Genomic DNA, 136,846 nt, shown 5'->3' with positions numbered 1-136,846 from the left:
GTTACTGGGTCCTGAGTGATGTTTCAGTGTGTGGGTACCACTTCCTTGTGGAAACCGAGCATAATGTGGCAAAAAGATTTCTGAGGTAGATGGTAAGAGACTCAGCTAGGCAATGGGGTTGTCTTTGCAGCTAAGTAGAGAAATAACCTTGGCCATTTCATTTAATCTGCTTGGCCCTCATTGTCTTCTGGAAATTTCTGCCCTCCTAGAAGATGAGAAGTTGGAGTAGAACATCACTCATGTCTGTTTCATTCCTAACATTTTATTTTCTGTGTCCTGTATCGCTTCTGTAAGAATCAACAAGAGACTGTTCAAGAAGTGGGGCTATTAAGAAAATGAAATGAAAAAAGAATCTGTCTTCAAGGAACTTACATTATCCTCATGGGGATAATACCTATAGGATTTTCACAGAATTTTCTTTGGATCTATTCACCAGTCACTACTGTCTGTCTTCTACACTCACAGTTGGCTCCTGTTTTCAATCATGCAGGGCCTTCTTGCTCATTGAAATTCCACTTTGGTACCTGAGTGGAGTCAAGAACCATGCGCCTTTGTCATCAATAGGACAATCTCCTCTCAGAACATGAGGCTAGACTAGCTCTTCATGCTTCCTGAATATGATTACCCTGTCTTAGAACAGTTGCTTTGCCAGCATTTTCTTTTTTTTTTTTTGGAACTTAATATAAATTTATTTTTAGTTTTATACTTTCACTCCCACAAGTTTTTGAATTCCAAATTTTCATCCCATCCCCCCTCCCCCCACCCCAAGAGGGCATGCATTCTGAACATCTCTTCCCCTAGTCTGTCCTCTCTTCTATCTCTCCCCTTCTCTTATCCCCTTCCCCTTCTATTTTCCTGTAGGGCAGCATAGACTTCTGTACCCCATTTCCTGTATTTCCTATTTCCCAGTGGCATGTGAAAACATTTTTTAAACATACGTTTTTAAAACTTTAGGCTTCAAATTTTCTCTCTTCCTCCCTCCCCACCCACCCTCATTGAAAAGGCAAGCAACTCAATATAGGTTGTACACGTGCAGTTATGCAAAACACTCCATAAGACATGTTGTGAAAAACTAACTCTATTTCCCTTAATCCTATCCTGCCCTCCCATTTATTCTATTCTTTCTTTTGACCCTGTCCCTCCTCAGAAGTATTTACTTCTGATTACCCCTTTCCCAATCTGCCCTCCTCTCTATCATCCCCTGCTCTCTTGTCCCCTTCTCCCCCTATTTTCCTGTAGGGTAAGACAGATTTCCATACCCAATTGAATGTGTATGTTATTCCCTCCTTAAGCCAAATCCTATGAGAATAAGATTCATCATTCCCTCTCACCTTCCCCTTTCCCCTCCACTGTAAGAGACTTTTCTGTTTTTTTTGTGAGATAATTTACCCCATTCTACCTCTCCCTTTCTTCTTCTCCAGTATAATCCTCTCTCATCCCTTAATTTTATTCTCCAGATATGACCCTTAATCTTCAACTCACCCTGTGCCTCTATCTATCTATCTACACATAATACATATAATTTTTTTCCTCCAACTACCCTAATATTGACAAAGGTCTCATGAGTTTTAAATATCATCTTTCCATGCAGGACTGTAAACAGTTCAATCTTAATAAGTCTCTTATGATTTCTCTTTCCTGTTTACCTCTTCATGTTCCACTTGAGTCCTGTATTTGAAAGTCAAATTTTCTATTCAGCTCTGGTCTTTTCATCAGAAATGCTTGAAAATCCTCTATTTCACTGAATGACCATTTTTTCCCCTGAAGGATTATACTCAGTTTTGCTGGATAGGTAATTCCATGCCCTGCGGTCCTTCAATGTAGAAGCTGCTAAATCTTGTGTTATCCTGATTGTGTTTCCACAGTACTTGAATTGTTTCCTTCTGGCAGCTTGTAATATTTTCTCCTTGACCTGGGAACTCTGGAATTTGGCTATAATATTCCTAGGAGTTTTCCTTTGGGGATCTCTTTCAGGAGGAGATCTGTGGATTCTTTCAATTTCTATTTTGCCCTCTGGTTCTAATATATCAGGGCAGTTTTCCTTGATAATTTCTTGAAAGATGATGTCTAGGCTCTTTTTTTGATCATGGCTTTCAGATAGTCCAATAATTTTTAAATTCTCTCTCCTGGATCTATTTTCCAGGTCAGTTATTTTTCTAATGAGATATTTTACATTGTTTTCTAATTTTTCATTCTTTTGGATTTGTTCTACTGTCTCATAATTTCTCATAAAGTCACTATCTTCCAATTGCTCTATTCTAATTTTTAAGGAAGTATTTTCTTCAGTAAGCTTTTGGACTTCCTTTTCCATTTGGCCAATTTTGCTTTTTAGGGCATTCTTCTCCTCATTGGCTTTTTGGACCTCTTTTGCCATTTGGGTTAGGCTATTTTTTAAGGTGTTATTTTCTTCAGTATTTTTTTGGGTCTCCTTTAGCAAGCTGTTGAGTTGTTTTTCATGATTTTCTTGCATCACTCTCATTTCTCTTCCCAGTTTTTCCTCTACTTCCCTTACTTGCTTCTCAAAATCCCTTTTGAGCTCTTCCAAGGCCTGGGACTGATTCATATTTTTCTTGGAGGCTTTTGATGTAGGAGCTTTAACTTTGTTGTCTTCTTCCTGTTGTATATTTGGATCTCCTTTTTCACCAAAGTAAGATAATATACTCTGACTCTTTTTGCGCTGCTTGCTCATGATCCCAGCCAATTACTTGAGTTTTAAACTCTTTGTTAAGGTAAGAGTCTGCTTCCAATGTGGAGAATGTATTGTCCCAAGCTTCAGGGGTTTGTATAGCTGTTTTCAGAGATACTTGTAGGGACCTGTAAATTTTCAGTTCTTCCAAGGTGGTATGATAAGGGGCAAGGTGTTTACTCCTTTCCTGGCCTGTGACCACAAGTATTACTTTCCGTCTTGTAACTGTGAGGAAGGGTTCCTCTCCACAGCCACTCCAAGCTCTACCACGCCAGTGTTCCTCTTCATGCCAGCACCGCCACAAAGAACTGTGACCCAGATCCAAACACGGACAAAGCAAGAGATCCCTGCAATCTCTCTCTGATCAGCCACTGAATTCCCCCTCAGTCTGTGGGCCGGAAGCTCAGGAAACAGCTGCTCCCCCAGGGCCACGCTCTTGGGGAATGGAGCTGAAACCCCACCTTCCTGTCTCAGAACCGACAGAAACAGACTTTTCCCACTGACCTTCTAAGTTGTCTTTGGCATTCGTGGATTGAGGAGTCTGGAAACCTCCACAGCTGCCCACGATTCAGTCCTCTGAGGCCTGCTCCAGGTTCACGGCAGCCTGCGCACCCACGCCACTGCACTCCCACCCTGGCGTGATACACCTTTCTGATCATCATTCAGGTTGTCTTGGGCTGGAAATTTGTTTCACTCTGTCTTTTTGTGGGCTCTGCTGGAATAGAATTTCTTTAGAGCCATTTTTTATGAGTATTTGGAGGGGTTTGGAGAACTCAAGCAAGTCACTGCTTTCACTCCGCCATCTTGGCTCCTCCCCCAAGACAGAAACTTAAAAGAAGCCTTTGCCAGCATTTTCAAGAATGCCTCTATAAATGTGCTCCTGCTGAGATCAGATTTCAGCATCCTAGATGCATCTTCTCACGTTAGGAGGTAAGGGAAAGTGTAGAGTTTGTAACTGAATGGGAACTTCAAATGGAAAAATTGGAGAAGAAAAAGTAGAAAATGGTCTTTGTGCTGAAGATGCCTATAGAAGGGAACTCAGAAAAATCCCATCCAGAGAGCAAGAACACTAGTGCTTAAGTGAGGTAGTTTGAATTTAAAAAAGAAAATGACTTTGGCAGGTGAGTGGAGGATGAACTGGTCTGGGGAGAAGCTGGAGGCTGGGAGACCAACAAGCAGGCTCTGGTAAGAGTCCAGGATGAGATGACAAGAGCCTGCACCAGGGGGAGGGCTGGGGCACTGGACAGAGCAGATGTGTGCAGGGAAGAGATCGTGTAAAAAGAGAAATCACTCAACTGGGCAGCTGACCCCATATGTAGGCTGAGAGAGGGAGGGAACGGTCAAAGGGAACAATGACGCTGCCAGCCTGGGTGACCTGGAGGGTGTTGGTATCCTCCAAGGGAATAGCCAGGTTCAGAAACAGGGAGGGTTTGGGGAAAGATACTGAGTTGTCCTGGGAGATGGTAAGTGGGAGATGCCTATGGGGCATCCACTTTAAAATGTCCTATTTATTAGTTGTAGAAAAACAAGTGTAAAGGAGTGCATCAGATGAGATCCCCAAGTGAAAGAGTTTAGGGAGAGAAGAAAGAAGGTCCAGGCCAGAGCCTTGGAGAAGCCTCTCAGACAGAGGGCATGACACGGATGCTCACCCAGCAAAGGAGGCAGAGAAGGGAGGAGTGGTCAGACAAGGAGGAGGGGACCCCGAGGGAGCAGAGCCATGAAATTGTCAGGGAAGACAAGATGAGGCCTGAGAAGAGGCCACTGGATTGGGACATTTGGGGAGGGAGTTAGCAATAACCACTGAGAAGATGAGAGAAAGTCTCCCAGGACAGGCTACTTTTCAGGCTTCCCCCCACCTGCTGACTCAGGTCAGGTACATGAGCATTCATGAAGTGTCTGCTGGGTGCCAGACATTGTGCTAAGCACTGAGGATACAAAGAAAGACCAAACCCAGGCACTGCCCTCAAGGAGCTCCTGGTGTCTAGTGGAGAGACAACCTGCAAAGGGCAAAGTACAAATGAGACACAGAAGGCGAGGGTCCATCTGGGGAGGGGGTCTGTGTGGGGTGCTGCACTGGCATTAAGGGGGACCAGGAAAAGCTCCTTACAGAAGAGGTGACTGCAGCAGGGCCCGAAGGAAGCCAGGGACCCTCTAAGGTCGGCTCCTACAATTCCCTATACATCTGGTATGCACTTCTTCACGCTCTTGAAATAAGCCCAGGTTTCTGCCTTTCTGGGTTTCTGATGTGTTTCCCCCAGGGTCTGGCAAGGAGGAAGGTATCAATCCACTGAGATCTGTTGATGGAATGGCTTCTTGCCCTCTGTTCCTCTGATGACAGAGAGGACTGGAGAAATGACCTGTCTACACCATGATTAGAGATACCACTTCAGGAAAGAGGACAATTCTGCTTACCTGACAAAGCCTGGGGGTGAGGAATATGGGGACAATCCATCTATAGGGTCGCCCTTGACTCCACCAAATCCCTGGCCAAGACACATCTTCCCAAAGATGCCCTTCCCTTCCACCACCTTAGTGTGCACCTTCTTACTCTCTCACCCGAATTTTATAAACAGCCTCCTGTTATCTGGGTCTCCTGCCTCAAGCCTCTCCCCACTCCAGCCCTCCATGCACAAGTCACTAAATGATTTTCCTATAGCACAGGTCTGACTATGGCACCCCCCACTGTCCCTCAATAAACTCCAGTGGCTCCCTATTCCTTCTAGGATCAAATACAAAGTCGTCCCTTTGGCATTTAACACTCTGCACAAATCTCAACTCTCAGGGAATTGGCATGAGGGTCACCCTTGTGACCCTGGACAAGTCACTTAACTCATTTGAGGCTGGCTTACTCATCTGCAAAAGGAGGGGGCTGGGCCCAGTGGCCTCCCTTCCACATCTATTTCTATGACTCCACAGCAACAAGGGGACAAGCCGAGAGCCCCTTCTTTCTGGCATCTAAAACAAGATAATTTCAGCAAAGAAAGTGAGGAAACAAAATATCAAAATTTACATTCTAATCCAGATCACCCCATCAGAGAGTTCTTCTGTAATGATTAAATTAATAAGGTTTCTCTCCATCACAAGTTCTATAATGTTGAATATGTGCTCTGATCTGGGGGAAGCCTTCCTGCATTTATCACATTCCTAAGATTTCTCCCTGGTGTGTATTCTCTTATGCACTGAAAGATTTGAATTCTGGGTGAAGGCCTTTCCACATTCATTACATTCATAGGGTTTCTCTCTGGTATGTATTCTCTTATGCATTGAAAGATTTGAAAACTGGGTGAAGGCCTTTCCACATTCATTACATTCATAGGGTTTCTCTCTGGTATGTATTCTCTTATGCACTGAAAGATTTGAATTCTGGGTGAAGGCCTTTCCACATTCATTACATTCATAGGGTTTCTCTCCAGTGTGAGTTCTCTGATGTCGAACCAGTGCTACACTGCGGGGAAAGTCTTTCCCACAATGACTACATTTAAAAGGTTTTTCTCCAGTATGAACACTACTATGTTTTGTAAGACCGGACTTCTGAGTGAATGCCTTTCCACATACACTGCAGTCATACGGTTTCTCTCCAGTATGAATACGACTGTGTTTGGTAAGACCACACTTCTGAGAGAATGCTTTCCCACACACACTGCACTGATGAGGGTTTCTTACTCCACTATGAGTTCTCCGGTGCAGAGTAAGATTAGAGTTTGATCGGAATGTCTTTCCACAGTCACTGCACTTAAATGGTTTCTCCCCAGTATGAATGCTGAAGTGCTGTCTAAGGTGTGACTTCTGGCGGAAGATCTTCCCACATTCTGTGCATTCATATGGCTTCTCTCCAGTATGAATACGACTGTGCTTGGTAAAATTAGACTTGCGATGGAACACTTTCCCACATAAGCTGCATTTATGTGGTTTTATTCCTGTATGAGTTTTCTGGTGCTGAGAACAGTCACTGCTTGAAAAGAATGCCTTCCCACATTCACTACATTCATAGGGTCTTTTTCCAGTATGAAATCTGCAGTGTCTTGTAAGACTTTTCTTGTGCTGGAAGACTTTTCCACAGTCACTGCACTTGTGAGATTCGTTTTGACTTTCCATACTAGTGTGTAGAGTATGATCTGCCGTTTGACAGGATGTTTTCCCACATTTAATCAATTCAGAAGACATTTTTCCTGCATGAGTTCTCTGGCATAGAGTAACTTCATTATTTGGGAAGAAAGAATTCCCACTTTCTTGAAGCTGCTCTTCAGCATGAATTCCATGTTTCTGAATTTGGTCCAAATCATAACCAAAAGCTTTCTGACATTTGTTAACCTCAGAATATTTCTTCTGTGAATGGATTTGATTACTTCGTCTTTGGTCTGACTCCAAGCTCCTTCTCTGGTTACCACTCTCATGGAGATCCATTACTACAGACATTCCACATTTTGGAAAAAGGACTAGCTCTGGGCTCACGGTTTGGCTGCATCTACTGTATTCAGAGCCTCTGACTTCATCAGCAGTTTCTGCTTGGATTACTTTTCCTTGTCTAGAGAGTTTCTCCTCATTGCTCTTGACACAACACTCCCAAGTTTTCCCCATTTTGGAGATGCATGGGTCATTACACAAGGACTTTTGCTGGGATAAGACTTCTATAGACATACTTAACTTTGGCATTGACTCCTTGGTCTGAGGCCTGGTGTCCCCATCTGAAGGAAAGAAAAAGTGTAAATGTCCTTTTCCTTGTATGAATAAGCTTTTCTGTACACTTCACTTTTTCCAATATTCTGTCTCGTATAAGCAATGTATGTGTTTTTTTCCAAGTGAAGTGAAATCAATTCTTAAGGTTTCCAAAATTACTCTGAAGTCACCAAGCTTATCCTTTCATTTAGCCCAGTATTATAGTAGGTGAATATGCCAGAACTGATGCAGATAATGCACAATTAATGAAACTATGAACAACTGCTCTCTCCCATACACCAATATGAACAAAGTACCTTAAAGTGCTTTTTTTTTTTAGGAAAATTCTTCATCTGAATATCACCCCTGGGAGTCATGAGAATGCGATCACTGGGTCTAAGAAGAGGAAGTTCTGAGGAGCTCCTATGCCGCAGAATTCCACTTTGCTTTCCAAAAAGATGAAAATAAGTCAAAGTTCCACCCACAGTGGAGCAGCGCTCCTGCATTCTGAAGGCACCAACAGAATCATTTGTATTTCTCCCTATCAAGTGACTCTGGTATAAAAGGCAACAACATCCAAACAAACTAGAGTAGTGGGGAGAAATGAGCTGTAAGATTGCTGTCTGAGGGGCAGCTGGGTAGCACAGTGGATAGAGCACTGGCCCTGGAGTCAGGAGGACTTGAGTTCAAATCCAGTCTCAGACACTTGATACTTACTAGCTGTGTGACCCTGGGCAAGTCACTTAACCCCACTGCCTAGCCAAAAAGAAAAAAAAAATCATGTCTGCAAAAGATCTCATGACCGGGGCAGCTAGGTGGCGCAGTGGATAAAGCACCAGCCCTGAAGTCAGGAGTACCTGAGTTCAAATCTGATCTCAGACCAAACACTTGCCACTTACTAGCTGTGTGACCCTGAGCAAGTCACTTAACCCCAAGTGCCTTTAAAAAAAAAACAAAAAACATCTCACGACCAAAAAAAGTCATCCAGAGGATCACATATATGCCCATTTTCATGAGGTGCCCAAATGTACTGAGTTTGGGCACTCACACACTCACCTGGCCAGCAGCTTCTTAGGACACTATCCACTGGAATCCCATGTGCTTCCCCTGACTCCAGCTGAGAGATCATGTCCACATTGGAATCTGCAAGGCCTAGTCAAGGGAAATGGCACAGTGATGGACAGGTATGGTCACCTCACAGCCCATGCCTCACAGACAGTCAGGAGACAGTGAGGAAGGGCCAGGGAGTCTGGGGGCTGTGCAGAAGCATACAGAAAACATCTGAAGGGTGATCTGGTTTCTTTTCCTGGGAAGATACAGCAATGGGACAAAGAATGGAGTTGGGTTCAGAGAGACAATGAGTTCATTTGACCCATTCAATGCTGAGGTATCTGGGAGCTGTCTTGACTTCAGTATCTGACTTGAGAAAGCCTCCCTGGACTGAAGAGAGCTGAAGCAGGCTCACACAATGAAGCAGACAGTTTCCAGCCATACAAAGCAAGAGCCCTTCAGCTGGGACCAGGCAGAGCACAAGAACCACGTCTCTTGGCCTCACTGCAAGTAACAAATGCTTGGTTTTCTTACAGGCCAAAGCACCAGTGCTGAACAGTGGACCCAGCCCCAGCAGAAGGAAGCACATAACCTTTTGGGGCAGATCCCAAGTCCCCAGAGGAGCCTCCTTACCCAGGCTGACCAGGTTCCTGTAGTTCTCCAGCATCACCTCCCAGTAAAGCTCCTTCTGAGAAGTGTCCAGGTAGCCCCACTCCTCCCAGGTGAAGTCCACAGCCACATCCTTGAAGGTCACTGATTCCTGAAACAAATAAATCTGTGCTTGGCCAGGGACCACAACCCAGACGGATGTAGAAAGGGGGGTGAAGGGAGACAGGAATGAGAAAGACTGATTCTTACTATATTCAGGTTGCAGATGGTTCAAAGCAAAATCTTGAGTAGCATTTACTAGGTGCCTCAGATTCTGAATCATGTAATAAAACAATAGTCATTGTCAAACCCATAAGCATTGATGGAGTGTCTGCCCTGTGTCAGGCTCTGTGCTGAGCACCGGGGATACGAATTAGGACAAAAGCAGTCCCTGCCCTCAAGGAGCTCACAGTCTAATGGGGGAGACAGCAGGCACAGAAGCAGTCCTGAGGGTTCAGCAAGGCCCCAGCAGCTGAGGAGACCAGGCGTGGGTTCCTATAAAAGTCAGGGCTTGAGCTGAATATTGGCAGATTAAGTCAGTGCCTCCAAGAGGGGCAAGGTGAGGGGAGAAAAGCATTCCAGGCAGGGAGAGGAAGCAGAGGCAGAGGAGAGATGGGGGTCACATGTGAGGAACAGAAAACAGGCCAGGCTGGCCGGGCCACAGGAAGCAGGGAGGACTTTAACATGCTAAGACAGGGGAATGAGGAAGGGCTCAGTTTGTGCAAAACATTAAATGCCAAATGGGGGGTTTTATCTGGCCCTGGCACAGTCAGAGCTCTAACCACTGTGGTCTGGGGACTGAATCTGCCCAGGTGCTCTGAGGACAGAGAGCACTGAGAAAGGACCTATCTACACACTGTGACCTGAGACACCTGTCAGGGAGAAGGACTTTGCTGCTTACCTGGGGGGGGCCTGCTGGTGAGGAACTCGGGGCCCATTCTGGCTCCTTCCTGCTCCCCGCTCTGGCCCGTACCCAGGCCCCTGGGGTCCCACGAGGCAGAGCTGGAAAGGAAAAGGCAGCCATGAGGGGGGTGGGCCCTTCCCCCTCCACCCCAGACCTGCCTCTGCCTGGGAAATGCCCATAGTGACCCTGGAGGCAGCCTGTCTGTGTCCAGGACTCAGGTCAACTCAACGTGCACTGATGAAGCGCCCACTGTATGCTTCACTGAATTCTAGGTGCTAGAGATGCCATGGAGACAGAAAAGCCCAGACTGTGCCACTCCCCTCCAGAAATGCCAAGTCACGTGAGGAGGGAGGGGGCAAGGGCAGCTGGAGAGGGGGGGCCTGGGCTGGGGCTGTAGGCTTCTTTCCCAGGGGGTCTAAATTCTAGAAAGGCCTGGTCAAGTGAGGAGGGAGGGGCGGTGACACCTGGGGGGAGTAAGGGGTGGGGCTTGGCGCTGGGTGGGGGGTCCTCTATGTCAAAGCAGAGCAGGAGAGGGGGAGATGAGAAGAGAGGTGAGAATGGAAGAAGATCCGGGGAGGGGGCGAAAGAAAAAGGGAAAGGAGAGGGGGAAAGTGAGGAGGGAGAAGCGAGGAAGGGGGCGGGGCGGTCCCGCCTCACTGAGAGCCCCCCCAAGGGTCCACGAGCCTTCTCCCCACTTCAGAGAGGAACCAACTAAGGCAAGGAGAGGGGCGGAGAGGCCGGGGAGAGGAGGGGGCGGGGGTCCCAGGCGCCCCCCCTTCCCCCACCGGCCACCCCTCGCCCGGGACGCAGGAGGAGCGCTGCCATGGACAGGACATAAAACCTCACGTGTCTCTGGACGGCTCTGAAACTGAACAGGAAGCATGAACTTCCGCGTCTGCGCAGTAGCTCCCTTGGCGAGGAACGCTCCCATCGCCGAGCTCCTAGGGGCGGGGCGTTCTTGTGAGTCTCCCGGGCAACGCCCCCTTTTTCTTCCTTGGCTGGAATTGGGGCCTGGGGAATCCGCTCCTCCCCCTCCCCGCCAGGCCACGCCTGGAGTTTTGAGCCAGTCAGAGGAGACGCTGCTGTCGCGGCCCCACCCCCACCGGCTTCTGCTCCCTCTCTCTGCTCCCTGCTCCCCCCAACCCCAGTACAAGTTTTCCAGGGAAGTTAAACAGTTGGCATTAGGTCAGCTGTCACCTGGGAGTCCAGGAAGGTCTTGGGCGTGAGGACTCGTCCCTAGGGAGCAGTGATGATAGCTCCTGGGGCTGAGGGCGCAGCTGAGCCTCAGGGCCACATGTACTGTGCTTTTCTATTAACAGAGTTACCAGAATTTGTATTATCATCTACAAATCCTGTACATCAAATACAAATATGCAAATCCTACAAAATTCTATAATCTGTAATAACACCATTGACACATAATACATCAGTGGGTATTTGGTCCTAAAGCACTCTTATCCTAACAGAATTAACATAGCTAACTCTCTGAAACCAGAGACTCTTTTACTCAGTTCACCAATGTCATCCCTGATACCCACCTAATCACAAAAACTCAGAAAAGGCTTACTAATTTGTGCAGGGGCATCAAAATGACCATCACCCAGAAACATGAACAATGACACAGACACTGTACCAGAGCTGAGGATGGCCTGCCTTCTCTCCCCTCCAGGAAACCACCATGGGGGCTGCCTCTTGCTCCAGATTTCAAGTTTAGCCTTTAATTTCAACAGTGACCAGAGGCAAGTGCTTTCACTGGCTAACCCTCACAGCAGATTTGAAATGAGAAACATCTTCTAATGAAATAGGCCACGCTAGTCCAGAGGAATTTACAGTTACAGGCAGCACTTCCCATTCACAGTCTGCATCATTTTTGCTGGAGGACAAACACCCCTTTCCATTTTATCCTCTGCTCCATTTCAGACTCAGTAAGTGTGACTGTTGGCTGCAGTAAAAGCAGCCACTGACACAGTGTGTGAGGGTGACGAGTATAGCAGGGTCCCCTCTACCCTGGGCAAATGGACTGGTCAATGAAATGATGACCTGTCTAAGCAAGATATGCACAGAACTCTGAGCTAGCCCCTCTTGCCTGCATATCTCTGATTATAATGTTCTGTAACTGCTATTTAGAAAACTGGGCATTTCCACTCTTGCCTATAGCTAAGCAGCAGTTATGGCTAAATCAGTCTGGCCATCATTTATGAAAATTGTAAGATTACTAACTAAGTTATTTGGGGTTATTGTTTTGATGTTAAAACCTAAACTTGGTGATTGATTACTGTGTGGAAGGGAGGGGATGAGGTGAAAGCCTTATCTGGATTGGTTCTGCCCATTCAAAGCAATCCTCAAGGCTAGTCTATTCCACCTTGGAGGAAGGGTGGTGTCAAAGAGCATAGCCCACAGCTGTTCTAAGGGCAGATGGAGTGGATATCCCTTACTCCCCTCACTTAGGAAGATCCCAAGGTCACCTATTATGTAGGGCAGTAGGGGGTGACCAGAGGCAACCATGTGGCAGCCACCATATACACTTGGATGCAGGACATCCACTCCAGCCTGATATCTCCCTCTAACTCCTCCTGGGGGTCATGGTTCCTCCATTATTTTACTTGCTCTAATATTTGGTCCATGTTTGTTTAATTCCTGGTTTGCTTTGTGTATTCTTGCCTGCAAAAATTCTACGTTCAACTCTTAAGATGCCAGCCCCTACCCTTGGTGGCCCCAAGTGGTTTGCCTCTCTCCACACTGGACTCAGCTGGCACTGCATCCCACACCTTCACACTGAACTCCCCCCATCAACCTATTCTCAGCCCTTGAAATCGACTCTTCGTCCCTGTCCAGCAGGAAGCAGCTACTGAAGACAATGACCTTCGCCCCTTTTCCTGAAAGATTCCTCCTGCCTAGTGTTTGAGTGGGGATATGATGTGGGGGGCAAAGAGTGCCCTAGGATTAAAAATAATATTAAGGGTTACTTTCCCAGGCCCTTGAGGGGGTTCGAGGCTCATTCTGTAGCCCATCCTGTACCTTGAGATCCTGGATCTTGAAAACTTCCCAAGTCCTTTTCTCTTTATCTCAAAATGCCATACAACTTGCACCAAAAGAATTGCCTTTGTTTCCCTTATCTTGAGATACCATAAAACTTTTCCTTTCCTTTAGCTTTCTTCAGATCCTTTTAGATGGGTACTGCAGGGTGTTTATCTGCCCACGACCCCTTGCAATGCTGCCTCCTACATTTCTGCCAATGCACTGGGACATTCCTTTGTGGTAGAATGCCGAGGCACCTGGTGTTTTTCTGAGCTGGTTTCCACCAGTTCCCCCCGCCCTCACTGAGGCACTTGGAGGTCCAGGTGCTGGTGTTTGCCTGCTCTACCCCCTGGGCTTCAGGATCTCTTCCTGGTTGACAGTTGGAAGTTCTGATAGCTTACCTGATAGTGGGTTGGAATCAGCAAGGCTGGGACTTCAGGAAGACTTTAGGTTACTTTCTTCAGCTCTTTTCAGATGAATGCTATAGGGTACTTATCCTTCTGGGGCCTTTTGTAGTGCTGCTTCCCTTATTTTTGCTGAGGCACTGCGAGTCCCATTTGCTGGGCTGCTGCACTGCTGCTCCCCATCTTTCTTCTAGTTCAGGTGTTCCAGGGTTTTTTTCTGGGGTGATATTTTCTGGGTTTTCAGAGGTTGATAGGGGAGAGTGCGAGCGACTACCTTTTTACTCTGCCATCTTGGCTCCCCGAAAAAGCTTAACACAGAAGATGGCACTTCAGTTGCACCTTCAAGGAAAGGGGGAATTTTGAGAGATAGAGGTAAGGAAGAAGTACATTCCAGTCACGAGGGGCAGCCAGTGTAAAGGGACAGAGAAGGGGCAGACTGTTGTGTGGGACAGTGGGTAAAGAACAGGATAAGTCAAAAATAGCTGGGGTCAAATGCTGCCTCAGACACCATGCCCACAGAGAGACGGCTCTATAAGCAGGGGCAAGTCATTTAACCTCTATTTCCCTCAGTTTCCTCATCAGTAAAATGGGGATATCACTTCCTTCCAAGCATTGTTATAAGAATCCAATGAAATACTTGTAAAGTGCTTTACCAACTTTAAAGTGCTATGCAAATACTTGCTGTCATCATTAGGAACAGAAATCAGTTTGGCTGGATAAGAGAGTGAAGAAGAATGTCTACTGACTGCTAGAGAGATAAATTGGGGCCACAGGAGGTTAGTGAGTAGAAGAGTCATATCATCAGAGCCCAGCTTCAAAAAACACACTGACAGCTGCGTGTGGGGTGCCCTGGAGTAAGCAGAGCCTTGAAACCAGGAGAGCAACGAGGAGATTGTTGGTTGCAATAATCACTCAGGTGAGAGCTAGCTGTGTGGCTAAAGGGGTGAGATAGAAGAAACATCATGAAGGCAGAAAATCCAAGTTTCAGCAACTGAAGGGATATGTGAAGTGAGCAAAGGTAAGAAGTCAAAGATAACAAATGGTGAATCCGGAGTATTAGAAGACTGGCGGTACTTTTAGAAGAAATAGGGAAGAGGATTGATTTTGTAGGAAGAGTGATGATGTATTTTGGACATAGTGAGTTCGAGATGTCTCTGGAACACAAGAGTTTTAAATACCCAACAGACAACCGGAAATCCAAGACTGAAACTTACGCAGGAGACCGAGACCAGCTGCGTAAATTTGAGTCATATGCAAAAAGAAAAACTCACCGGAGCTGCTGAAGTCACCAAGCAGGTGAGAGAGAGTTAGTCTGAGAAAGGAAGACATCAAGGATGAGAGCAGAATGGCTCAAGTTTAATGAAGGTGTTCTTCTGTTGTTCTGAAGGGGAGCTGGGTGAAAGGGAGACAACTTGAGCGTTTTTTGAAAGCACTAAAGATGTAACTGAAAGACAGAACAAGTAAGACTAAACAAAAGAGATGACCGGCTAAAATTGGCTGAAGAAAATGGGAGGGAACAGATCAAGGGTACACATGGAGGGACTGGCCTGGGCACAGAGAAGGGCGAGTTCTTTGTTAGATATGGGGATACAGGAGAGAGTGGGGGATGAAGTTATGAAGGCCTGAAACAGGGACATAATTGAATGAGTGCAGTGAAGGGTAATACAAATTCCTGCTGTGGAGCTAGAATTTGCAGGCCAATGCAGCTGGCTGAATATGGGGAGTCAGGGGGTAGTGATAAAGGAGAAGAAAGACTTGGAGATTACCTAGAGACTAAAAAAAATTAAGATTACCTAGGAGACAGGGTGGCTATCAAAAGCAAAATATTCATTTGTCCTCACCTTCCCCTCAGGCTGTCTTCCTCTATCTCTTCTCCCTTTCACAGCCAAACTGCAAGAAAAAGCTATCTTAGTCTTGCACGCCCCCCAACTTGTCAACACCCAACAACCAAACTTCAGTCTCTATCATTTAATTGACTTCTCTGACCACATTTCCAATTGCTTGCTAGATAATTCTCACTCAATGTCCCACAGACAGCTAAAACTTAACATGTCCAAAATCACATTAATTACCTCCCTCTGAATCATCTATAGACTTGATGGGCATACCATTTATGTCTAGAACAACAAGATATTACATTTGTATAATGTTCTAAAGTTTGCAAAGTATTTTACATGGACAATATGAAGAGAATGGCAAAAATGTTAATAACGGCAGAGGGCCAAACCCAGATGCTCAAAGTGCCTGAGCACTGAGCACTTTCTAAGTTGCCATTATTTAAACCAGTTATAATGCCACTGACCTATGTCTACTCATCTGTCTTACACACTGAAAGCATGATATTCAGGGAGTTATGCACTCTGGTTGAAGGGATTAATTTTTACAGTTTAGTGATGGGAGTTTCTTTCAGACACTACATGGTCACCTACCATTTAGTCTTCCCTCCCCAATAAAGACCTTCTTTTAACAAGTAAATATGATCAAAGAAAAGATTTCAACTGTTATGTCTGAAAGTTTATGCCTTCTTTTGCATCTCTAGCATGTGACCCCTCAACTGAGAAGAAATGCTTCACCATCAGTCACTGAGGGGCTTTCTAAATGCATTGCATTCTTATGGTTCCTCTTCAGTATTAAATATATTTACTGAAGAGTTCTTCTACAGGAAAAGCTTACTTTGTTATTTTAAGGTTTCTCTGCAGTATGAATTCTATAATGTCGAGTAAGTGCTGTGCTCCAGGGAAATATTTTCCCACATTCATTACATTCATAAGGTTTCTCTCCTGTATGAATTCTCTGATGTTGGATAAGTGTTGTGCTCCAGCTGAAAGCCTTCCCACATTCACAACATTCATAAGGTTTCTCACCAGTATGAATTCTAAGATGTCGATTAAGATCCGCCCTCAGGCAAAAGGCCTTCCCACATTCATTACATTCATGAGGTTTCTCTCCAGTATGAATTTTATGATGTTGAGTAAGTTGTGAGTTATGGCAAAAGGTCTTACTACATTCATTACATTTATAAGGTTTCTCTCCAGTATGAATTTTATGATGTCGAATAAGTTCTGTTCTCTGACAGAAGGCTTTCCCACAATCATTACATTTACAAGGTTTCTCTCCAGTATGAATTCTGTAGTGTTGTTTAAGATCTGTCTTTTGTTGAAAAGACTTACCATATTCACTACATTCATAAGGTTTTACTCCTGTATGAGTTCTCTGGTGCTGAGAGAGGTTAGTGCTCCATCAGAAGGCCTTCCCACACTCACTGCATTCATAAGGTTTCTCTCTAGTATGAATTTTCTGATGTTTTATAAGATATGAGTTTTGCTGAAAGACCTTCGCACATTCAATGCATTCATAAATCTTTCTGGTATGAGTTCTCTGGTGAGGAGTAAGTTCAATGTTCTGGAGGAAAGACTTCTCACATTCATAAAGGTTTTCTCTAGCATATATTGTGTTTTTTGATACAATCAGAATCATAAAGAATGGCTTTCTGACATTCATTACCTTTAGAATATGTCTTTGAAGAGATTATATTAAATTGTCTTAGGCCTGAATATACTTCGAAGCTCCTTCCCTGGATATTACTTTGGTAGAGGTTCCTTCCTATTGTGGGAAAAGGACTGCCTCTGAATTAAAGGTTTTGCTAGATTCGTCGTACTCAGATCCCCTCACTTCATCAGGAGGTTTTTCTTGAATTATTTTTATTTGTTTAGAATGTTTGTCCTCCTTGCTCTGCTTCTTCCTTATCCTGCCATGGTACTCCTGGGCTTCCCCAAACTTGGAGATGCACAGATCATCCCATGAGAAAATCTGCTGGGATAAGTCATCCATAGAAATGACCACCTTTAAATCTGACACCTTGATCTGAGGCCTAGTGGCCCAATCTGAAAGAAAGAAAAGAGTGTAAATACCCCTCTTCCCTGAATAAATATGCTTTTCTCTATTCTTCACTTTCCTCAATATTCTCATTATTATCGTAAATGAATAAAATGTTTTCACTTGAATCAATATCAGGTCTTATGTTTTCTAATTTTTTTTATTCACTATGCTTATCATTTCATATGACCCAATTATATTATTTTTTTTGTGATCAAGTTCATACATATTCAAAAGAGAGAAAAGGCATTAACTAACTCAAAGGAAATAAGGCAGGGAAATAGATTCTATGTTGAATTAATTTTATGTTCTGCCTGAAGAGCTATCCACAATCCTTATATTCTTTGAATAATATAAGGTATGCATTTTTTCAATAAGGTTTAAATAATTTAAGATTACTCTTTCCAAAATAAAGTGATATTGAGTGAGGTCTAGAGGAAACATCCATTCAACAGTTTTATCCTCATAAGCTTTCTTTCCGACACCAAGTCTCTGACATCACGTACTAGGTACTCTCAAGGGGGAGATCATCTGAGGTTAAATATATACATATATTTTCCATCTATTATTTATTTTATCACTTCCAATATGGTGTGATCAGAGGAACTGTCCAGTTTTATTAAATTGATAGGCTACTCAGAGTGATTTGCTCTTATATATCCTTAAGTCTGAAGAGAATTGGAAGCTTTCTTCATCATATTTATGTAGATTCATTCTTACAGATAAACATCTATTTTGTGGAAAAAGGATAGGCCCCACACAGATGCTTCTGTTATATTTGTTTCACTAATTTTGGAAGTTTCTTTTGTATGGTTTTGCTCATCTAAAATGGTTATCATTGCTCTGATCCCTTTCAAATGTGGCATGACCTGGGCTCCCATCAATGTGAAGACCTAGAGATTATGCCTTGTGAGGCTTTCCTAGGATGAGTCTTCAATATATAGGCTTTGGGAGCATGTTCTAGCAGGGCAGAGCAGCACACATGAGTCATACCTTGACTTCCCTCTATTGAGGAAGGTCGTCCTCTTGAGCCACATGCACACCTTTGGGAGGGACACACATGGAGTGGTGAGGGAAGAAGGCGACACCTACCTAGCCAGCCAGATCAGCTGAATCAACCCTGGTGATGAATGGGGTGACAGATGTAGCAGCCAGATTGCCCTCAGAGAGCAAGAGTTCACATGGTGGTCAGAAGAAGCGATACAAGGACACTCTCAAGGTCTCTCTTAAGAACTCTGGAATTGCTTGTGTAACATGGGAGACACTGGCACAGGACTGGCCAGCATGATGTGCCCACATCAGAAAAGGTGCTGTGCTCTATGAGCAAAGCAGAATTGAAGTAGCTCAAGAGAAAGGCAAGATACACAGACTTAGAGAATCCACCCCAAAGGTTCACACAGGCTATCTGTGCCGGACCTGCGTAGAACATTCCGAGCTCACATTGGGCTGATCAGTCACAGTCAGACACACTGAAACTTGACTCCAGCACAGTGATGTCATTTTGATCCTCTTTGAAAATGAAGGACAACCACCAACCTCAATATAAATGCCCAACTCCAGAATGGAATCCTTCTGTTTCAAGCCCAGACTCTCAATTGAAATAAAAAGCAAACCTTAAGCTGGCTCCCCTGGCTGTACTCTCAGGCCCTAAAGCTCTCTTGCTTCCAAGACTGTGTTTCCTATTACTACAGACCTTCAAGCAGAATGCTACTAGGTGGGGGTGCAGAAGAGGGTGGTTCTACTCAGGTATACATCAGCCTAAATGACCAAAGAGGTCCCTTCCTCTTCTGAACTGCAAAGATCCTATGATAAAGCAACCTGTAGGAAAAGAGGAAGACCAAGAACCGTCTGCTCTTCTCAGCATAATACCTCTTTCCCTCAGACTGGAAGAATCTGTGTACAAGTGGACAGAAAAAAACAAGAAGTGGACTGGGTGATGTTCTATGAAAGAAGCCCAGGTCAGGCAACTTCAGCTCTTCTCCACATGTCTAGGGAGCTGGAAGAGAGATTCCTATGCCCATTTAAGTGGGCTGTGAGTTGAGTGACTAGCTGAGCTGTTAGGTGTCATGTACTCAAGTGCCTGGCCATTCCTCACTCACCTGGACAGCTGTTTCTTAGAACTATACATACTGGCATCAAAAGAACTTTACCTGAAATTTTGAGGCCTAGTCATGGGAAATGGCAAGTGATGGGGATAGAGAGTCATGTCAGAACCCAAGGAGCCCTTAGGATCAAGCCAGGAAGGTAGAGGGAGTCTGGAAGCCATGGAAGAATATAAAGAATTATCTCAAAGGTGATTGGTTTATTTTCCTGGGAAGATATGGTAAGAATGGAAATGGTTTCAGAAAGACAATGAGTTCATTTGACCCATTCAATACTAAAGTATCTGGGATATTTCTTGACTTCAAGTATTTGTCATGAGATTTTAGAAATCTTCTCTGGCCTGAGTGAACAGATAGCTGGAGTCGGATCACACAATAACACAGCTGGTTTCCAGCCATACAAAGCAAACACTCTTCAGCTGGAAACAGGAGCACAAGCACTGTGATTAACAAATGTTTGGGTTTTGTTTTGTTTTGTTTTTTTTACAGGTCAAAGCATCAGTGCTGAATATTAGACATAGCACCAGGAGAAGGAAGCAAATAACCTTTCAGGGGCAGATCCTGAGTCCCCAGAGGAGCCTCCTTACCCAGGTTGACCAGGTTCCTATAGTTCTTCAGCATCACCTCCCAGTAAAGCTCCTTCTGGGAGGTGTCCAGGTGGCCACACTCCTCCCAGGTGAAGTCCACAGCCACATCCTTGAAGGTTACTGATTCCTAAAACAAATAAATTTGTGCTTAGCCAAGGACCATATCCCAGATGGATGTGGGAAGGGAGCTGAAGGGGGCAGGAATGAGAAGGACTGATTCTTAATATATTCTTACCATATTCAGGTTTCAGTGTTCAAACCAAAATCTTTAGGAGTATTTACTACATGCCTCAGGCCGTACCAGATTTTGAATCATGAAACAAAACTCTTTTCTCTCTAGGTTTTCAGGATACCCTTTTCCCCTGGTTCTCCTCCTACCTCTCTGACCACTCTTTCTCTGCCTCCTCTGTGGTATCCTTCTCCAGATCATGACCTCTAACAGCATCAATCCTGGGCCCTTTGCTCTTCTCCCTCTATGCTGCTTCACTGGGTGATCTCATCTGCTCTCATGGATTTAATGACCATCCAATATGACTAACATGAAAACATGTTTTGAATGACTACACATGTATAACCTATGTCAAATTGCTTGCCTTCCAAATGAGGGGGAGGAAGGGAAGGAGAGAGGGAGAGAATTTGGATCTGAAAAACTGAAAAAAGATTGTTAAAATTGCTTCTACATGTAATTGGGTAATAAATAAAATATTAAAATTTTTAAAAATAAAAAAGCTGAATGGGAATAGAAAAGAATATAACTTTTTCTCAGCTGTACATGGCACCTTCACAAAAATTGACCTCGCATTGGGGCATAAATATTTCACAACTACATGTAGAAAAGCAGAAATGTTAAATGTATCCTTTTCAGACCATAATACAATAAAAATTATATTCAAAAAAGGGCTGTGAAAAGATAGATTAAAATGAATTGGAAACTAAACAATCTACTCCAAAAGAATGAGTGGGTCAAAGGACAAATCATAGCAACAATAATTTAATTAGAATGACAACAATGAGGTGAAACCTTGTCCTAAATCCTGGGGATAAAAAGACAAAAAAGAGAAAGTCAGTGCCCCTGAGGGAGCTGGGCAAAGACTCTTTTATTTCTTTCTTCCTATTCCCAGATCATAGCATAGTGCTTGGCAAATAGCTTGGCTTAATAAACATCTGATCAACATTCTATAAGGGAGACTAACTGTATGTTATTTGAATGAACAAAATGAGTGCATTCACAATGTATATTTTCTTTTAATAGATCTGTGAATTCCTCAGGACAGCAAACACAGCTGAATAATTTGGTCTGCCAATGCAGATCACTCCCTGCTCTGCAAACTTACCCTCTAAAAGTTGCCTGGGGCCCTTGAGGTGTTAAGTGAGTTGTCCACTCAAAGAAACCAAAAGGTATCAGAGGTGGAACTTAAATGGATGTCTCTACCTACTTTACAACACTGTCTCTGCTTTACAGAATACAGTATTCTGAACTTGAGGAGGATTCTGGGAAGATGGTGGAGAAGGTCAGAAAATTCCAAGCTCTCCAGATTTCCCCCACAAAACAAGATTAAAATAGTGTCTCAGGGTGAATGCAGAGTGGTAAAAATAAACAAGAGTTGGGGCAGAATAGGGGTCCTCCTGTGACAATTGGAGAAGATCTAAAGAAAAATTCCAGGAGGATGTTTGATTCCTGCGAAGGGTAAATACCTCCAGGCCAGTTCTGTGGAAACAGCAGGCAAGTTTGTGGCTAGCTGGGTTGGGAGGCTGCTTTCAGCCCCAGCCACAGGAGCTTTCACTTCCAGAACAGTGTCAGGAGTTGGGCATCGGACCCAGGGAAGACCAAGGGAACCTCAGCAAACAAGGAACACCAGCCCCAGCTGTGCTGGGGAAACAGCCTCGGGGCAAGAAGAAGCCAGCACAGCCCAGTAAGTGCAGAAGCAGTGGGGTGGAGATGCTACTGGCTGTGGGTACTTTCAGGAGGCTGGATGTCTTGGTTTCAGTTTCAGGCCAAAGGGGACAACTGAAGGAGGATCTGAGACCAGAGGCACCATCCCCCATACCCCAGGACTAGAGGTGATTACAAAAAATAAGCTGCTACAAATTTTAAAAAAATGAGCAGGCAAAAGAGAAAGAATCCAACCATAGAAAGTTACTGTGGGAAAAGAGAAGACTGGGAGTTTGTCTTTAGAGGACAATACTGAAGAGTGAAAAAAAGCCTCTCCTCCCCCAAGAGTAATGTCAAATGGTCGCCTGCCCCAAAAAAAATTTCATAGAACTTAATGCAAGAAAAAGAAGAATATTATGAAAAGAAAGTCAACCAGTTAGAAAAGGAGATACAGAATGTTTTTTTTTAAGGCAGTTGGGATTATGTGACTTGCCCAGGATCACACAGCTAGTAAGTGTCAAGTGTTTGGTCTGAGGCCAGATTTGAACTCAGGTCCTCTTGACTTCAGGGCCGGTGCTCTATTCACTGTGCCACCTAGCTGCCCCAAGATGTAGAATCTTAGGGAAGAAAAAGACTCCTTGAAAATTAGAATTGGTCAAGGGGAAGCCAGTGAAGTTATGAGACCAAGAAATAATAAAACAAAATATAAAGAATGAAAAAATAGAAGAGAATGTGAAATATAAGAAAAAACAACTGATCTGGAGAACAAATCAAGAAGAGAAAACAAGAATAATTGGATTACCTGAAAGCTGTGATTTAAAAAAAAGAATCTTGATACACTAATACAATAAATAATTAAAGAAATTTGTTCTGAAGCATTAGAACAAGATGGGGGTGGAGTTGCAAAACGATCCAACCATTTTGGAGAGTAACTTGGAACTATGCCCAAAGGGCTATAAAAATGTGCATACTCTTTTACCCAGCAATAGCACTTCTAGGCCTGTATCCCAAAGAAATCATACAAATGCGAAAAGGACCCACACGTACAAAAATACTGATAGCAGCTCTTTTTGTGGTGGCAAAGAATTGGAAATTGAGGGGATGCCCCTCCATTGGGGAATGGCTGAACAAGTTGTGGTACATGAATGTAATGGAATACCATTGTGCTATTAGAAATGATGAACAGGCTGACTTCAGAAAAACTTGGAAAGATTCGTATGGTCTGATGCTGAGTGAAGTGAGCAGAACCAGAAGAACATTGTACACAATAACAGTCAGGTTATGCGATGACTGATGTTGGTAGACTTAATCCTTCTCAGCAATACAAGGATCCAAGACATCTCCAAAGGCCTCATGATGGAAAATGCTATCCACATCTAGAGAAAGAACTATGGAGCTTGAATGCAGATTGAGGCACACTATTTGCTATTTTTTTTTCTTCTGTGGTGTTTTGTTTCCTCTTTCTGGTGGTTCCTCCTATTGGTTCTAATTCTTACTTACAACACTAATGTGAAAATATATTTAACAGGAATATATATGTATAACCTATATCAGATTGTACACCATCTTGGGGAGGCAGGTGGGGAGGGAGGGGGAGAAAAATTTAAAACTCAAAAGCATATGGAAGTGATTGTTGATAATCCAAAATAAATTAATTAAAAAGTCTTGCTGGCAATGACTGAAAAAGACCCTTCTGTGATTTTCATGGGACAACCTATTTCCCTTTCCTTTATAGAGATGGACAATGGAGGCATGAGGGTCTCCAGGTCTTCATATAATTTTTCTTTGACCTTATCAGGGCTTGTCACAGCAGAAGCATATGCATTAATGATGATGGCATGGTGTTCAACAAGTGGAGATCCCATTGTTGTGAGCTTGCCATTCAGGCCTTTTGGGAGGCATACAAGCTTGTTGATTAGATTTGATTGCAAATCTATGCCAGCTCCTCATCTCAGTGACTACTCCAGAAGAATGTGTATCCATCTCTGATTTCAGTAAGCTGGCCTTCATTTGCTACTCTTGTTTCAGTCAGGGCTGCTATTTGCATGTGATACCTATTGAGTTCTCATGCAACAACAGTTCTTTGTCTTTTAGGTCTACTGGATTTCAGGTTCTCCATAGGTGTCTGCATAATCCATGTACCAATGATGAATTAAATCACCTTTGCAGAAAAAAAAAATAAGAGGGGAAAGTAGAACTAGAAAAAATTCACTGATCACCACCTGAAAGTGATTCTACAAGGAAAACCTACAGGAAGATCATAGTCAAATTCCAAAACCCCCAGCTCAAGGGTAAAATATTACAAGCAACAAGAAAAAAAAAATAAACATAGCAGTACCAGAATTAGAATCATATAAGACCTAGCAGTGGTGACACTAAAACAATGCAGGTCTTCAAACACTATATATCAAAAAGGAAAAGAACTTGACTTCCAGCTGAAAATATCATACCCAGCAAAGTTAAGCATAATCCTGAATGAAAAAGGGGGGGGGACATTTAATGAATTGTCAGACTTTCAGGATTTTGTTTTTTAAAAAACCTGAACTTAATAGAACATAGAATATATAAGATCCAAGAGAAATATAAGGTACATACTAAAGACTAAGGGACTCAATAAGTCTGTTTACCTTTTATATGGGGAAATGAAAAATGTGTGTCTGAGATTGTTATTAGTAATTGGGTAGTTCATAAGAAAGATTGGGATAGACCCGAGTATGATATGATTTAAAAAGTAAAACCATTTAGGAACAGGTTAAAAGATTAGTTATTTCATACAAATGAAGTGCAAGAGGAAGAACTGGCAGAGGAATTAGATGAGGGAGGAGGGCTGGTGGTTCGGGAACCCTTTCATCAGGAATGGGTTTAAGAGGGAACAATACCTATAAATCCAGAAGGGTATAAAAGTATTCTAAATTCAGAACAAAGAAGATAAAGGGGAGATTTTTAGAAGGGAGAGTGAGGAATTAGGATAAGGTGGGTAATAGAAGGGTGTTTAGATTAATGGGAATGGGAGAAGGGAGAGAGCCTGGGGTGGGGGTAGGTTAAGTAATAGGGCAAGGTAGCAGGTAGAAGTAGAGGAGTCAGGAGGGATAGGAAATAAGAGATAACACATAAACATAAAATAAAGATCAGGAGTAGAATTTATTAGGGAAAAAAAGCAGGGATAGTAATCATGATCTCAGACAAAGTCAAAGCTAAAATAGGTTTAAACATAAGAGAAAAATAGGGAAACTATACTGTATGCCAGCCATATTAATCAATATTGTTTTAGTCTATTTAAAATAACTAGATCATATAAGGTTGGAATACTGCCGTGGTTTAGGAAATGACGAGTTGGTGAACTTAGAAAAATATAAAGGAAGAGGTTATCCACCCTCAGAGAAACAGAGAACAAGTATAGTACAGTCTTACCTAGATACATATGAATGCATATGTCCATATATGAGTATTATAGATATTAGGTACATGTATGTGTAAGTGTATATATGTATGTGTATATGCATGCATATATCTGTGTGTATATATGTGTGTGTGTGTGTATCTGTGCTTAATTGTACCTTCTTGGGGGAGAAGGGAAGAAGGGAGAAAAAAGAATAAAGTAAAAAGTGCACAGCAGAGAACAAAAGAAAGCTTACAAGGAAGCAAGGAAAAGATGGAAAGCTTTGAACACAACGTGCATTATTTATTACATAGGCTTTCTTGAAGTGCCAGCCCATTGGAGTTGCACTCTCTGAAGTAGAGTTGGAATGCTTGGCATTTTCGTTTGAGAAAGGACCTTTCTTGAATTTTTTTTTTGCTTTCTGATGAGGCAATTGGGGTTAAGTGACTTGCCCAGGGTCACACAGCTAGTAAGTGTCAAATGCCTGAGGCAGGATTTGAACTGAGGTCCTCCTGACTCCAGGGCTGGTGCCCTATATGGAAATTTATTGCTATATATTTTGAATCCTCTCAAATTCTGTAGTACACATGGTAATGCTTTTTTTCCCCTTTTCTCATTCTGTATTTATGTTTTAATATTGAAGTTTATAATGGGTTTCTTTTTGAGTATTTTAGTTTTTTCTTTTCTTATTTTCTAATGTAAGTTTTAGTATTTAAATTTGCATTTCTTTTTCTTTTCTTATTGTGTATTTAAGTTTAAAGTAAATTAATAAAAATAGGAAAAAAAATAAATTTTGCCCAGAAAGAAAAAGTATTCTCAACATGTAGGACACATCCATGAACAGCTGACTTGCTGTTCCTTGGCCCACTGTATGTTTTCACTGGATGTCACTCATGCTTTCTCTCATCTTCCTCTTTCCTGTCTTCCTGGAAGCCTCAGGCCACATCTTGCCCTCCCACAGGAAGGCTTTCCTGTTCCTTTCAGGGGCTGGTGACTTGAGATGACTTTCCATCTGTGAGGTATTCTATTTTTTATGGACCTAACTAGTTCTAGGTTGCTTCTGCTATTCCACTGTATGATCCTTGAGGCAGGGAGTGCTTATGCTGTTCTTTCTAGTTCCAGAACTTGGCTGGTTGGTTGACTGTTGTCCCACCTTCTTGAAGAGGAGCAAAATGACATCACCATGCTAGACTCAAGGTACAGTGTGTCCGACTGTGGCTGGTCAGGCCAATGTGAGCTCAGAATGTCCTACCACATGTTGGGCACAAATACTCTGTGTGAACCTTTGGGGTGGATTCTCTAAATTTATGCATCTTGCTTTTCTTTTGAGCTAGTTCAATTCTGCTTTGCTCACAGAGCACAGCGCCTTCTCTGATGAGGGCACACCACAGTGGGTGGTCCTGTGCCAGTGTCTCCCATTTCACGCAATCCCAAAGTTCTTCAGAGAGACCTTGAAAGTGTTCTTGTATCACACTTCTGAATGCTTGCCCTGTATGAGCTCTCCATAAAATAGTCTTTTTGGCAAGCATGTGAATACTTGCCCTGTGTGAGTTCTCCATAAAACAGTCTTTTTGGCAAGCATATGTTTGGCATTCAAACAACATGGCCAGCCCATTGGAGTTGCACTCTCTGAGTTGGAATGCTTGGCAGTTTAATTTTGAGAAAGGACCTCAGTGTCTGGCATCTTATCCTGCCAAGTGATCTTCAGATTCTTCCTAAAACAATTCAAATGGAAGTGATTCAGTTTCCTGGCATGGCACAGGTAGACCGTCCAGGTTTCACAGGCATTCAATGAAGTGCTGAATAAAGCCTTGTGGTCTAACTCATGGAAGGCACAGGGTATACCAAGACAAAACAAACAACAATCTCCAGCCTCTAGGAGCTTTCATTTTCCTGGTAAATGTAATATAAAAACAGACAAGTCAAAGATGATTTGAGGAAAAGAGAAGCAACCAGAGACATCGGGAAAGGCATCCTGGTAAATTAGTCCTAGAGCTGTACCTGAGGTAGCATTGTATTGATACAAATAGAGATGCGGAACTAGATTCAGGAAGAATTAAGTTTAAATCTGCCCTCAGTGTGTGACCTTGATCAACTTACCCTCAGTCTGCCTTAGTTTCCTCATATGTAAGTGCAGATTGTTATAAGGACTAATGATACCTGTAAAGTCCTTAGCACCATGGAGTCAAAAACTGTCTAATCTACAAGAAAATGAAGCAGAGCTCTGAGCCAATAGCGTTTTATTAAAGTGCCCATGGCCTCCTCTGATGCAGTGGACCTCAGATCTTCCTCACAATGTGAGGTGTCCCCTGTTTCCAGGGCCTTAGTTTTATAGTGCTGATAGCCAGATGACACAGAAGAGACAAAGTAAAATTAGAGTCTCATTGACTGATAAGACCTAAATCTTGGTCATCTAGGAGAATCATCAGTTCATGCCTATTATGACTGGTAGAGGATGTCCAAATATGGGGAGAGCTGATGGCCACTGACTGGCCCCATGTTGGGTAAGCAGCTCAAATGCTGATAGTACCTGCTAGCCAAGTGCTATAGGTCTGTCACCCCAACAAAGGGACAATGGTAGAGGAGCAATTAAGACAGGGCACTTTCTATGTCAATGAATTACTTCCCCCACACTGGGCTTGGTCATTTACTCATCAGGCAAAAAAAGGTATATGTTCTCTAGTTAGCTTCCTGTGGTTAAGCAAGTGCTAGACTGACTATATATCAACAGACAAGTACAACACTAATAATCACTGTCAATCAAACTTAACTGAATGATGCTAATTGGAATAAACCAAAGATCTAAATAAAATAGGGGTCTAAATTATTGATTTCCCACATTAAATGTTCCCATGTTCCATGTCCCACCTATTCTCCATGCTTACTCTCCTCCCTTTTTGAGACTTCCCAGCTTCCCTCAAGAATTGGGGAAAGGGACAAAACTAACCTACCTTTTCATGATCTGTCAATAAATTTGATAAGCACATCTATGCCTTTAATAAAAAATGATTACTTGTATATGGTACTTTAAAATTTACAAAGTGTTTTACATATATTATCTATGTTGGAGGGCTCAGAATATATTACATAAGGCAAAGGTGCTTGGATTACAACCAAGGATCAACTACCCAGCAAAACTGAGCATAATCTTTCAGGCAAGGAGATAAACATTTAATTAAATAGGGGACTTCCAGACCTTCCTGATGAAAAGACCAGAGCTCAATGGAAAATTTGATCTTTAAATACAAGACTCAAGAGAGGCATAAAAAAAAACATGAAAGAAAAAAAAACCATGCTATTTAATAAGGGCAAACTGTTTACATCCCTACGTGGCAAGATGATACGTGTAACTCTTCAGAACTGTATCTTTAATATGACATTTAGAAAGGATATACATGGACAGAGGCTGTGAGTATAACTTGACATTGATGTGATAATAAAAAAAAAAGTCTCATTAAGAGCTGAAAAGGGATTGTAATAGAAGAGAAAGAAATGAGGAGGCAGAAAAGGGTAAATTCCATTACATGAAGAAGCACAAAAACATTAGAAGGAAAGAACGGAGGGAGATGAGCATTGTTTGAACCTTCCTCTCATCACCAGATTTGACTCAAGGAGGGAATAACATACTCAGGCAAAAAAATCTAACTTGCCCTATAGGCAGTAGGAGGGGAAAGGGAAAAGAAAAGGGAGGGGGTGGTTAGAAGGGAAGGAAGAAGTAGTAAGAGAAAAGAGAAAGAAAAAGGAGAAGACTGATAGAAGGGAGGGAAGACCGAGGGAGGTGGTGGTCAAGAGCAAAACTCTAGTGAGGAGGGAAAGGGAGAAAGGAGAAATAAAAGCATAAACAGGGGAAATAGGATGTAAAAAAAGACATAGATAGTAATCATAACTGTGAATGTGAATGGGATGAACTCTCCCATAAAATGGAATTGGATAGCAGAATGGATTAAAAACCATAATCCTACAATATGTTGTTTACAAGAAACACATTTAAAACAGAGCTACACACATAGTAAAGGTAAAAGTCTGGAGAATATATTATGCTTCAGCTGAAGTAAAAAAAAAAAGGCAGGGTTAGCAATCCTGATCTCAGACAAATCAAAAGCAAAAATACATCTAATTAAAAGAGATAAGGAAGGAAACTATATCCTGCTAAAAGGCACCATAGACAATGAAGTAATATCATTACTAAACATATATGCACCGAGTAGAATAGCATCCAAGTTCTTAGGGGAGAAGTTAAGGGAATTACAGGAAGAAATAGACAGCAAAACTATACTAGTGGGTGACCTCAACCTCCCCATCTCTGAACTAGATAAATCTAACCACAAAATAAACAAAAAAGTTAACAAGACGAATATGAGTTTAGAAAAGTTAAATCTGATAGACCTATGGAGAAAACCGAATGAGGATAGAAAGGAATATACCTTTTTCTCAGTGGTACATGGCACCTACACAAAAACTGAACATGTACTAGGGATATAAAAACCTCACAACCCAAGGCAGAAAGGCGGAGATATTAAATTCATCCTTTTCAGATCATGAAGCAATAAAAATTACATGTAATAAAGGGCCATGGAAAGACAGACTAAAAATTAATTGGAAACTAAATAATCTAATCCTAAAGAATGAGTAGGTCAAACAACAAATCACAGAGACAATCAATAACTTCATACAAGAGAATGACAATAATGAGACAACATAACAAAACTCATGGGATGCAGCCAAAGTGGTTCTTAGAGGAAGTTTTATATCTCTCAATGCTTACATGAATAAAACAGAGAACAAGTAAAGCAATGAATTTGGCATGCAACTAAAAAAGCCAGAAAAAAAATAAATTAAAAATTCCCAATTAAATACCAAATTAGAAACAATGAAAACCAAAAATTAAGAAAACTATTGAACTAGTAAATAAAACTATAAGCTGGCTTTATCAGAAAAAAACAATAACATAGATAGACCTTTAGTTAATTTGATTTAAAAAAAAAGAAAGAAAACCAAATTACCAGCATCAAAAATGAAAAGGGTGAATTCATGACCAATGAAGGGGAAATTAAAACCATAATTAGGAACTTTTTTGTTAAACTGTATGCCAATGAATTTGACAATCTTAGGGAAATGGATGAATATTTACAAAAATATAAATTGCCCAGATTAACAGAAGAGGAAGCAAAATACTTAAATAACTCCACCTCAGAAAAAGAAAGTGAATGGGGAATGGCTGAACAAGCTGTGGTATATGAATGTGATGGAACACTATTGTGCTATAAGAAATGATGAACAGGCTGACTTCAGAAAAACCTGTAAAGATCTGTATGGTCTGATGACGAGAGAAGGGAGCAGAACCAGAAGAACATTGTACACAATAACAGCCACATTGTACAATGACTAACTGATAAACTTATCCCTTCCCAGCAATACAAGGATCTAAGACATCTCCAAAGGCCTCATGATAGAAAATGCTATCCACATCCAAAGAAATAACTATGGAGTTTGAATGCAGATCAAAGCATACTATTTGCTATTTTTTTTTCTTCTGCTGAGTTTGTTTCATCTTTCTGGTGGTTCCTCCTATTGGTTCTAATTCTTACTTACATCACTAATGTGAAAATATGTTTAATAGGAATGCATATGTATAGCCTATATCAGATTGTGCACCGTCTTGGTGAGGGGAGAAAAATTTTAAACTCAAAAGCATATGGAAGTGATTGTTGATAAATTAAAATAAATTAATTTTTAAAAAATACAAAAAGAAAAAGAAATTGAAGAAGCCATCAATGAACTCCCTAGGAAAAAATCTCCAGGGTCAGATGGATTTACAAGTGAATTCTATCAAACATTTAAAGAACAATTCATTCCAATACTATATAGACTATTTGGGAAAATAAGCAAAGAAGAAGTCCCAAATTCTTCTTATGATACAGATATGATACTGATACCTAAACCAGAAAGAGTCAAAACAGAAAGAAAATTACAGACTTAGCTTTTCTCAGCAACGCAAGGATCTAAGACAATTCCAAAAAACTCATGATGGAAAATGCTATCTACATCCAGAGAAAGAACTGGAGCCTGAATGCATATCGAAGCATACTATTTGCTCTTTTTGTTTTGTTTCTTCTCTCTCGTGGTTCCTCCCATTCATTCTAATTCTTCTTTACAATATGACTAATGTAAAAATATGTTTAAAAAAATGTATATGTAGAGCCTATATCAAATTGCATGCTGTCTCAGGGAAGGGAGAGAGGCAGAGAAAATTTAAAACTCAAAAGCCTACGGAAATGAATGTTGAAAACTAAAAGCAATTTTTTTTAAAAAACGTTCAATGGAATAGGGCTCAGAACAAATCCCTACAGCACTTGAGTGCTGACTACTTTACAAACTGCAATTAACTCATTCATAACTAATCAAGCAGTGACTAAACTGTTCTAATCTCACCTTCTTTACTACATTATTGACTCTCCCGTATCTTTCACATTGGGAGCATAATGATATTTACAAAATTCTGTACTCTGGCCCAAAGACAAGTTTTTTCTCTTATTGATGGTCCCTTTACTTTTTGGACACACCGCTGCTCAGTACTGACTCTTCCCTTTCCAATAAAGAAATCCCTTGCCTCATTTGCATCTCTAGTCAATGACCTCTCTACTGAGCAGAAATGGATCACCACCATTAAGTGAAAGGCTTTCCACATGAACTATATTTTTACGGTTCCTATCCAATATTAAGTAATTTGTCAAGGAGTCTGTTCCAGACAAAAGTATGGCTTCCATGAGTTTATTAATGAGGTTTCTCTCCATCATAAATTTTATAAGGTTGAGTAAATGCTGTGATCTGGGGGAATGCCTTCCTACATTTATTACATTCCTAAGACTTCTCTCTAACATGTATTCTTTTATGTGATGAAAGACCTGCTTTCTGGGGGAAGGCCTTTCCACATTCATTGCATAGGGTTTCTCTCCAGTATGAGCCCTCTGATGTCAAGTAAGTGTTGTGCTCCTGGGAAAGGCTTTCCTACAATCACTGAATTTAAAAGGTTTCTCTCCAGTATGAATGCTATAGTGCTGTGGAAGATCTGACTTCTGAAAGAATGCCTTCTTACACACATTGCATTCATGAGGTTTTATTCCTGTATGAGTTTCCGGTGCTTAGAAAGGTTAGAGCTTGATCGGAATGTCTTTCCACATTCATTACATTCATAGGGTTTCTCTCCAGTGTGAATTCTCTGATGTCGAGTCAGTGTTGTACTCCAGAAAAAAGCTTTCCCACAATCACTACATTTAAAAAGTTTCTCTCCAGTATGAATTCTGTTGTGTTGTGTAAGATCTTACTTCTGGCAAAAGATCTTTCCACATTCAATACATTCATATGGTTTCTCTCCAGTATGAATACTACTCTGTTTTGTAAGACCAGACTTCCTAGAGAATGCCTTTCCACATACACTGCATTCATAAGGTTTCTCTCCACTATGAATGATACTGTGATGGGTGAGAATGAAGTTGTGAGAGAATGATTTCCCACAAACACTGCATTCATGAGGTTTTATTCCTGTATGATTCCTATGGTGTTTAGAAAGGCTAGTGCTTGATTGGAATGTCTTCCCACATTCATTGCATTCATAGGGTTTCTCTCCACTATGAGTTCTCTGACATCAAGTCAGTGCTATGCTCCAGGAAAAGGCTTTCCCACAATCACTGTATTTAAAAGGTTTCTCTCCTCTATGAATGTTACAATGTTGTTTAAGGGCTGACTTTTTTCGGAATGTTTTCCTACATTCATTGCATTCATAAGGTTTCTTTCCACTATGAATAATACTATGATGAGTGAGAATGAACTTCTGAGAGAATGTCTTCCCACAAACATCGCATTAATGAAGTTTTATTTGTGAATGAGTTCTCCGGTGCAGAGAAAGTTTAGAGCTTTGTCAGAATGTCTTCCCACATTCATTGCATTCATAAGGTTTCTCTCCGGTGTGAGTTCTCTGATGCTGAGTCAGTGCTGTGCTCCAGAAAAAGGCTTTCCCACAGTCACTGCATTTAAAAGGTTTCTCTCCTGTATGAATGTTGTAGTGTTGTGTAAGAGCTGACTTTTGAGAGAATGCCTTCCTACATATACTATATTCACGAGGTTTTATTCCTATATGACTTCTCTGGTACAGACAAAGTTTAGAGCTTTGTCGGAATGTCTTCCCACATTCACTGCATTCATAAGGTTTCTCTCCAGTGTGAATTCTCTGATGTCGAATCAGTGCTGTGCCCCAGGAAAAGGCTTTCCCACAATCACTGCATTTAAAAGGTTTCTCTCCAGTATGAATCCTACATCGTCTTATAAGATCTATCTTTTGGTGGAAGGCCTTTCCACATTCATTGCATTCAAAAGGTTTCTCTGCAGTATGAATTCTGTAGTGCCATGTAAGACTTGTGTTATGCTGGAAGCCCTTTCCACATTCACTGCATTTATAAAGTTTCTTTTTATCTTGAATACTAGAATGTTGATTAAGATCTGTATTCCCACATTTAGTCAACTCAGAACACTTTTTTCCTGTATCAGTTCTCTGGTGCAGAATAAGTTCTTTTTTTGGGAGGAAATAATTCCCACTTTCATGAAGTTTCTCTTCAGTATGAATTCCATATTTTCTAATATAGTCAAAATCATAACTGAAGGCTTTCTCACATTTGTTAACGTCAGAATACTTCTTATGCAAACAGATTTGATTACACTGACTTCAGTCTGAATACATGGGGAGGGTCTTTTTCTGAACATCACTCTTCTGGAGTTTCATTACTACAGATTTTCCTTGTTGCCCTGGGCTAGAGATTTGGCTATATTTACTATATTCAGAGCCTCTGACTTCATCAACAGTTTCTGTGTGGATTACTTTTCCTTGTGTAGAACGTTTCTCCTCATTGCTCTGCTCTTTCTTTAACCCACCATAATATTCCCAGCCTTTTCTTATCTTGAAGATCCATGAATCATTCCACAAAAACCTTGGCTGGAATAAGTCTTCCAAAGAAACACTCATCTTTAGAGGTAACTCCTTGGTATGTGGCCTGGCATCCCAGTCTGAAAAAAAGAAAAAAATGAAAACCACCCTTTTCCTTGAATAAATAAACTTTGTTCTGTGCTTCACTGTCCCCAATATTCTGGATGTTATGAGCAATGTACATATTGTTTTCACTTGAAATGAAATAAATTCTTATGTCTTCTAAAATTTCTGTGCATTCACAATGCTTAAACTTTCATAAGACTCAGTAATATTATTAGGCAAATATGACAAAACTGACCCAGATAAAGAACAAACAATGGAAACACAGACTATTGCTGACTCTCCTACAACAATATGAACAATGTAGCTTGAACTTTTTTTGTTTTGTTTTTAGGAAAATTCATCAAATCACACCTCGGAGAGTCATGGGAGTGTGATTACTGGGTCAAAGAAAAAGAAGTTACGTGTAGCTGCAATTCTGAAGAATTCCATTTTGCTCTCCAAAAATGAATACATAAATAAAGATTCAAGTTCCACCTAAAGTGTAAAACATTGCTAAATTCTGAAAGCACCAACAGAAGCAGATCATTTCTATCTACCTCTACCAAGTAACTCTAGTATAAAAGGGGAAGGCCATCATCTGAACAAAATGGAGTGGGGTAGACATTATCTGTAAAATGTATGGCAGAGAGAAGAGTTCATTTCCAAAAAAGTTATCCAGAGGATCACAAATGGGCTGCTTTGAGTGGGCTCACAGACGAGAGACCAGCTAAGCAATGGGGGATGTCACATACTCAATTGCATGGCCCTCATTGACTCACCTGGCCAGCAGGTTCTTAGGACACTATCCATTGGAATCCTATGTGCTTCCCCTGACTCCAGCTAAGAGATCACATCCATGTTGGAATCTGCAAGGCCTAGTCAAGAGAAATGGCAAAGTGATACAGAAAGAGGGTCACCTCAAAACCAAAACCTCATAGGCCCCTAGAATCAAGCTAGGAAGGTCCAGGGAGTCTGGGGACCACGGAGGAGCAAAAAGAAAACATCTGAAGGGTGATCTGGTGTGCTTTCCTTAGAAAATATAGGAATGGCACAAAGAACTGAGAGACGATGAGTTCATTTGATCCATTCAATATTGAAGAATCTGGGACCTTTCTTGACTGCAAGTATTTGCCCCAGGACTTGAGAAAGCTTCCCTGGCCCAAGGGAACAGAGAGCTGGAATGGGATCATACAAAGCAAATCAGTTTCCAGACATACAAAGTAAGAGCCCTTCAGCTGGGACCAAAAAGCATAAGCACCCTGTCTCTTGGCCTCACTGTGATTAACAAATGCTTGGTTTTCGTTTTTTGAACAGGACAAAGCATCAGTGCTGAATACTAAACACAGCTCCAAGAAGGAAACAAATAACCTTTCCTGGGCAGATCCTAGGTCCCAAGAAGAGCCATCCTTACCCAGGCTGATCAGGTTCCTGTAGTTCTCCAGCATCACCTCCCAATAAACCTCTTTCTGGAAAGTGTCCAGGTAGCCCCACTCCTCCCAGGTGAAGTCCACAGCTACATCCTTGAATGTTACTGATTCCTGAAACAACAAATACATTTGTACTCATCCAGGGATCATATCTCAGATGGATCTAGGAGGGGAGGTGAAGTGGGCAAGAAGGAGAAGGACTACTTGTTACTATATTCAGATTTTCAGTGTTCAAAGCCATATCTTTAGAAGTAGTTACCACATGTCTCAGCCGTACCAGATTCTGAATCGTATTACAGATAAATAGTCATTGTCAAGTCAATAAAGATTTATGGAAGGTCTACCCTGTGTCAAGCCCTGTGCTGAGCCCTGGAGATTCAAAGAAAGCAAAAACAGTCCCTGCCCTCAAGGAGCTCACAGTCTAATGGGGGAGACAGCAAGCACCTGACCACTGACAAACAACGTCTAGACAACACTTTCCTCCCAACCACCTTGCGAAGACCAGCATTCCTCATCCCTGCTTTACAGATGAGCAAACCGAGGCTGAGAAAGGCTTTGTGGATTGCTCATGTTCACAGACAGGATCAGAGCTATGGCTCCCACCCCTGCCTCCAGAGCCCGTCCAAAGCTCTCCACCAGACCATGATGCCTCCTTCTCAGCAGCTCAGGTTTACCTTTGGAAGTCTTCTCCCAAGGCAGCAGAACCAAGCAACAGGCCTTTGTTAAGGGCTAACTATGTGCCAGGCACTGGGTTACATGATGGGGATGCAGAGAAAAAGCAAAAACAGTCCTGCCTGGGGCCAGCAAGTCACTAGCAGCTGAGGGGGCAGGAGTGGGTTCCTGTAAAAGTCAGGGCTCAAGCTGATCCGTGAAGCAATAAGTCAGTGCCTCCAAGAGGGGCAAAGTGAGGAAAGAAAAGCATTCCAGGCAGGGAGGGGAGGCAGAGGCAGAGAGGAAAGATGGGGCTTATGTGTGAGGAACAGAAAACAGGCCAGGCTGGCTGGGCCACAGGAAGCAGAGAGGACTTTAACACAGTGAGACATGTGCAAAACATTAAACGCCAAACAGAGGATTTTATATTTGATCCTGGAAAGAACAGGGAGCCCTGGGCTGAAAGAAAGAGTGAGCATTCAAAGAGAATAATGAAGTTCAGACACAGGGAAGGTTTGGGGAGAGATACTGAGTTATCCTGGGAGATGATACGTTGGAGATGTCTATGGGACACCCAGTTTAAAAAATCCTATTTTCACAGTTGTAGATTCAAGAGTGGAACCAATGGCATGAGATGAAACCCCCAAGAAAGAGACTTTGGAGAGAGAAAAGAGGAGGGCCAGGCCAGAACCTTGGACAAGCCCCCCAGACAGAAGGTATGACGTGGATGTTGACCCAGATAAGGGGGCAGAGAAGGGAGGAGTGGTCAGACAGGAAGGAGGAGGGGACCCAAAGGAAGCAGGGCCATGAAACTGTCAGGGAAGAGAGGATGAGGCCTGAGAAGAGGCCACTGGATTGGGACATTTGGGGAGAGTTAGCAATAACCACTGAGAAGATCAGAGAAAGTCACCCAGGACATGCTGCTTTTCAGGCTTCCTCAGAGCTGCTGAATCAAGTGAGGTAACCAAAATTTATTAAGCACCTACTGGATGCCAGGCACTGTGGTCTGCTGACTGAATGGCTGATCAGCCCAAGGTGCTCTGATGAAAGAGAGCATTGGAGAAAGGACCCATCTACACTGTGACCCGAGGCACCTGGCAGGGAGGAGGACCATGCTACTTACCTGGGGGGTCCTGCTAGTGAAGAACTCGGGGCCCATTCTGGCTCCTTGCAGCTCCCCGCTCTGGCCTGCACCCAGGCCCCTGGGGTCCCACGAGGCTGAGCTGGAAAGGAAAAGGCAGCCCTGAGGGGGGTGGGCCCTTCCCCCTCACCCCCAGACCTGCCTCTGCCTGGGAAATGCCCACGGTGACCCCGGGGGTGGCCTGTCTGTGTCCAGGTCTCGGGTCAACTCAACGTGCATTGATGAAGCGCCCACTGTATGCCTCACTGCATTCTAGGTGCTGGAGATGCCAAGGAGAAAAAAAAAAAGCAAGGCTGTGCCCCTCTCGCCCCCACAGCAGGGGAATGCCTGGTCATCTTAAGGACTGGGCAGTGACACGAGGGAAGGTTAAGGAGGGGGCCCTGGGCTGAACGTTCCTTTCCCAGGGCACAAACCCTAGAAATGGAGAGAGGCAGGGACGAGGGGATCGTGAAACCGAATAAGAAGGGGGGGAGCAGTGTGGGAGCCCAAGGTCATCCATGCCAGAGCAGGGGGTTTGGGGAGCAGAAGGGGAACGAAGGGCACAGAAGTGAGAGTGGAGGAAGATGGGGGGTGGGGGAGAAAGGGGAAATGGGAGGGAGGAGGAGGGGAAGGGGAAACTGAGGAGAAAGAAAAGGAAGGGGGAGAACTCGGGATAAAAATTAAGGGAGGGGGCGGGGCGGTCCTGCCCCACTCGCACCCCGCCCCCCCATGTTCCAGGAGCCTTCCCATTTCAGAGACGAGCCAATTGAGGCAAGGACAGAGGAACAGAGGCCGCAGAGGGAAGGGTGGGGTCCCGGCGCCCCCTCTTCGCCTCCTTCCAGACACACAAGGGCCACCCACCCTGAAGAACCATGAGGTACGAACCCAGACTGGGGCTCGGGGACCCGGAAGCAAGAGGAAACTTCCGCGTCTGCGCAGTGTCTCCCTCAGCTAGGAAGGCGCCCATTGGCTAGATCAGGGAAGGGGCGGGGCGCCAGCCACCTCGCCTGGAGCTGCAGCTGGGGAGGGGCAAGCCGCTCCAGCGGCGCCTGCTCATTCTTCACCTTCCCCCCCCCCCGCCCCCGTCGGGTTTGGGACTTTGAGCCAATTCGAAGCACCGCCCCTGCTTTCGCCACCCCATCCCCCCACCCCCGCGGCTCAGACCGCCCCTCTGCCTCGGTGTCCTCCCTGTCACGAGGGGCCGCCCCGGACGCTGCGGGAGGCCGTCAGTCTCTTGCTCAGGGAAATGGGCCCAGGGCTCTCTCCGGGGTCTCCTGGGATCCTGAAGCTGGTTCTGGGGGGCCCAGGGTCCCCCCACCCTGCCGCGCCTTTGACTTTGCAGGTGCTTCCTCCGGGAGCACCCCCTTCCCAGCTGCCTCTCGAGGAAAGGCCCTTGCCTTCCCCAAGGGGTGGGGGTGGGGGGAGACAGCAGAGCAAGAAATGACCCCTGACCTCCCCAGACCTGCCCCTCCCCCCAGGTGGGTGAGACCCTCATCCCTCATCCCTCCTTCCCAGAAGAGTTGCTGGTCATTGGATTGGTTTGCCAAGCTCCCTACACGCCCTGTGTCCTTGGACCCTTACCACAGCCATTGCACAGAGGGGAAACTGAGGCACACTTGTTGCAGTGTTTGGGGCTAGACCTGAATCCAGGTCCCACACTGCCCCCTGCTGCCACCCATGCCCATCCTCAGCCTCTTGACTTTGATGCCATCCCTACTAAGGGTTCCCACCTTGTCCCCCAGGATTCACAGCCTGATCACAACATTCAGGGCTCCTGCCTGCTCAAGTCAGACTTGGTGCTGGGTGGGTTTCAGGGGCAATCCTATGTTCCCATGGCCAGTCTTGGGGTCCTTTTTTCAGCTTTCCAGTATTTAAAGCGCTTGTCTCTCTACATCCTGCAAATAAAGCAAATCCTAGGATGTCTCTGGCACTTGACCAGCCTGGGGTACATGGAGGGAAGGGGGCTTTCCTTGGATTCTGTCCCCGTAAAAAGGTATTGATAAATGGCTGAGGTGTTCCCGGCTGAGAACACTGGGCTCTGCATCATAGAAATGATTGTGTAGTCATCCTGTTGGTGTGTTCAGAGATCAGCTTCCTGATGGGGTGCTTGGATGCTTGTGCTCGACTTGGACCCAAATTTCTCTCTAGTCTCAGAAACACTGTCTCTGACAATCACTCCCCAGCCCAAGGACACTGTGCCTAGCAGTTATTCATGCATGGGCCCCAGCAAGACCCTTAACTCTCTCCCTGGTGCAGCTACACAAAGCTAGATGAGAGAGTGCTGGGCTGCTCAGGCCCCAGCCCTCAGATCATGTCTCTGGAAGCCTCCCAATTCCTTAGTAAGCTCTTGTGTTGTGAGAAAGCTTTCCCTTGTTGCAGAGCATTCTCTCATCAAGACAGAGGGAGAGGGGTGCCTTGCCCAGCCCAAGGAGTTTTGTCTTTGGCTGGCCCAAGGACTCTTCCTCCTGCCAGACTCCCAAGATCCATACCTTTGACATCTCCCTCCCTGTCTGGTATACTCCCTGTACTTTCCCATCCATAGCTCCCAAAGACACCTGGACCTTTAGATTACCTAATCGATATCCCTGGCATTCCATTCCCATGCCCTTTTCCATATAGACCCTAGCTCCGTCCTCAGTCTCTCGCAGGTTCCTTGAGAATCCTTGTCCGCTGAAAAGTGTAACAATAAATCTTTGCCACCTTGACTTGAAGAATGCTTGAGTCTGCGAATTCATTCCAGATGACCCCATGCTACACTTTGGTCTTTGAGGGGTCTCAACCTCTCAGACCGCAACATTCCCAGTTAGTCTTGGCCAAGGCCCAGCCAGCTGGGAGCTGTTTGATTGGAGCTTTCCAGAACTCAGTGTTTGACTGGTGGAGACCACCTAGATCGGGGCATGGCAGCCAGGGAAGGGAGGCAGGGTCTGGGGGGACCCAAGATCGAGTAAGAAGAAAGCAGTCTGTTAACCCAGAGGCCATGGGGTGGGGGTGTGATTATGCTCCTCCTAGCAAGAGGTGCAGATGACATCTCTGCTTACCTGGAAGCTTTTCAGCTGTAACCCCAGCAGGAAAAGCCACTTACTACATTTTTCACAAGGACCATTAGCATAACTATTTAAACCAGACTGTAGAAACAATATTTTTTCTGGCAATCAGTTGGTTAATATGTATTTATTAAACTTCAAGATAACCCTTCCTCAAATCTCCTTTTCCAAAACTGCATCACCCTTTTACTTTCAAGCCTTCCATTTACACTGAGTTAGTTCAAAGAGATTCCAACTTTTCTTTAACTTTCTGCCCATTCTGCTCTCATCCAGACTTGGTTAAAGCCCTTCCAAACTCGACCTTTGGGGCTTCTCTTACTGTTTTCTACTTTGTTAATTCCTTTTAGTCTTAACGATTGTGACAGACTTAATCTTCGCTCACTCCCCTGAATTTTTCCTTCACAATTTAAAACCAATTAGTTGGAGAGGATTCGGGAAAGATGGGGTAGTAGGTCAGAACACTTTCAGCTCTCCAAATTTCATCCACCAAAAAAGAAAAGACAGAACACCTCAAAGATAACATAAAGTAGCAGAAATAAACAGAAACCAGGGTAAAACAGTTGTCCTAACCTAAGACAACCTAAGAAAATCCCAGGAAAGACCCGACCTCCAGGGGCCAAGGTTGGGCCTGAGTGAAGTGCAAACACTGCAGAATCCACGAACAACAAGCCTGAGGGGACCTGAATGGGGAGGCAGCCTCTGAAGCTTTCACCTCAAGGACAGCATGGGAGGCCGAAGGCTTAGTTCCTTGTTCTAGAATGTCACATATTTCTGTAGGCAGAATGACTTGGGGAAGAAATCATCTCTCTCCTTCTTAAAGTTAATCTCTTTTATGCTAGAAAGACAGACATTCATTTACTTATTTCAAAGAGGAGAGTACTTGGCAATGCCCAGCGGAATAGGCCAGAGCCCAGTTAGCGGTCTGGAATTTATAGTCTATTGTATAAAAGCAACTTTCATCTTGCTGCTGGCACTTCAATGTGGAAAGAAATTTGTAAGCATTTTTTTTCTCTGACTGTGAATAATCTTAGTTCCTAATTGCCTCCTACTTTTACAAAGCTTATGATACTCTCCAGTACTATAGATTAATGAATTAATGCATCTAATTAAGCAGTTAGAAGTTTCAGGTTTGTCCATCATCAAAAAGAACTTAATTTTCTAATGATTTTAAGTGAACAGAAATCTTTATCACACTAATTTTTGAATTCAACTAAATCAAATATGGCTGTATAATCACTTATCTATTTAAAACTTCAACTTTCTCACAAGGACTATTAACTGCTAGGATCTCAAATTTCAGGGCTCACTGTCCTCAATTAGAAAAGTGATGGTGGGACTACATCTGTTGGAATGTGATTGTAAACATCACATTGGTTCAATTAAATGTGAATGAAACAACAGAAGTTCTTAAAACTTTATAAAGTTTACTGGTACCCCCAACTCATAAAAATACTTTTTAAAATATCGAAATCATAATTTGGAAATTTTCAGTAGAGAAATTAGCCCCATTTGAAAAAAATTCAGTCTTATTCATTTTGTAGTTCTCTTTCATCTCTGCAGTTTCCAACTTGGCCACTGTTGGCAACATGGAGAAAAGAGAGACTTGTCTTCTCTGAAGAGTTTTACAAGTTTTACTTTTTACAGTCTTTTCTCCTCGGTTGACCAGTCCAAAAGAAAAAGCAGATGCTACCAGCATAGATTAACAGCTAAGAGCACAGAGAAGAGGGACACTTACTCCGTCCTCCCCTTTTACTCTTCCCTTTAGTGAAGGATAGGGTAGAGGAGCAGATGGAGGAAAAGGAGGAGTAGACTGAGTAGAAGAAGCACAAGAGAGAAAGGAGAGGGCCCTTTCTGTTGCTGTGGGAAAGATGCCCAGCAAGACCAGTAATTCATTTGAAATGGTGAGTCTTCAATAGCCAATCTCAATTTTTCCAAGGTGCAGTAGTCAAAGGAGCCATACTTAGGCCAGAACAATTCATCAGCTGAGGCACTAGCAGTTTTCGACCAGGAGTTACCTAGTTTTACAGCATTTGTTTTCATCATCTCTAGCTGAACCAGCAACTTGCCTTGACTCCAGGATTTAAGCAGGGGAACATGCTAAAATTGATGCAGATGATGCACAATCAATGAAAATATTGACCATTGCTGGCTCCACTACACCAATAAGAACAGTTGTTTTTTCCAGGAAAAATCTTCATCTGAATATCACACTTGGGAAGGTCATGGGAGTGTGATCCCTGGCTCTAAGAAGAAGTTGTGTGCAGCTGCTACACTGCAGAATTCCACTTTGCTTTCCAAAAAGATTCAAAATTCCACCCCTAGTGGAGCAGCATTCTGAAAGCACCAACAAAACTTGACCATTTCTACCTTCCAGACTCTCTGTAAGGTCTATGCCTGAGAGAAGAGTTCATTACCCAAAAAGTCATCCAGAGGATGACAAGTGTGCTCATTTTCAAGAGGCTCACAGATGGATGACCAGCTGAGCAGTGGGGTATCATGTACTCAATTGCATGGCACTCACTGGCTCACCTGGCCAGCAGGTTCTTAGGACACTATCCATTGGAATCCCATGTGCTTCCCCAACTCCAGCAGAGAGAACATGTCCGGGTTAGAATCTGCAAGGTCTAGCGTATTGCTAAGCAGCCTTATTTACTGCAGCTTAAATTACTTTCGGTTCAGATTGGTGTAGAAATGACACAGTCTCATTTGATTTATATATAAGTATATAGTAAAAGTATTTATTAATAAGATAGTGAAATAGGGTTAAGATTAGTAAGTATAATAGAATTAGAGTTAGTAAGTCCCAATAGGTAACAATAACATACTTAAGTCTCAATTGGTATCAAATCTTATCACAATCAGTCATCACCGTCAGGGGAACCATCTACACCTGGATCACATGGGCTGAGGAATCCTGGTTTTCAGCCCCCAGAGTTCCAATGGGAAAATCCCAGGCTACATCTTGGGGAGACTCCAAAGGTGAAGTCGGGGCTACCTGCGTTTAGCTGTTCCTTCTAACAAAGTAGGCAATTTGCCAAAAAATATGGGATCTGTGGGAAAGGAGCTGCTTTCAAAACTATCCTTGAGAGCAATTCTGTTTATGAGTATTTGATGCCTGGAGGGGTGGCCAGCCCTTCCAGGGAGCAAATACCACAAACAGTCCTTCAGCATCTAGCTAGGAATGAGATTAACATTAAAAAAGAGTCAGAGTCAAATTGCAGGCATATTGAGTGAGCTCAGAATGTCTTTCTTTAATTCACTCATCACATGTAGTCATGGGAAATCGTAAAGTGGTGGAAATGGCGAATCACATCAAAACTCAAAAAATGGGACACCAGCGCATTGTTGGTGGAGTTGTGAACTGATTCAACCATTTTGAAGAGCAATTTGGAACTCTGCTCGAAGGGCTTTAAAACTGCACATATCCTGTGACCCAGCAACACCACTACTAGGTCTGTATCCTAGAGAGACATTAAAAAAAAAAGCAAAAGGACCTATTTGTACAAAAATATTTATAGCAATTCTTCCTGTGGCGGTAAAGAATTGGACATTGAGGGAATGCTCATCAATTAAGGAATGGCTGAACAAGTTATGGTATATGATTGTGATTGAATACTGTAGTGATATAAGAAATGACAAGTAGGATGGTTTTAGAGAAATCTTGGGAGATGTATTTGAACCAATGTAAAGTGAAGCAAATGGAACCAGGAGAACATTGTACACAGTGACAGCAATATTGTACAATGATCAACTGTGAATGACTTAGCTATTTTCAGCAAAACAATTAATCCAAGATAATTCCAAAGGAATACTTTCCACTTCCAGAGAAATAACTGATGGAGTCTGAATGCAGATGGAAACATACTATTTAAAAACTTTGTTTATTTTTCTTTTTTTGGTCTGTTTTATTTCACGACATGGACAATACGGAAATGTTTTGTATTATTCCACATGTATAATCTGTATCAAATTGGTTGTATTCTCAATGAGGGGAGAGGGGAGGGAATTCAAATTAAAAAAAAAATGTTAAAATTTGTATTTACACGTAATTGAAAAAATATATAAACATTTTCACTAAAAAAAAAATACTAACATTCCCAGCAGCAGTACCTGTAGTGAATAAAATTGGAAGCATCTTTTGGGAGAGGATCAATGAGGGAATCTGATGAACAACCTGTAGCATGTGACTAATGCAAGGTAAGGCCACTGTGAGAAAGAGCAAACTTGAGGAACTCCTAGAAATGGGAGCAGACTTGGATAAAGCCATGAAGAATGGAGAAAGCAGTGGAAAGAAAAATATATTTGTGACAGCTAAGTAAACAATGACATTAAATGGCAAAAAAATTCAGGTTAAATATGATGGACAAAGTTGCTGCTACTTTCTTAAAGTTACAACACAATGAATGCCCGTCCCTCCTTTCAAAAATATTTGTGGGTTAGACCTGTGATTTTGTGGGTCTAACCAACTCCCAAGACACTCTCTCTCCTAATGCAGACTGTCACCAGCTCAGAGACTGTTGGTCTCAGTGCTGACAGAATAACCACACAAAGCATACAGACTACCAGAAAATGCCCTCAGGAACCACAATCACTCTTACAGGTTGTTTCTTAGCTTTTCAGGAAAATTGCTTTAAGGCCACAGCATTGGGCTAAATCTCATCAGAAGAGGAACAAATGTCAAGTTTTATGCTTAGGTCCAAAAAATCAACTTCCCAGGGACATTGTGGGAGAGAAGTGGCTGGAAAGCTGTTTGTCTGATAAAGATGGAGGGGTGGGGGATGGACTTCAGGTTTAGGAGTCAGTCCTGCGATATGAGAGTAAGAAATGAATGAAATCTTAGGGGATGTTCAGGGAGGCCAAGGCCTCATGGGAGGAGCTAGGCCCACTGTCTTCTGTCCTATTGAGGCAAGATTGGGAGCGTGGTGTTCAATTCTGAAGGTCACATTTTAGAAAGAGAAGGACACTGAGAAGATGAATCATACCCAGAGGTGAGGGGGAGTGTGTAGTTAAATAAATTGGAAAATGAACAGTTGTACTGAAAGTAAGTTTACAGAAGGGAATTGTTGAAATAGCAGAAATCAATAAAACAGAAGACAAAAGGACAGTTAAATAAATAAAAGAACTTGGAAAACCAAAAAATACTGACAAACTATTAGTAAAATCTGACTTTAAAAAATTGGTGGAAATTTGATCAAATGATCAAAATCAGAAATGAGAACACAGAGATCAAAATGAATGAAGAATAAAGAAAATTATCAAAAGTGAATACTGTTTTTGTTGTTATTATAATTGTTGTTCGGTCATTTTAGTTGTATCCAACTCTTCATAACCCCATTTGGGATTTTCTTGGCAAAAATACTAGAATGGTTTGCCATTTCCTTCTCCAACGTATTTTACAGATGAAGAAAATGAGGCAGTTAAATGACACGCCCAGGGTCACACAGCAAGTAAGTGTCTGAGGCTAGATTGGGCCTCAGGCCCAGTGTTCTATCTACTGTGCCATCCTAAAAGAACTGGAGATTGAGGTGATGCCAGTCCATTGGGAAATAACTGAACAAGTGGTGGTACACAGTTGTGATGGAATTGATTTTCCCAACTCTAATTGGTCCTTCAAGGCCCAATCAAAGGAGGGACAGGCCACATTTTGAAACATTTTCTTTTTAATACCCCTTGACTCAGGGAATAGATCAATATCCCCACTTTACAGATGAGCAAGAAGCTGTCCCAGGGTCATGGCTATAAGAATGTCAGAGCCTGTAATTCCAAGCCTAAGACTTACCTGTTTCCCTTCTAACACATTTCTCCTCAAACACAGAATTGGAAGAGATTTTAGAACACTGGGTACAACCTTAGATCAGGGAAGTTCAGGGCTAAAAAGGAGTCTTAGAGGAGGGAATGTCTGAGCTGGGAGGGCCCTTAAAGGAGGGGATATTGAGGCTCAAAGAAGCTTAGAACAGAGGACACGGGCCAGGGAGTTGAAGGGAGAATACAGAGCATAGAATGTTAGAAGGGACTTCTAGGCAGGATCTCAGAGAGCATCCAGTCTAGTCTCTCTGAAATGGAGGCTCTGTGAGGGGAGATGATGTATTTGTTCAGGCAATGCTGATCCCACTCTAAGTTGATGGTGGAGAGATGCTCTAGTTTCCCTGCCCTCCATGAGTTTCAGGCAGCACTCAGCTCTTGGGGTCCTGCCATGAGACAGGGCATGGTGGGAGCAAAGGCAGGGGCTGACCCAGGGGAAGGAGAGAGGGCAGGCCCCTGTCGGGGGACAGGGAGTACTTAGAGGTGGGCCCTGATTTCTGAGGCCACTAGCGCACCCTGGGCCCTCCTCTTCTTGATGGGGCCCCTATCAGGACCCAAGTGTTCTAGAGCTGAGGGGACCTTAGAGATCATCTCCTCTCAAGCTCCCCTCCCCCATTTTAGAATGAGGAAACTGAAGCCCAGAGAGAGGAGCTGAATGGCCTGAGACAGCACAAGTGGCAAAGGAGGAATTCGAACCCAGGTCCAATGTCTCTAGAGAAGGTGTGCCTTTCTTTCACCAACATTTGGGGAATGACTTCTGTGAGCATGACCCTCTCCCAAGCCCCAAGGAGTGCTCCAGAAACAGCCCATCTGGCTGTGGCCAAGAACAGGTGACATCCCTGGTTGCTCCATGTAAGGCCAGATGGGGCCTCACAGGTCATCTAGTGCCACCCCTTCATTGTCTAGTGAGGAAAAGAAGGTGACCAGCCCAAGGTCACATATCCAGGAAGTGGCCCAGCTGAAACCATTTGGACTCCATTTTTCTAGCCTTGACATTCCCTGTTCTAAGTTCCTTCCTAGCTCTGACATTCCCTGTTCTTGGGACCTTTCCAGCCTTGACATTCCCTGTTCTGGGGTTGTTCCCAGTGTTCTAAGATCTCTTCCAATTCTGAGACTAGGTGTTTGGAGAGGGATGTGTTAGGGGCAGCAGGAAAGCCTTGGACTCAGAGTTAGGGACCCTACTTTTGAATCCCAGTTCTGACATTTTTTGTAGCCATGACCATGGGCCAGCTTCTTGCTCATCTGTAAAATGGGGATGTTGATCTATTCCCTGAGTCAAGAGGTGTTCAAAGGGAAATGCTTTAAATTGTGGCCTGTCAGTACTCGGATTGGGCCTTGAAGGACTGTTGGAGTGGGAGAGAAGAGAGTAAAGGGGAAAGCTAAGTAACAGTGTTCATAAGGCCCACAGAGAGGTCAAAGATGTGGGAAACAAGACCCTTACAAGAAACCAGGAAAGAGAGAAGGCTTCCATGTGGGCCAGCAGAGAGGGCAGTGGAGGCTGGTCAGCCCTGGCTCCTGGCTCTGCCTGCCCCAGCAGAGAGGGCCTGGCACTGGAGTCCAGCCTCCCACTCCCTGTGGGACCCTGGGCATTCCAACCACTTCCCCTCTGGCCTCACGTTCTTCATCTGAGGTCCCTTCCACTTTAGGTCCCATGATTTTACAGACTGGTCCCAACTCTGGATAACTGGGACTTCCAGGGGGTGATGAGGGGGGGGGTGTGGCACCTTCTGGCCTCCCTGAAGTCCCTTGCCTGACTTTCACTTCCTCCGAGGGTTAAGTAACATTTACAAGTCATGGCCACACACACCCCTGCAACACCCCCCCCCCCGAAGCCTGGGTGCTGAGATCAGCCATCAAAGCTCCTGGGCCTCTAGGGTGTTGCTCTGAGTGAAGAGCCCTCCCAGGGTCATCCCCCTTTAGACCCCTCTCTTTTTCCAAGAGCCCCTGAACAGGCACCTGAGAAAATCACTGACCAGACAACTTTCTGCAGACTCAGGAGATGAATTCCCCACCCAGCCAAGGCCTGGCTTCCTCTTTCTTAGAATAAGACTGGAGTAAGGTGGAAACCCCCTCCTTGCCCCCTCCCCCTTCTCCCCTAAGCCCAAGCACCAGCTGCTCCATCTAAAATTTCTTAGAGCAGAGCAGAGTTTGCATCAGAGGTGCTCAGGCCACTCCCCTGCTCTAGAACCTCCATGACTCCCTTTTTTCTTTAGACAATAGTCCATATTCTAATACCTCCATAGTGCTCTCAACAGACCATCATCAATCTATGCTGAGGCCACTGATCATTTATCTCAGGTTGAAGTCAGTCCCTCTCCAGATGAACTTCTAACTGAAGAAGAGGTTTTGAATGCCATTAGGCTCCTATGTCCAAGCCCCTGGTGCTGATTCTATTCCAGCTGAGATTTACAAGGTAGAGAGGGTCCATTGCTCGTACAAAAGATGACTGAAATTTTCCACTTTATATGGCAAGAGGAGATTATCCCTCAGGTTCAAGGACATCTCCACTGTCCATCTCTATAAAGGTAAAGGAAGTAGATTGTTCTGTGACAATCACAGGGAGACCACAGGTCTTTCTTAGTCATTGATGGAAAGATTCTTGCCAGAGTCCTCCTTAATAGCTGATTCTTCACCTGGAAGACAGTTGTCTACCTGAGAGCCAGTGTGGCTTCAGAAAGGGCCAAGGAATGGTTGATATGGTGTTTGCTGCCCAACAACTCCAGGAAAAATGCCAGGAGCAGAACAAAGGTCTGCACACGTTTGTCAATCTGACCAAGGCCTTTGATACTGTCAGTTGAGAGGGTGTATGGAAAATTATGTCAAAATGTGGTTGCAAGGAGAAGTTTCATGATGTTTCATCACTTTCATGGTGGCATGCTAGCCCGGATTCTGGATAACGGACAATGCTTTCGTGCTTTCCCAATCACCAGGGGAGTGAAACAAGATTGTGCCTGCTCACATGCTTTTTAGCAGGATGTTTTCATCCACACTGTCAAATGCTTTCAATGAGGATGAACAGTTCATCAAGGTCAGTTTCTGCACCTACAGCAAATTCTTCAACTTGAAAAGGCTACAAGCCAAGACTAAAGTGGAAGCAGCGGTGGTGCATGAATTTGTATTTGCAGATGATTGTCCACTCAGTGAAGCCTCTGAGGCCGAGATACGACAAGGTATGGATTGATTCTCTGCTGCTTGTGCTAATTTTGGCCTAATAATTAATACCAAGAAAACACAGGTGCCCCATCAGCCAGCACCACACCATCCATATGTGGAACCTTCTGTTACAGCAAATGGAGAAGTTCTGAATGCTGTGGACAAGTTCACATACCTTGGTAGTGTACTTTCCAGGGATGTGCACCTTGATGATGAGGTTGATGCATGCACTGCCAGAGCCAGCTCAGTGTTTGGGAAGCTCCAAAGTACAGTGTGGGAGAGAAGAGGTATTAGACTGCCTACCAAACTGAACGTCTACAGAGCCAGTGTGCTGACCTCATTGTTGTACGTCTGTGAAATCTGAACAGTCTAGCACAGCCATGCTCGACAGAATCTCTTCCATTTGAATTGTCTTAGGAAGATTCTCAGGATCACCTGGCAGGATAAGACACCAGGCACTGAGGTTCTTTCTCAAACTAAACTATCAAACATCCAATCTCTGCTTCAGAGAGGGCAACTCCAATGGGCTGGCCACGTCGTTGGAAGGCAAAACATGGGCTTGCCAAAAAACTGTTTTATGGAGAAATTACACACAGCGCAAATGTTCACATGGTGGTCAGAAGAAGCGATACAAGGACACTCTCAAAGTCTCTCTGAAGAACTTTGGAATTGATTGTGTGACATGGGAGACACTGGTACAGGACCACCCAGCATGGCCTGCCCACATCAGAGAAGGTGCTGAGCTCTATGAGCAAAGCAGAATTGAAGGAGCTCAGAAAAACGCCAGATGCACACATTCAGAGAAGCCACTCCAAACGTTCACACGGACTATTTGGCCGACTGTGGTAGAACATTCCGAGCTCGTACGGGTCTTTTCAGCCAGAGTCGGGCACACTGTGACTTGACTCTAGCCTAATGATGTCATTTTGGTCCTCTACAAGAACAAAGGACAACAACCAGACCAGGGGCCATCATCACTGCTCCCCAGAGAGGAGTCCTCACGCGCATGACCTCCAGGACTCCGAGGTGACAGCTGACCAAAACACCACGTGTTTAACTTCCCTGTAAACTTCTACAAAGGTGGGGGGAGGGCGGAGCGGAAGCCGGTAGGGGCGGGCCGCGACAGCAGCGTCCACTCTGATTGGCTCAAAATTCCAGGCGTGGCCTGGCGGGGGCCGGGGGGAGGAGCATATTCCCCCGGCCCTAATTCCAACCAAGAAGAGAAAGGGAGCGTTGCCCGGGAACCGCACAAGAACGCCCCGCCCCCAGGAGCTAGCCAATGGGAGCGTCCCTTGCTAAGGGAGCTACTGCGCAGACGCGGAAGTTCACGCTTCCTGTTCGGTTCGCAGCCTTCTGGAGGTTTGTGAGGCTCTGGGTCCAGCAGGGTCGCCAGCGCTTCTCCTGGGTTCGGGTGAGGGGAGAGAACCGAGGGGAGGCCGGTGCGGGGGTGGGGGGGACCGGCCCCTGGGACCCCTGCCTGTCCCCTCCCCGGTCCCTTTTCCCTGCTCCTTGCCTCGGTCTCTGAAGTGGGGAGAAAGCTCCTGCCCCTTCACCTCTGTCTCATCCACCTCCTGCTCCGCCCCCTCTTCTTCTGCCCCCCTCACATTGCCACCCCTTGGCTCCTCCTCCTCCCTTCTTCTCTCACCTCCCTTCCCCCCTCATCTCCCCCTCTCCTGCTCCCCGCATTCCCCCCTACATGGATGACCTTAGGCTCCTCCCCTACACCCTCCCTGCGTTTCTAGGGTTCGGACACCCGGGAAAGAAGCCTCCAGCCCCAGCCCAGGGCCCCCCTCCCCCGAGCTGTCACTGCCCCCTCCCCCTCACGTGACCTAACATTTCTGGGGGGAGAGGCACAGTCTGGGCTTTTTATCTTTCCTTGGCATCTCTAGCATCTAGAATGCAGCGAGGCATACATTGGGCGCCTCACAAATGCACGTTGAGATGACCCGAGTCCTGGACACAGACAGGCCGCCCCCAGGGTCACTGTGGGCATTTCCCATGCAGAGGCAGGTCTGGGGGACAGGGGGAAGGGCCCACCCCCTCATGGCTGCCTTTTCCTTTCCAGCTCCGCCTTGTGAGATCCCAGGGGCCTGGGCGCGGGCCAGAGCGGGGAGCAGCAAGGAGCCACAATGGGCCCCGAGTTCCTCACCGGCAGGCCCCCCCAGGTAAGCAGCATGGTCCTTCTCCCTGACAGGTGTCTCAGGTCACAGTGTGTAGATGGGTCCTTTCTCAGTGCTCTGTGTCCTCAGAGCACCTGGGCAGATTCAGTCCCCAGACCACAGTGGATCGAGCTCTGACTGTGCCAGAGTCAGATAAAACCCCCCATTTGGTATTTAGTGCTCTGCACAAACTGAGCCCTTCCTCATTCCCGTGTCTTATTAGCATGTTAAAGTCCTCGCTGCTTCCTGTGGCCCAGCCAGCCTGGCCTGTTTTCTGTTCCTCACACATGACTCCCCATCTCTCCTCTGCCTCTGCTTCCCCTCCCTGCCTGGAATGCTTTTCTCCCTTCCCTTGCCCGTCTTGGAGACACTGACTTAATCTGCCAATATTCAGCTCAAGCCCTGACTTTTATAGGAACCCACTCCTGGTCTTCTCAGCTGCTGGGGCCTTGCTGAATCCTCAGGACTGCTTCTGTGCCTGCTGTCTCCCCCGTTATCGACTGTGAGCTCCTTGAGGGCAGGGACTGCTTTTGTCCCAGTTTGTATCCCCAGTGCTCAGCACAGAGCCTGACACAGGGCAGACACTCCATCAATGCTTATGGGCTTGACAATGACTATTCTCGTATTACATGATACAGAACCTAGTAAATGCTCCTCAGGATTTTGTTTTGAACAGTCTGAAACCTGAAGATAGTAAGAATCAGTTCTTCTCATTCCTGCCCCCTTCACTCCCCTTCCTACATCCATCTGGGTTGTGGTCCCTAGCTAAGCACAGATTTGTTTCAGGAATCAGTGACCTTCAAGGATGTGGCTGTGGACTTCACCTGGGAGGAGTGGGGCTACTTGGATACCTCCCAGAAGGAGCTTTACTGGGAGGTGATGCTGGAGAACTACAGGAACCTGGTCAGCCTGGGTAAGGAGGCTCCTCTGGGGACTTGAGACCTGCCCCAAAAGGTTGTTTGCTTCTTTCTCCTGGGGCTGGGTCTAGTGTTCAGCACTGGTGCTTTGACCTATAAGAAAACCAAGCATTTGTTACTTGCAGTGAAGCCAAGAGGCAAGGTTCTTGTGCTCTGCCTGGTCCCAGCTGAAGGGCTCTTGCTTTGTATGGCTGGAAGCTGTCTGCTTCATTGTGTGAGCCTGCTCCAGCTCTCTCTTCAGTCCAGGGAGGCTTTCTCAAGTCCCAGGGCAGATACTGAAGTCAAGACAGCTCCCAGATACCTCAGCATTGAATGGGTCAAATGAACTCATTGTCTCTGTGAACCCAACTCCATTCTTTGTCCCATTGCTGTATCTTCCCAGGAAAAGAAACCAGATCACCCTTCAGATGTTTTCTGTATGCTTCTGCACAGCCCCCAGACTCCCTGGCCCTTCCTCACTGTCTCCTGACTGTCTGTGAGGCATGGGCTGTGAGGTGACCATACCTGTCCATCACTGTGCCCTTTCCCCTCACTAGGCCTTGCAGATTCCAACTTGGATGTGATCTCTCAGCTGGAGTCAGGGGAAGCTCATGGGATTCCTTTATATAGTGTCCTGAGAACCTGCTGGCCAGGTCAGTGTGTCAGTGAGTGCCCACACTCGGTACTCAGCTGATCATTCACCTGTGCGTCCCCTGAAAATGGGCACATTTGTGATGCTTTCAATGACTTTTTAGTCATGAACTCTTCTCCGAAGTATAGATCTTACAGCAAATTTTCCCCCATTCCTCTAGTTTGTTTGGATGTTGTCACCTTTTATAGGAAGGTCACTTGATAGGGACAAATAGTAATGATCAGATTCTGTTAGTGTTTTCAGAATGCAGGAGCGCTGCTCCATTGTGGGTGGAACTTTGAATTGTTTTTATCTTTTTGGAAAGCAAAGTGGAATTCTGCGGTGTAGGAGCTCCACAGAACTTCCTCTTCTTAGACCCAGTGATCTCACTCATGATTCTCCCAGGTGTGACATTCACATGAAGAAGTTTCCTAAAAAAATATATACTTTAAGCTACTTTGTTCATATTAGTGTATGTGAGCCAGTAATTGTTCCTTTTCCATTAATTTTTGCATCATCTGCATCCGTTCTGGCATACATAACTAATATAATATTATTGAGCTATATGAAAGGGTAAGCTTGGTGAATTCAAAGAAAAATTTAAAACCACTAAGAATTGATTTAATTTTAAGTGAAAAATATATACGTTGCTTATTAGAGCCAGGATATTGGGGAAAGTGAAGTGTACTGAAGTGCTTCTTCATCCAAGAGAAAGGGCATTTACACTTTTTCTTATTTTCAGATGGTGACACTAGGCCTCAGATCAAGGAGTCAACTCCAAAGTTCAGTATTTCTATGGAACCCTTATCCCAGCAAAGGTCCCTGTGGGATGACTCATGCTTCTCCAAGATGGGAAAAGCCCAGGAGTATTATGGCGTGATAAAGAAAGAACAGAGCAATGAGGAGAAGCATTCTGGACAAGGAAAAGTAATCCAAACAGAAACTGGCAATGCAGTCAGAGGCTCTTTATACAGTAGATACAGCCACACTACTAGTCCAGAGCTAGTCCTTTTTCCACAACAAGAATTATCTGTAGTTCTGAATCTTCATAAGAGTGATAACCAGAGAAGGAGCTTCACCATGGAGTCAGATCAAAGACGACATAATCAAATCTATTCACTGACATATTCTATGGTTAACACGTGTCAGAAAGCTTTCGTTTATGATTTAGATTGCATTAGAAAACATGGAATTTGTGCTGAAGAGCAGCTTCATGAAAGTGGGTATTCTTTCCTCCCAAATAATGAATTTACTTTATACCAGAGAACTCATGTAGGAAAAAAATGTTCTGAATTGACCAAATGTGGGAAGACACGACATCAGAAGGCAGATCATACTCAACACACTGGTATTGATAGTCAAGACAAATCTTACAAATGCAGTGAATGTGGAAAGGTCTTCTGGCAAAAGGTAAATCTTACACAGCACTACAGAATTCATACTGGAGAAAGACCTTTCAAATGCAGTTACTGTGGAAAGGCCTTCCACCAGAAGACAAATCTTATGCAACATTATAGGATTCATACTGGAGAAAAACCTTTTAAATGCAATGATTGTGGCAAAGCCTTTCCTCGGAGCACAACACTGACTCGACATCGGAGAATTCACACTGGAGAGAGACCTTATGAATGCAATGAATGTGGGAAGACATTCTATTTAAGCTCTAACCTTACTCAGCACCGGAGTACTCATACAGGAATAAAACCTCATCAATGCAGGGTTTGTGGGAAGGCTTTCTCTCACAAGTCCAATCTTACCAGCCACAGTAGTATTCATACTGGAGAGAAACCATATGAATGCACTGAATGTGGAAAGATCTTTCGCCAGAAGTCAGATCTTAGACAACACTTCAGCATTCATACTGGAGAGAAACCATTTAAATGTAGTGATTGTGGGAAAGGCTTTCCCCGCAGTGCAGCACTGGCTCGACATCAGAGAACTCACACTGGAGAGTGACCCTGTGAATGCAATGAAAGTGGAAAGGCCTACACCCAGAATTCACATCTTTCATTACATAAGAGAATACATACCAGAGAGAAACCTTAAGAATGTGATTAATGTGGGAAGGCTTCCCCCAGATCAGAGCACATAGAACTCATGATGGAGAGAAACCTCATTAACTTAATCACTGAAGCAGAACACTCTGGTGGGCTGATCTGGATTAAAATGTAATAGGGAAATATTCAAAAAAATAAAACCACAATAAAACATAGATGATATTCGTTTGTGGTTGTCTAGGGCAATACAGTTGTTCTGGTCCTTAAGGTTTTGATGTTTTGTTTCCTCACTTTCTTTGCTGAAATGATCTTGTTTTAGTCCATCTTTGTATGGCCAGAAGGAAGGGGCTGTCATTGGCTTGTCCCCCTGTTACTGTGGAGTCATAGACTTAGATATGGAAGGGAGGCCACTGGGCCCGGCCCCCTCTTTTTGCAGATGAGTAAACCAGCCTCAGATGAGTTAAGTGACTTGTCCAGGGTCACAAGGGTGGCCCTCACACCAATTCCCTGAGAGCTGAGGTTTGCACAGAGTGTTAAATGCCAAAGAAAGGACTTTGTATTTGATCCTAGAAGGAATAGGGAGCCACTACACTTTACTGAAGGGCAGTGGGGGTGACATAGTCAGACCTGTGGTATAGGAAAGTCACTTTAGTGACTTGTGTAGGAAGGGCTGGAGTGGGGAGAGCCTTGAGGCAGGAGACCCAGATAGGAGGAGGCCGTTTATAAAGTTCAGGTGAGAGAGTAAGAAGGTGGTGGAAGGGAAGGGCACCCATGGGAAGATGTCTGGAGACAGGAGGAGACTTGGCCAGGGATTTGGTGGAGTCAAGGACAACCCTACAGCTGGATTCTCCCCATATTCCTCACCTCCAGGCATCCCCAGGTAAGTAGAATTATCCTCTTTCCTGAAGTGGTATCTCAGATCATGGTGTAGACAGGTCATTTCTCCAGTGCTGTCTGTCATCAGAGGAACAGAGGGCAAGAAGCCATTCCATCAACAGATCACAGTGGATTGAGCCCTTCCTGCTTGCCAGGCCCTGGGGGAAGCACAGAGAGACCCAGAAAGACATGTGGACTTATTTCAAGGGGATGAACAGGTGCACACTAGATCTGTAGGGAGCTGTAGGAGCCAGCTGTCGAGGGTCCCTGGCTTCCTTCGGGCCCTGCTCCAGTCACCCCATCTGTAAGGAGTTTTTCCCAGTCCCCTTAATGCCAGTGCCCCCACTACCACCCAATGGACCTTTGCTTTCACTATCTCATTTGCACAGTGCCTTTTGTAGGTTGTCCCCCACCTTAGACACTGTGAGCTCCTTCAGGATAGTGCCTGGGTTTTCCCTTTCCTTATATCCTCTGTGTTTTAACAGTGCTTGGCACACAGTAGGCACTTAATAAATGCTGGTTTACCTCACTGGACTCAGGAGCTCAAGGAGGTCTTCAAAGTGGCATCTCCTGGGAGACTCTGTGATGTTCCCAGTGGTGTCTGCTAACTCCCTTCCCGAATGTCCCAATCCAGTGGCCTAGTCTCAGGCCTTAGCCTCTCCTCCCTGACAGTTTCATGACTGTGCTCCCTCTGGGTCCCTTCCTCCTTCCTGTGTGACCACTCCTCCCTTCCTGCCTCCTTTGCTGGGTCAGCATCCACGGCACACCTCCGTCTCAGAGGCTTCTCCAAGACTACTCTCTGATCTCTTCAAGCTCTCTCACTTGAGGGTTTCATCCCATGCCGTGGGCTCCATCCCTGAATCTACAACAAATAAATAGGAATTCTTAAGCAGGATGCCCCACAGGCTTCTCCCACTCACCATATCCTAGGATAATTCAATATCTTCCCCAAACCCTCTCTGTTTCTGAACCTGGCTATTCCTGTGGAGGCTGCTACCACCCTCCAGGTCACCCAGGCTGGCAGCATCATTTCTTTCTTTGAATGTTCCTTCCCTCTCAGCCCACATGTGAGGTCAGCTGCCAAGTTGAGTGATTTCTCTTTATACACAATCTCTTGCCTGCGCATGTCTGCTCTGTCCAGTGCCCCAGCGCTCCCTCTGGTGCAGGCTCTAGTCACCTCATCCTGGACTCTTACCAGAGCCTGCTTGTTGGTCTCCCAGCCTCCAGCTTCTCCCCAGACCAGTCCATCCTCCACTCACCTATCAAAGTCATTTTCTTTTTTAAATTTGAACTACCTCACTTAAGCACTAGTGTTCTTGCTCTCTGGATGGGATTTTTCTGAGTTCCCCTCTATAGGCATCTTCTTCAGCACAAAGACCATTTTCTACTTTTTCTTCTCCAATTTTTCCATTTGAAGTTCACATTCAGTTACAAACTCTGCACTTTCCCTTACTGCGTAACGTGAAAAGTTGTATCTAGGATGCTGAAATCTGATCCCAGCACGAGCACATTTATACAGGCTTTCCTGAAAATGCTGGTAAAGCAAATTCTCTAAGACAGAGGGAAATCATATTCAGGAAGCGTGAACAGCCAGTCTAGCCTCATATTCTGAGAGGAGATTGTCCTATTGATGACAAAGGGCCATGGTTCTTGACTCCAAGTATCAAAGTGGAATTTCAATGAGCAAGAAGGCTCTGCATGCTGGAAAACAGGAACCAACTGTAAGTGTAGAAGACAGACAGTAGTGACTGGTGAATAGATCCGACGAAAATTCTGTGAAAAGCCTATAGGTATTATCCCCATGAGGATAAAGTAAGCTCCTTGAAGACAGATTCTTTTTTGATTTTATTTTCTTAATAGCCCCACTTCTCGAACAGTCTCTTGTTGATTCTTACAGAAGCCATACAGCACACAGAAAATAAAACGTTAGGAATGAAAGAGACATGAGTGATGTTCTACTCCAATCCTCATCTTCCAGGAGGGCAGAATTTCCAGAAGACAATGAAGGCCAAGCAGATTAAATGAAGTGGCCAAGGTTATTTCTCTACTTAGCTGCAAAGACAACCCCATAGCCTAGCTGTCTCTTACCATCTACCTCAGAAATTTTTTTGGCACATTATGCTAGGTTTCCAGAAGGAAGTGGTGACCCATGCACTGAAACATCACTCAGGACCCAGTAAATGTGAGGAAAACTCAGTAGTCAACAAAAACTGTTGGGAAACCTGGAGAGCAGTCCAGCAGAAACTAGGTAGAGACACAACATCTCATCCCATATACAAAGATAAGCTTCAAATGAGGACATTGCTTAGACATAAAGGTTGATATCGAGACAAAATGGAGGGTGAAGGAAGAAATTATCTTTCACATCTAGGAATGATGAACAGGTCATGATGAAAGAAAAGATAAAGAAGCTTATTACAGGCAAGTGGATAATTCTGATTACTTAAATAATAATGGCTAATGTATGTAGCAGTTACTATATGCCAGGCACTGTGGTAGCACTTTAGGATTTTGATGTCATTTTGATCCTCACAGTAACCCTAGAAGGTAGGTGCTCTTATTATCCCCATTTCATAGATGAAGAAACTGAGACAAACAGCTGTTAAGTTACTTGCCAGTGTCACAAATGAAGGAGGTGTCTGAGGCAATTTAAACTTAGGTCTTGACTTCCTGACCCATTGTTCTAAACACTGAGCCATCTACTTTCCAAAGTAAAATGAAAAAACTTTTGCATGAAGAAAAGCAATGCAACCACAATTAGGAGGGAAACAATTCAGTGGGGAAAAAATATCTTTGTAGCCAGCTTATCTGAGGATTGTTTTATTTCTGTAATAAATAACAAACTAATTAAATTTTTATTTGTCATTTCCCTACTGATAAGTGCTCAAAGCATATGAATAGGTTATTTACAGAGGACAAAATCCAAGTTGTTAGTAGCTACATGGAAAAAAAAACCCTCTAAATCACTATTAATCAGAGAAATACAAATTAAAACATCTCTGAAATTCCACCTCACAACTACCAGATTGACAAATTTCAGGCAAAAAAGGAAAACACCAAATATTGGATGGGCTCTGGGAAAACAGTATATTAATGAGCTGTTGATGGTGGGCCAGCTGTTCTGGAAAGCAGTTTGGAAATATGACCAACAAATACTAATGACTTGGTGGTAACACCATTAGTTCTGTACCCCAAAGAGGTTAAAGGAAGAGGAAATGGACTCATAAGTAAAAAAAAAAATTATACAAGTTATTTTGGAGATGAAAATTTGGGGGTGGAGGGGCACTTCTCAATTGGAAGAGAGCTGTAGGAGTTATGGTCTATGAATTCAATACAATGGAGGACGTGCTCTAAAGCATGATAAAGAGGCTGGTCCAGAGAAACCCGGGAAAACTTTTAAGAACTGATGAAAGGTGAAGTCAATAGAAACAAAAACAAATGTAAGGAAAAGAACTTGCAAAGACTCATATGCTCTTCTCAACAAAATAAGCAGCCAGAATGCCAGGGGACTCATGATGAAACATACTGCCCACCTGCTGATACCAAGGTGATCGGCTTATAGTGCAGACTGACATATTGGGAAGTGGGGGACTTGGCTGTCCTGGGAATTTGTTTTGCTTGGCTATATATGTTAGTAATTTTTTTTTCACTTTATGAATTGGGTGGTGGTGGCAAAGAGAAAGCTGGAGGAAGAAAAGTAGGATTTTTGTGGAAATAGAGGGGGAAATTCTGGGCTGTACTGTTGCTCGGATTTCAAGAGGAGAAGCCTCCTACAGGATATCCAAATAGGAGTATAGGCCCCTGGGAATTAGGGGATGTTGTTGGACAGCAGGCTTCTGCAGAGGCAGCTGGAGCATTAAAGCCCCCTGTAAAGGTAGAAAAGTAGAAACTCAGAAAAGCTGCCCACTGTCACTGCCTGCTCTACCTCTTCTTGTACTCATTCTTTAACCCTTGGCAACCCTGTTTCCAACCTCATCACTCAATTGAACCTGTTCTCTCCTAAGTACCCAATGGTCTCTTAATTTGCCAAAGCTGATAGCCTTTTGCTGTACACACCTAAATGTTTTCTGGCCTTGACACGTCCAGTTCCTTCAGTCAGTGCATGTGCAGTCTAGAGCCCCTCGACATGTTGGTCATTCTCCATAACCATCCCCCTGCCAGCCTGCCTGAAAGGAAGGGGAATACAATAGGAAGAACATTGGAAATTGATTTGGAGCTATCATGTAGCTGACTTGTATATGGTGCCTATAAAACCCTTTACATGATCTCATTTGAGCCCCAATCGGCCCTCGAGGAAGGGACAAGTGCCATTATTGAGGGTCAGAGCAGATAAGTGACTTGTTCACAAGTATGCTGTAGGTTTGTCCTCTTGACTCCAAATCTAGCAGCTTTCCCATGATCTCACACCACCCAGCCACTAACTGGGGTAGTCAGGCTATCTCTTAAGGACCAACTCCGAACGATGGCCACAGTGCTGAGAAGGAGGAATACAAAGAAAGATTACAGCTAGTCTCTGCTCTCAAGGAGCTCCCAGGCTAATGGGGAGGCAGCATGCGAACAACTATGTACAAGCAGGATACAGGAAGGCACAACTGACAAGGAGATCCTCAGCAAAGGGCAGATGTTAGCTTTAAAGTTTGTAAGCTAGGGAGATACCTTTTGTAGGGGTGGGATTTTAGCTGGAACTTGTCGGGAGCTAGAGCAGTCAGGGGTGGGGGAGAATTGCAGGCACTGTGAAATGCCTAAAGTCAGGAAATGGAGTATCAAGTGCAAACAGCCGGGGAGCCAGTGTGGCTGGACTGCAGAGTCCAGAGGACTAAGGGGAGTACGATGTAGGAACCTGGGAAGGGGAGGAGAGAGCCAGGTTAGGAAGGACTGGCGGCCAAAGTGAGGGTTTTGCATTTGATCCTGGAGGAGGTAGGGAGCCCCTGGAGTTTATTGAATAGGGGGCTGACATGGAGAGACCTTTTTACAGGGAAGGAAACAGGTTCAGAAAGGTTATGTGACCTACCCAAGATCATACGGCTGGTAAGTGTCTGAGGCATATTTCAAACCAGGGCTTTCTGAGTCCAAGTCCAGTACCCTGTCTGCTTTTCCACCTAGATGCTTCTCCATTTCTGTTCCAGAAACGCTCACAACAATAAGACAAGAGAAAGGAATGAATGGTATAAAGATAGATAAAGGGAACATAAAACCATCTCTATTTGCTGATGATATGATGGTTTACTTGGAAAATCCTGAGAATCAGCTGATACTAGTAGGCAAAGTTGTAGGCTACAAAATAAACCTTAAAAAATGTACCACATTTTTACATCATAATAATAGAATCCGACAAGCAGTAATAGAAATGGAAATCTCATTCCAAATAAACTACAAAATGCATCAAATATCTGGGGATTGACCAATCAAAGCACACAAAGGACTTGTATAAATTCGGTTGCTAAGTTCTCCTTAAAGAAATAAAGAACAAAGGGCAGCTAGGTGATGCAGTGGATAGAGCACCGGCCCTAGAGTCAGGAGGACCTGAGTTCAAATCTGGCCTCAGACACATAACACTTACTAGCTGTGTGACCCTGGGCAAGTCACTTAACCCCATTGCCTAGCCAAAAAAGAAAAGGAAGAAGGAAGAACAACTTGAGTATTTGGAGCTAGTGCTCATTGTTGGAGTTTGCCAACATAATACAAACAATGATACTGTTGTGGAGTCAAGGTGTGTGGAGGGGTTGTCTTGAAAGGATTCAGCCTCAGGCCGTCTCCAACCTAAGCAAAGGCATTTATTGAAGGTTATGCCCTCAGCAGGCTAGGCTCCTTGGAGGAACCAGCAGTTTAGCAAAGGAAGACGAGGATTTTTGCAGAGCACAAGATGCGGTTATGTAACAGAATAGTTGAATATGCATTCTAGAATATATGCATGTTAAAATAGATGAGGGTTTTACTATCGTTATTATAGGGAGTTCCTATTAATAATAATTGCTAATGCACTATTCAAGAGAAGAGTGCTAGCCTTGGTGGAGCTGTGCATGCGGCTATCCAGAATGCGCACCGGAAAGCTCACGGGGCGGCTGGTAATACGTGGTAATGATATCATAACAGCCTCTTTACACAGCCAAATTCACCTAAAGGACAGGTTTTGCTATTACAATGTAGGGGTCCCTGCAGGGAAAGTCCCTTCTGTGATTTCGTGGTTAAACACTCCTGCTCAGTATCTTACCGGTGCTGCTTTCTTATTGGCTGGCTGTTGTGGCCCTAAGACCAGATGTATGTAGTTGAGATCATGGGTATGCCTGCTGTTAGGCGTGTGAGGAAGCTGGGCTGGTGGAGGTGCTAGCTAGCAGTGGCTAGGATTCCACCAATACTGCCAAGTTAATTTATACCTTTAATGTTATGCCAATCAAAGAGATAAATTATAGAATTCAAAAAAAAATTCATTTGGAGAAACAAAAGATCAAGAATATCAAGGGAAATAATAAAAAAAGGAAGGGATGAAGGGGGAACAGCACTTTCAGACCTCAAAATACATTATAAAACAGCAGTCATCAAAACCATCTGGTATTTGTTAACATGTAGATAGATCAATGGAACAAACTAGATAAGGGAGAATCTGAAATAATCAACCTCAGTAACACATTTGCTAAACCAGAGAAACATGAATCACCTAGGTATGAATTCCTTATGTGATTTTGAATAAAATTTCTGGGAAACCTGGAAAGCAGCCTGGCAGAAGTTAGGTTCAGACCAACACCTTAAACCATATCCCACAATATACTCTCAATGGATCCATGATCCTCACATTAAAGATCATACCATAACAAATTAGAAATGTCTGTGGATAGGAGATGAATTCTTTTTAAAAAATTGTAAATTAATTTATTTATTTTTTGTTTTCAACATTCACTTCCACAAAATTTCAAGTTCCAAATTTTCTCCCCGTGTCATCCCTCCCCCACCCCAAGATGGCATGCATTCTGAGTACCCCTTCTCCTAATCTGCCCTCCCTTCTGTCTCTCCCCCCTTCTCTTATCCCCTTCCCCTTCAATTTTCCTGTAGGGCAGGAATATACCCCATTTCCTGGATATCTTATTTCCCAGTTGCGTGTGAAAACAATTTTTTTAAACTTTTGTTTTTAAAATTTTGGGTTCCACATTTTTTCCCTTCCTCCCTCCCTGTCCACCCTCATTGAGAAGGCAAGCAACTCGATACAGGTTATACATGTGTAGTCATGCAAAGCACTTCCACAGTAGTCATGTTGTGAAAAACTAATTATATTTCCCTTCATCCTATCCCACCACCCATTTATTTTATTCTTTCTTTTGACCCTCTCCCTCCTTAGAAGTATTTGCTTCTGATTACCCCCTCCCCCAATATGCCCTCCTCTCTATTATCCCGCTCTCTTGTCCCTTTCCCCTCTATTTTCCTGTAGAGTAAGATAGATTTCCATACCCAATTGAGTGTATACGTTATTCTCTCCTTAAGCCAAATCCAATGAGAATAAGATTCACTCATTCCCTCTCACCTTCCCCCATTTCCCCTCCACTGTAAAAGCCTTTTCTTGTCTGTTTTATGTGAGATAATTTACCCCATTCTACCTCTGTCTTTCTCCTTCTCCCAGTATAATCCTCTCTCACCCCTTAATTTTATTCTCCAGATATCACCCCTTCATCTTCAACTTACCCTGTGCCATCTATCTATCTATCTATCTATCTATCTATCTATCTATCTATCTATCTATCTATCTATCTATCAATCATCTATCTATCTACATACATGTAATTTTTCTCCCTCCCACTACTCTAATACTGACAAAGGACTCATAAGTTACAGATATCATCTTCCCATGCAGAATGTAAACAGTTCAATCTGAATAAGTCCCTTATGATTTCTCTTTTCTGTTTACCTCTTCATGTTTCTCTTAAGTCTTGTATTTGAAAGTCAGATTTTCTACTCAGCTCTGGTCTTTTTATCCAGAATGCTTGAAAGTCTCCTGGGTCTGCGAGCAAGCTTCTCTCTCACCATGGTCACAGACTTTTCCTACTGACCTTCTAAGTTGTCTTTGACATTCATGGGTTGAGAAGTCTGGAAACTTCCACAGCTGCCTGTAATTCAGTCCTCTGAGGGCTGCTCCAGGTTCAGTGAGAACTGTTTTGCTTGCACACCCATGCAGAACTGTGCTCCTCTTTCCACCGGGTACGATATACCTTTCCTATCAACCATCCAGGCTGTCTTGGGCTGGAAATTTGTTTCACTCTGTCTTTTTGTGGGTTCTGATGCTTTAGAATTTGTTTGGAGTCATTTTTTATAGGTATTTGGAGGGGTTTGGGGGAGAACTCAAGCAAGTCACTGCTTTCACTCTGCCATCTTGGCTCTGCCCCCCTAGGAGATGAATTCTTAACCAAACAAGAGATAAGAGATAATTACAAAAGATAAAATAGAGAAGTTTGGCTACTTGAAAAGCTTCTGCACAAAGTTAGTATACCTAAGATAAGAAGAGAAGGCAGCTGAATGGGAAAGAAAAAAAATTTGTATTAAATTTCTCCAATAAGGGTTTAGTATCCAAGAAATATACAGTTAACAAATATTTAAGACTAATAGTCATTCTCCAATACATGAACTGTCGAAGGATATTAAAAAAAAGTTCTCAGAAGAATTACAAAGTATTCACAATCATGTAAAAGAATGCTCCAAATCACAAAAAGGAAAAGGACCTATATGTACAAAAATATTTACAGCAGATCTTTTCTGGGGGCAAAAACTTCAAAGTTGAGAGGAAGCCCTTCAGTTGGGGAATGGCTGAACAAGTTGTGGTATGTGATTATGATGGAATGCTATTGGACTAAGAAATGATGAGCAGGAGGTCTCAGAGACACCTGGAAAGACTCACAGGTGCGATGCAGAGTGAAGTGTCCTGTGCGCAAAGTAAGAGCAACATTGGAAGATGATCAGCTGTGAATGACTTAGCTGTTCTCAGCAATACAACAATCCAAGACAACTCGGAAGGACCTGTGATGAAAAATGCTCTCAATCCCCAGAGAAAGAGCTGATGGTGTCTGAATGCTGATTGAAACATTAAAAAAAAAAAAGAATGCTTCAAATCACCAATAATAACAAATGTAAATCAAAGCAACCCTGAGGTTTCACCTCACAACCTTCGAACAGGGGAAGGAGAGAGGGCAGGCCCCTGTTGGGGGACAGGGAGTACTTAGAGGTGGGCCCTGATTTCTGAGGCCACTAGCACACCCTGGAGCACCCTGGGCCCTCCTCTTCTTGATGAGGCCCCTATCAGGACCCATGTGTTCTAGAGATGAGGGGACCTTAGAGATCATCTCCTCTCAAGCTCCCCTCCCCCATTTTAGAATGAGGAAACTGAAGCCCAGAGAGAGGAGGTGAATGGCCTGAGGTAGCACAAGTGGCAAAGCAGGAATTCAAACCCAGGTCCAATGTCTCTAGAAAAGGTGTGATTTTCTTTCACCAACATTTGGGGAATGACTTCTGTGAGCATGACCCTCTCCCAAGCCCCGAGGGGTGCTCCGGAAATAGCCCATCTGGCTGTGGCCAAGAACAGGTGACATCCCTGGTTGCTCCATTTAGGGCCAGATGGGGCCTCACAGGTCATCTAGTGCCACCCTTTCATTGTCTAGTGAGGAGAAGAAGGTGACCAGCCCAAGGTCACATATCCAGGAAGTGGCCCAGCTGAAACCAGCTCTGCTGATGGCTTCCATCTTTCCAGCCCTGACATTCTCTGCTCTGAGACCCTTCCTAGCTCTGATATTCTCTTATTCTCTGTCCTAAAGACCACTCCCCAACCTAGACATTCCCAGTTCTAAGGCCCCTCCCAGCTCTGATCTACTCTACCAGCACTTCTTTAAACTGTGGGTCATGACCCAACATGGAGTCCCGTAACTTAATGTGGGATCATGAAGAATTTGGCAACAGTATAAGGTTTCAGAAAGGCAATGACCAAAAATCAATTCAAAGTCAAACACATAATGAATCCAAAGTGTTTCTGGCAGTGCTTTCCCATGTTGCATTGAGCGACATCACTGCAGCCTTGATTCTGAACACACGACACGCGCACTCTGCATGCCCTAACACACGACATGCGTACTGTGCACTCTGCATGCCCTAACACACGACACGCGCCACTCTGCTCTCTGCATGCCCTAACACACGACACACATGCTCTACGTGTCCTGACACACGACACACACACTCTGCATGCCCTAACACGTGACATGCACACTCTGCTGTCTGCATGCCCTAACACATGACATGCGCACTCTGCACTCTGCTTGCCCTCATGCCATGCAACATCAATGATCGCTGTCAGAAGCACCTCAGCTCAGATTCGAGACTATTGTATCTTCTGAATTGCGGTGTTTTTGCTGTTCATACAAAGAAACATAATGCTTTCACCAAAAGACTTAATATTTTTCCACCATCATTCCCCAGCATGTTCGTATCAAATTAGTGCATCTTTGAGTTGCATTGTGATAGAATGTTTGATTTTCAAAATTGCTGTTATCTCCTTTTACAAAAACATAAGTATTTAATTGCAGCAAGTAAAAACAAAAGCCCTTTAATAACATTTCTCCACCATCACTGCTTGTATGTATGTAAGTGTGCACATCATTTTAAAAAATTAAGCACAAACAAATGTCCATAAACTAAAGCTAGTATTTATTTGAGAAATTATTAACACTATTTATATTTTAGGACAAAAATATTTTTCAGTTATAGATAAGTGGTTAAATTTAGACAAAATAGGTAAAAATTCTGATGACAATGAGGCACAGCCTTCGCTAACAGGTTGCAGTACACCTAAATTGACAAGAAAAAGAAAATATGTTTAATCATTTTTGCAATATGGATTTCCTTCTAATAATGAAGATGGTGTGGAAAAACCTCTTCACTTAATTTGTAATGAAGTTTTTGGCTGCAGAGAGCATGAAACCAGCCAAACTAAAACAACATCTTAATACCAACCATGCAGCATTCGGCAATAAACCAAAGGAATATTTTGAATGGCTTTTAAAATCTTCAAATAAAGAAAAGCAAAGTTTGAGACATTTGTTACTGTCAATGAAAAGTATTTACTTGAATCTTATGAAACTTCTTATTTAATTGCAAAAACTAAAAATCCCTATGCAATAGGAGAAGATCTCATGTTACCTGCCACTATTGAAACGTCAGAAACAGTTCATGGGAAAAAGTGTGGAGATGAAATTTGTAAAACATCTTTATCAAATGATACTGTTTCCAAAAGAATTTCTGAAATTAGTAATGACCAATTCTAGCATCCTATTACCAGGCTTAAGGGCAGCCCAAAGTTTGCAATTCAGTTAGATGAAAGAACTGATATTTCTAACATGGCACAGTTGTTACTTTATGTAAGATATGTTTATAAAGGAAGCCTATATGAAGAATTATTGTTTTATCACCCTTTGGAAGGGCACACAAGAGGGGAAGATGTGCATCTTAAAGTACATAAATTTTTCACAAATGAAGGTTTACAGTGGAAAAATTTCCTTGGAGTCTATGCAGATGGTGCTGGAGCAGAGATGAGCAAGAATGTTGGATTTGTAGCAAAAATTAAAGCTGGTGGCAATGAACATATCATATTTACTCACTGATAAAACTGCAAGTTTTACTAAAGAAGTTAACGTTTGGAAGAATAGGGTGGAAAATGGTTCTTTAGAAATGTTTACACCTACAGATGATTTTTAAATTGAAAATAACCCTCCCAAAGATTTAATTGTAAGAGTTATAATTGATCATCTGAAGTGCCTGGAGACAATGTTTCAGAAATATTTCCCTTCAAATTCTGATTTTAAAAAAATTAAGTTGGCTTCATGAATCATACTCAATTGAAATGAAAAATGTCAGTTATCTGCCCTTAAAAGTTCAAGAAGACTTTGCTGAGTTATCAGGCTACACAGATTTAAAACTTAAGTTTCCTAAAAAAATCATTAAATGAATTTTATCTTGGGATTAGGACAGAATTTCTAACACTTTCTGAAACGGCCCTAAACATACTTCGGCCATTTTGCACTGTATATTTATGTGAAGTGGCATTCTCAACATTGATGATTATAAAATCAAAATATGGATCAAGTTTGTAAAACGTTTAAGATGCTCCATGTCCTGCATTATCAAATATTCTGCCAAGATTTAATTCTTTATGTAAAAATAAATAAGCATACCCATCTCATTAGTATGCAAATTTGCTTTTGTCTTTAATAAATGGTAAAATTATATGTATACCAAAGAATTGTTTTAAAATAAATTTCTTTATGATTTATTATCAGTAAATGTTTGATTTACATACCTATTTTGCATACCTAATACACCCAGGGTCACATAAAAATTTCTTGGGCTAAAAGAGGTCATGCATGGGAAAAGTTAAAGAAACCCTGCTTTATCCCAAGGGCTTTCTCAGCCCTGACATTCCTGTTCTAAGGCCCCTTTCCAGCTGTAACATTCCTGTTCCTAGGACCCTGCCAGCTCTGACATTCCCTGTTCTTGGGCCCCTGCCAGCTCTGACATTCCTGTTCCTAGGACCCTCCCAGCTCTGACATTCCCTGTCCTGAGGTTGTTCCCAGTGCTCTAAGATCTCTTCCATTCTGTAATTAGGTGTTTCCAGAGGGGCAGCAGGAAGGCCTTGGACTCAGAGTTACGGACCTGCTTTTGAATCCTAGCTCTGACACTTTGTAGCCATGACCATGGGCCAGCTTCTTGCTCATCTGTAAAATAGGGATGTTGATCTATTCCCTGGGTCAAGAAGTGTTCAAAGGGAAATATTTTGAAATGTGGCCTGTCAGCACTTGGATTGGGCCTTGAAGGATTGTTGGAGTGGGGAAGGAGAGAGTAAAGGGGAAAGGTAAGTAACGGTATAAAGGGTGAGGTGTGTGAACTCTGTGACTCATGTTCGTTAAGGCCCACAGAGATGTCGAAGATGCGGGAAACAAGACCCTTACAAGAAACAAAGAGAGAAGGCTTCCATGTGGGCAGGCAGAGAGGGCAGTGGAGACTGGCCAGCCCTGGCTCCTGGCTCTGCCTGCCCCAGCAAAGAAAAGAGAATACAAAGAAAGATTACAGCTAGTCCCTGCTCTCAAGGAGCTGCCAGGCTAACGGGGGTGGCAGCATGCCAACAACTATGTACAAGCAGGATACAGGAAGACGAAACTGACACGGAGAGCCTTAGCAAAGGACAGATGCTAGCTTTCAGGGTTTTACGCGAGGGAAAGACTTTTTGTAGAAGGTGAGATTTTAGCTGGGACTTCAAGGGAGCTGGACAAGTCAGGAGGGAATTACAGGCTCTGACTTTGTAATCATTGTGCCACCTGGCTGCCCCAAAGGGATTTAATAGGATGCTAGCATTCACAAAATTAGAGAAGCTGGAGAAAAGATTCAGTAGAATGTACAATGCAGGCAAGATTCAGCAGTTATCAAGTCAGTAAAACATAGATATCCCAGAATGACAGAGGTCGTTTCTCAGGTACCTCTTGTACCTTGTGAAGGAATTCTGAAGCAATGTTACTTCATGCTTCCCATGCTTGCAATGTGATTTCTTTCTTATGCATTCCTGAGTATTCTCATCTGGCCTCAGTAAGATCACATAGCGCTTGGGAATAAAGATGCAGCCCAGTAACCTAGCACTGGATGTCAGGAAGGAGAAGATCTCCACAGCCACCATGGCCTTTCCCTTGGTGCTCTGGTATGTGGGGAGGAAGGAAATCCAGACACTGCTAACTAATATGCTGCATGTGATAAACTTGGCTTTATGGAAGGTGTCAGGGAGGCTTCTGGCCAAGAGAGCCACTGTGAAGCTCCCCAGGGCTAGGAAGCCCATGTAGCCCAGGACGCAGTAGAAGCCAATATCAGAGCCCTCATTATACTGAATGATGATGTGACCAGGTTCAGAGTGGAGGTCCATGTCTAGGAAGGGCGGAGATGTTCCCAGCCAGATGCCACAGAGAATCACCTGAATCCCAGAGCAAAGGAGGACAACACAGTTGGGCACTTTAGGTTGCACCCATATTCTGCTGCTGCTTCCTGGTATTGTAACCTTGAAGGCCAGAACCACCATAATGGTTTTTGCTAAAATGGAAGAAACAGTTACAGTGAAGACAACCCCCAATATTGTTGTCTGAGGAGGCAGGTGGCTGCAGTGGGATGGCCAATGAAGAGCAAGGAGCAGAGAAAAGAGAAGGTGAGGGAGATGAGGAGAGTATAGCTGAGAGCCTGGTTATTGGCCTTGGCTGTGGGAGTGTCTCGGAACTGGACGAATATCCAGAGAATCACGGCCGTCGGCACTGAGAAGAAAAGGGCCACACAGGCTAGGGACATCCCCAGAGGTTCTTTGATATCCAGTAAGGTAATGGCTTTGGGAAGGCAGTGATCTCTCTCCTTGCTTGGAGACTCCCCTTCTGGGCACTTCACACAGTGCTTCATGTCTGTAGGGGACAAGAAGCAGCTCATTGTTCTGTGCTGACTAAATTTGCCATGTTCTCAGAACCAGGAACCAGGCACAATAGCTCTGCTCATCCTTCTGGCTCCAGAGGGTGAGACGTGGCCCTCAGGCTATAATTGAAGACTGTACCACTGGAGGGCACCTCGATGATCAAGCCCAGTTCCACTGAGCCAATATTCTTTATAACTTGTGAGGCTGAGATCGTGTTCTGTCTCAGGATTTCTCTTTCCCTATTGGAGAAAAGAGTTCCTCAGTCTATCGATGCTCATACTGCAAGTGTGCTCCATGCTGCTTCCCCAACATGAATCATTATAATAATGATAATAATAGCTGCCATTTATATAGCACCTACTATGTGCCAGGGACTGTACCAAGGGACTTTACAACTGTCATCTCATTTGATCCCCACAAGAATCCTGGGAGGCAGGGGCTATGAGTATTCCCATTTTACAGATGAGGAAACTGAGGCCAGTATAAGTTAAGTGACTTGCCTAGGGTCACACAGCTAGTAAGCATGTGAGGCTGGATTTGAATTGAGGTCTTCCTGACTCTGGGCAGCTAGGTGGTACCTTGGATAGAGCACCAGGCCTGGAGTCAAGAAGACTCACTTTCCTGAGTTTAAACCTGGCCTCAGATACTTCTAGCTGTGTGACCCTGGGCAAGTCATTTCACCCTGTTTGCTTCAGTTTCCTCATCTGTAAAATGAGCTGGAAGAGGAAATGGTAAACCACTCCAGTATCTCTGCCAGGAAAACCCCAAATGGGGTCCCGAAGAATTGGACACGACTGAAATGGCTAAACAACAGCTTCCAGACTCCAGGCCTGGCACTGTATCCACTGTGCCAGTGACGTGGCCAACGTGTCCTCACATTTGAGGACTGAGTCCCTAGAATGCGCTGGGCTGTTCTCAGGTTCTACAGGTATGGGAGGGACTGGCCCTCCTCTAAAAGCATAGCTCATAGGGCTCTGCTGCTCTGCTTCCCTCTGACAATAGACATAAGTAGCTCATAGCAAGGTTCTGTTTATCATGTTGGTTTTTTACTGAAATAGAAGAGTAAAAAATAGTTTTTACAAATCATTCCCCTCAGAAACATGCTTCACACTTTCCCCCAAATATCTGTGGCACTTGTGGAATGAGTGGACATAATCTTAGGCTGTTATTAGAGTGTGGCCGATGAGAAGGGAACATGGCCTGAGCTCCTTGCTTCTCCAGGCCAGGGACACCTCGGAGTCCTTTCTCTCTTCACAGAGTCCTCTTTGCAGCCAAACTTTCATTGCCAGGACTAGTTTTCTTGAGTCCGCAGTGGGCTTTCTTCCTTTCTGCCAGAGGTCACTCTCCTGGAAGCTGCTTTGATTTGTGATTGTTTCCTTGTGTTGATGTCTGCCGGGAGAGTATCTCCCTCAATGGTACTTCAAGCTCTTTTGTACTGTCTTTGTGATTTCTGGGAAGAGTGTCTCTTGGGTGCCATGGTTGGTGGGAGATAGGAAGAGGGATGGGAGAGAAACCCCCTCCTTCCTCACAAGTGAGATTCCTTCTCAGGGGCCAGGTTCTTCTTGTATTGATGGCTCCTACCAACCCTGCCTTAGAAATGATGGTCAACCTATCTTTTTCAATGACATCTTGTCAGTCAGTAAATGGTATGGATCTTCCCATTTCAGCAGAAAATGAAGTGGTTGCACTTTTTCAGGAGATCCTTAGGTGTGAATACCCAGTTAATAGAGAAATACAGCTTAATCATTGATTTCTGTTCCCTGAAGGCATAGGGAAACAAATCCTTCCACTCACTAATAATGACACTCTGTAGCAGCTCTTCTTCAGACCTTTTCTGAATCACAATATGATGAAAACCAGATAGGGGTAGATAGTCAAAGAGTCTTGGTTGTTTGTTTTTTGTGCAAAGGTTCCATTCTGGTTTTCCAACAGTTATCTTGAGGATGCCAGCCTTGTGTGGGGAGGGTCTTGGGTAAAAACACATGTTCAGGAAATGAGAACATTCAATTATGGTAGAGTTCTTTATCTGATGAGTGCAGTATTTTGTTTTGTGTTTTTGTTTGTTTTGTTTTGTTTTTAATTCCCACATGTCCCTGATGGAACTCATTTTCTGTTTTAGGCCATTCACTCAGCTCAATGATATTTTCCTGAAGTTGACCCCCATGGACTTATACTCTCTCTACATGGAAGAGCTCCTTGCTTATAAAGGCAGCTAGATTATGCTGTGGGGAGAAAATCCTCATTGGATTTGGAGTCAGGATTATCTGAGTTCCAATGTTGTAGGGAGCAGAGTCCTTACGGACAATCTCTAAGTCCTGATAGACTTAAGGGGTCAGTACTATAGAGGCTTGCCTTGGGATAAACAGTCCCTTGACTCTTGCTCCAATTCCACTTATTATAGTTTGTTGATTTTAAGTTCTCACTCATGCCCAGCCTTGAGGCCAGGTGGCTGACTCGGGCAGGTAATACTAAGAACTGGGCAGGGAAACAATAGATATGAATTTTGGAATTAAAACTGCTTTCTCATGAGAAAGTGAGGCTCTTTAGCTGCTTAGTTTCTGTATGTTATTAATTAGCACTTGTGGATCATTTCTCATGGTACAAAGCCGTTTTTCTATGTGTATATAATCAGAAAACTCTTGAAATAAACTAGTTGTGAGCATTAATCTCAGACTTGCCTAGCCCAAGTTTTCTTTCTCCATTTCCCTTCCCCATTTTTCTTTCACTGCTCTGTCTTGCACCACGCCAGCTGCTGGCACAATGTGATGTCAGGCACTTATGAGCTGGGCAGGTTACTTAACTTCAGTTACTTCATGTATAAAATGGGAGTACTAATAGCACCTATCTCCTGGAGTTGTTGGGAAGGTAAAGTGAAATACTACTGGTAAAGCTTTGCAGACTTTAAGGTGTTGTATAAATCTGTTGTTGTTGTTATTGTAGGAGTCACTGTCCATTCACTCTTCCAGGTGCTTTATCATTATTTAAAGACAACTGATCTCAGCATTGACACCCAAAAGATTCCAACACAAATACTTCTTCGTCATGAAAAAAAAATGCCTCTTCTTTGCTCTTTTCTGAATCTGATTCTCTTCCTAATGATGCACCTAATGGTGCTCCCACCTTAAACTGCAGGCTTGAGTAGGTGGGCAACAATTTCTGGTGAGGAGTTTGCTCTGTACTTTGCCTGAGGAGAGCACACAGTGTGATGTGTCAGCCAGCCCTTCTCTTGGTGTGTGGCCTAAGCAATATGGCAGAGGCCAAGGAACACTGATGAGCTACAAATCTGACTCAATACCATTGGAGGGTCACATGTAGCTTAATGAAAATCCAGTCCAGTGCCCTCGTTCAACAGTGGAGAAAGCTAAGAGCTACAAAAACCCAGAGGCTCGCCCAGAGCTGCTCCAGTAGGACTTTGAAGATCTCAGATTGAAATCCAAGTCTCCTGGTGTTAACTATGGCTTGGAGTCTTAGCCTGACCACTGATGTGAGCTTAGTCATCTCAGCTCTCTGCCTCCTTGACTGTAAAGTGAAGCAGGTTTACCATCGTGGAGAGTTCCCTGTTGAGTTGTTGCTTTTGACTGCCAGTTTTGGGGAAGGGTACAGACATGTGCCTTGGTGCTTCATGGAGGATGGGTTACAGTCATTGTGGATGAGTTGGTTGTTTTGGACTATCTAGATGTCTCCTTGGTGCTCGCCTCTCAACTGGAGTCAGATCACAGCCTCAGCCTTTCCTTCCTTTTTGAAGGACACATTAGAGTGCAGCAGAATGAAAGCAGACTTCAGTCCTTGCTGCACAAGGGTTTATGCCATGGGAGCCACAAATAGCTGGCTTGGGGCCCAGGCTCATGTGCTGTCACGGTTCCTGCTGGCCATTGTCCATGCTGTACTGCTGGCGACTGCTGGGCCGCTCCACTGTGCGTATCATCCCCAGGCTTTTCACTGCTACCAACTTCTACACTTCATCTCTTCAGGCCTACCTGCTACCGTCTTGGCTTCCATTTGTTGGAATTCAGTGGCCAGGGCAAGCCTCTTTAGTCATAGCCACAGGCTTTAAGCTACTACAGCCAGCTAAGAAGTTGGCCAAGGCATCAGAATGCTCCCGAAACTTCAGACTAAATTACCCCATCTCCTACTCACCCACAGCCTCAAACTCCCAACTTGAACTGGCCTCCTCAACAGCCAGTGCTGTCTTTCTGCCTGGCCAAACTGCTTTCACCTGAGAGTACCTCTTTCAGCCCTACCTTAATCTAAACCTTCTTAGGAAGCATTTATCCAATGAGAAACCTTACACCCTCTGAACATGCCTACCTTCATCCTAGTATTCACATACGTCTACATAGTGTCACAGATGTAGTCCTGAAATGAACCTTAGATGTTACCCATGCCAATCATTCCATTTTAGTGATGAGCAAATAAAGGGCCACAGAGGTGAGCTGACCTGCTCATGGTCATACAGATGGTAAGTAGTAGAGACAGAATTTGAACCCCAGCCCTCTAACCCCATATTGACTGTTCTTTTCACTGAACCACTTTGCTTTTCAGAGATCATAGCAGTAGAGATAGAAGGGATCCCATAGGCCATCAGTCTAATCCTATCATTTTACAAGTGTGGAGAAACCAAGTGCCATGGATGTCATTCTACACACAAGGTCACACAGCTAATAAGTGTAAGAAATGAGATTTAAATTGAGTTTCTCCTGACCCCTGGTCCAGTGCTCTCTCCACCACACTATAGTATAGTGGGGAAAAAACCAGTGATTTGACTCAGAAGACCTGGGTTGAGATCCCAACTCTCTTACTTCCAATAACTTAACCTCACAGGGTCTCAGTTCCTTGGCTGGTTAAATGAGGGAGTTGAACTAGGTGCTCCTGAGCATCTTCCGTTCCAGTTCCAGATTCAGCACCTTCCAATTCCAGATCTAGTATCGTCCATATGCATCCAGCTGATGCTTATCTTCATGCCATGGTGTTCAATACCCACACCAAGAGCCAAGGACATGAGATACATACAGAAAAAGAAAACTGAATCCGCCCCTCTTGGCACGGTGTGTCTTGTTTCTCTGTCATCAATGTTCCCAATAATTCTGTGCGACTCCACGGGCCCAAGACCAGCTGTTATGTTTTCATTATTAAAGGCCATTGCAAATACTTACTCACTCGTTTGGAAATCTCCCCCTCTAAGCATGGAAGACAGTCAAAGCAGCACATGGGCTGTCCCTCCAGTGTAGTTTTCCTGAATCCAAGGCCACAGCTCTCACTGCACACAGCACAGGGGGTCTGAAGAGTGATAAGAGAGGAAAGTGCTTGAACGATCTGGGAAGGAACAAGAGATAGCAAAGTAGATTGTTTTGTGAGAATTTCCAATATCATTTTTGGGATAGGCAAAGGAACCTCCTTTTGTAGAGAGCTTTGGGACTTCTCCCTAGCCCATAAACCAATGAGCACAGGTAATAAAATGTTCACTAGATCAGTGTTCAAGAAATCTCATTTTTATTCATATTCATCCATAGCCATGTGACTTTGGCTGAGCTGTTCTTCTGCCCTGGCTTTCAGATTCTGCATCTGAAAAAAGAGATGGTTAGACCACAAAGGTCCCTTTCCAGTATAACATTCCATTGTTCTAAATATGATCTTCATTGGTGTTCAAGCTCATTATTGAAAGAAAGGCAGACTAGTGACCAAATCTCTATACATAGAGGAGGTAAGGCACATAGAGCTGAAGGAAGGGATGGAGCCGATTGTTCAATGGACAGTAAATAGCAAATCCTAAAGTAATTTGGTAAACCAAATGGTTTGGAGATATTCAGAAATGCAGCTAAGTTTTTAAAAGCAACCAGTCAAGTCCATTGTTTGGTTTCATTGGGCAAAACTTTGGGATAATTGGATGAATATGTTTTAGCTGAAGTCAAGTGAATAGATACTTTGGCAAAATGCAGCATATGAAATATACCACAATGTGGCAACATCAGCTTGACTGACTGCTTATTATTTCTTCTTGAGGTTTTCTGGGAAGGAGAGGGAGGCAGATAGCAGAGGAAGGTTTTCTCTATAGAAATATGACAATGCATGAGTTAATATGAATAGCTAACATTTATGCAGGATTTTAAATTTTAAAAAGCTTTTTATGTACATTAGATGACCCAATAAATAAGATGTGTTTCCATGATTGGAAGCCCCAAATTAACATTGAAATTGTCTCTGACCTTAGACTCATACCAGTCTCACACTATGGCTTCCTCGCGAATGGTGAAATCTTGACCAAGTGGAGCATTGGGGATAAACTGTCCCACTTTCACCAGAGCTTCAGTCTCATTTTTAAATAACAAATACTTCACAATGTCATACTGAGCCTCAGAACTTCTGGAGTCATTCACAAACACCTGCTCACCCGCACTGTTGTTAAATTGGGTTTTCTTCAGAAAGGAGTGGATCTGGAAGGGAAGAGGGACATCACTCACTTCCTGGTGGTGAAGGGCAAGGCTCTTCCCAAACCAGGACCTGGGGACTATGCAGGAAGTTCTAACACTCATAACCTGAAGGATGTGCTCTTGTTTGATGGGGGTGATTAACATCCTGGCTTCTGAAAGAGCTCACCTAGAAAGTAGATTCAGCACTCTAAGGGGAGACTTTCACATTGTTAGAGGCAATGACAGAGATGTTCATTTACAGTAGTAGATGTTCAATTTTTTTTAAATCATCAGTGCAGTAGCTCACTTTGATGGCATCAAAGTGAGCTACTGTGCTGATGGTGAATTCTTCAACTTGAAAAGGCTACAAGCCAAGACCAAAGTGGAGGGAGTGTTGGTGCATGATTTTCTGTTTGCAGGTAATTGTGCACTCAGTGCAGCCTCTGAAGCTGAGATGCAACAAAGTATGAATTGATTTTCTGCTGCTTATGCTAATATTGGCCTAACAATTAACACCAAGAAAATGGTAGGTGCTCCATCAGCCACCACCACACCATCCATAATATGGAATCATTGGTTACAGCAAATGGAGAAGCTTTGAATGCTGTGGATAAGTTTATTTGGTTTGGCAGTGTACGTTCTAAGGCTGTACACATTGATAATAGGGTTGACATAGGCATTGCTACAGCTAGTTCAGTGTTTGGGAGGTTCCAAAAGAAAGTGTGGGAGAGAAGAGCTATTAGACTGCCCACCACACTGAAGGTCTACACAGCCGCTGTGCTGACATCATTGTTGTATGTGTGTGAAACTCGGACAGTCTACAAGCACCATGCCAAGAAATGGAATTGCTTCCATTTGAATTGTCTTAGGAAGATTCTGAAGATCACCTGGAAGGATAAGATACTGGACACTGAGGTCCTTTCTTGAACTAAACTGCCAAGTGTTCAAACTGTACTGCAGAGAGTGCAACTCTGATGGGCTGGCTATGTTGTTCAAATGCACACTTAGCAAAAATAATCTATTTTATGGAGAACTCACACAGGGCAAGCATTCAAATGGTGGTCAGAAGAAGCGATACAAGGACACATTCAAGGTCTTGCTTTAGAACTTTAGAATTGATTGTGTGACATGGGAGACACTGGCACAGGCCCACCCAGCATGGCGTTCCCACATCAGAGAAGGCCCTGTGCTCTATGAGCAAAGCAGAATTGAAGTAACTCCAAAGAAATGTGAGAGGCACAAATTTAAAGAATCCACCCCAAATGTTCACATGGGCTATTCGTGCCTGATCTGTGGTAGAACATTCTGAGCTTGTATTGGTCTGATCAGCCACAGTCGGACACACTAAAACTTGACTCTAGCAAGGGATGTCATTTTGGTCGTCTTTGAGAATGAAGAACTATAACCAACAAACTAATAGAGAAACCCCAACTCAAAGGTGGAGTGTGTGTGCTCATTGTGCTTCTGAGAGGGCCAGGCATGGAGTGGCAGAAACGTGTAAGCCTTCTGCTGGAAGTGGATGCTGCAGACAGAAGGCCCTATTGACTAGTAAAGCTCTTCAATAGCCCTTGTATGGGATTGTCTTAACTCACTGAACTGGTTTTCCACACAGGCTCAACTAAGTCTATCATCATTTCTTGGAAAGAAAGTTGATGCTATTGATTAGAGAAATGCAAATCAAAACAACTCTGAGGTACCACATCACACCTATCAGATTGGTCACCATGACAAAACAAGCAAATGATAAATGTTGGAGAAGATGTGGGAAAATTGGGACACTAATGCAGTGTTGGTGGTGTTGTGAAATGATCCAATCATTTTGGAGAGCAACTCGGAACTATGCCCAAAGGGCTATAAAAATGTGCATACCCTTTGACCCAGCAATAGCACTTCTAGGGCTATATCCCAATGAGATCATACAAATGGGAAAAGGACTCACATGTACAAAAACATTTATAGCAGCTCTTTTTGTGGTGGCAAAGAATTGGAAATTGAGAGGATGTCCATCAACTGGGGAATGGCTGAACAAGCTGTGGTATATGAATGTAATGGAATACTATTGTGCTATAAGAAATGGTGAACAGGCTGACTTCAGAAAAATCTGGAAAGACTTGTATGGTCTGCTGCTGGGTGAAGTGAGCAGAACCAAGAGAATGTTGTACATGATAACAGCCACGTTGTGCGATCACTAATAGTGATAAACTTAACCCTTCCCAGCAATACAAGGATCTAAGACATCTCCAAAGGCCTCATGATGGAAAATGCTATCCACATCCAAAGAAAGAACTATGGAGTTTAAATGCAGATTGAAGCATATTATTTGATTTTTTTTTCCTGTTGAGTTTTGTGTCCTCTTTCTGCTGGTTCCTCCTAATGGTTCTAATTCTTACTTACAACATCACTAATGTGAAAATATGTTTAATAGTAATATGTATGTAAAGCCTAGATCAGATTGTGCACCATCTTGAGGAGGGTAGTAGAGAGAAAGGGGGAGAAAAATTTTAAACTCAAAAGCATATGGAAGTGATTGTTGATAAATCAAAATAAATTAATTTTGAAAAAAACAAAGAAAGTTGATGGTTCAGAGACTTCATGTTATAAAGCTAGGTGGCCTGGGGGAGAGGTGGCAGGACTTGGAGTTAGGAAAGCTTGATTTCAAATCTCCGGATGCTTACTAGGCATGTGACTCTGGGAAAGACACAGTATCTCTGGGTCTTACATTTTTCATCTGTAGAATGGGGATAAGAATAATTCCTGCCTCCTACTATTGCTGTAAGGAATAGACGAGATAAAGCGTGTAAACTTCCTTGCAAACCTAAAAGTGCTAAATAAATGCTGGCCATGAGCATTGTTATTAGCTACAGAACTGTCCAGGCCAGGTGCTACTGTCCGGCATCTAAGGTCTTCACTGCAGCCTGTAGTGCTTGGAAGGGAGCATCACATTCAGGAAAGCCCATCTGCTCATGGGGTAGCAGTCTGTGTCCCCAGAGGCGCGGGGCTTTAGGCGCATGTTTGAAAATCTGCCAACTCTGTCAACATTTATAAAGAAATATTTAGACAGCTTACTTTACATCCACATTGGTTCCAGAGGCCTTGAATATCCAAGGCCATCTTGGGTCATCTCTTGTTACTTGGGGACAAGAAACCCAGCTCGTTATAAAGAGAAACCACAAATCTCTCCTGAGCTCCTGTTGCGATTCTGGGAAAGACAGTATGGCAACGGTGCATATTAAAGATGTGGACAATGTTTTAGAGACTGCGTGATGAGATGTCATGTAAAGAAAGACTGTACATCATATTTCATCTTATGTCCTTCACACACTATATTGCAGATAGTCGATTTTCTTTGCTATAGCCTGAGCTCTACATTATATCTCCTGCCTCCCTGTCTTTGAATAGACTGTTTCCCTATACAATACACTCATTCCACCTTTTAGATGATGTAATTTAGACTAGACACTGCCTCACGTACATTTTGTATTTATTCTGAAGATATTTGTGTATGTACATATGTCTTTTCCAGTACACTATAGCTCTTTGAGGTAGGGACTCTATTCCTTTTGTTCCTCCATTGCCTAGCAGATAGTAAGCATTTAATAGATTTTTGCTGATTAATTTTAGAATCCTTAGTGTGAAAGCACATTAAATTTTTTGAATTCATCTGAAAATATTAAGAAATGAGAATTGTCTGGTCTACCAATGCTTTCCAGACTGTTTTCTGGTTTGAGAAGGAGTACAGGGTATAGAATAAAGGCTAGGATCCCAGAGAATGAATCACAAGTGATAACCAGATATCACTCTTGTCTGGAAAGGATCATGGCCTTCCCACCCTTCTGAAGAGAGTGGTGCCAAGACCCACCTAAGGGCAGCTGGAGTAAGATACTTACCACAAGAAGGAAGACTTTATAGCCCTTAAGGAATCCAATGATATGGGAATAAATAGGTGGTGACTACAGCTAGGTCCTGATTGGTGAGAATACTGAGTCCCAAAAAGTACACATGCACATTTGCAATTTTTGACTTTATATGTAAAATATGGCAATTACTTCTAACACAGTGGAAATATGCAGATATGAATAACGCTACTACTTCAATATATTCTTTATTCACACTAGTCCAGACCTGCTGTGTTACTTGGCAATGCTAACCCCAAGCTGTAGTTTAACATGTTATGATATTTTCCTGGTTCAAGATTCCTTAAAAAAAAGTCACCTCAAATTTTCTTAGGGGACAGAGATGTCTGAGACCATAGGTACACTATGCCAGTTTGGCTATTTCTCTCTCCAGGCTAGAATACTTGGATTTAGAATAATGTTAAATTAAGCTGTTTCCAGTGCATCAGAATCAGAGTAGTGTTAATACTTTTTTTTCCACTCTCACTTCCTTTAAGTCTCAGTTCAGTGGCCACCTCCTCTGGGAAACTTTTCGTGACATCCTTCTCCCATGTTGATGCTTTCTCCCATCTTAAATGACCTTGTATTTATTTCTCTCTGTATAATTTTATCCTTCAAGTTGAACATAATTTTCACCAAAGGGAGGGACTGTTCATTTCTTGTCTGTTATTCAAAGCAAGCTCATGGTGGAGATAATGCTGTAGTTGGAGTCAGGAAGACCCAGGCTCAAAACTCTCCTCTAACACTCTCTTAGCACTGCGACCTTAAGAAGCGATACAATAGAATCTGCAACCTTTCCACCGATCACAACTCTTTTCCAAAGGTCAGGCAATCAAGTTTGTTTCATTGGACTCATTCTTGGATGGTTGATTCTTCCCCCACACTCATAGCCAATCAGTGAACAATCTTGCCATTCTTCCTCCACAAACCACTCATATCCATCCCCCTTTATGGTGGCACCTCATCACCTCTAGAAGAACATATAAACTCCTCTTGTTCACTTTTAAAGCACTTCACAGCCTGAAACTGACAAATCTTTCCAGCCTCATTAGACATGACTCCTCCTCCTGCACTCTTCTCCTTCAGCCAAGCTGGCCTCTCCTTTGTTCCTCATACAAAACACCTCTGGGCCTTTGTACTACTTGCCTTACCCTCCCCAAGCCTGGAATGCACTGTTTACTTCCTCCACACTGAATCCCTTCCTTCCTGTTACAATTTCAGAGCCTCCTTCTCCAGAACACCTTTCCTGATCCCTCCCCCCTCCAAACTATTTATGCCTCCCTCCCTTCCCTTGTAGGGATTACTTCATTCCTTTTACTTGTAATCCCCAGCATCTAGCACAGTGCTTAGCACATTTAAATCCCTTGATAATTATTTGTTGAATTAGCTATGTATTAATTAGGACACTCTAAGACTATATGTTAGAGACAAATTGCCAACTACATTGGAGGAGGAAGCACCCACCCTGCAGAAATGACAGGTCCTTGATGCATTGATGTATATCCAATACCTACTATAGTGACTGGCTCATAGAAGGCACTTCATCTTACCTGCTATGGCTGAGGCACCCAGCTTTCTCCATCTCTTACAGATCCTCTCTCAGATGTCACCAGGAGCATTTCGTGGAGGGCCCAGGCCACAGCATGCACAGCATTATAGATGGTGTAACTCTGACCAGACATGGTCATATCAAAGAAGCTCAGAGGCAGAGCCTCCAAGGAGGCATTTGGTGAACACTCCTTTTGCTCTTCTTTTCAAGTTTCTGTTGGCTTTTGAATGCTGAGCACCAGAACTCTTTAAGTAAAATGTCCTCTGGATATTTAGTAGGGTTCACTGTCGTAAGAAAGGGCTTGAAACCAGGAATCTCTCTTCTCATTTGTAAAAATGAAAGTGATCCATGGAAAATGTAGCCATCACTCAAGTGAGGTCTCACAGTGATGTCCCAATGAGATGTAGTGATCCAGACCTTCCCAACTATGACAAAAAGAGGCTGTGAATATTTAAGGATCATAAGTGAATCTGTATCACCATGAATGATGATGGCTCTGGCTGAGGATTGCGTGATCCATGGCATGAACATTTTGTGGGATGCTGTGTGCCGTCTCTCACTGACTAGGATCTTCTCTGTGTAGGCCATACAGATGCCGTGCTTGGCCATGTCCCTGCTTATATCCCAGAGAAACTCCTCACCTGTCGTATCATCTGTGGTCACCAGACCAACCCAAGTCCATTCAAAATGTCCCAATAATCGCACTGTACCCTGGTGCAGAGAGGAGTCCTTATGAGCCACGTGGTACAGAGAGGGAAACTGGGCCTTGTCACTCAGGTTGGAATCAAAAGGTCCATGGCTGATCTGTACAGGAAAAGAAACATGAGGCATTCTGGGGACGCACCTTTGATACTTGTTAAGCAAATTTCAGCACAGCGCAAACTATCAGCAAATCATCTTGTGTTAGAAGAAAGGCGGTGGATTTGAGAATTCGCTGCTTATATTTACAATAATACCAAAATTAATTTACTTATTCAATATCGAATCAAATTACCAAAGGATTAAATTCCTCTGGAAGAACAAAATAGCAATTATCTTAAGGGAAATACTGAAAAAAAGCAGGAAAGACATAGCAGTACTGGATCTCCAAGCAGTAATCATGTAACAATTTGGGATTCTCTAAGAAATGTGGGTGGGTCAGTGGAACAGATGAGCTACACAACATATTTGATAAACCTAAAGATCACAGTTATTGGGAGTAAGAATTCACTATTTAACAAAAACTGCTGGGAAAACTGAAAAGCAGTCTGGAAATAACTAGGTATAGACCGGCATCACACACCATATACCAAGACAACCTCCAAATGAATGCATTCCATAAATTAAAAAAAATTTTTTTTTGAGAAGCAAAGAAAAAAAATACCTTGCAGATTGATGGCTAGGGAAAGAATTCATGACCAATCAAAGGTGGAGAGGATCATAGAAGTTAAAATGGAGAATTAAAGTTTTTGCGAAACAAAACTAATTCTGATAAAATTAGAAATGAAATAAGCAATTGGGGCAAATATCTTTGTGGTAATTTCTTTTTTAGATAAAAGTCTCATTTTCAAGATATCTGAGGAATGAATTCACCTTTATAGGAATAACATGCGTTCCCCAATTCATAAATAATTAAAGGATATGAACAGGCAGTTGTCAAATTAAGAAGTACTGAGCCACAGGAAAAATCATTCAACTCAGGAATAATTAGACAAATGTCAAATAAAGCAACTGTGAGTTTCTACCTCATATTTATCTGATTGGCAAAGTTGACCAAAAAAATGGCAAATGTTGGAGGAGCTGTGGGAAAATGGACACATTATTGAACTGATGATGGCACTGAGGAATGGTTTAGCCCTTAAGGAAAGCAATCTGGAGCTGTGCCTCAAAAGTTATTAAATCATATGTACTCTGTGACACAATGATAATACCACTAGGCGTATACTCCAAAGAGATTTTTTAAAAAATGGAAAAAGACTCGTGTAGGAAAATGTTTATAGCAGTTCTTTCTGTGGTAGCAACAAAATGGAAACTGAGAGAAGTGATGGTATATGAATGGGATAGAATATTATTGTTATAATGTATACAGCTATAAAATGTATACAGTAAGAGCAACATTGTAAAGATGATCAATTCTGAAAGACTTAGAAACTCTGATCAACACAATGACCAAACACAGTTCTGAAAGACTTGTGATGAAAACTGCTGTCTCCTTCCAGAAAGAGAACTGATGAACGCAGAGTGCAGACTGAAGTGCATTTTCTTGTATTTCTTTCTTTCTTTCGCTTTGTTTCTTGAAACATAGCCAATGAAGAAATTTGTTCTGCATTTCTATGCACATTTTTAATAGTTTTAAATTTCCTTCCTTTCTCCATACGTGGGTGAGGAGAGAGGGAGACAGTTTGGAACTGAAAATAAAATTCAATAAAACGAAAACCAGTGGCACAAGTAGTATCCATAATTTGCCGTGAAGGACAGGAAAGATAAAGACCTGATCTGTTAGCAGTTAGGTGGCAGAAGGGAGAGAGTGTCAGGCCTGGAGTTAGAAAGACCTGAATTCAAATCGGGCCTCAGACACTTGCTTGTTGTGTGAGCCTGGGCAAGTCTTCACCCTGTTTGCCTCAGTTTCCTCATCTGTAAAATAAGGTAAAGAAGGAACTGTCAAACCACTCCAGAATCTTTGCCATGAACACCATTTAGATGGGGTCAAACATGATTGAAAATGACTAAACAACAATAAGGGGGCTTTAGCTGGCCATAAGTTCCATAGCTTGACATCACGACCTGGCACAGTTTTTAACAGAATGGTATTTAACATGTATAAAGAGTTCTTACACTTATTCTGTATGTGTCTGTTCTTTATTTACCTATAGATGTCTCTTCCATTAGGTGAGCCCCTTGAGACTAGGGATTATATCAGGTTTCTGTGATCTGAAGGATATGAAAAAGTATAGGAAAAAGATCTCAGGTAAAGGGGAGTAGTTTGGAGGTAGTGTGATGGTGCTAGGGTGCATTGTTATGCATCTATGCCAGTCCCAGCTCAAACCTCTCATATAGGAAATGAGGCTAGAGCAGAGCCAAGAGGGCAGAGTAAAGGCAGGTATGGACCTGAGCTCTCCCAAATTCCCTTCCAAATGACTTTACAATAAAGTCTTATATTGGATTCTGGAGGGTCAGAAGCAACAAAAGTTTGAAGTGAAACAATTTTCCATCCCAAGACAACTCAGGAGATCGACAGCAAAGGTCTCTCTCACCAAGGTAAAAGTGCTGGGCAGTGCTGCATCACGGCAAGGCAGCAGCAAGACTGGGGATGGCTGCATAGGAGTCTCTCAGCTTATAGATGTTAATGGGGTTGGGCAACTTGTCAGAAGGAAATTACAGAGGACCCTGTGCTGGCACTGGTGCAGGACTCTGTTGCATTGCCCACACACGGTTCTGAGTCATGTTCCCAGGGCGAGTAGGAACACTAGCACAGTAGCATTTATGGCCACAGAGGGAGGGGACCCTGGTCACAGTTCCAGGGTGGAAAAGAGTGCTTGTGGTTGCTCACAGACCATGGCACAGGCCAGGAGCACAGGGCCACACCTCTTCTTTGACCATACTACCTTGGAAAAACTAAAAACTTACGAACCCCAAGAACCGTCTCTGAAAACATTGTCACGAAAAACCTGAAACTTGAGACAGTGCCCTCTCCACCTCAAGAGCAGGCTCAACTTTAACATGAGTTAAATGTAAAAAAAAAATAGACTGAAAAAATAAGCAGAAAAACAAACAAACCAAAGGAACTTGACCATAAAAAGTTACTATGGTCACAAGGAAGATCAAGACATAAACTCAGGTGAAGACAACAAAGTCAAAATAGCTACATCCAAAGCCTCAAAGGAAAATGTAAATTGTCACAGGCCAAAAAAAAAAAAACCCTGGAAGAGAAAAAAAAAAGAATTGTAAAAATAAGATAAGAGAAAAATAATTTTAAAAAATAGAATTGTCCAAATGGTCAAAGAGGCACAAAAATCCACTGAAAGGAAGAATTCCTTAAAAAACAAAATTTGCCAATGGAAAAGAAGCTCACTAAAGAAAATAATTACTTAAAAATTAGAATGGGCAAGTAGAAGCTAATGGCTCTGTAAGAGAGCAAGAAACAATAAAACAAAATCAAAGAAGTGAAAAAATAGGAAAATAATGTAAAATATCTCATTGGAAAAACAAGTGTTCCGGAAAATAGATTGAGGTGAGATACTTTTAGAATTATTAGACTACCTGAAAACCTTGAAAAAGAGCCTAGACATCATATTTCAAAAAATCATCAAGGAAAACTGCAATGATGCCCTAGAACCAGAGGGTAAAATAGAAATGAAAAGAATCCACTGATCACCTGAAAGAGATCCTAAAATGATAAGAAAATGACAATATTATAGGCAAATTCCTGAGCTCCTAGGTTAAAGAGAATATATTACAATCAGCCAGCTAGCCATGCATTACAAACAACCAGAAAGAAATAATCCAAATATCATGATGCCACAGTTAGGATAACACAAAATTTATCAGCTTCTGAGGTAGTGGTGAGAAATAATATATTTTTGAGGAGGTACAATGTGAAAGGAGAGGATGAGAAGGCTAAAGAGGGGAAATATAGGATGAAGGGAAACATAGGGTTAGTAATCATATCTGTGAGTATGAATGGGATAACCTCACCCATAAAATGGAAATGGATAGCATAGTGAATTAAAAGCCAGGATCCAACAATATATTGTTTACAACAATCCCACTTGAAGCAGAAAGACATGTACAGGATAAAGGTAAGGGGCTAGAACAGAATCAATTATGCTTCAGCTGAAGACAAAAAAAAAAGGCAAGGGTAGCAATCAAGATCTCAGACAAAGCAAAAGTGAAAGTAGATCTAATTAAAGGAGATAAGTAAGGAAACTACATTTTCCTAAGAGGTACCATGGACAATGAAGTAATAGCAAAACTAAACACATGTGTACCAAATGATTCATGTCCAAAGTCTTAAAGGAAAAGTTAAATGATTTACGGGAGGAAATAGTAAAACTATGTTAGTGTGGGACCTCAACTTTCTCCATTCAGAACTAGATAAATGTAATGAAAAAAATAAACAAGAAAACAGTTGAGATGAACAAAATTTTAGAAAAGTTAGATATGCTAGACCTCCAGAGAAAATTGAATCAGAACAGAAAGAAATGTACCTTTTCCTCAGAGGTTCAGGGCACTTACACAAAAGCTGACCATATATTAGAGCATAAAAACCTCACAATCAAATGCATATATTCAGAAACATTAAATGCATTCTTTTTAGATCATAATGCAATAAAATGACATTCAATGCCATGAAAAGATAAATGAGAAGTTAATTGAAAACTAGATAATCTAATCCTAAAGAATGAGTGGGTCAAGAACAAATAAGAGAAACAATAATTTCATTAAAGAGAATAACAATGAGACAACAAACCAAAATTTATGGGATGCAGTCAAGACAGTACTTAGGGATGAAGTTATATCTTTAAATACTTACATCAATAAGACATGGAGCAAATCAGTAATTTGATCATGCAACTAAAAAACTAAAAATTTAAAATATCCCCAATTTAAACATCAAATTGTTAATCCTGAATATCAATGGAGAGATTAATAAAATTTAAAGTAAGAAAACCGTTGAACTAGTACATAAAAATAGAACTGGTTTTATATAAAAAATACAACAGATAAACCATTGGTTAATTTGATTTAAAAAAAAACAGAAGAAAATCAAATTAGTCGTACAAAAAATGTAAAGGGTGAATTTACCACCAATGAAGAGGAAATTAAAGCAAATATTAGGAGCTATATTACCCAATTATATTCCAATAAATCTGGCAATCTAAGCAAAATTGATGAATATTTACAAAAATATAAATTGCCCAGATTGAGAGAAGAGAGAACAAAATCCTTAAATAACCCTATCTCAGAGAAAAGAAACTGAAGAAGCCACCGAGGACCAGACAGATTCATAAGTGAATTCTATGAAACATTGAAAAAAAAATTAATTCCAATATCATGTAAACTACTTGGGAAAATAGGCAAAGAAGAAGTCCTACTAAAGTCCTTTTATGATGCAAACATGGGGCTGACACCTAAACCATGAAAAGCAAAAATAGAGAAAACTATAGACCAATTTCTCTAATGAATAATGATGCAACCATTTTAAATAAACACTAGCAAAGAGATTATAGCAATATATTACAAAGATCATGTGCTGTGACCAAGTGGAATTTGTACCAGGAATGCAGGGGTGGTTGAATAATTAAAAAAAAAAACCTTATAGCACAATTGACCATATTAATAACAAAATAGGGGGAGGCAGTAGCCCCGGGTGCAATTGGAGGGCATTGAATAAAAATAAAGGCGTAGTGGAAGCTTATGCTTTTGGAAAATCATTTGTACGTGTTTCATCTATTGTGTAACTGAGTTAAAATTGTAACGATTACATTATTTTCCAAATAAACACACAAAATGCAGGTTATAACCGATCAGTGGTCAAGTAGGGCAAGAGGTCTCAGGTGTTGAAGGTGAGTGAGTGGCGCCTTGTTGGGACGCCCAGCATGCATTGGCAGGAAAACGTGTGTGTCATGACTTCATGTATGATATGATGCTATATGGTTACATGACACAATATGGCCTCATTGAAACTTCAATGCAGGAAAACCCCCACAAATTTACAATAAATTGTTAAGTTCAAGATACGTCATTTTTAAAAAAATTGCATGTTTTTGAAATAATGCAAATTTTAAAAAAAACACTAAAGAGTAAAAGAAGGATTTTGGGGGGGCAGCAGAATTTTTTAAAAAGGGGTGATAGGCCAAATAAGTTAGGGAACCTCTGGTTTAAGGGTACTAGGAACTGTACCCATATAAAATGGCAAACTTAATAAATGTTGCGTGTTGTGAGAGCTCCACACACTGGCCTTTCCCCTACCTCTCTCCCTCTCCTCAGGCCGCACTATTCCTCCAAACAAAATAATATTGAAATCATGCCAATTAGTAGACCTATAGTGGCCTATAAGCATTCAAGTAAAAGGAAGAGTCGATCAATGTGGCAGATTTCATTGCTGTCTCATTTTAAGAAATTGTCCCAGCCACCCCAATCTTCAGCAACCGCCCCCCAGTCAGCAGCCATCAACACAGAGGCAGAACCCTCCACCAGCAAAAACACTACAACTCGCGGAAGGTTCAGATCATGGTTTGTGTTTTGTAACAAAACATTTTTAATTAAAGCATGTACACTTCTTTTAGACCTAGTACTACTGCACACGCAGTAGACTGCATCACAGTATAAACGTAGCTTCCATATGCACGGCAGCCAGAAGAGCTCTGACTCCCTTTGCTGTGCTGCCTCCCAGGCATGCCTGCTTCATGTTCCGAGCTCTCCCTTTCTGTAGGGTGGCAGCTGCTCAGTCTTGTATGACCCGCCTATGTCTCTAGGACAGTCAGAGGCGTTTTCTCTCTCTCCACCAGGGAGCTCTATGTAGAGCTTTCTTGTAGGAGGGGATGGGCGGGGCACTTCCATTCCTGGTTTGTCCTCTGGTTCTGGGATGGTGGCCAGCACTCCTTTATGATGTCATGAAATGTGAGGTCAGGAAGTCCCATGATGCTTGCGTTCTCTCTCCTCCATCTACTTTCCAGTCTTCCAGTGAGCTGATTCACATTTGTATTACTTTTTCATTCCTTCTACTTCAGCTTCCACTTGCCCAACTGAATTTTTAAGGAGTTATTTTCTCCAGTGAGCTTCAGCGCCTCTTTTCACCACTTCCTTCTGTCGGCGCGGCCCATTTCACAGATGGGGAACTGAGGCAAACAGGGGCTGTGTCCCAAGCCTGGGCTCCAGCGCTCTGTCTACTGCACCCCCTAGCGGCCCCAATCTCCTGCCGGGGCTGTCCTGGCCTCAAGCCTCTCTCCACTCGGGGGCCAGGCACGCTCCAACAAGGGCGACCCTCCCCCTTCCGACCGTGTATGAGCTCCCCCACGACTTTTAAATGTCCCCGGACTCTGCGCACTCCGGACTACATTTCCCAGGAGCCATTGGGAAGGGACCGATGCTATCCCTTACGTCACTTCCGCTCTCTTTCTCCTAGTTTTCCGGAAGTCCGCTGCTAGTGGAGGCGGGATCCAGCCCGCTGTAGGTGAGTAAACGCTGGGTCGCCTGGGGCTGGCGAGAGGGAGCGGGTGCTGCTTGCGGGGCCTCCCCGGGGGCAGGGGCTACGCTGGGGGCGGGGGAAGAAGGGCGCCTCCGATATCTGCCCCCAGGAGGGACCAATCAGAGGTGCCGTCCCGCCCCCCCACCCCGCCCCCGTGTGTCTCCCTCCTCTGGGTGGGCGTGCTGCCTCAGTTTACCCCCCTGGGAAGCCGTGCTTTTGGCTCTGCCTGACCCTCCCTTCTCCTCCCCAGGAGAGGAGCCTGGCCAGCCCAAGGGGCAGAAGAGCGCAGAGGAAGCCATGGCCCCCCAGGTGAGTGGGACCCTCACCAGAGCACGGAGAGCCGAGTTCCAGTCCAGCCTCAGACGCTGGTCAGCCGTGTGACCCTGGGCGAGTCACTCGCCTTCCTCCTCTGTGTAATGGGCACGGCCCGGGGGGCAGGGCTGTGCTGGAGGATACAGTGGCCGAGCAGCGCCGGCTGGGCGCTTCCCGAAGACGGACCCCCGGCCTTCCGTGCCGTCCCCACTCGCAGGCCGGCGGCCTTGGCTCCTCGAGTGATCACGGCGTTCAAGGCTCCTGGACGCCCTTCATCGAGCTCTGTGACGGGCCAGTGGAAGGAGGCTCGCTCACTGCTGCTGGAGCAGAGCAGGCAGAGGAGCCGCGGGTGGGACAGGAACGGGGACCGGGCTCGAGTAGAAGCTGCGTGAGGGGCCGTGGAGGCTGTGCTGGTAGGAGATGCGGAGGAGGAGGCTGGGCTTGGCGTGGGTAGGGTCACGGTCAGCAGCGAAGTGCTTTACAGACGGCAGCCCTGCCGGGAAGGTCCCGGTCTAGTCCCCGTGTTACAGATGGGGACACTGAGGCAGGCGGAGGAGGAGTGACTCCGGGCCCCAAGCTCCCCGGGTGCTGTCCGTTGTGCGGCGATGACGATGCCCCCCCCCCCCCACACACAGAATGGGGCCTGGGGGAGCACGAGGCGGGGGGCCCGCAACACTCAGCGCTTCACCGGGACGTGTAAGAAGGGTCCGGCGCCCCTCTGGAGTGGCGCCGCAGTTGTCCGGTATCGTGCTTGGGAAACACCCGGGTGGCCGCGTCCATGGCCAAGTCTGTGGTCGCTGGGCCGGGGGAGCGGGAGGAAGGAGGGCCCGCCGGGTCGGAGACAGACAGGGCTCAGGAGGCTGGCCGGGAGGTGCCGCGGACTGGCATCGTGTCCCGTGGAGGAAGTGGCACGTGAAGACAAAAATCAAGCCGTGCCCATCTGTCAGCCGCTGGGCCCGGTGAGTGGAAGCTGCGGGGCCTCACCTGCGGGGCCGGCGTAGGGCTTTGAGACCTGCGCTCGGCGGCGGGGGCTGTGGTGTTGCCTGTGGGGGCCTGGGAGCTCCGAGATGAGGCAGCTGTGTGTGGTTGTTGCCGAGTGGTCTCAGTTGAGGAAAATGGACCAAGGTGGGATTCGAAGCGGGCCACGGGAGAGGCTCGGCAGCTGGCCCCGGGTGTCCTGACCACAGGTGTGACTACAGCTGTATGAGAAGGAACAGTCCTCAGAGGGTGGGGCTGTCCCCAGGCTGGCAGACTGGGCAGGAGTCACGGCTCCGGGCCTGCCTGTCTCTGTGACTGAGCGCCAGGGCCCTCAGCCTTGCTGACACTCCTCTGCTCACTTCTCTGGAAAAGGGAGGATTCGAATATTTGCCACACCTCCTGCACAAGGAGCTTATGAGGAAAGTATTTTGTCAAGCACAAGTGTTGTTTGCGCCTGAGGTGTTACTGTGATTTTTGGGTGTAATTCAGAGGCTGTTACAAACAGGCATGCAGTAGGTACTCAAAAACTGTGTGACTCCAAACACTCTGAAACCTGAATATAGTAAGAATCAGCCCTTCTCATTCCTGCTCCCTTCACCCCCCTTCCCTGTATGGTCCCTGGCCAAGCACAGATTTATTTGTTTCAGGAATCAGTGACCTTCAAGGATGTGGCTGTGGACTTCACCTGGGAGGAGTGGGGCTACCTGGGCACTTCTCAGAAGGAGCTTTACTGGGAGGTGATGCTGGAGAACTACAGGAACCTGGTCAGCCTGGGTAAGGAGCCTCCTCTGGGAACTCGGGATCCACCCCTGAGGGGCCCTGTGGGGCCTGGAGCTGGTGTTCAGCGCTGATGCTTTGAAGTAGAAAATGAGCATTTGTTCATCAGAATGAGGCCAAAAGCCAGGGTGCTTGTGCTTCCCGGTCCTAGCTGAAGGGTCCCTGCTTTTTATGTTGTGTGAGCCCTCTCCAGCTCTCTGTTCTAATCCCCAGGGCACTGTCTGAAGCTATACAGCACCCAGATGCCTCAGTATTGAATGACCAAATGAACTCATTATCTGTCTGTACCTGACTCCATTCTTTGTCCCCTTCTTGTGTCTTCCAGGCCAGATCACCCTTCTGCTATCCTTCCTACCTTCCTCTGCACCGGCCCAGCATGCCCACTGCTTCTGGAAGAGAGGCAAAGCTTGCCTTCCAAGGTCACTCTGTCCCCATTACTTTGCCATTTCTTATCACCAGGCCTTGCACTTTCCCAACCGGACGTGATCTCTCAGCTGGAACGGGGGAGTCACCGTGGATACCAGCACACAGAGTCCCTAGAATCTGCTGTCCAGGTGAGTGAGTGAGTGAGTGCCAGGCAGGTGAGCCATTGTACAAGCAGAGCTTTCACCTGGAGACCAGTTTAAAACGTGCCCAGGGAGCTCTCTTCTCATTCCCTGGGCCCATGCAGGAAAGTCGAGGTCTCCTGACATGGCTGCTTCCCGGACCCTCCTCTTTATCTCAAGAATCAGCTTCCTGCTCTCTCTCCACTCACTTTCATGTATCTCAGAGAACAAGGGAGGGACATGTGCTCAATGGGGATAGGTTTTGATCTTCAGCTGTGGCTTACAGGTCACCTTATCTGAGAGTCCTAGAAGCTCAGAAGAGAAAGGAATCTGATAGATCATTCAGTCTAATGCATCCTCTTCGGGGACTCCCCGGGCAGAGACAGTTCAGCCTGTCCATTCGAGAATCTCCTGTGTTGAGGAGCATAGCACCTATGGCGGGAGCCTGTGATGTAGGGCCAACTTGTAGGGGAACGGGAGCCTCAGGCCAAGGATCTGCCCCTGAGCTTGACATTTGTATGGAATCATCATAACAAGTGACTCCAGGTTGGGGAAGGCCTGGGTCCTGAGCCTGGCTGGAGACAGAGGAAAGAGCCACAAGGGAGACACGTTCTAGACAGAAAGTCACCCAGGAAATGTCTTGAGGAGATGAAGTGCCAGGGATGTCTGAAATATGGCTGGAGGATTATCCGTGGGGCCACAAAAGGGATTGGTTTTCTGTAGAAAAGAGGCTCTATAAATTTGACACAAAGAGAAGCTTCTAGTCTTCTTCAGACCCAAGGAAATATAATAGCAAGTGTTAAAGTGGAGAAAGCCTTCAGTTCTCAAATGATCAGAAGTGATAGGTTAAATAGTCTAGGTTAGGGCCAGCAAGCTCTAGCCCCTCAGGCCAGAATCTGGCCTGCTGCAGCCTGCTTTAATATGGTCCTTCATTTAAAAAAAAATGGGAAAACCATCCTTGGCTGGGGGCTGTGGTTGGCTCTCGGGCTGTAGACCCCTGCTATGGACAGCCTGGACTGAAAGAGTAAACATGAGGGTTTTGGGATTCAAAGCTCGCGCGTGGCCCAGGCCTGATGCACAGTCATGCTGGAGGACTGCAGTGCCCAGACATCCCTCTGGTTCAGGGCATATGCACTCCCTCCTCTGTCTGTCTCTCACTCTCTCACCCTTACTCTTTCATTCTCTGTATCTCTCTCTGTCTCTTTGCCAAAAACAGAGCGCCTTAATGGTACCTTCTCAACCTGCTTCCGTGATAATTTCATTCTTCAAAAGGTACAGGAGCAAAACAAGGAATTTCTATTCTGAATCATGTTCTCACTAACAGAGAGGGTAGGATTAATGGGAATCTGGGGGGAGGTGACCACACCACCCTAAAGTTTGGGATATAGAAGTAGAGGAAATTCAGGGATGTGCATCTCAGATTTGGGGAAAGCAGATTTCAAAGGGTTCAGAGGAAAGCCAGGTGAGAGTCCATGGCTTAAAATGCATTAAAGGAAGTTAGCCCAGGAAGGATGGGAAATGCCCAAGAATGAAATTCTGAAGACCCAAAGTGAAACCACTCAAGGAGGAGGCAGAGAGGGATCTGTCTGAAGAAGCCAATGGATATACACAGGAGACTCATCGGCAACTTAAATTTCAAAGGAAATGTATACAAAATGGAAGTCAGTCTAGTTTACAGAGAATGAATGTAAGAATGTGGCCATTGTTGTTCAGGGCAGCTAAGTGTTATAGCGCACAAAGTGCCAGGCCTGGTGGCAGGAAGACTCATCTTTCTGAGCTCAGATCCAGCCTCAGACACTTAACAGCTGTGTGACCCTGGGCAAGTCACTTCACCCTATTTGCCTCCCTTTCTTCATCTATAAAATGAGCTGGAAAAGGACATGGCCAAGCACTCCAGTTATCTGTGCCCAGAAAACCCCAAATGGGGTCACCCAGAGTTGGACCTAACTGAAACAGCTAAAACTTCCCAGAGTCACAGGGCTAGTAAGTATCTAAGACCAGATTCGAACTCAGAAAGAGGAGTTTTCCTGATTCCAGGCTTGGGGCTCTTCTCCACTGCATTACCTAGCTGCCCTAAGAATGTGTCACCATCCTACAGAACTATTATCCGGGATGCTGAAGCTCAGAGCGAGCTACGGCTTATGAAGAAATCGTTGACTAAAACGCCTGTTGACTGAGTGTTCGTTGTTGCCAGTGATGTCTGAAGGACCGTAGAAAATGGGAGAGGCAGTGCCAGATTGGAGAAGAGTAAATGTCTTGATTTAAAAAAAAAAAAGCAAGGAAACAGCCTCCAAATTATAGGCCGGGGGCTTGGCTTAGACTGGGATAGATTATGAAGAGCCGGTGTTGAAGTGGCGATGATGAAGAGCCAGCATGGCTCCCTGCAAACAGCTTGTGTTGTGCCACACTAACCTCCTTTCCTTTGTTGGAAAGATTACCAAAGGAATGGGTGAGGTGAGCTCCATATGCAGTCGGGTAGACTTGAGCTGAGAATCTGATCAGCTGTGCTTGTGGGGAAGATGGAGAGGTTGGGCGTAGGCGATACTTGCAGTTAGATGGATTGAAGACTGGCCCAACTCAAAGACTAGTTGTTGATGGGTCAATGTCACTATGACAGGAGGTCTCTAGTGCAGTGTCCCAAGGATGTGTGGCTGGCCCTCAGCTGTTTCACGTTTCTCTCAGTGACTTGAATAGACACATACACTAGGGGTTCTTAACTTGGGGTCTGAGAACTAGTTTTAAAAAATATTTTGGAGACCATTTCAATGTAATTGGTTTCTTTTACAATCTTGTGTGTTTTATGCATTTAAAAGCCTTATTTTGAGAAGAGGTCCCTGGGCCTCGGCAGACTGCCAAAGGGCTCCGTGGCACCTCTCATAGATGATTTCCTCATCAGCTTAGCAGATGATGCAAACACGAGGGTGAGCTAACACAGTGGATGACAGAGGCAGAATCCAGAATGATCTGACTGGCCGTGGCAGTGCCGTTAAACAGAATGGGGCCAGCAAGCCACGCGCTGAGATCCGTGAGGGCCAACATCATGTTGGCTGTACCTGATTATCCTTTTGTGTGTTTTGTTGAACGTTTCCCACTTACGTGTTCATCCGATTCACCCCTTGGACCTTGTGTTTGATACGCCTGGGGCAGAGCATTGGGCCAAATCTGGCAAGATGAGATTCTGCAGGGAGTGCTGCGACATCTCACACTTGGGCATCACCAGTCCACTTCAAAGGTGTAAGGTGGAAGAGGTTATGATACAGTCAGTTAGTAAATGTTTTTTAAGTGTCTGCTCTGTGCCAGGCACTGTGCTAAGCTCTGGGGATACAAAAAGAGGCAAAAAACAGTCCCTGCCCTCAAGGAGCTCACAATCTAATGCATCATAATAATTACAATCTAATACATAGCAGTTGTTCTGAAAGGGATCTGGGGGTCTTAGTGGGCTGCAGGCCCATGATGAATGGCTGCCTGATGAGTTAATACAACCTTGGACTGCTACGACATAGGCGGAATCCTGTAGTCAGCCTAGTGACATCGTGTGTGGAGGTTGTATTCAATTCTGAGCACCAAGGTTGGAGAGGGGCCTTGATCAGCTGGCATGTGTCCAGAAGGTGACATCTGGATGGGGGAGGGTCTCCAGTCCCTGTCATATGAGGATGGTTGAAGGAACTAGGAATTGGGGATATTTAGCCTAGAGAAGACTTACGCAGGGAAGGGAAGACTACCACTGCTCTGTTGAAGGATTGAAAAGGCTGTCATATGCAGTGGGGATTCCCTTCACTCTGATGGGCCTCATAGGGCAGAAGAAAGGGCAATAGGGGGGAATTACAAAGAGCCAAATGGAGGTTTCACCTCAGGAAAAATGTCTTCTCAATGAGAGCTGTCCCAAAGTGAAAGCTCTGCCCTGAGAGGTGGCAGGTTCCCATTCCTTAGAGCTTGATAGGCAGAGGCCCAATGACCCTGGTAAGGGATATTTGTGGGGGCTCTTGAGCCTTTGGCTTCAGTGTTCTGGATGGTCTACAATGCCCATTCTAACCCTCTACATCTGTGAAATATTCAATGGGAAATGGAGGGATGCGATACACCTAGGAAGGCCACCTGGGAATGGCCATTCTTTGATGGCAGAGAGTTTGTGTTGATGAGAAAGTTTATGTGTACCACTATTCAGTGAAGATTTTCCTCTTGAACAAATATCTTAATGCCAATTAACACTGGATAACAAAACTAGGAATGTGATGGCTGTGAAGAACCCTTTAGCTAGAACACAGATTTGCTCACTAGAGGAGCTGGGCTTACCAGCTTCACCTCCCTTGAGTTGGTGAATTTGCTTTCTCTTTTTTCAACACATTATTAACTTAAAGTAGTAGAAATTGGCAGCATTTGCTTTTCTATCTCCTTTTGATCTTGTTTCCCTCTGTGTATTCTTGGGGTTATATTTTTGTTGAAAATGTTTTTACATCTTTGCAGTCAGGATGTAAATCCTGTGCAATCCTCACAGCTCTAGCTTTGATGTCCCTGAGAGGATGTCTACAGTAAGTATAAAGAATGTGCAAAAGCCTTCAGTCATTTCGTCCGAGCCCGTCTTCCTCTCTTTGCGTTACTCTCATGTAAGTCTTCTCATATTTCGCTGAATTCGTAGGGAAAGACAGTTACAAAGGGAGGGTAATGCATTCACATCTTAGGCATTGTTCAGCTGTAACCCAGTCATCAATCCATTGATTTGCTTTTAACTTTCTGTTATTAAAAATAAGGCTGCTGTGAATATGTTTGTGGAATGAGGCTTTCATTTCTCAGCAATATTCTTAGGGTTAGGGCATCTTAGCCCTAATAGTGTCAACACTGAGGCTATGGGCCCGGATTCTTTTTCTGTATTTTGACATACTGCTTTTCACAAAGATAGCACCAGTGCACAACTCTCCAATGGTATAATTAGGTTTCTTCCCACACCTAGATTGTTGGAGGTTCAGAAGGATGGGAGAAGGAAAGGGTCTCCTGTGGGATTTCTCATTGCCTTTTCTTTTCATGGGTTCACCAAGCACATCCAGAAAAGATTTACAGAAGCTCTTTTTTTGTGTTGGCAAAGGACAAACTAAAGGGGTTTCTGTCATTTGGGAAGGGCTGAGTGTATGGTGGTACAGGAATGTAATGGAATGTTCATAGTTATTGTGTTCTGAAAGACACCATGCCTTCTGACAAGCCCCAGGCTCCTGCTTTAGCTTTGATGGAGACATGATAAAGAATGAGTCTTGTTTCCAGGGTCTGAGGCTGAGGGGAGAGCTTGGTGGCCTAATATCCGGTAAGTAATTAGGGGACTTGAACATTCAGTGCTCCCTCATCAACTTCCTAACCCTTCAGTTTCTCAGTCTCTTTAAATCTGTGACCTCCTTACTTCACCTAAGCCATAGGTAGAGTTGGCCACCTATTGGATCTCACCATTATCCCTAATTTTTACAAATTAAATGAAATTTTCCAATTAACAGTCATTTATTTTCTTTCCATATCCCCTCTTTCACCCACTGGAAAAAAAAAATAATGAAACCATGATCCTTTCAAGAAATATGCATAGTTAAGCAAAACATATCTCCTCATTGGCCATGTCCAAAAACTTAAGTCTCATTCTGTAGCCTGTGTCAGCGCTCCAGGAGATGGGGAGCGTGCTGCATCACCAGGCCTCTGGAATCATGGTTGGTTAGCACACTGATCAGTTATTAAAAGTATTTCAAAGTTTACGTCATCATTGTAGAAATTGTTCTCCTGGTCCTGTTCCCTTCACTGTGTATCAGTTCATCGAAATCTTCCCAGGCTTCTCTGAAATGTCCCTTTCATCGTTCCTTGTGGCATAGCAGTGTTCCAGTATGTTCATGTGCCGTAATTTGGTCACTCATTCCCCAGGTGATGAGCACACCCTTAGCAGTTCTTTGCCACTGCTGAAAGAGCTGCTATAAATATTTTGAAGAGACCATGTCCTCTCTGATCTGTTTGGCACTGCCCAAATTGTTCTACTTCCCCTTAACTTAAAAATCTAACATTGCTCTATCTGACAATGACCTATCATTCCACCTCTCCCTATACCTTGCCTGTCCTAAGACTTTTTCATCCTCTTGTTTCCCTTCAGTGCACCCCCTACCTTGTGCTTTCTGAGGATATTGCTTCTGCTCTGATCTCACTTTTCTCCCCCTCTAATCCCTGCCCTTTAGTTAAGCTCAGCTTTTCACTGACCTCTGCTCTTGAACCCTGCTCCTGCTCCTGTTGCTGGTCAAACTTCATCCCGGGGCTACTCCCTACTATCCCCCTCCTCTGTTCCTACTCACAAGCCACTGACCAGAGCTGGAAGAAGTCATAGAACCACACTTAGGGTCCATAAATCTCATCTGGGTCTGACTGCAGCAAGGCTATCCTATTTCTCCCTAATTTTTGTCTATCACTCTCTACGGAAACTATTCCAAACCTTTTCTGTCTTCTAATGTCCCTTCTCAGCCGAGCGTCTCACCCACTTTACTGAGAAGTTTGAGTCACTTCAACACACACTCCCTCTTTTCCCTCTTCATCTCAAAACCCCTTCATGGCCAACGCTTCTCCTTCCCCCGGTCTTTGGCAGAGAAGTGACCCTACTCCTTAAAAGGAGCTCAGTCCCATCCTTTCCCATATTCTTTTGCAGATTGCTTCCTTAGTCATTCCTTCTATTGAACCTTTACTATTTCCCTTTAAACTGGTTCCTTCACTGCTGTCTTCCAACATGGCCATGACTCCTTTCATCCTTATAAAACACTTCATCATTGCTTTTAATACCTTGAAATGACCACAGGGTGGGGGCTTGGGGAGAAGGGAAGGAGAATGTGTAGGACTGTCTTCCCACTGCATAGCCTGGACCAGGCTGGTCATGGCATGCTTCTGGCCACTGCCTTTCCCCTAGCTAGATTGCCTTCCTAATCACCCCCTCCAGCCCTGGGAAGCATAAGTTCCGATCACCAGTCCCTGTCTGTATACTTGCATTTGCAAAACGGAGGATGCTAATGGGTGCCTCAGATGGATGTGGGATTCACAAAGCCTGCTACTCCCTCTGTTGCTTGTTGATTTAGCAGTATGGTTCCTTCCTGTGCCCTTTCTGAAGGTGCCTACCACTTACCCAAGAGGGGCATAGTGCGGTAAAATGGGAACCTTTTCCAAACTAAATTTAGCATAGGTAGGTTGACCATCTAAAACTCTTTGGTGAAGATTTGCATGTAAGGCCCACCAAGACGATCAGATCAGGAGATGAGGCCATGCCCTTGGGCTCCAAGTAGTTGGATAGAATCAATACAAGTAGGGCTGCAGTTCTGCTGAGACTCACTTGTGAGTAATGTACTTGGTTTTGGTGAGAGCCAGAAGCAGCAGATTAGCATAGAGTTCATTAATCCCTTTGTCTTAAAAGCTAACAGATTTGTTACAGAAGAAAGAAAACGTACCATTTACTCACTCCCACAGCGAGTCTTCACATTGACTTAGCTATGGGAAATTGGGCATATAAAAGTTGACAGGACCCAGAGCACCCAGGTCAGGAAGGAAATCCAGCCAGAGGAAAGGCAGTGGGTAGAAGCATGCCATGACCAGCTTGGTGCAGCCCACGTGGTAAGACTACAGTCCGACACAGCCTCCTTCCTTTCCCCCCACTGCCATACAACTCAGGGTTTCTGGTTTAGTGTTCAAAGGCATATCCCACACCCACTAAGTTTGGAAAAGAAAGAATTCTCGGAAGGCATAGATGTCTGCTCATTCTGGTCATGGGTGTTTATTCATGGGAATTTATCCAAATTTATATTATTTAGGGACAGAGGCCTCCTCATTTCTGTACCATAACTTGGGAGTTTTAAGAAGAAGTGGGTTTACAGGAGAAGCCCAGAACAGGGATTAAAGAGATCTGGTTCTACTCTCAAAACAAAGTAAGCTCCCTGAGGGCAGGACTGTTTTCTATTTCTATTCTTGGTGGCTTGGAACAGTGCCTGGCACATAGTAAGGAAGCACATAATAAGTGCTTTAAGTAAACCACCACTCCCACCCTAAAACTGTGTGAATGATCACAACAGTGGTGGCATTAGGGCTTCTGGACTTCTACCTCCAATATAGTTAGGAGTCTTCAAACAGTGACTTCTTGGTTTCCTGACCACTTTGGAACCAAAATAGTTCTCAGAGAGAAAGTGGAAGCACCAATTATAGACAGCCTGCTTTTTTTGTTTGGTTGTTTTTGAAGAGTTTAGCTACTAAGAGTAGAAGAGACATAGGATGATAGCTGGCAGGGATGAAAGGCTTAAGTGACAGCTTTTTTTTCATTTTTTTCATTTTATTAATTTATTTTGACTTACCAACAATCACTTCTATATGCTTTTGAGTTGAAAATTTTTCTCCCCCTTCCTACCCCCCACCCTCCCCAAGACGGCACACAATCTGATATAGGCTTTACATTTACATACCCACTAAACATTTTCACATTAGTGAAGTTGTAAGTAAAAATTAAAACCAATAGGAGGAACCATCAGAAAGAGGAAACAAAACTCAACAGAAGGTAAAAATAAGTGAGAGCGATTCGGCTTCCATAGTTCTTTCTCTGGATGTGGACAGCATTTTCCATTACGAGGCCTCTGGAGATGTCTTAGATCCTTGTAATGCTGAGAAGGGTTCAGTTTAACAATCTTAGTCATCGCACGACGTGGCTGTTACTGTGTACAAAGTCCTCTTGGTTTCAAGTGAGACTTTTTTAAGGAGAGGGGAAACATGGGCATGTTTGTAGGCAGTACAAAATGAGCAATAGGAAGAGAGATTGGAAATAAGAGAGAGAGTGGGGATGACAGAGAGAGGGAGCAGTCTGTTGAAGGAGGTGGGGTGGAATTGGGGTCACTTGAACAGGGGTTAGCCTGGTAAGGAGTAAGGCCACTTCCTGTGAGTGAAGGAGGAGAAGGTGGCAGGTGTCTGAGTGATGGGAGATGAGGAGGTGGGGAGAAGAAAGGGTTCATGGCAAGTGGCTTAATTTGTTCTTTAAAGTATGAAGCATGGTTCTCAGCTGAGAGAGGGGAGGGGAGGGGGTGTGCTTTCTTCCCTCACATAACCAGTCAGTTGTCAAAATCTTGCCATTTCTATCTCTGCATTATCTCATCTCTGAGTCCTTCTTTCTACCCACTCGGCCACCAGCTTATTTCAGGTCCTGCTGCCTCTCACCTGGACTGCTGAAATGGCTCCTTGATTGGCCTCCCTTATGCCAGTCTCTCCCTACTCTAGCCTCTCCTCCACAGATAAGGTATCAGGTATAAGCGCAGATCTGACCATCTCACTGCCCTACTCAATAATGTCCAGTGGCTCCCTATGTCCTTTTGGACAGGTATTCTTAGCCTGGTGTCCATGTCCTTGTTTATTTTACATGTTTTAAATAAATACATTTCAATATAATTGGTTTTCTCTGTATTGTATCTTATTTATTGTATATATTTTTATTTTGTGCCTTTAAAAACATTTCATCTGAAGAGTCCATAAACTTCACTAGAGTGCCAAAGGGGCCCATATCACCCAACAAGAAAAAAAAAAAGGGAACTCCTGCTCTAGGCTAAAATGTAAACTCCCATTTGGCTTTTAAAATTCCTCACAATCTTGCCCCCAGCTATCTTTCCAGTCTTTTTGTGCCTTCGTGTCTTTACTGAACTCTGCCACCTGGCCAAAGTGACTTTCTGTTCCTCATGCAGGACATGCCATCTTGCAAGTCTGTGCTTTTGCACTGGCCATCCCCATCTCTGGAATGCACTCCCTTCTCCCCTGCAACTCACAGAATCCCTTTCTTCTTTCAGTAGCTCCAAGACTGCTGTCTACGTAAAGCCTTTCCCAATCCCCTGAACTGCTAGAACCCTTACTCCCAAACTACATTGTAGATAACTACTTTTTATTTAATTGTATTCTTATATTTTTTCTGTATATATTTACATATGGACTAGACTCCCTCACTGGAATGTAATCTTGCAAATAAGAATTTTTTTCATTCATTCATCTCAGAGCATTGCAGATGCTTAACAAATATTTATTAACAGATTTACTTTTAAAATCTATAAGAAAATCTATATATATATAATTCTTTGTTATTCAGAACTTAAAAAACACAAACATTTCCATATCCATAGAAGAAAAGAAAAATAGGATTTTATGTGAAATCTGTTGCCTAAGAATTGCTTTTTTAAAATTATGTAGATAATAAATTCAACTTGCTAGTTTTAGAGCTCACTCTCTCCCTTATATTTGTCTCCCCTTGAATTACCTTTGGTCCTTTTCTGGGCATTTAAAAAAATGCTCTGGTGACTTTTTTTTTTTGTATCAGCACTAACCGCGACTCCCTCCATTAAACAACAACAACAACAACCCTCTCTTTTAACAAATAGAATCAAATCAAATAAATCCACACATTTTCCACGTCTGAAAATGTCTTATTCTGTATCTGACTCCATCGAGAACCTTTCATTTGGGAGCTATGTAGCATGTTTCATAACCTGTCCTCTGAAGCAATGTTTGGTCTTTGCCTTGATCTGTGTGTAAATTTTTCTTTACAATGTTGTATTCATTATACTCTTTACTTTTCAAAGTAAAATAATGATGCTTTTCTCAATAGAATACTGAATAAAAACTAATAAAGCCCTTCTGAATAGATTTCCAAGACTCCTTGTATACAATCTATGAGGAATTGACACAAATTTATTAAAATAAGCTCTATTTACCAAAAGGTAAGTGGTTAAATATATATAAGCAGGCAGTTCTTGAAAGAAATAGAAAAATAAAAGTTATAAACAACCATGAAAAATTGTTCCAATTCTTTAATAATTGCAGAAAAGCAAATTAAAACAACACAGAGCCATTATATGCTCATTAATTTGGTATAGATACTTAAAGTGGCCATAATTCAATGCTGTTGGCAAACAGGAATGCCACCGCATTGTTGGTAGAGCAATAGTTGGTTCAATCTTTTGGAAAAGCTATGTGGAATTATACAGTATAGGAGATTTACAGCTCTCATATTGTTTCATTCAGTAGTCACATTATAGGAATGTACCTCAAGTCTGATATTCACCTGAATATAAATTCCTAGTAGAATGGGGAAACAACATGACATAGTGGGTAAGGTGCTAGACTTGGAGTCATGAAGACTTGGCTTCCGATCTCACATCAGATGCTAAATGACTAATCTAGGCAAGTTGTTTACCCTGTCTATGCTTCCATATCCTCACTTTCAAAATCAGAGTGTTGGACTTGATGGCCTCTAAAATCCTTTCCAGCTTTAAATGTGTCATCCTATGAATTACTCTTATGAGGGGAGCACAGACAGTCTGTGTGTCCATCAAGTGAGCCTTTTTGGAACAATGTCTGGGAGATAAATGGAATATAACATTTTACCATACGAGATGATAAATGTGAAGAATACAAGAATCATGGGAAAATATAAATCAGAACTGATGTAGAATGGATTAGAGTGAAAACAATGTGTATGTTGTGGCTACAATTGAGTTAATAACAGCAAGAATGCTGAGAAACTATGCCACATGAAAGACAGTAGGTTCATCCAGGGTTATGGAATAATTTACACCTTTTGTTTCTTTCAGCTTGGGACACTAGGATTAAATCTAAAGAGTCAGCTCCACAGCGTGTATTTCTATGGAAGAATCATCCCAGAAAAGACTTACAGAGGATGCTCCTTGGATCTGGAAGATAGGAGCCTCTAAATGTTATGTCAGGTCACAGGAGGAGCACAGCAGTGAGGAACGACACTTTAGACAAATAAAAATTACCACAGGGAACCCCCCCTAGTGAAGTAAGAGGCCATCAACATAATAAATATAGCCGAAGATCTAATCTAGAGCCTGTTGTTTTTCCACAAAAAAGATTATTGGTAGGAAAGAGTCTTCTTCATAAATGTGATTCATAAAGAAAGAACTTCAAAATGTATTCAGACATAAAACAATGTAATAGAATCTGTTTAAAGGAGGAATTTTCTAATGATGATAAATGTCAGAAACCCTTTGGCTATAATTCTGGTCATACGGACAGACATAGATTACATACTGGAAAGAAACTTTATAAGTGTAACGAATGTGGGAATTCTTTCCTCCAGAGTACTGAACTTACTCTACATCAGAGAATTCACAGGGGAGAACAGCTTTATGAATGCACTGAATGTGGAAAGGCCTTCCAACAAAATTCATATCTTAGGAAACATCAGAAAATTCATACTGGAAAAAAACCTTACAAATGCAATGAATGTGGGAAGGCTTTCCATTGGAGAACACAGCTTACTGAACATAAGAGAGTTCATACTGGAGAGAAACTTATGTGTGTAATGAATGTGGGAAGTCCTTTCTCTGGAGTAGTAACTTTACTAGGCACCAGAGAACTCACACTGGAGTAAAACCTTATAAATGCAGTGAATGTGGGAAGGCCTTTTGCCAGAACTCATATCTTAGGAAACATCAGAAAATTCATACTGGAGAGAAACCTTATGTATGTATCGAATGTGGGAAGGCTTTCCTCTGGAGTACTGACCTTATTAGGCACCAGAGAACTCATACTGGAGAGAAATCTTATGAATGCAACAAATGTGGGAAGGGCTTTTGTGATAAGACAGGTCTTACTCAACATCACAGAATTCATATTGGAGAAAAACCTTATAAATGCAGTGACTGTGGGAAAGTCTTTCTCCAGAGCACAACACTTATTCGACATCATAAAATTCATACTGGAGAGAAACCCTATGAATGTTATGAATGTGGAAAGCTTTTGCCTGGAGCACAGCACTTACTCAACATTAGAAAATTCATACTGGAGAGAAACCTTATAAATGCAGTGAATGCAGGAAGGCTTTCTGTGTAAGGGCAGAACTTAATCAGCATTATAGGGTTCATAGTGGAGAAAAACCCTATAAACGTAATGAATGTGGGAAGGCATACTCTCAGAGCACAACCCTTATTCAACATTATAGCATTCATACTGGAGAGAAACCTTATTAGTGTAATAAATACAGAAACTCCTTCTGGAGCACAGAGTACACTCCAACTGGAGAGAAGAAAGCCTTTGAGTGTAATGAATGTGGAAAGTGTTTCTGTCAGAGAGTAAAACTTACTGAACGTCAGACAATTGTACTGGTGAAAAGTAGGACTTTTCTCCCGGAGAAATACCTAACCAAATATATTGAATACTAGAGGGAAATCATATGAATATAGCTAGCTCTTCATTAATGATGGTAAAGCATGCCACTTGCCCCTTCAGCCAAAATGTAGTGTGGAGGTGCAGAAAGAGATGCACACTTTCAGACATGGCCAGTGTATGTGGATTTGTTTTGCTTGTCCAAGTTTATTTGTTATAAGGGGGGAGGGAAGTCAGTGGAAAATGACAGTGCTGTTAAAGGGAAGGAAAGAACATCAGAAAAGAAAAAGTCCTTTGATCATAGCATACGACTTAATGAATGTCTTGTGGAAAAGATGCGAAGGCTAGAGAACAGAATAGCTAGGTGAGATTAGAATTGTTTGAATGGCTGCACCCAGAGTAGTCACTATTGGTTCAACAGCAGCTCGGAAGGTGTTATCTCCTCAAGTTAACAGTGCTATTAAAGCCTTGTATAAAACCATAGGTGACATGCTTATCAGATTTGTAGACACAAAGCTGGGGGGCATGCTGGGCAAAAGATGAAATGAATGAAGAAACAAAGATTCAAGCTTCTGAGCATATCAATTTATTAAGCAATACATGCCAATTGTCCAACAAATTGGGACCAATAGAGTTCCTCAGCTTTAGCAGTGGACCCTGAAAAAGGGGAAGACGAATATTTATGCATTTAAAACAATCAAATAAGACCAATTAAAAGAATAACCAGGATACAAAATTGGGTAAACTGATTTTTAACTGGAGGAAAGATTAGGGCCTTTCCAAGTTGGGAGGGGGAGAGTAAACAGGTGCAATTTCATGAAATTAGAAAAAAAGTGTCCCACTCACCCATGTTATTTATAAAAAAATCAAAGGAATTTGGAAAGAGTAACTGATCAGCATGGGACTAGTTTTCCTATGAGACATCTGGGTTGCTTGAGATGTATAATTGTGAGAAAACTCCTTGCATTAATCTTAGCATCTGACTGGTTTTCTAGTCCTTAGTTAAGGGGCTTTAAGAAGCAGGTAGAGGTGGTTGGGCTTTCTGGCCTTGCAGGGCTAGGTTCAAATAATGCAATAAAGCTTTCCCTCACATTTCCCGTAATTGAATGAAGTTTTCTCACAAGAACAGAAATTGCACTAGACCCATAATTGAATAGAAAGGGATGGGGCAGCTAGGTGGCACTGTGGATAGAACACTGGCCCTGGAGTCAGGAGGACCTGAGTTCAAATCCAGTCTCAGACACTTACTAGCCATGTGACCCTGGGCAAGTCACTTAACCCCCATTGCCTCCACAAGAAAAGGGGGAACTGAGCTAGATACAGAATTAAGTCACAAGATGGAGTCAATGTGGTTCACTCAATTCCCGCTACCACTTGCTATGATAATCCCCTCCATTCCCTCAGTGGCATGGTTAAAGCACTGGTTGATGTATCTAAAAAGTTCTTGACAAGTTAGATCACCCGCTAAGTGTAAGATTAAACAACTAGATTGAATTAGTAGATGGATTAGTTGGAGGAGATAATTATAATTCTTCCATCTAACTAACTTCCTGGAAAAGATCTGGGGATTCAAATAGCAAAGATGATGTTTTTAAACAATGGTAAGTGTTAGAAGGTCTGTAGGAAGACATACAAATACACTATTGGTGGACCTTGTCTAGCTGTTGTGGACCAAAAAGTCACTAAACTGTTTACACTTCAAACCCAGAGATCACACCTCTAATAAAGCAGAGTCATGTCAGGAGGTGAAATACATAAAAGTCCCATGTGTACCAAAATGTCCACAGCAGTACTTTTTTTTTAATGGGATAGTGAAATGTTCAGACTCTTTAAGAGTCTGCCCAATATGGTGGATGCTCTAATACACCTTGTCTTTGGCTGAAAAAAAAAGATGGGGTAGTGATATTGGTAAACAGCAGGTGACCAACAGACAATGGCTGAACAGATGCTGGTGTATAAATGCAATGAAATAGTGTGCTTCAAGGAGCAATGGACATGGGAAATTCTGAGAAACAGGAAGATGAATGAATGTACGTAAATGAGATCGACAGATCCATAACAACACACATAATTACAACAGTATGTATGACAACAACATTAAAAAGCAATCAAGTTCTAAGCAATTGGAATCAATCAAGGAATGAGTTTTCATGAAGTGCCTCTACACCAAATTCATTAGTCACGTCTAACTTCAGGACCTGATTTGGGTTTTCTTGGCAGAGATACTGGAGAATTTGCCATTTCCTTCTCCAGCTGCAGGCAGGGGTTAAATGGCTTGCCCAGGATCACACAGCTAGTACGTGTCTGAGGTCTGATTTGAACTCTGGTCTTTCCAGGCCCAGGGCTCTATCCACTGGACCACCTGGCTGTTTTCGCCAAGACAGCCCCATGGACAGCTGGTCCACAGTGTCACAGAGGCAACCATGACTGAACAATAGCCAAAGGTCTCAAAAAAGAGTCATAAGGAGACACTCTGCTCTTGGCTTTGCTTGGGTAAAATAATGGGTGCGTGGTGCTGTAATGTCTCAGACTTTCTGATGGTAATAATAATAACGAACACATGGGGCACTCTAAGCTTTGCAAAGCACTTCACAGATGTCTCAGTTTATGCTCACAATAATCCTGGGTGTTGGGGACTATCATTATCCCCAGTTTAGAGATGAAGAAAATGAATTGGAGACCAAGTTCTTTGTCCAAGGCTGTACAGTAAGTGTTTGAGGCCAGATTTGACCTTGGGTCTTTGTGACTCCAGGCCCAGTGATTTATCTGCTGTGCCCCCCAGCTACCTCTGATGAGTTGGTTAGGCTTACTGGACTGTGTTCTCCACACCCCCCCCCCCCGCCTTTAAAGTTTTGTAATAAATGGCGACTCTGTGGGATGGTCAGGAAGAAGTATGTTTTGTATTGCCAGAGGATGTTACAGGTGTTTAGTATTGGCTGACACCCCCACAAGTGAGAGGCACTCTTGCCTTTGTGTTGCTGAATAGGGAATTTCTCTCAGTCATCAGCCTCCTTGGAGCATACCCCTAGTGGTGGGATCTATGGGTCAAAAGGCATAGAACATTCTAGGCACTTTACAATATGTATACAGGTAAGTAAATACAAAATAATAAGGATGGTGAAATTTGGGAAGCTCAGGAAATTTCCCATAGAGGAGGTGGTGCCCGAGCTGTGAAGAAAGGAAAGGATGGGATGAAAGGTTGAAGAAAGGAAAGGACTCTATGAAGTGGAATTGAGGAAGGATAAGATACTAGGCCTTAGGGGACTACCTATGGAAATATAAGAAGTCTGGCCTTCTTGGGCTTGAGGATCAATTACTTTTTACTTTTGGGGTGGAGGGCAGATGGGAAGTAAATCAATCGGGCTATTGGTGACTGTTTCAAGTCACCCGGGCAAACAAGCTTCTCTGGAGAGTGGGATGTTATGTGGATGCATGGCTGAGATTTTTTTTTGCTTGGACATGGGGAGGTGGGTAGGATGTGACAGGGGTTTGGCCAACAGCACTAGAAGGTGTAGTTCCTTGGGCTTTTGGATGAAGCTCTTTGACTGTGCCCCATCCTACACCCAGTACGCACCACTCAAGTGCAGCCATCCATTTGATTGGACAGTAACAGGTCTCAGAGAGGAAAGAACAGTATACACTCACAGAATAGCTAGCATTTACTTACTGCTTGACAAGCCTTACAAATGTTTTTTGCAGTGTGTCTTCATAACAGGCCTGAGGGGGAGGTGCTATTATTATCCCCATGTTACATACAAGGAAACAGAGTTGTTGAAAGTGAATTTCTGGGAGAACAGAAGTGACTCCATCTTGTTCTGTGTGGTCCATTTTGCAATATATGACCCTTGCACTGGCTGCGAGAACAGGTGCAGAAGCCGATTGTTGCCAGGATCTTCTTTTCTTCCTCTAATTTGTACAAATGCCTTTGTTGCTTAAAAAAAAATTTTAAGAGGGTTTTAAAGTCTAGGGAATGGCTCCTTCTGCTACCTGCCTGGACAGGAAGTTAGTTCTCTTTGATTTAATGAAATTAGCTCTGCTAATAAGCAGGCACCTCTTATCGCTTCCCCTTTTTTTTTTAACAGGAATGTTATTTTTTTCATATTTATAGCAGTTCTTTTTGTGGTAGCAAAGAATTGGAAATGGAGGGGATGCCCAACAGCTAGGGAATGGCTGAACAAGTTGTGGCATATGAATGTAATGGAATACTATTGTGCTATAAGAAATGATGAAGAGGCTGACTTCAGAAAAACCTGGAAAGTCTCGCATGTTCTCATGCTAAGTGAAGTGAGCGGAACCAGGAGAACGGTGTACACAGTAACAGCCCCGTTGTGTGATGACCGACTTTGACAGACTTAGCCCTTCTCAGCAACGCAAAGATCCAAGATCGCTATTCACATCCAGGGAAAGAACTGATGGGCTCTGAATGTGGATGTGCGTGTGTTTCCCTTTTGATCTGTTTCTTCTTTCACAACTGTGACTAATATGGAAATATGTTTCACGTGATTGCATTGTTATCAAATTGCTTATCATTTTAGGGAGAGGGGAGGGGAAGGAGGAAAATTTGGAATTCAAACTTTCATAAAAATGAATGCTAAAAACTGCCTTTACAAATAATGGGAAAACAATAAAACACCCTTTTTAAAAAAAGAAGTTTTTTCTTGGCATGGCCGGCTGCCTTGTAGTAAGTGGCCCCCTTGTTTTTCTTTGCTTCATATGGTGTAGACATACAGCTGAATCGTGACTCGCTGCCGGTGGGATAAGCCACAGCGGATGCAGTAAAGCCTGTCTGCTGGCTAATCGAATTGATGGGAAAATCCCTGCTGTCCAGCTAAGGAGGTGCCTGGGCTGGTTTTGAACTCAGAACCTCCTGAGTCCAGGCCCAGCCCTCCAACCACTGGCCACCTAACTGCTGGGAGGAGGACCCGATAACGCAGGAAAGACTGGTGGGAACTGCCGGCCCAGCCTCTGGGCGATTTCAGGGCCTCCCTTTTCTCCCCAGCTTCCCAGGAAGCCCAGGCTCAGGACGCATGCGCCTCACCTCCCGCTGCTCTCCAAACTACATTTCCCAGGAAGCGCAGGTACGAAGAGGCCCGCCCGTGACGTCACCTCCGCTCCCTAAGTTACTTTCTGCTTTGGCAGGCGGCTCTGAGCTGCCTGGGGTTCCTGAACCAGAGCTCTGCGCCCTGGAGGTGAGACAGCGCCGGGTGGCTCAGGGGTCTGGAGGACAGTGGCCTGACGGACCATCCGGCCCCTCGGTGCCCGAGCTGCGGCCCCCCGGGAGCGCGGACCTTCCGTCTGTCCCTGGGTTTCAGACCTCGGTGGGGAGGAGGGATGTTGTACCCTCGCGCCTGCGCATTTTCTCACCCCTCCCCGTCCCCTCCGCAAGGGGGCGCAGCCGTCAGCCAGCCCTGGGGGGCGGGGCGCACCTCCAGCCAATCAGGGCAGACACCGCTGCCCTTCTCCCTCGACTCCTCCCTGTCTTAGCTGGCATCCTTGGTGTCCTCACCCGAGCAATGGCCTCCTCCTGCCAGGGATTCCCCGGGAGTGTGCGTAGTGAGGCCCTGGAGGGGGCGCTTCCTCAGTTTACCCCCCTGGGAAATGGGGCCAGGGGTCCCTGGGGCTCAGCAGCAGCCACCGAGGCACCCGCAGCATCTCTGCCCCTGTCTGAGATCCTGGGGGGTCCATCTGGCCCTGCCCTCGTTTCCAGAAGCCGCACCTTTGCCTCTGCCGGGCCATCCTCCAGGAGCTCAGCCCTCCCTTCTCCCCGCACCTCTTACGGCTCCCTTCTCCTCCCCAGGAGAGGCCCCTGCCTGGCCCAAGGGGCAGAAGAGCGGAGAGGAAGCCATGGCCCCCCAGGTGAGTGGGACCCCCCCCCGAGGGGCTTTACTGTCCACGGAGGGTGACACATTCATGGACTCTGCCTGTCATCTGTAATACCTGGGCTCCGGGGCCTGCAGGTGCGGACCTGAGATCAGAATGACTGGAATTCAGATCCTGCCCCAGAAACTGACCAGCAGTGTAACTGGCAAGGCACGCTGTCTTCCTCAGTTTCCCCACTTGTCAAACCTGCTTCCCAGATTTGTTGTGAGAATCCAAATGCAAAAATACTTGTAGAGCATTTTTGAAATGCAGGAGGCTGTGGCTGCTGCAGCTACTACTACTACTACTACTGCTGCTGCTGCTGCTGCTACTACCACCACCACCACCACCACTGCTATTACTATTACTACCTGAAGGAGAGAAGGGACATCCTGGAGGTGACATCTGTCAGACTCCAGATCCCTTCCCTTCCCCCCACACCCCAGGGCCTCCTTACTTCAGTGTCAGCCTCCCTCTTCGGCTCGGGGCCCCTCTCTGGTTCTTCCGACCTTTCTTGGGTCCTTGGAACATGATGTTCTAGGCTCCTGGGGTCTCTTCAAGCTCTGTGCTGGGTGGGCTGTCATGGAAGTGATTCTGTCTCCAAGAACCAGGGTGCATGTCATGTTCTCAGTGTTAGCAACCTCTTTCTTCACCAAAGAGGATGGCATTATGTCCCTTTTCCAGATGGTGGAGGAAAAGGAAAATTCCTGGGATCATGGCAGCATTGAGTGATAGAGGCAGGATTTGCCAGGGTGCTTGAGTGTCTTGGCAGATGAATATTCCCAGGGACAGGATGTTGGAGGCGTGGTCGGTGAGAGTTTGTCTGAGTTAGGGGTGTGATGGGAAATGGGTTCTGACAGGGTTCAAGGTGGAGTCTGATAGTCTTAGAGCAGGGAGGTGTGTTATAATGTCATATATAATGTCATCCAAAGGTCTGGGTCGGCTAGCAGGCTACTAAGGTTCTTCTGACTCCAGTGGTATGATATTGTGAGGCCTGGGTACGAGTCACAGCTTAGACACTTAATGCCTGTGTGACCATGAATGGGCCACTCAGTCTTTGCTAAACTCAGTTGGCTCATCTGCAGAGTGGGGATAAGGAATACCTGCCCCACCTGCCTTGCAGGTGTTTGTGAGGAGAGTATTTGGCAGACATAAAGTGCTATTTACGGAGGGGGTGTTACGGTGATTTTTGGCCTGTCTCTTAGGAGGGATGAAATGAGTGTATGGCTTTGAGCCCTCAGGGAGCAGAGCAGTGAGACTCGGTACTTCTAGATTCCTGCACATTTCACCCCTCCCCTAAGGTCCACCTGAGGGATGGTCGTTAGGGAAGCCCTTATGTTTATTGAATGAATGATTGGCTCTTTCAGGAATCAGTGACCTTCGAGGATGTGGCAGTGGACTTCACCTGGGAGGAGTGGGGCTACCTGGACACCTCCCAGAAGGAGCTTTACTGGGAGGTGATGCTGGAGAACTACAAGAACCTGGTCAGCCTGGGTAAGGAGGCTCCCCTGGGACTCGGGGTCCTCCCATGGAAGGGTGATTGTTTCCTCTCTTAGTGTATGCTGGGAGATGTGTCTGCTGTTTGGCTGTGATTCTTTGGCTTTAGAAACCAGAAATGGCTGAAGAATGCTTGTGGCCCAGGGAAGGATGCTCACTGTGTCCGTTGTCTGCAGTATGTTTCTGGCTTTGTAAAACTGGAAACTGACCGTTTCGTTGTCTTGTACCTCATTGTCTCTGTACTCCCAGTCAGGGGGTTCTCCCCTTAACTCCCAGTGCAGGTCTTTGAAGACAGGAAAGTTCCAGATCATCTTAGCAAGAAGTGGGGCATATGAACCAGTTTTCCTGCTGAGCCCAAATCGACACTGTGCCCCATTGCCCCATATGTTTTAGGAACACCAAGCAGAACATCCTTCATATGTCTCTTGTACTGCCCTCTCGACTGTCCTAGGGTTCCCACTGTTCTTGGAAGGGGTGGGGGGCTAGGATTGAATTCTGGGGTGTCTCTGGGTCCCAACCACTTTGTTTTTTCCATTGACCAGGCTTTGTGGTTGCCAAGCCAGATGCGATCTCTCAGTTGGAGCAAGAGGAGGCACCTTGGAGACCTGAAGTTCTGTTTCCAAGAAGCAGCTGTTCAGGTAAGTGAAGAAAACCTAATCTGTTGAGTTATTGTAACTAATAGCTCTGAGAGACATTCACCAGGACTGTGGATAGAGAATTATTTATGTCAGGGAAATGCAAATTAATGCAACTCTGAGATATACCACTTTACAGAGATTAAATTCATATGTATAGTCAATTAAAGTTAATTGATGTCAATGGTGGAAAGCAAGAATACTTTTATGCTCTTGGAGAGCTGTTAAGTGATAGAATCTTTTTAATTTTTGAAATTTTTTTAATCAGTATAAGTCTGCTCTTTTCTCGCCACAACTCCCAATTCTGAAAGATTTTAAAAAAATCCCTCCTGTTATTGTGAAGCAAAACCAATTTTCTCATTGACCATAACCAAGCGCGTTTGTGTTTCATCGCCTCTCTAACAAGAGGACAGTAGCATGTTTTTCCACGAGCTTCCTGGTATCGTGGTCGGTCATTACACTAATCAGAGTTCCTAAATCTTTTAGAGTTTTCTTCACAGTATTATTGTCTTGTTTCCTTGTTTAGTGACATGTCTCTCTGTTCCCAGCTCTGTATGTGTATGTATGTTTATTCTTCTCTTCTTTGACTGGTTCAGATAAGAGTGAGGCTGTGGTTTTACTCACTCTTTCCTCTTTGTTTTTATAGTGTTCTACTTTTGCCCCCTGATTATGTGAGGTAATTTTCCCTTTCCTTCTTCTCCCTTTTGCCCTGTGGTATATTTCACTTCCCTTCTCTTTTTATTCTCCTTTTCCCTATTATATCTAAGGCCCTCTGTCTCATTAGGCTCCCTTCATACTCCCAATGGGAGCAGCTAGGCATTGAAGTAGATAGGGCATGGGGCTTGGAATCAGGAACACTCATCTTCCTGAGTTCAAACATGACCTCAGACACTAGCTGTGTGATCCTGGGTGAGTCAGCTGTGTTTGCTTCAGATCTTCATCTGGAAAATGAGCTAGAGAAGGAAATGGTGAATCATTCCTGTGGCATTGTGAAGAAAACCCCGAATGAGCTCACAGAGTGTCAGACACAGCTGAGATGAGTGAATGACAATGAGAGCCAAGTGCGACTCCTCATGATGAGAGGGCACAGAGGGGAACTGGTGTGCCCCCGCCATTAGACTGTAAATTGTTCATCTTTGTTTGGGACCTCGTGACTGTTTACTCTTATTTACTGTTTTTATGTTTCACTCGAGTTCTGTTTTTGTACTTCAGAGGTTTGTTTTTGTTTTGTTTTTAATCTGGTTCTGTTCTTTTCATCAATTTTGCTGGGTAATTTATTCCTGTTTGTAACCTCTATTTTTTGCCTTTTGGAATATCGTATTCCGGATTCTCTGCTCCTTCTAGAGCAGAAAGGGAGAAAGGTGCTGCCGATATGATTTCCGTTTCCTCTTTTGTCTTTAGAGCACAGAAAACAAATTGGATTCCTGGAGTCCTTAGGCTACTTCTGTTCTGTTTGAGAATTATGCCTGTGTTTGCAGTCTTGAGTTTGAAGTAGTGTTTCATGGGCTAGTGTCAAACCCTTCTTTCTGTGACATCTAGCTGGATCTTTACTTTTCAATATGAAGCCCATTTGAATAGACTTCCAAAACTCTAGACTAATAATCTATGAGTGGACACACATTTATAAGACTACAGTCCACTCACCAGTAGATAAGTGGTTTAAATACATGAACAATAAGTTCTTGAGAGAAAGAATACAATAGAACACATTGGTACCAGAATGGAGCAAATGTTAATTCTTTCATAATCAGGGAAATGCTAATTAAAACCACTCTTAAGATATACCATCTTATATCCATTAAAATGGCATATATAGTTAATTATAAATGATCAGTTTAAATGTTGTAAACCAAGAATGCTTTCACACTCTTGGTAGAGCTATCTTTTGATTCGGTGTTTTTATTTTTATTTTTTCAGCCAAAGACAAGGTTTACTAATGACCTGCCATATTAGCCAGACTCTCAAATTAAGAATCTGAGCACGTGTGAGTTATTAGCCAGATTGTAAAAATCTGAGCAGTGGCTAGATTTTAAGAATCTGACCTATTCAGTGTTTTTAGAAAGCCAAATGAAAAAGCTTTACAATCCTTTGTCTTTTTTTTTTTGACCCTATTTTCACTTTATTAGAACCTTGCCCCTAAGTATGACATTCACAAGACTTCCCTTCATTCCTGGCTATATTGTTCTAGGCAAGTTGCAGTGGGGGGTTTTTTGAACAAACTGCAGTTTTTGAATGTAATTGAATATTATCTTGTTATATGATGTGACAGGTATGAAGAATACAAAGAAATATATAAAATCTTACAACAAATTGATACAGAGTAAGTTAAACAGTGAAAAAAAATAACTGTTGATTATAACTTTGTTAATAACAACATCAAGAAAATTAAGGGAACTAAGCAGAAAGAAAAAGGAACAGGTTCATCTAGGCAAAGGGGATTATTTACCATTTTCATTTCTTTCAGATTTGGACACTAAGCCTCAGATCAAGGAAACTACTGTAGAGCTGGACATTTCTATGGAAGAATCATCCAAGAAAGGACTCTCAAGAGATTCTTCTTGGATTTTGACATTCGGAGGTGCCTGGGAATGTTATGCCAAGTTAAAGGCGGAGCAGAACAATGAGAATCAACACTTTAGACAGCTCAAAACCACCAAAGGGAAATCCCACAGTGAAATGAGTGGCCCTGAAGACAATAAAAGTGGCAGCAGATCTAGTCTAGAGCTATCTTTTTCTCCACAAAAGAGATTATTAGTGATAAAGAGTCTTCTTCATAAATATGATAGATGGAGAAAGGACCACAGAAGGCTTTCAGATGTGGAACAATATAAAAGAATCTGTTTAAAGAAGATATTTTTCAATGATGATAAATGTCAGAAATCCTTTAGTAATAATTTTGACCTTATTGAAGAACATACAATTCATAATAGAAATAAACATGAATATAATGAATATGGGAAGTCTTCCTCCAGAACACTGAATTTGCTCTGCACCAGAGAATTCACAGAGGAGAAAAGATTTATGACTGCAATGAATGTGTAAAGTCATTCCAGCAGAATGCATATCTTAAGCAACATCAAAAAATTCATAATGGAGAGAAACCTCATAAATGCAGTGAATATGGGGAGACCTTCCTCCAGGCCACTGAACTCATTCAACACCAGACAGGACACACTGGAGAAAAACCATGTAAATGTAATGAAAGCGGGAAGGCCTTCCACCAGAATTCATACCTTAAAAAACATCAGAGAATTCATACTGGAGAGAAACATTATCAGTGCCATAAATGTGAAAAAACCTTTCTCTGCCCCACTGAACTCACTCAACACCAGAGAACACATACTGGAGAAAAACTTTATGACTGCAATGAATGTGAGAAGACCTTCTGCTGTAAATCATACCTTACTGATCATCAGAGAAGCCATGCTAGAGAGAAACCTTATGTATGTAATGAATGTGGGAAGGCCTTCCATCAGAATTCATACCTTCGAAGACATCAGAGAATTCATACTGGAGAAAAACATGCATGTAATGAGTGTGGGAAGGCCTTCCTACGGACCACTGAACTTACCCAACACCAGAGAACACATACAGGAGAAAAACCTTATAAATGCAATGAATGTGGGAAGACCTTCTATCAGAATTCGTACCTTCGAAGGCATCAGAGAATTCATACTGGAGAGAAACCTTATGCATGTAATGAATGTGGGAAGGCCTTCCTCCGGTCCCCTGAACTTACCCAACATCAGAGAACACATACAGGAGAAAAACCTTTTGAATGCAATGAATGTGGGAAGACCTTCCGCTGTAAATCACACCTTACTGATCATCAGAGAATCCATACTAGAGAGAAACCTTATGTATGTAATGAATGCGGGAAGGCCTTTCTCAGGAGTACTAATCTTAGTCAGCACCAGAGAACCCATACTGGAGAAAAACCATATGAATGTAGTGAATGTGGAAAGGCCTTTGGTCAGAAGGCACATCTTACTCATCATCATAGAATTCATACTGGAGAGAAACCCTATGAATGCAATAAATGTGGGAAGGCTTTCCGCCAGAATTCATACCTTAGAAGACATTTGAGAATTCATACTGGAGAGAAACCGTATGTATGTAATGAGTGTGGGAAGGCCTTCCTCCGGGCCACTGAACTTAGTCAACACTATAGAACACATACTGGAGAAAAACCTTATGAATGTAGTGAATGTGGGAAGACTTTTGGTCAGAAGGCAAAACTTATTCAACATCAGAGAATTCATACTGGAGAGAAACCTTATGTATGTAATGAATGTGGGAAAGCCTTCATCCGGAGCACTAATCTTAATCAGCACCAGAAAACTCATACTGGAGAAAAACCTTATCAGTGCAATGCATGTGGGAAGGCTTTCTGTCAGAGGGCAGATCTTACTCAGCATAATAGAACTCATACTGGAGAGAAACCTTATGTATGTGGTGAATGTGGGAAAGCCTTTTGTCAGAAGGCAGCTCTTACTCAACATAATAGAATTCATACTGGAGAGAAACCTTATGTGTGCAGTGACTGTGGGAAAGCCTTTCACTGGAGCACAGTGCTTGTGCAACATCGGAGAACCCATACTGGAGAGAAACCTTTTGAATGCAATGAATGTGGGAAGTCTTTCAGTCAAAGGGCAAAACTTATTAGACATCAGCGATTTCACACTGGAGAGAAACCATATAAATGTTTAGAATGTGGAAAGGCCTTCTGTCAGAAAGCAGATCTTACTTTACATAATAGGATTCATACTGGTGAGAAACCTTACAAATGTAATGAATGTGGGAAGACCTTTCGCTATAACTCACACCTTACTCAACATCAGAATATTCATACAGGAAAGAAACCTTATGAATGCAATGAATGTGGAAAGGCCTTCTTCTGGAGAACAGCCCTTAATCAGCACCGACAGATTCATGCGGGGGAGAAAACTGGTTCATGTAATGAGGGATGATGAATTCCTTTTCCAGGAGCACATAGCATATTTGACATTAGAGAATTTGCATAGGCCAGAATATGAAAAGCCTCAGCAAGAGACTCAGAATTACTGAACATCAGAAAGTTCATGCTAGAGAGAACCTATTTGAATATGATAATTGAGTTAAGGCTTTTTTTTCCAGAAATAAGTCTTGCTAAATATCATATTTAATGCCAGAGAGAAACTATATGAATGCATAGCCATTGGGAATCCCATCTGTGAATAGGGGTGAAGCATAAAGCGGTGCTCAGGAGAGTGTTGGCGCAGTGCAGCCATGCCCTTTCTGTTATGACCAAAGCATTTCTTTGGCTTGACTATACTTATTTGTTACATAGGAGAGCTCTGTAGACCAGTGGGAAGTGATAGCAATATTTTTTAAAGCTTCAGTGTAATGTAGAAGGCAAATCCTTCATCCAGATCACACAACTTAATAAATGTTATGCATACATTCTGGCAGAGATAAAGAGAGGTAGACCAGCATCCAGTATAATTAGGTTTAAAACTAGTTGAATGGCTATGCCCAAAGAATATGCAGTACTGGTTTAGTGGCAGTTTGCTAGGTGGCCTCTGCATAAGTGCCTTAGGGAATCAGTTCTTGGACCTCTGCTGTTTTACCATTTTTTATAAATGACTCATAAAGGCATGGATAATATGCTTGTCAAATTTGTAGGTGGCACAGGGCTGCACATGTTGGCTGACGTTTAAGATATGAAAGAACCTTGGTGGACTAGAACATTGAAGTAAACATAAAATTAAAAGGATGATAGTGATGCTGTTATAGTTGGGTTCTACTAGTTAAGTCCCAAGTACAACATGGGGAAGAATAGGTAGAAAATAGTTTCTAAAAAACCTGGTTTCAAAATGGCAAGGTTAATAGCAGATCTAGTGTTGGAGGAACTGTAGAATCCAGGTATTGGTAGAGCTGTGAATTGGCCCAACCATTTGGGAAAGTAATGTGAAATTTGCAAAACAAAATAAAACAAAACAATGTCACTGACCTGTTTATATGTCTGACCTGTTGCAATCCCACTTCTGTTGACAAAGACATTAAGAAAGGTCCCTAATCTAAACCAAAATGCTCATTTTTGTGATAGCTAATATGTCAAGCCCAGCAGGTGCCCATTACCTGGGGAATGGTTGAACAAATTTGGGGCTATTCATGTGATTGTAGACTATTGTACCAGAAGAAATTACTCATATGGGGAATTTAGAAAAGCAGAGAAGGATGTATATTAAGTGACATAAATTGAAGAAAGCAGATCTAGGAGAACAGTCTGCACATCAACTGAAATAATGTGAATGAAAGCAATGCTAAAAAGCAGGCAAAGTTATTAGCTGCAATCAACAATTAAGCAGTTATTCAGTTACCATATTGCAGGCATTGGGCTAAGGTGTTTTGGTTTCTCTAATGTCTTTATGGGGTGATGTTTCATCCTGCGTCCATTTGGAGCTTAGTTTGGCATAAAGGTCAGCTGTTGGTCTAAAGCTAACTTCTTCCAGACAGCCATCCAGGGTACTGAGTCCTTATCCCAATAGTTGGAGTCTTTGTGTGTATCAACTACTAGGCTACTAGATCTGTTTTCCTCAGTGTGTTACCAAATTTGTTCCCCGATTGATTTATTTTTGGCCGGTACAAAACTGTTTTGAGAATTTCTGTTCTATAGTTTGGTTTTAGATCTGTGCCCTCTATATTTCTACTTCTTTTCATTATTTCCCATGAGATACTTGACATTTTTTTTTTGCCTCCACATGAATTTTTTTGTTATTATTTTTTAAAGAACCTTTGGTATTTTGATTGTAATGACATTAAATGAGTAAACTGATTTAGGTAATGCCATTTTTACTATATTGATATTTTACTCATGAGCAATTAATATTTTTCTAATTATTTAGGTCTGTCTTTATTTCTGTAAATGGTTATTCCTAGTTATGTTTCCATATTTGTGGTGTGCGTTTTTGTAGATAGACTCCCAAGTAGGTTTTACATTCTATTGTTAATTGAAATGGAATTTCTCTGTCCTGCTGAGTTTTACTAGTATTACATAGAAATGCTGATGAGTTGTGTGGATATGTCTTATATCTTGTAAATTTGTTGAAGTTCTGTTTAACTTAATTTTTATTTGATTCTTTAGGGTTCTTTCAGTATACCATCATATGACCTTACAGTGTGATAATTCCCTTTTTTACCTATATTTGTCTTATTGCATTTCTAGTACTATGTCAGATAGAAGTGGAGACAGTGGACATTCTTGTTTTATTCCTGATTTTATTGGAAAGAATTCTAGTTTATATTCTTTACCTATAGTATTAGTTCTTGGATTTAGATCTATACTGTTTACCATTTTATGAAAAGATACTTTTATTTCTCAATTTTGTTATATTTCTGAGAGATGGTTATTGTATTTTGTCAAAAGCTTTTTTCTGCATCTGTTGATAAAAATACTATACTTTTTAGTTTTTGTTATTAATATGATTAATTAAATGTATAGCTTTTTTCTAAAATTAAACTATAGAATATTATAATATTAAAGTAAGCGAATATTATAATATTAAAGTAAGCAAACATGGGGAATATTACCTATCAAATACATGGATAGAAGACAAGTTCTTGATTAAATAAGGGATAGAGAGGATCACAGAAGCTAAAATGTATAATTTTGATTATATAACATTAAAAAAACTTGCACTAACAGTTCTAATAAAGCTAAGGTTAAAAAGGAAACAATGGGGGAAAGTCATTACAGCAAGTTTCTCTGATAAAGGTCTCATTTCCAAAACAGATAAATAACAGATTCAAGTTTATAAGAATTAGGAACCATTCCCTAATTGATATATGCCCTGAGGATATGAGCAGGCGCTTCTCAAGAAAAAAAAATTCAGGTACCTATAGCCATGTAATAATAATTTCATAGCTATTTCTTATGTAGCACCTTAAGCTTCATAAAGCACGTTACATATGTTAACGTTGATCTTCACAACCCTATACAGTAGATGTGATTATTATCCCCTTTCATAGTGACTTGTCCAGGGGCACATAGCTAGGAAGTATCTCAGGCAGAAGCTGAGCTCGGGCTTTCTCAACTCGAAGTCCCACATTCTGATACACCATCTAGCTAGCTAAAACAATCTTCCACATCACTACTAATTAGAGAAATGCATATTAAAGCAATTCTGAGATTCCACCTCACACATCAGATGACAAAAAAAGGAAAATAATGTCAAAAGGGCTATAGCAAAAGAGGCATGTTGAAGTATTGCTGATAGACTGTGAATAAGTACAACCATTCCAGGAAGCAATTTGAATTGATACTAAAAAGTGACTAAAGACTATGTGCCCTTTGACCCTACTATGCCACTGCTAGATGTATACCCAAAAGAAATCAAAGGAAGAGGAAAAGGTCCTGTATGTACAACATATTTATAACAGCTTTTTGCAGTAGCAAAAAACCCTGAAAATGAAAGGCTTACTCATCCACTGAGGAGTCGCTGAAGGTGTGGTATATGAATGTGATGGAATACTACCATGCTGTAAGAAACAGAAGGGCTTCCACTTCCAGGAGCCAAGATGGTGGAGCGAAAAGGTAGTCGCTCTCAGTCTCCCCTATCAACCTCTGAAATCCCAGAAAATATCACCCCAGAAAAAAAAAAAAACCTAGAACAGCTGAACTAGAAGAAAGATGGGGAGCAGCAGTGCAGCAGCCCAGCGGATGGGTCTCCCAGTGCCTCAGCAAAAATAAGGGAGGCAGAACTACAAGGGACCCCAGGCGATAAGTACCCTGTGGCATTTATATGAAAGGAAGTGAAGAAAACAACCTAAAGTCTTCCTAAAGCCCCGGCTTTGCTGGTTCCAGCCCAACACCAGGTGAGCTGTCGGAGCCCTGCAGCCTCCAATTGTGAAGAAATCCTGAAGCACCAACACCCGGACCTCTGAGTGCCTCAGTGATGGTTGGGGGGGGGGACGGGGCTGGTGGAAACCAGCTCAGAAAACCACCAGGTGCCTCGGCACTCTACTGCAAAGGAATCTCCCAGTGCATTAGCAGAAATGAGGGAGACAACACTGCAGGGGGCCCCAGGCAGATAAACACCCTGCAGCACCCATCTAAAAGGAGCTGAAGAAAGCTAAAGGAAAGGAAAAGCAGGCAACCTAGAATTGCCTGAAAGTTCCAGTCTTGCTGATTCCAGCCCAATATGAGCTAAGATGCCAGAAACCTACAGCCTTCAATTGCCAACATGAGAGGCCCCAGCACACAAAGCCAGTGACCAAGACCTAGGCTCCCAACACAAGAAGCTTGGGTCAGTGCCCTCTGTTCCCCAGCAGGAGAGCTCAGTCTCTTTAAAGACCAGGGAATAAAGAAACACCATGAGTAAAAAGAAACATACCATAGATTCATATTATGAGAAGAGTGAAGATCAAGACAGAAATTCTGAAGAGGACAACGTTGTCAACAAACCCACATCTGCAACAACAAAAGGGAATATGAACTGGTCTGAAGCCTGTGCGCGTCCAGCTCAGTGGCTGTGAGAGTCTTAAACTCTTCCTCCCCAGGAATGCTAAGGCCAGCTTAGTTCCTGATACCCTGCGCCGAGCAGTGAGAGGCAGGGAGACAAGATGGTGAAGCTCCGTTTATTCAAGGCACAGCACAGCGTTTTATACCTTTTTGACTCATGGGAACATACCCCAATGTAACAGCGGACAAAGCAACAAAGTTTACATATCTTTACCAACATGCAACACCGAGCATTTTTCTCATGTGAATACCAATCAAAGTATCAACAAGTGCATTTCTTTGCAACATTATCCTGACTGTGTCCTTCTCCCGGGCTGTTCCCGTAAAAACACCATGTGCTTCTTGTTCCCGGAATGTTCCCAGTATTTGATACATATTGGTGCTAGAGCTGACTGTGCTTGAGCTGGCGACATTGTTTATGGTTGAGTTTGCCTAGCGTTAGAGTTCTGCTGCCTGGGAGGTGCAAGGTCCGTGGATGGAGAACCGAGCCAGGATATTCTGCTCATGTACTAACACCCGAGAGGGGCCTTCACCCATCAGTGAAGTCTCATGAACAGCCTGTGGACCTCAACGTCCTACAGATCCCTAACAATTCCCCCTTTTTGCTTTTGTCGCAGTTTCAGTGTATGCATATCAGTATATATATTGTTTAACAGCCTGGTTATACATTGGAGTAAGCACGGAGTACAACAAAGCAAGATAAGAACAAAAAGAATAATAGGAATTACTGCAGTCACAATAGATGTGATTGTATGAGCCATATTGGAAAAGGGAGTTTTGATCTTATCTATCCAATATATAATATGTTGTGCCGTTTTCTCAGGCATTAGATCCCTATCAGCTGCATGTGAAATTTCTTGAGCAATGTGATACAACTCATCAATGTCCAATGACAATGTAGAATTTTCAAACAATCCATTCAAATGTCTACGTATCCTCATCCAGTCCCATTGAGATGAATTATACACAACATTGGTAAGACACATAAATTGGAACCTATAATCAATCACATTGTAAATGAGTACAATATTCAAGAATATCCAATTCATCACCTATTTCAATTATTGTTTCTTTCATACCCTCTAAGATGTGATAAAAGTTAGTATCAATGTGTTTTTGTGTAGCAAAGCCTATAGATACATTTTTTGCAAGTTCATTCAAAAATTCAACTTGAACAATTTCATTTTGAACAGTGGAAATTGACAGTGCTATAGAGACAGTAGAAGAAATCAAAGCTATTAATGAAACAATGCCCAAAGCAACGCAAGAAATACACCTCTTTTGTCTTCTTAAAACTAAGTCACTTTTGTGTTCTATAATACCAAAAATATGATCAGCCCTAGTATGATACCATTCTTTGCTTTTCACAGGTATAAGGGCAAATTTCTGTTGTGTTACGATAAATATCAATTGATCATTTATCTTCGACCCTCTACATTCTGACACACTACAATTCATACAAGTAACATTATATTCACCAGAGTCCAATTTTGTGATAGTGATGTTATTTTCTTTTCCCCACATGAATGCAAATTGTCCCAGTAAACAAGCTTGAGCACAGGCGACGTCGGAAAATGATGCCGATTCCTGTCTCTTCCATGCTGAGGTTAAATGGATAGGCCCGAGTGCTGCCCATGCCTTCCACAACTGATCTTCAACTTTACCATTAAGCAAAATCCAAGCAGGTTTAGGATATCCCCCAAAGGCTGGGGAGTAGGTGTGACTGTCATTAATGTCTTTAGTATAATTATGCCAGGATTGTAAAGTTGTGCCATTGATGTTGATACAATGTCTTTCAGCAGTAACACAGTCCAACCAGGGTGGGTATTCCTTCTTGTCTGGCCACATAGCCAAATAACAAGGAGAATATTTGGTAGGCCTCATTATTGGTGTGGAATTGTCACACCACTGTCCTTTGATACCCAACATCGTGATGTTGAAATGTTGAAAGTGCATGATAGATTTTGTTGGCCCTGTCTCATTAAATTGAGTACCTTCAAATCGAAATGTAAGATTCTTTAATTGTACACAAATATTTCGAGTGTTATTTGTCTTTGTGACACACAATGGTGGAGCTAAAGCTAATCCTGTAAAATTAAACTTTATTGTGGGTTTTGAATTATTGCCTGTTGAAACAAAATTAAACTCTTTACCTAATCCCTGTGAAACACTGCCTTGTAATATCACTTCTGGGAGAGTTTCTTCCCACGTAACTACCCTGGGCCAAGGTGGTTTTGTCACAAAAGCCCATCTAGTTGTATTCTCTTCAGCTACAGTTTGTGTTATCTGCAAACCTAATATGAGTGTTGTCAGTATCATGTAAGTGACTGTGTACAACTTGTTTCTTTCATCCTTTCTCCTACTGCTCCTCCGTCGTTTGGCCATCCTTCTTCTTTTCTTCTTGTTTTGAATGTATAAGTCTGACATCTTTACTTCTAACCCAGATTTCTCCTTCATCTGTGTAAATAAGAACAAACCCTTGTCCCATCGTTAGTACCCTACCGGGTCCCTTCCATATACGATCAATGTCTTTCCACATAGCTAACATCCCAGATTCGTGTATAACTCTAGTAGTTTTAGTGGAATTGTGATGAGAATCACTTGGGATGAAATACTTCATAGCCGGGGTGAGGTGTGTGTCACCGAATTTAAAATAATTTATTGTATAAATGCCTTGATTCAATCTGTGCCAAGGGGTCAACCCAGCTCCCCCTTTTTGTTTTTGCAACACCTCCTTTAAGGTACGATTGGCACGTTCCACAATGGCCTGACCATGAGGATTATAGGGAAGGCCAGTGGTGTGAGATATGCCAAACTCACAACAAAATTTCTTAAACCCTTGGGAAAGGTAAGCAGGGCCATTATCTGTTTTTAAATCATGAGGGGCCCCAGGAAAAGGAAAACAATGAAGTAAATGTGCAATTACATATTTAGCAGCCTCTCCAGACTGCAGAGTGGCAAAAATAAAGCCAGAATACATATCAACAGACACGTGTACAAACTTTTGTCTCCCAAATGGAGCATAATGAGTAACATCCATTTGCCATAAGACATTAGGAGCAAGTCCTTTAGGATTATGAAGATCTACTTGAAAGAGTGGCTGAAAAGGAACACAAGCAGTACATCTTTTCACAATGGTACGAGCTTGTGCTTTTGAAACACCATACAAAGTTCTCAGAGACCTGGCAGATAAATGCAATCTGCTATGACATTTCTGTGCTAATTCAACATTCATTGTTAATGCCCTATCAACAATATCATTCCCTTCAAAAATTGGTCCCAGAGCTGCAATATGAGACCTTACATGCAAAATATAAAATTTTTCTGTTCTAGCATGTATTAGGTTTTGGATGTCACTAAAAAGTTGAAAGATGTTGTTTTGTGTGTCCTTTATAATGGCAGTCTCTGAGTACTTCATCACTCCTTCCACATATTTACTGTCTGTTATTATATTCATGGGCTCCTTGCATTTATAGAACGAGTACCAGACAGCATATAATTTGTTTTGTTGAGTAGATGTAAAGGGAGTTGTTAGTACTTGCAATTCTTGTTTTTGAGGACACCATATAGAAGCTTTATTGTGTTCAGTTGCATCCTTAAACACATTAATACCTTTTACAGGGTTGTGGGAAGTAATAGTAGGACATATCCAAGGCCAAGTTTCAAAAATATTGTGATATCTAAGAGGTTTGCCATATACCAACTTTAAATTAATATGTAATTGCCATATTGGAATTGTTTGCAAAGCTGATTCAATCAAATGTTGAGCAAAAGGAAGGTGAATAACATCTGGATGTTTTCCACTCAAGAGAAGACACCTCTTATCAGTTTTATGTATTAAGTCTCCCACCAATGTCATGTAAGTACTCAAAGTATTCTTTTGTTGAGAAGGTAGATCGATCCATTCTAAAAGCATCTGTTGTTGATGTAATACAGCTGTTGGTGAATTGGGTGTGTTGAAAATAGAAGCTTCAAGGTCTTTCCCTACCTCTATCCGTTCTGTATGTTCTCTAGTCAACAAACATTGTTCTGTGTAATCACTGCTTTTGCTGCTGGGGTTAATTTTCTAGGGGAGTCCAATCGAGGGTCTCCTTTAAGACACTCATATAAGGGTAGTAATTGATAATTGGGGATTCCAACTTGTGTTCTAAGCCATTGAATGTCACCTATGAGTTTTTGAAAGTCATTCAAAGTTGTTACCGCATCTAGATCTAATTTTGGTGGGTGCACAGTTATTCTATCCTGCATGATTTGATGCCCTAGGTATCAGAATGGAGAGTATCTTTGTACTTTTTCTGGAGCTATTCTGAGGCCCTGACTGATTAGCACTTTTTGGGCGATGATTAACATGTCTTCTAAAAGGTCTGGATCTGGATGAGCACACAGAATATCATCCATATAATGTATATAAATTGCTTCAGGATATTGTTTTTGTAAAGGCATTAAGGCTTTATCAACATAGCATTGACAGATAGTTGGGCTGTTTTTCATCCCTTGAGGAAGCACTTTCCACTGATATCTTTTATACGGTTCTTGAATATTTATACCGGGAACAGAAAATGCTAATCTCTCTCCGTCTTGTTCATGTAGAGGTATTGAAAAAAAGCAGTCTGCTATGTCTATCACTCATAGAGGCCAACCTCTAGGAATCACATTAGGTGAAGGAAGACCTGGTTGTAATGCACCCATAGGTTGTAAGGTGTCATTTACTTTTCTTAAATCAGTTAACATTCTCCATTTACCTGATTTCTTTTTAATGACAAAAACTGGTGAATTCCAGGGGCTGGTGCTCTCTTCTATATGTCCTTCTTGTAACTGTTGTATTATCTCTTTTAAGGCAGAGATTTTTTCTTGGTTAAGAGGCCACTGTTCCACCCATACAGGTGCATCTGATTTCCAATTCATTTTTATGGGTTCTATAGGGGTGTACTCTGCCTCATCAGTAGCCTTTACCCAAAATGTATAGTCAAAGTCAGGTGTAATTGAGATAAAATATCTCCCCCAGAGAGTAACTGGCAGTCCTTGAACTATATATGGATAAATTTCTCCCGTTCTACCCTCTTTTCCCCATCTAATTGGATATATAGATACTTCTGTATCTTGTTTCCCCCCTATTCCTGTTAATTGTTGATAAGCAGATTGTTTTTTCCAATGTATTGGCCAAGAGTGTTCTGGAATAACTGTTTTATCAGCACCTATATCTAATAGACCTCTAAAAGGAATCCCATGAAGGGTTATGACACACATAGGTCTGTCTTGTGTAAGCATTGTTGTAAATAACACTTCTGGATCACCTGTTTTGGGAGGTTTCCATTTGCTATCTAAAATATTCCCCAGTTTTGCTCTATTGAAAATCAAACCTTGAGCTATTACCTGTTCCTCTTCTATGAAAGTATCATCATCATTAATGTTAATAATGGGGACGTGTTTTAAAATGCCATCAAACACCACAGTATGTGGAAGAAAGGTAGTATATTCATAAGTTGTAGGGGAAATGGTAATAGCAAATATTACTGGTGTTACTAGAGGAGTAGGGAATACAGGCACTGCACAGCAAGAATGAGCTGGGAGCCGAAAATACCCCGAACTCCTTATCAATATAATATCTATTGAGGGGGAGTTTTCATGGCTACCAGAGTGGCATACCTGCTTTTCCATTCTCTTTCTGTATCCGTTACTGGTTGAGTCTCTGAAGTGACCATCCCCCTTGTGGACTCTGAGCCATTCCCTACTGTTTTTGTCTCTGAAACGGGGCCCGTGGAGAAGGGCCCCTGAATCCATTTCCCTGACTCATTCGGCATTCAGAAGCCCAATGTCCTGGTTGCCTACATTTTGGGCATGGAGCAGAAGGACCTTGATCAGGAAATTTCCGTCTACAATCCTTCTTAAAGTGTCCTGCTTTTCCACATCGGAAACATGTCTTTTGTCTATACCCTCCTTGCGTTGTGGTCATGAATTTGCTCATTTTTTCAGCTAACATATCTACATAAAATGTGTGTGACCCAACACTTTGACATCTTTTAATTCTTCAAGGGAAGTTTTGAGACGTGCACCAGCCATTGCCCTTTTACAGTCAGCATTGGCATTAGCACGGACTAATTGTTTTAACATGAGATCATCCCTGGCACATCACCCACAGTCCTTTGCATGGCTGCTGACAATCTTGCAATAAAATCAGTGAACTGTTCATCATTTCTTTGCTTAATAGAAGCAAATGGCTCATTAGTATCTTTCTTACTAGGGATTTTTTTCCAAGCTGCAATAGCACATGATGCAGTTCTCTCATATGATTCAACAGGAAGGTTAATTTGTTCGTTATTGTTAGACCATTGTCCCTGTCCAAATAATTGTTCATACATAATTTGAGCCTGTCCAGGAGCAAGCTGTAAAAATGTTTGTCTGCATTGCTCCGAGAATTCAGCTAAGCAATATATACTGTCTCCAGGACTTAGACATGCTCTAGCTATAGCTTTCCAATCATTAGGAGCCAAAATGCTGTAAGCAATACTCTGTAACTGCAAGATTGTATAGGCAGAAGTACATCCATATAAAGTACATGATTTTTTAAAAAATCCTTAATCAGAGTCAAATCAATTGCATCATGTCTTCGTCGTGTCTGCTCAGTTTTGTTAGGATCATTTTCTTCTATGACTGGATAAAATTTTAACGACCCCAGGTCTCCTAATTCCTGTCCCTTACTTACCTTAAGTGCCTTTTGTAAAGGTGTCAATTCGACTTGTAATTTCATTACGTTTCCACCAGGTGGAGTGCTTAATTCATAAAAATGTCCTGAGCCTATTGTTTTCTCACATTGCTTTTTTTACAACAGGCACTTTCTCATGTCTCACGGTTACAGTTGCTCCTCCATTGTTGTGTTTTTAATAACATCCCATGGGGGAGGGGGATCTGGCCATTCCATCTGCTTGTTACTTTCATCCAAATCAGGATACAACCTGGAAATCCTTGGACCTCTTCTCTCTGGTGATGGGTCCCTGCTATTTTCCTTACTATCATTTAGAGAACGTAATGAAGATGTTGTTTGGGTACAGGCAGGGAACTTTCTTTTTTCTCCCTGTACTTCAGCTTGTAAGCCCATTTTTATCAAATTATATATGGTGAAAGTACCAAGGGGAACAGACTTTGGGCCTTTAGTGTTATAATATTCAGTTAGCTGTTCACCCACAATTTGCCATTGAGTCAAGTTCAAACTTCCTTCCCTAGGTAACCAAGATGAAGTTATCTCAATGATATCTAAAAACTCTCTTATTTTCCTAGGAGTTACCGAGCACCCCTGTTCCTTAATAACTGTACAAATCACCTGAACATTTTGTTCTTTGTCTGAGAGTTTACCTAAACTTTGCCCAATGATAAGTTATGTAATGTGCATAAATCTTACCTACCTGTAATCTTTCAACAGCTACTCGTCAGGTCCTCCCTGGCTCCAACAGACCTCGGTGTCTGAGTGGGTGTCGAGTCTTCTTTGTCCAGATGATTCCCGACTGTTTCATGCAGCTGTCTTACTCTCTGCAGCCCCGATCGGCTTCATGGCAGCAATGCAGCCCCATGTTGGGTGCCACTTGCACGCGTCCAGCTCAGTGGCTGTGAGAGTCTTAAACTCTTCCTCCCCAGGAATGCTAAGGCCAGCTTAGTTCCTGATACCCTGCGCCGAGCAGTGAGAGGCAGGGAGACAAGATGGTGAAGCTCCGTTTATTCAAGGCACAGCACAGCGTTTTATATCTTTGACTCATGGGAACATACCCCAATGTAACAGCGGACAAAGCAACAAAGCTTACGTATCTTTACCAACATGCAACACCGAGCATTTTTCTCATGTGAATACCAAAGTATCAACAAGTGCATTTCTTTGCAATATTATCCTGACTGTGTCCTTCTCCCGCGCTGTTCCTGTAAAAACACCATGTGCTTCTTGTTCCCGGAATGTTCCCAGTATTTGATACATATTGGTGCTAGAGCTGACTGTGCTTGAGCTGGCGACATTGTTTATGGTTGAGTTTGCCTAGCGTTAGAGTTCTGCTGCCTGGGAGGTGCAAGGTCCGTGGATGGAGAACCGAGCCAGGATATTCTGCTCATGTACTAACACCCGAGAGGGGCCTTCACCCATCAGTGAAGTCTCATGAACAGCCTGTGGACCTCAATGTCCTACAGATCCCTAACAGAAGCCCAAAAAGCCTTCTTAGAAGAGCTCAAGAAGGATTTTAATAGTCAAATGAGAGAGGTAGAAGAGTCCTTCAAAAATACAATTGGCCAATTGGAAAAAAAATACACTGAAGAAAACAAGTCCCTAAAAAACACAATTGGCCAATTGAAGAAGGAAGTACAAAAACTAACAGAAGAGTACACTGAAGAAAACAAGTCCGTAAAAAAACAATTGGCCAATTGAAGAAGGAAGTACAAAAATAACAGAAGAAAACAATCTGTTAAAAACTAGAATTGGACAAATGGAAACTAATGTCTCTATGAGAGAGCAAGAATCAGTCAAACAGAAACAAAAAAATGAAAAAATAGATGAAAACATAAAATACCTCATTGGTAAAACAACCTACCTGGAAAATCGATTCAGGAGAGACAATTTAAAAATTATTGGACTACCTGAAAATCATGATGAAAAAAAGAGCCTGGACAGTATCTTTCAGGAAATCATAAAGGAAAACTGCCCTGAAGTCCTAGAACCAGAAGGGAAAATAACCATAGAAAGAATCCGTGATCACCACCTGAAAGAGATCCCAAATTGACAATGCCAAGGAATATAATAGCAAAATTCCAAAATTACCAGATGAAAGAGAAGGTGCTGCAAGCAGCCAGAAAGAAACAATTTAAATATCATGGAACCACAGTCAGGATTACACAGGACCTTGCAGCTTCTACATTAAAAGACCGCAGGGCGTGGAACATGATATTCTGTAAGGCAAAGGAGCTTGGAATGCAGCCAAGGATCAATTACCAGCAAAAATGAGCATCATTTTTCAAGGGAGGAGATGGATATTCAAAATAGGAGACTTCCAAACTTTCCTGATAAAAAGACCAGAGCTCAACAAAAAATTTGATCTTCAAGTACAGGACTCAAGAAGGACTTAAAAAGGTAAATGGGACAGAAAGATACAATATGTTGTTAATAAGGGGGGGGGATGTTTAAACCCCTACAAGGGAATATGACACTTGCAACCCTTGAGAACTGTGTTGTTATTACACCATGTTAAAGGAGTATACATAAAGAGGGTGGATATTAGTTGACTTTGATGTAATGATAAAAAAAAAACTAATCAAGTGGGTTAAATGGATCCAAATAAGTGGATCAATCTGATCTTAGAAAATGTACTGAGAAAGGAGGAGGCAGACAAGGGTAAATTACATTACAGGAAAAGACACAAAATCCTATTACAGCAGAGGGAAAGGGGGGGGGTGAGCATTGTTTGAACTTACTCTCATCAGATTTGGCTCAAGAAGGGCATAACATAATCAGTTAGGTATAGAAATCTAACTTGCCCTATAGGCAGTAGGAGGGAAAAGGGGAAAGAAAAGGGAGGGGGGGGAAAGAAGGGAGGGAAGAAGCAGTAAGAGTAAAGGGGAAGAAAAGGGAAAGGGATAATAAAAGGGAGGCAGGACTGAAGGAGGCGGTGGTCAAAAGCAAAACACTAGTGAAGGGGGGAAAATATGTTTAATAGGAATGTAAATGTAAAGCCTATATCAGATGTGCACCGTCTTGGGTAGGGTGGGGGGAGGAAAGGGGAGAAAAATTTTCAACTCAAAAGCATATGGAAGTGATTGTTGATAAATCAAAATTAAAAAAAAACAGAAGAAGGGATGATATCAAGGAGATATGGAAAGGCTTATCTACACAGAACAAGAAGAAAAATGTTTACTCATATCATTATTATAAAAGTAATTTTGAAGACTTTTCTAAAGTGCTAAAGAAGAACAGTACTGAGACATCAATTTATATAATAACAACATTGTAAAGTCAAACAACTTTGAAAGCTGTAAGAATTGTGATCAGTACAGGGACCATCCATGATTCCAGAGGATCGATGGCATAACATACTATCTACTTTCTGACAAAGGTAATAGAGTTAGTGTGTAGAATGAGGCACGTATTTTTTATGTAGCCAGCAAAGGAATGTATTTTGCTTGGCTCTGCATATTTGTAACATAGAATATATTTTTAAATGTGGTGGAGGATAGGAGGGAGATAATGTATGTGTGTGTGTGTGTATATATATATATATATATATATATATATATTTCCCTTAATTTAATATATAAAGTTTTGGGTGTTGCTACAGATGTGGAATGTTGCATGTACTTTCAGTTCAGGTCACTGTTGTTTATACTTAAAGGTTTAGCTTTTGTACAAGAAGTCTTTTACAGAATGGAAGTAACCTGTAAATGTAATGTAAAAAAATCACCTCAATAAAATCGTTTTAATAATAACAATAATATGTAAAATCAATGCAAGGTAATTTTAGCTATGATCAATCAATCATCTTCTGAACCATAGATAATAAATAAAGGGGATTCTGGATCTGTTATATATATGCCATCATTTGTGTTTCTGTTGGTTTTCCTTAAATGCTTTGTGTTAGAGAAAATCCTATCAGGGAGTTTAAGAAAAATAACTTTTAAAATTAAATTGCATCAGTAAAACTTATTAAAGAAACTCAAGTCTTAGTGAATTATAAAGTCAATATAAGTCAGTGTGATAGAGCAGCCAAAAAAAAAAAAGTGAAGTCTTAGGCTATGTCAAATGAGTTATGTTGTCTGGAACTGAGGATGTGATAGTCTCACCCTCCACTGCCCTAGTTGGAACACCTCGAGGGCATTTTATGCACGGCTGAGCACCATATTGTTTAAAGGACTTTGAAAAATATGAGTGTGCTCAGATTAGGGCAATCAGAGGGGTGAAGGTTCTCAATTTTATTCCATATTATGGATCAATTGCTGCCACTATGAATGTTTAACATGGATAAGAGATTTAGGGTAGGACATGGTAACTGTCTTCAAGTGTTTGGAGATCTGTCACTTGGAAGAAGGTTTAAAGTTTTGCTTGGTAGGGGTTGGGGGGAGAAAACAAGTATTAATAAACTCTTGTAGGACTTAAACCCAGTCATTCTTTAGGACTGTTAGATTCCAATTTTTTCTTTCTTTTTTTTGGGGGGGAATTTATTTAGTATTTTATTTTTCCACAATTACATGTAAAAACCATTTTAAACATTTGTTTTTAAAACTTTGAGTTCCAAATTTTCTCCCTTCCTCCTTCCCCCTCACCTCATTGAGAAAACAATCAATTGGATATAGCTTATACATGTTTAGTCATGCAAAACATATTTCCATATTAACCATACTGTGAAAGAAAACATAGACCAAAAAAAACCCCCAAGAGAAATAAAGTAGAAAAAAAAATGTTTCAATCTGTATTCAGACACCCATCACTTCTGTCTCTGGAGATGGATAGCATTTTTCGTCGTAAGTCCTTCAGAATTGTCTTGAATCATTGCATTGCTGAGAATAGCTAAGTCATTCATAGCTGATCATCTACAATATTACTGTTACTTTGTAGACAGTACATTTTACTTTGCATCAGCTCATGCAAGTCTTTCCAGGTTTTTCTGAAAGCATACTGCTCATCATTTATTATAGCACAATAGTATTCCATCACAATTACATAGTACAGTTTGTTCAGCCATTCCCCAATTGATGAGCATCTTCCCAATTTCCAACTCCCTGACACCAGAAAAGAGCTGCTATAAATATTTTTGTGTATATATAGGTCATTTTCCATTTTGTTTTTTATCTCTTTTTGAATACAGACTTAGTAGTGGCACTGATAGGTCAAAGGGTGTGCATGGTTTTATTGTTCTTTGGGATAGTTCCAAATTGCTCTAAATAATGGTTGAATCAATTCACAATTCCACCAATGGTGCATTAATGTCTCATTTTTTCTCCCACATTCCCCCCAACTCCTTTTCTTTCTTATTAGCCTGTCTAATAGGTATGAGGTAGTAGTACCTCAGAATTGTTTCAATTTGCATTCCTCCAATCAATACTGATTTAGAACACCTCATATGGCTATAGATAGTTTTGATCACTTCATCTGAAAACTGCCTGTTCATATCCTTTGACCACTTATCATTTGAGGAATGGCTCTTATTTTCATATTGATTCAGTTCTCTACATATTTGAGAAATGAGGCCCTTATCAGAGAAACTTGCTTCAAAAATTTTTTTTCACACTTATGATTGTTAAATGTATCTCCCTCCATCCTATTCCCCACTCCCACCCTCACCCTGGTTATTCTATTCTCTCTCTCCTTTCACCCTGTCCTTCTGTCTATGTATAATTCTAACTGCCCTAATAATATGAAAGTTCTTATGACTTACATATATCATCCCATGTAGGAATGTAAACAATTTAACACTATTAAGTCCATTATGATTTCCCTTTCCTGTCTACCTTTTTATGCTTCTCTTGAGTCTTATATTTGAAAATCAGATTTTCTGTACAGCTCTGGTCTTTTCATCAGGAATGCTTGAAAGTCTTGTATTTCACTGAATATCTATTTTTTGTCCCTAAAGGCTTATACTCAGTTTTGCTGGGTAGGTGATTCTTGGTTATAATCCTAACTTCTTTGCCCTCCAGAATATTATATCCAAGCCCTCTGACCCTTTAATATAGAAGCTGCTAAATCTTGTGTTGTTTCTTTCTTGTTACTTGAATTGTTTCTTTCTGGGGGCTTGCAATATTCTCTCCTATACTTAGGAGCTTGGGAATTTGGCTATAATATTCCTGGGAATTTTGGGTTCTCTTTCAGGAGGTAATTGGTGAATTCTTTCAACTTCTATTTTACTGTCTGGTTCTAGAATATGAGGGCAGTATTCCTTGATAATTTCTTGAAAGATGATGTCCAGGCTCTTTTTTCTGATCATGGCTTTCAGGTAGTTCAATAGTTTTAAAATTATCTCTGCTGGATATATTTTCCAGGTCAGTTCTTTTTCCAATAAGATATTTATTTCATATTGTCTTCTATTTTTTCCATTCTTTTGGTCTTGTTTAATTGTTTCTTGATTTCTCATAAAGTCATTACCTTCCATTTGCTCAATTCTAATTTTTAAGGAATTATTTTCCTTAGTGAGCTTTTGTACCTTCTTTTC

The 136,846-nt window shown here is 42.9% G+C and overlaps 3 protein-coding genes and 4 pseudogenes across 5 annotated transcripts; 3 read left to right on the top strand and 4 right to left on the bottom strand.

The window, feature by feature from the left end:
- Positions 1-5,685: 5,685 nt before the first annotated feature.
- LOC110202581 (uncharacterized) lies at positions 5,686-9,769 on the bottom strand. Its single transcript, XM_078154500.1, has 3 exons — positions 9,026-9,769; positions 8,399-8,494; positions 5,686-7,371 (listed from the first exon to the last, which is right to left on the bottom strand). The coding sequence occupies exons 1-3, from the start codon at positions 9,321-9,323 to the stop codon at positions 5,831-5,833; spliced, it is 1,935 nt and encodes a 644-aa protein (XP_078010626.1). The 5' UTR covers positions 9,324-9,769; the 3' UTR covers positions 5,686-5,830.
- Positions 9,770-15,319: 5,550 nt separating this feature from the next.
- LOC144456608 (uncharacterized) lies at positions 15,320-27,682 on the bottom strand (annotated as a pseudogene).
- Positions 27,683-31,957: 4,275 nt separating this feature from the next.
- Positions 31,958-38,320, bottom strand: LOC110202572 (uncharacterized; annotated as a pseudogene). The gene is made up of 5 exons (XR_013485607.1): positions 38,265-38,320; positions 37,407-37,506; positions 35,617-35,743; positions 34,985-35,080; positions 31,958-34,240 (listed from the first exon to the last, which is right to left on the bottom strand). The product of XR_013485607.1 is annotated as an uncharacterized LOC110202572 (transcript).
- A 12,936-nt stretch (positions 38,321-51,256) lies between these two features.
- Positions 51,257-55,300, top strand: LOC110202531 (uncharacterized). Its single transcript, XM_020978736.2, is given in 4 exon segments — positions 51,257-51,524; positions 51,527-51,567; positions 52,348-52,474; positions 53,831-55,300. Coding segments are annotated over 4 exon segments (1,575 nt in total). The 5' UTR covers positions 51,257-51,331; the 3' UTR covers positions 55,045-55,300.
- A 13,766-nt stretch (positions 55,301-69,066) lies between these two features.
- Positions 69,067-83,099, bottom strand: LOC110202580 (vomeronasal type-2 receptor 26-like; annotated as a pseudogene).
- Positions 83,100-91,169: 8,070 nt separating this feature from the next.
- On the top strand, positions 91,170-106,355 carry LOC110202525 (uncharacterized; annotated as a pseudogene). Its single transcript, XR_013486526.1, has 4 exons — positions 91,170-91,709; positions 92,376-92,502; positions 92,965-93,059; positions 104,651-106,355. The product of XR_013486526.1 is annotated as an uncharacterized LOC110202525 (transcript).
- A 5,338-nt stretch (positions 106,356-111,693) lies between these two features.
- Positions 111,694-120,169, top strand: LOC110202522 (uncharacterized). The gene is given in 5 exon segments (XM_020978725.2): positions 111,694-112,043; positions 113,414-113,540; positions 114,086-114,181; positions 116,643-117,137; positions 117,140-120,169. Coding segments are annotated over 5 exon segments (2,985 nt in total). The 5' UTR covers positions 111,694-111,785; the 3' UTR covers positions 119,149-120,169.
- Positions 120,170-136,846: the final 16,677 nt, after the last annotated feature.

This window comes from Phascolarctos cinereus, unplaced genomic scaffold (assembly GCF_003287225.1).
Source record: "Phascolarctos cinereus isolate Bilbo 61053 unplaced genomic scaffold, phaCin_HiC Scaffold_4;HRSCAF=312, whole genome shotgun sequence".
NCBI lineage: Eukaryota > Metazoa > Chordata > Mammalia > Diprotodontia > Phascolarctidae > Phascolarctos > Phascolarctos cinereus.
Note: the sequence above shows the minus strand (reverse complement) of the source record. Positions and strands in the feature narration are given on the sequence as shown.

What these genes read in the sequence shown, in the direction of transcription:
- LOC110202581 (XM_078154500.1), bottom strand. Translation starts at nt 9,323, where the DNA reads ATGATTCAGAATCTGAGGCACCTAGTAAATGCTACTCAAGATTTTGCT. An exon ending in CAGGAACCTGGTCAGCCTGG is followed by an intron (nt 8,495 to 9,025) that starts GTAAGGAGGCTC and finishes TCCCTTGACTAG; the next exon opens with GCCTTGCAGATTCCAATGTG. An exon ending in CCTAAGAAGCTGCTGGCCAG is followed by an intron (nt 7,372 to 8,398) that starts GTGAGTGTGTGA and finishes TCTTTCCTTCAG; the next exon opens with ATGGGGACACCAGGCCTCAG.